General features: G+C 36.2%; 4 protein-coding genes across 5 annotated transcripts in view; 1 reads left to right on the top strand and 3 right to left on the bottom strand.

The window, feature by feature from the left end:
* The window catches only part of LOC149782648 (N-acetylglucosamine transporter UNC93A-like), a 17910-nt gene extending 12932 nt beyond the window's left edge, over window positions 1-4978 (bottom strand). Inside the window, exon 1 of the mRNA XM_089934144.1 lies at window positions 4808-4978. The gene's annotated coding sequence lies outside the window, so the exon portion shown is untranslated. The remainder of the gene's footprint in view (window positions 1-4807) is intronic.
* A 26543-nt stretch (window positions 4979-31521) lies between these two features.
* Window positions 31522-100759, bottom strand: LOC149782647 (nucleoporin SEH1-like). The gene is made up of 10 exons (XM_089934143.1): window positions 100585-100759; window positions 96577-96627; window positions 89779-90003; window positions 86210-86340; window positions 82512-82604; window positions 80542-80685; window positions 71704-71788; window positions 68902-68980; window positions 64471-64606; window positions 31522-43786 (listed from the first exon to the last, which is right to left on the bottom strand). The coding sequence occupies exons 1-10, from the start codon at window positions 100693-100695 to the stop codon at window positions 43696-43698; spliced, it is 1146 nt and encodes a 381-aa protein (XP_089790269.1). The 5' UTR covers window positions 100696-100759; the 3' UTR covers window positions 31522-43695.
* Window positions 100760-100848: 89 nt separating this feature from the next.
* LOC149782646 (neuralized-like protein 2) lies at window positions 100849-115184 on the top strand. Of its 2 annotated transcripts, none has more exons than XM_089934141.1 (3): window positions 100849-100899; window positions 106132-106823; window positions 110400-115184. In XM_089934141.1, the coding sequence occupies exons 2-3, from the start codon at window positions 106136-106138 to the stop codon at window positions 110513-110515; spliced, it is 804 nt and encodes a 267-aa protein (XP_089790267.1). In that variant the 5' UTR covers window positions 100849-100899; window positions 106132-106135; the 3' UTR covers window positions 110516-115184. The 2 variants fall into 2 exon arrangements, with proteins under 2 accessions (XP_089790267.1, XP_089790268.1); XM_089934142.1 differs by lacking the exon at window positions 100849-100899 and adding an exon at window positions 100914-101120.
* Window positions 115185-121541: 6357 nt separating this feature from the next.
* On the bottom strand, window positions 121542-122048 carry LOC149782645 (protein CFDP2-like). The gene has a single exon (XM_089935159.1). It carries the CDS (start codon window positions 122046-122048, stop codon window positions 121542-121544), a length of 507 nt encoding a protein of 168 aa, XP_089791285.1.
* Window positions 122049-144179: the final 22131 nt, after the last annotated feature.

Genomic DNA, 144179 nt, shown 5'->3' with positions numbered 1-144179 from the left:
TCGTCTGTAATTCGATTTTAAGTTGCTAATCTCCATGTCCGGCCAGCCAAAAGAAATGCGCACGGCTCAATGAAGCGTCTATGGCGTTTTTATGGGATGGCATCACCCAAGCCTTTGTTCTCTATTCGTAATATTCTAACCGCGTCTCCACCATTGTTATTTTCCTAGAAAGGTCTCTGAAATCAATAGCCATCATGTGTCCCGAGCACTCTCCAATGGATGCTGACAACTCTGCGAGAGGCCGTATTATAAAGTAGCCAAGAAAGAGTGACTTTAGAAGTTGAAATGGAGGTAAATCCGACAGACGGATGCAAATGAGCTAGCTGCTGCTGATGTAGCACGTATGCTGAATCTACCCCTACGATGGTTAGAACAATCGTTAAAAATGTTTCAAACCTTTGTGTTTAAGTGCGATGTGTTTCAACAGCAATTTATTACATAAAACTTACCTGTTAAACCTTGTTGATTTTGTTTTTCAATGTGCAAGCATTCCCCACTAATACAGTATTTACCATGTGAATAATTGCTTCAACATACATATTTTTTCACTATACGTCATACTTCTGATGCACGCATCCCTGGCGTTAAACGGGGAATACCTCAACACCAGTATGACGTCATAGTTGACTATGTAAGAAAGTACGTTACTTCCACATGCATAGGGAGCACTTTTTCCAATTTAGCTATAGATGACAAAGAATGATGAAGAACAAATTTAGTTGATGCACGGAGGCATTCAAAATGTAATGTAAATTAGACCAATATTACTGCTATTAAAACTTCGTTCAAGTTCGGCAAAAATTGGGATCAGTGTATCCCTAGCGGTGCAAGACTGAGAGTCAAAATTCTCCTTGGCGTCAAAACTGGAGATCAGACTGAGTAAATAAAAAATGCTTTGGTATCAAAACTGTGGGTCAACTTAAAAATTTGGGGGTCTCTGAAACCGCAATGAGGGTAAAGGGAAACACTGGGGATACAGATTATAGAAGTGGATATCAATTAAAGCCACAATAGGAATATAGGTAAAAGGTTCCATACTTACCTCCCCCAAAAGCACAATGTGCCGCTACCTATGTCTGCCATTAAGGTACTGATCGCGAGTAGACTACACATTTACATCACCTGAGAAGGATTGAATAAAATGAAGGTGACATTGTAAATACTTCCTTATACCTTTATAACATTGAATATAGATCTGAAGTACACAAGCAACTAAATTGCAATCATTAAATATTCATATACTTTATTTAACTGTCATTTTTCTGTTTAGGTATTTCACAGGGAATTGTGGCAATAGGCCAACTGTCGCGTTCATTTATATAAAACTTGAAGCCTTATTTAAAAGTAGTTTCTGCAATATAAACAAGGAAATCTGAAGTTTTAGAATTTTAGAAATTATAAGTAAAGCAAGACTGGCATACCCTATTAGAAAATGACCCATTTGAAATAGGTCATGGTTAATTTGAAACAGGTCATGGTTAATTTTTGTTTAGTATATAAACACACACTTTAAGAAATGGGGGGGGGGTAGCAAAGACTGTGGACACTATCATTACTTTCATTTGTTTCTTGAAAACTGTAACTGAAGAAATCAGTCAACGAATTTAAAACTAGAACCAATGTATAAACAATTAAGAAGTTAAATTATCCATTAATACATGCCTTGGGGTTTTTTTAAAAGCGAAATATCCAGAGGAAAGCATGTGTGGATAGGCCTAAATTATATCAACAATGAAGTTTCTAATCACATGTACCTAATTCAAAAAACACATACCCTCCAGCATGAGCATAATATTACATTTGAAGAACAATGAAAACAAGGTAAACACTATTTAATGTTAAGTCCACGAATAGGGGGGAGAGGCTGAAGTCCACTAACGCGGAATGAGGTTGACAGCAGCAGTATATCACGAAGATACTGAGAGGACATATATTACGAAGCTAGGCTCGATTTCTAACTTTTTTCTATTTTATATTTCTCGTGTAGCATCCCGATAACACGTGCTATAAAGAACAGTGGTAGCAATAACAGCACATTATATCGGTGCCAAGTAACCAGTGACGAGATACGTCTGCACCATCGGCATGTTACGTATCAAAACACTCCGTGATTGCACGTCCGGAAAACGCGTCGTTATCCAGGCGAAATGTGCCAATTTCTAAAGCAATGTGGAAGCAAAATGTCCTGTTTGCTAATAACGTTAAAGTCATCTTCATGGAGAACTGCAACACATGTTGCAAAGACAAGATTTTCAAGGCAGTTGCTGCGGTAGTCCCTTGGATGTCTGAGCCGCGCCATTTTCATTTAAAATAAACTTTATACACTACGATTTTCTCGTGAAAAACCAATGGTAATATTACATTTTGTTCCGGAGGAGTTGCAATAACAAGATTTTTAACATGGCCGCTGTGGTAGCCAACTTTGATATCATATCAGCATAATTTTCATTTAGGACCAGCTATAAATAATTTTAATGAAAACGCCGCGTTGTTATACCCATCCATTTAAAAAAGTGTAGCAAAACAATACATTTCAAGATGGTTGCTGTGGCGGCTCATACCGAATATGACTGGAACTTATTTCATTTGGAATCAACCAGATATTATAATAAGTCTTCTAGTGTAAGCACCATGCCATTATAACGTTCCGTTTCTGACGTTGTTGCAATAACAAGGTTTTAAATATGGCTGCTGCGATGGCCATATTTTACGTCGAATCGTCATCATTTTCGTGTAACAGCAACTAGACACCGAATGAAGTCTTTCAGTCAAAAAAAAACATGCTGTTATGACCATCCATTCACGATGAGTAACAATAACAAGATTTCCGAGACGGCAACTGTGATGGCCGTATTGTATGTCCAAGAGGCACAATTTGTTAGGCAGGACGAAATACCATATGATGAAAATGTGTGTGTCCGTATAAAGTTTCGTGGTTATCCTCTCAGTGGCTTATGATACATGTCATACAGGTCAGGTACGAATATTTATTCATCTTAAATTAAATACAAAATTGTTGTTTAAAACTTTAATATTTTGTTTAACCGAAGTCCATTCAATTCTAATTATTCAATGATCCGCACCTTTACTGTCATGAAGAAACTTCCAGCTGAAAATTATCGATCGTTATTGAATTTTACAATGGTGTCTAGATATAAAAACAACTGGGTCAAGAAAAAAGAACGTCAGGTCTAATCGTCGCCATATAGGGTTGTACGAATATGTTTATCAATATGCGTAATGTTCACGGTAACATCACAGCGCGACATTCAATCTTCATTGTACTGGCTCAAACCTTTAGGGTGACCTCGTCCAATATTGTCCACGTATTTTAACATTGATTTTGCCTATGTACTTCTCGGGGCATGTAAATAGTGACCTTCCAAAGGAATATGAATGTAAGAGGATCCAAATGAAGTAAATCATTGCCATTTAAAGGTATGTGTAATAAAATTCTAACAACTCACAACCATTAATGAATCAGTCGGTGTTGAACGCCTAAATAACCTGAATAACTTTTACTATAGAAATAAGCAATAACAAAATTCAGGTAAAGAAAGAATGTACAAACATAGTACTAACAACAAAAAAATATGATGTCAGTATGGAAACAAGCACCGTGAACTATTATAGTACAAGCCCTTTAGTACGCGCTCTAAGTCACTTTTTGCAGCTACATGTGTCATTTTGGAGAATTTGACAACACATGCCTTTAGATGATGTTTATTCACTTCATTTCACGCTTTGTCCATCAAAATTTCATTAAACATTATTGGATAAATTCCTCGATAAATGCTTAACGGCAAATTCAATGATAACAGACTTCAATATTTTTTTAGGCACAATCAGGAAAGCGGGGTGATCTGGCTGAAACCGGTTTTGTCGCGCGCTATAATGTAAGAGGGAACGTGTCTACGGTTGGGAAAAAGCGCTACCAACATAAACAGAGACGCGAAAAGATCGTCATTTATAAGTAAAGCAATACCGGCAAATAGAAAAAAAAAGGAAGCAATTATGTAATTTCGTATGTATCTTCTGTATGGTATGTCATATCTTTAATTTCAATTCGTACATAATATCTATTTTCTCATAAAAATATGTGCCTTCAAATACGTAAAAGACTAGAAACGCGGATGTCAATTCAAATTTATTTTAGTTAGAGTTCACATCACGCTAAATTATCAATTGTCACATGCACAAGCTAAGAATAAAACTTATGTATATCGTCTATCCCATTCATAGTTGAAAATCCATAGAGGAGATGAAAGAAGATGCACGCGACTAATTGTTTACGAGATCGTACCTTCATACCCCCGGCACTAGTAATAGTTAAATCCAATATCGACTTTCTTGACCCAGTGTAAAGCCGAACTGACATTGTACAAGTCCAAAGCGATTGATAAATTTCGTCTGGAAATTATGTTATGACAATTAATGTGTAGCTCATTAAAACACCACGGCTGAATAAAGTATTATTATTATTATATATATATATATATATATATATATATATATATATATATATATATATATATAACGATTAAAAAACTTAAATTTAAAACAGTAAAAACACTTACATGACCTGTGTGACTTGTATTATAGACCCTAAGTATTGGACGAAACTACAAGTAAAAATAACCGAAGCTACGAATTAAACACAATGACAACTGACTACAGTCGTTAAATCAAAGACTTTTACATCATATGCAAACCCCAGATTTAATCAACAAAAGCGAAGCCCTCACAAGCATAGTACGAAGAAGAAAAGACGCGAGTGAAATATCAGTGTCGAGCTTCACATACCTACATCTCTGTCGTGGTAATGTGTTACGAACAGGTTTGTGATGTGACTTCAGCAAACAGCTATCAATCACTCCGATACCAGTCTTATTGTTTGGTGTGAATAACCAGCCCTTTGTCAGCCAAACTGCACACAGTTGGAAGTAGCTGGTCGGGACTGGTTCAGAGCAGCGTGTAACGGTGCTTTAAGTGCGGTTTCATTCATTACATCAACCGGTTTTACTCAGTGAGGATGCAGAGCATTGCGCAACCCTTTGGGTCAAGAAAGAGACGGAAAACTACACAAATGCATTTACATCCTAAACACAACCTCCCACCATCGTCTGCATTGTACCCCATGACGAGGGAGGGGCGGGGAAACGGTTCCTCATTGAGAAACCCAGTAGCCCAACTGTAAGAAGGAATGAAAGAAGAAAATCAGCCTCCTCCTCCCAAAATTTAACTGGTAAGAGGAAAGGTGAATGGGAGGATCAGAGTGGACAAAAACATGTTAGTTCTTTCTTTCCTTGATACACAAGGTTTCGTTTTCCCATTTTAAATATTGCGCAATTTGTCCTTTTTTTTTTTGGAAGCTTCAATACCACTGGAGATCTGAGAGAGGGTTGTCCCTACACAAGCTGGTACTGCCACTATCATGGGAGGGGGGATAATAATAACCAACACTCACCAGCTCCATGAAATGAGGAAATCAATACGATAAGTTTTAGCTGTAATGGAAGACATTAATTTTACACAAAAATACATACTTAGCATATACTCTTACCCTTTGTGTTATTTCGCCAAGAATCCACCCATAAAAATGTATGGTACTATCTCCGTTCCGAAAACGTTTTTCAGTGTTAAGTTCTGCTTCTAAGCAATAATACAAGAACAGTAAGCTCGACATCAACTGACCATTCTTTGCCGATTGTGAAATCTTAGTACCAGTATATACTTGTGGAATATTCCATCTGTATATCGTTATTTTTTTTTATATTTTATTTTTTATTTTCGTTACGTTGGCCAGTATATTTTTTTTTCTCTGATGAATTTAAGCTAGTAAAACTCATTCATCGTATTTGTTCATGGTTCGTTTCGAACCCTTAACGGTAATTTATGCTCCTGGCCACAGTCGTCATAGTGCTTATTCCCCTAAAGAAGGAATAGAACATTCCAGGCAAATCTCACTAAGCATGCGGTCGATAACTAAACCTGGGGATTTTCGCAGGCAAGGTTGAGTAGAAACAGCTGATTGGTGTAAATAAACCGTAGTACAAGGGTAAAAATAATAACGACATGTAAGTGCTTTTCTTGTGAGCTGTTAGAGGCAAGATAATTTGACCTCGCATTGCGTAAAATATTACGGACATGGACCCAGAAAAAGGATAAAATAGTACGGAAGTTTGAATGATTCAAGTTCGCGAGTAGTCTGAGTTTTCCCTGCCCTTTGTCACCCTGTTTTTGATATTTGGACATTATGTTCGGGTGTAGAGTAAGAGTCCGTTACCTATCAAAAAGTTGGAATTCGCTGACACCATTTGGTGTCGGCATGGGGTAGCCGCTTACTAACCGACCCAGCAAACTTGAACGACCGTTTATGGAGACATACATGTATGAAATCGATAGGAATATGATTTATCTTCTCAAAAATTGTGAGCATCGCATTCATGTCTTTAATCCGCTGACAACGAGACGAAAGTACGTCGTTGTTGAAATTTTACCTGGACCTGGCCATTGGCATCCCGAGTCACATGACTATACAAATCTCGCAACCAACATGTCAGTGACAACACAGCTTATATAGTCACATGATGTCGACAATGAACTAATTTCCAAAGTTGTTGTACCTAGAATTTGGATATATTATATAGAAGTCACTAAATGTTTCTAAATAAATGTAATGCACACTTAATTCTCAACATATTTATTCTGAGAACAACGATCAGAAACCTGTCGGTATCGCAAAAGGGTGGAGTAAACCATTTTCGAGAAGTAGCATCATGTGTCAGCGATGTTTTTGTTGGTGTCACGTGACTGTCACACTGACATGAGCTCTCTGCGTAGTGAATCTGTTCAAATTGCTGAAACATTTACAGATTTTTGGTCGTCGTTTTCACAATAAATATTTTGAGAAGTTGATTTTATCCCCTCAATTTTCTATAAAAAATAACGTGACTTTCATTTATATGTTCGATTTATTTTCCTACAGCAACACTAGAAATTGTATATTGTTGATATCACGTGACTGTATGACCTCTGGTGTCATTGATATGTAGGTTGCAAGAGTTTTGTATTCAAGTGATCTTCGTACTGTACTACGAACGCAGAACAGCACGTAATGAATACACCGTCCGGCTACGAGGGCAAAAGGGCTGTATCTCACAAACCATCGTATGGATATGCCCACCTCTACCGAACTGAGGTTGGGGTGAAAATGAGGGGGCACACCTTTAGTACAGCAACCTACGGGTACTCTCTTGGATTTAACTTTCAGTTGACACGGTTAAGTACATAATATATAAAGTAACGGTTGTGTGAACAATCTCACAGACCGGACATTGTAGATGTTATGTGACAATTATATCAATACTTTTTCGAGCTGTACGAGAAAATAACTGAATAACTTTCCAAATTTACGATAATATTGGACGAGCCCCGTACTTATATAACGTGCCTCTAACAGAAAAAAAAAAATGAATTTGATAATTAATGAATAATCCAAGCATTTTTTCTTGTCTTTTTTTAAACAAAGAAACTAAATATAGACTGAATATATATTTTCGGATAAAGACAATATACTTTGAAACTAAAATTATATATACTCTTTTGAATTGGTATAGAGGTCACTATAAGGTCACTAGCGGGATCACGTTTGCTCAACCCAGTTCGTAAGTCATGTATAAACTAAGGTAGTTGTACAAGCCATGTTTGATGTCTGAACATAACCGCAGGCTAGAGTTAATCTCTTACGCAAGGTTACCGTGACCAGAGAGAAGATCCGGCATCTTGATTCGGCACAGGCGTTAGATCGAGCGACTTCCCACATAGGTATTACAGCTTTGTACTAAGATCAGAGGAACCGCGAAGGACCGGGCGTGTACTAAATCCGTCCTCACTTGGACAGACAGCGAGAAGGACATTGTCCGTTAAGGTCGATTGGATCGGGTCAAAACGACATCCAATCGGAATTGAAATACAGGATGTGATAAAAATTTCGATCCGAGTTATAACTTCTAACTGACAAGCGAAAATTTAGTCTCGCCTAGGAAGACTGGTGAGTAGTATAGGGTTACTCCGAGAGAGCCACTCGTACTTTGGCGGTAAAACATAGAGAGGAGATTCTAAGGGAAAACAATCCTTCGTAAAGATCAGAAAGCTATTTGCTCCATTTTTGCAAAATATTACGGCATTGTAGTTGTAATTATGTGTAGTATATATACTTAATTACTGTGATCATTTAGTACGTAGAATTACCTTTGTAGTGTTTAGTTTACAAGCGTATTGAGAAATGAGTTTGAGTATTATGTAAAGGGTTATGTAGATTGTTAGCTTATGGTCAGAATTAATTTTGTAATTCGCTGTTAGGTTACTTAGTAGTTGTGAAGTTCTATGTGACTTGCTGTTGTGCGTTGGGGTGGGGTGCTCCCAATATTTATTTGAATTACTGTGGAATTCCCACCCTGGCTCGTTTTTGTAGGAAGTGAAATTAGTGATAGAGAGAGGTAAAGCTCCGAGCCCCCAGTCAGCAATACCGACAATTAAATTATTAAGAACACAAAGGTGAAATCCAAAAGAATAACAATTTAATACAAATTAAACGATATTAATTTCTCAACCAATCTACTTCCTCTCGACCATGTGACAACCTATTTCATCACGTGATTATAGTGTGAGATGGCTTCCCCTGTACTTGGTTTCTACTCATCTGTGTTTACTACGCCAATTGCTTTCCTCCTTCCGGCGTTCTCTGATTCTTCCTGTCCTCTTCCCCTTTTGTCTTCTTTTCTCCGCCTCCTTTTCTTTCTCTCTTTCTCCTTCAACGAGGCTTGTTCCCCGCCTACTTCTATTCTCTATTTCTCCTTCAACGGAGCTTGTTCTCCGCCTACTTCTATCCTGTCTCTCTGAGACTCGGGACTTGACTATTCTGTCCCCAAAAGCTTCCTACGAAAAACACAAGGAAGTTAGCATTTGTGTTAGCCATCTCGCTCACACTAAATCAACAATCAATCAATCATCAGATCAAGGTTATCTACATATTTGGTCACGCATTCGTGCACATCGAAAAACACACACGTTCTTATAGAAACAACGTTGCAATAAGAGCAGTATCCTACTTATCATACAGAAATCACTAAATTGCGTCACATTAATATATATATATATATATATATATATATATATATATATATATATATATATATATATATATATATATATATATATATTCTTAATCTCATTATTCTCAACAATATCACAATAATCCGACGCATTTCTGTACTTTACACTCCCACAAGTGTACACAAATATTCAAATATCCATATTATTTAAATTTACACACTGCAACTATTTCCAAAGTTACAATTTAATTCAACAATTGCAAAATCTAGAATATCACATGAGTAAGTACACTAGTTTACTACGAAGTAACTAAATAGCGAAATACAATATTAATTCTGACGAGCAAGCAATCTACATAATCATAGCTCATTTCTCAAGTACGCATGTAAATTAAACAATTATAGGGTAATTCTACGTCCTAACGATTCTAGTAAGTAAATATACATACTGCACTTAATTACAGTTACAATGCCGTAACATTCTGCAACAAGAGAGCAAATAACTCACTGACCTTTACGGAGCTTTCTGTCCTTAGAATGTACTTAGAATTTTCCCGCCAAATCACGAGTGGCTCCCTCGGAGTGAGTATATTCTGCTTTACCAGTACGACGGCTTACAAATCACTAATTCGTTGTCAGTTCAAATGACTGTTAAGTTCTGGTTAGAATTGATGGCCCAACCCTTCCTCAGTTCTGATTGGATATCAATTCTACCCCCAGTCGGTCTCGCTTAACAGACGAGCCTCAGGCCATCTGCCAAAGCGGGGAGATTTACAATAGCGTTGAGGGTCCTTTGTTCTCAGAACAAAGCTTCTAACATCTATATGCTAGTGTTAACACCTAACGGGGGGTTCTTGTACAAACAAAATCGCCGTAACAGTGCAGGGTCGACATACTCATTGCGCTAACCCATTCCTTTGTTCCGACTTACGTAATCGCGGGCAGGCAAACGTGACAGTAGTAAACTAGTGCACTTATTCATGTGATATGTTAGAATTTACATATGCTTGAATTGTGAATTTGGAAAATGATTGAAGTGTGTAAGATTACTTAATATGGATGTACAGCAATATCAGAGCATGGATATTTGAATATTTGTGTACTTTGTATGAGTTGTAATGTAAACAAATGCCCCTGCTTGCTGTGATATTGTTAGTATACTGGGATTAGGAATATGTACTGATGTGACGCAATTTATTGATGTATGTATGAGTAGTAATTGTTACCGTGCTTTCATTACGACGTTGTTTTACCATACAAGAACGTTTGAGTATTTCGATGTGAATGATTGCGTCACCGAAATGTAATAGCTGTTATATGATGATAGGCTGGGTGTAGTGTGAGATGAGAGGCCTAAGGAAAATATTGTACCGTCCTTGTGTTTTCACTGGAAGCTTTTGGGGGGACAGAATTTCCGGTTCAGTGAGTCCCTAGTCTCTATGAGCGGAGACGGAAGCAAGACTAGCAGAGCAGTTGGAGTCGACAACTCTGTTCGGTAGAGAGTCGATGAGGAGGAGGAAAAGGAGTCCGGAAGAGAAAGTGGAGAAGGATAAGGAATATAGAGAAGTCGAGGAGGAGAAGGAATTTGGAGAAAATCGGGAGGAAGAAGAGAAGGAATTGGAGGAATAGGAGAGAAGAATACAGATGAGTAGAATACAAGGACAGGTGGAAAGCTATCTCACACTACTAATCAAATGATGCAATAAGCTATAATGGTTGAGCGGAAGGAGAGTACTTGGGAAATTTAATCAGTTGACTATTGAATTGTCATTAAATTGTTATTGGCTGAATTTCACCTTTTTGTATATTTAATAATTTAGCCGTCGGCATTGCTGACTGGGGACTCTGAGCTTTACATCTATCTTTCACTAATTTAATTTTCAACCAAACTCGAGCCTGTGTGAGACTTCTGTAATAATTTAAATGTTTAAAAAAAATGGAAGCACCCTACCCCACACCTACCACAGTGACGGCATAACAACCCGTCACGCCACAAACAGACGAATTTCTGTCCATTTTACCTGGACGAGGGGCAACCTGGCAGTTTCTTCTATTGAAACCACCAAAACTGACCATTTTGAACGAAGTCCACTGAAGAAAATTCAACTTACTATTTACAAATATAGATACTTACAGAAAGTCTGATATGCGTTCTGTTTATAGATGTATATTTTTGTAAAAGTATATTGAGATTCAATGAATTTATGTTCAACTTCCAAACACCATATAAACTCAACGGTAAATCTTCTAGCACACCACAAATATGGCTGATGATGACGTCATTCGGGAACTATCTATTGGAAGTCTTACTTCTGGATGATGATGAGGACGATGATGGCACAAACGGTTAACAATAACAAAGGGCGAGAACCCGACGACAACGCATGTCACTTACGATGCCCTCAACAGTTTGCTTCAATCTGATGCCGCATAACATGTATTCGATTATTTCTAATGACATTCGATGACTGCGTTAACGCGGCCTCAACAGCTGATTGCCGTTATTAGGCCAATATGAAACGGCTTTATCCAATCATTGCTTAATAATAAGAGAGTAGGTTATCTGATATCAATCCGTCTCATGACAGTGCGTGAATACTGCAGTATCATATCGTCATGATATGTTGCCCTTGTGTTTCTAGCTACACGTCAGTGAAGCTTTCGTTCCATAAACTATTTGTGGTTAAAGCTTGTAATTTTAAAATGAAGGAGATATTGGAGATCACAGTATACTTATGTACCTATTTCGATAATTACACTATATGTTTTGCCATATGACTTCAACTTGTCACAGAATAAACTATACATGGTAATTAATTCTAACTGACTGGAGTGCCGATATTACGATGTTGTAATTGCAACAGGTGAAAACAAAAAGACAAGCACAGGTGGCTGGCGCCAGGGCCAAAGAGAGCGATCACGGGCTCTGGGGTAAGAAACACCCGGGCCTCTCCTAGTTCTTATTCAAGCAATTTTTACTTTTATTTTTTCTTGCCCCCCTGGCGCAAGTTTATTGTTGAAACATAAGCGATGGCAAGAAAGCAGAAAAAAATCGTAACAAGTAACAAAAGTTTCTCAGATTACTGTTATTACCCGCTCTGGCACTTGACCCAGTCTACCACATTATGAAAGTGACACGGTTAGTAACTTGGAAATACCACGTTCAACACCTGTCCATGAGGACACGCAGCCATACTGTATGGCATATTTTGCCCCTGATACATGTTTCTATTCATAAAGCAATCGTTTGCTCTTATGCGCTGGACCAAACTGAAGTTACAGGTCCCAACAAGTAAGAATTGCAGAAATGTATAACCTGCCACCATAACTATTATCCTTCGTCTTGGTAAAACAAACAAAAAAACCCAAAGGAAATCTCTGTAAATCCCCCCCCCCCCGGAATCTGAAGCTTCACTGAATCTTTTATATATTTTTTGCGGGGGGTGGGTGGGGGAGTGCGCGAGAGAAGTTTCTAAACTCGCCAGAATGTGAATAACGTTATTGACTAACCAATCGGGAGACAAATAAGTTACTAGTTATCAACATATCATACTGATTAAAAGGATTTATTGTGACAGGTTTACAAAATGAGAGAATTTGAACTCCATAACTCTGACAAATCAAATATGCTGTCTTTCTACCCAAGCAATCCCAATACAACATTTGATGTGGAAATTTTGATTAATGATTATGGAAGTATTGCAATTTTATAAATGCATTTTTAATTTTGCTTAAAAAGTAACTTTTAATTATAGAGCACCGCCTATTACCTATATGATTGATCTTTTTTATATATTAAAAACATGTTTTCTTATGAGATTCTTTAGATAGATAATTGTTGAGATACTCGCGTTCTATAGCTTACTCTGTTTTTAAGTACGGTTCCACCCAAAAAACAGGAACAAAATGATTTTGTTTTTATTGTATGCATAGAGCTCAAGTCTCCGTTTCGTGGCATTTTCCACACAGTTAAATACAATTTATGTATGATATTCATAAATATTTTGTCTTTCGGAAATTAAATTATTGGGTTCAATAACCGGCATCTTTGGTGACAAATGGCTATTCGGTTTCGCCAGACCCTTTGTATTTATATTCGTCACTTTAATTATCCTACCTTGTGCTTCGCTTCTTCTCAAGTTATTGGACAGTTCTACCTTTATATTTCTATATTTCTTTCTCTCTCTGTCGTTATATATATATATATATATATATATATATATATATATATATATATATATATATATATATATATATATATATATATATTCTTTTGTGAAGGAGGTAAATGATGTTGCATATCCAGAAATTGTACCAATATTTTTTTCAGGACACACCCAACAATAACCTGATTTGAAGCAAAGAGAAACTGAGAGATGGAAGACAAATATCAAAATAAATACAATAGCCTAAAACATCTGATAATTAATTGCACAACACATTCTTATAGGGAGATGTAAATCAAGGTGTGAGAGGTCCATAAACTAAAACAATGATATGGGTGTGTGTGTGTGTGTGTGTGTGTGTGTCCCTCCAATATGATACAATTGAAAGTTAACGAACCATGTCAACCAGGAACTATAAATCTCGATATTTGTTTTTTTGTCGGGAAACTCTGAAAACTGAACTTCAGCTAAATCCTCTTAAAGTAAAGCTACATATCAAATTAAGTTACAATCCATGAAGTCTTTCAACAATTAATGCGCAGAAACAGTTTGTGACGGGCGTAGCATGGCGTGGCGTCCTGCGTTGGCTAAGTATGTGTATATGTGGTTTAACAGCACGTCAGCACATCAAAACCATTTAGTGCAGATGACCGATGATTATGGTAGGTTACAAACTCACCTTGTTTCTCAAAATAGAATTTGATATAATTTACCTACACGTTGCTTTCATGCAAATAGATACTATTGGGGGGAATCACAGTACTAATGCAGCTTCCACAAGGAACCAATGCAAACGCCATATTAAAAATTAAATAACTTTACATTTCCGAAGGGGCCCCGAGTGACCGAGTGGTCTAAAGCGCTCACAGTTACGGATCACTGCCATCTCGCCTCTGTCTGCTTGGGGTCGAGTCCTGGGTTTGGCCAATGTGGGTATGTGAGAAAGCTTGCAAGTAGTTTCTCGTGGGTCGGTGGTTCTTTCAGGGGTTTTCCCGGGTTCTTCCTGTCCGACATGTATAGCCTATATTGTGCTCAAAAATGGCGTTGAACCATACAACAAACAAATACATTTCTGAATAATCATGATCAAACCAATATTTATAAATATAGACACGTCTTCGATGGCAGTTTCTGGAGAAAACCATAGGAGCCCCGGCATTTTCTTGACCCGTATGTGTTTTCAATTCCGCATCTAAGACTAAGGTGCTAATTTCAGTTAAGAGTTTTCCAAACTCAGGTCTGAAAAAGGACTGAAATTTCATTAATAAAACAGTCTCTGTTTTTATTGCAGTTACAACCCCAGAATAAGAGATTTATTGAATTCTTACTTTCATTATCAACCCATCCTGGCCATAGTTTTGCCCGTCACCCCTGCCGGGGTATAGGCCTCCCACAAAAGATAGCCAGAGGCTTCTGTCCTGTGCCATCCCTTCAAGCTGACTCCAGGTGTGACACATCTTAGTGATGACTGCCTCAAGGTCGCGTCGCCAGGTGTTTCTTGGTCGTCCCCTTCTATGCTTGCCTTGAGGGTTCCATTTCAATGCCTGTCTGGTAATGTTGGTTGGCGGCTTACGTAGGGTGTGTCCTATCCAACCCCACCTTCTCTTCTTGATCTCGTCCTCTACTGGAAGCTGGGAGGTTCTGTGCCACAGGTTGGTGTTGCTGATGGTGTCTGGCCAGCAGATCTGAAGAATTCTTCTTAGGCAGCTGTTGATGAAGGTCTGAACTCTCTTTACTGTTGACTTAGTGGTTCTCCAGGTCTCAGCTCCATACAGTAGGGCTGACTTCATGTTGGAGTTGAACAGTCTGATCTTAGTAGTTTAGGAAATTTCATTGGAGCTCCAGATATTCTTGAGCTGTATGAAAGCTGCTCTCGCCTTTCCGATCCTTGCCTTGACAACTGCATCTGTGCCACCCTGCTGGTTGATAATGCTGCCCAGGTACGTGAAGGATTCCACCTTTTCCCTGCAGTGTTACTGGGTTGTTGCTGCCATAATTGATCTTGAGGATCTTGGTCTTGCCTTTGTGGATGTTGAGGCCAACCTGTGCTGATGTGGCTGCCAGTATGTCGGTCTTGTCCTGCATTTGCTGCTGACTATGGGACATGAGTGCTAGGTCATCGGCAAAGTCCAGGTCCTCAAGTTCACTCCACATTGTCCACTGGATCCCATTTCTCCGCCCATTGGTGGACGTCTTCATAATCCACTCGATGGCGAGAAGGAAGATAAACGGCGACAGCAAGCAGCCTTGCCTCACGCCAGTCTGCACTAGGAAGCTGTGTGCTGTCCTGCATGAATGACTCTGCAGGACATTCCGTTGTAAGTGTTCTTGATCATGTTCACCAGCTTGGTTGGGATGCCATAGTTGCGAAGAAGTTTCCAGAGTGTCTCTCTGTCCACGCTGTCGAATGCCTTCTCATAGTCGACAAAATTGATGTAGATTGAAGAATTCCACTCCAACGATTGCTTGGCTATGATGCGAAGAGTAACTATTTGGTCCGTACACGATCTGTTCTGCCGGAAGCCCGCTTGCTCATCTCGTAACTGTGGGTCAACGGCCTCCTTCATCCTCTCCAAGAGGACCCGGTTGAAGACTTTCCCTGGTACTGATAAGAGTGTGATTCCTCTGTAGTTGGAGCAGTTGCTGAGGTCGCCTTTCTTTGGGATCTTGATGAGGTGTCCCTCCTTCCAGTCAGTCGAAATTTCTTCTTCCCAGATCTTCTCAAAGAGGTGGTATAGCATTTCCACTGAAGCATCTAAGTCTGCTCTGAGGGCTTCTGCTGGGATGCCATCAGGTCCAGCTGCCTTGTCGTTCTTCAGCTGGGTGATGGCTTTCCTGATCTCGTCTCTGGTGGGATTGTCACAGCTTATGGGGAGATCTGCATCGGCTGGATGGATTTCTGGGGGATTTAGTGGGGCTGGCCTGTTCAACAGTTCTTCAGAATGTTCTGCCCATCTCTTAATTTGGTGTTCTGTACTTGCTATGGGCTTTTCCTGCTTGTCCTTTACGGGTCTCTCTGTTTTGCTGTACTTGCCAGACAGCTTCTTGGTGATGTCATACAGCTTCTTCATGTTTCCACTTCTTGTCGCTTCTTCTGCCTCTGCTGCCATTCCTTTAACATAGTTTCTCTTGTCTATCTTGATGCTTCTTTTCACTTCTCTGTGGGCGTCAGTGTACTCTTTTTGTACCTTTACTTTTGTAGTTCCTGTCCTACTGCTATTTACTGCTGCTTTTATTCTGTTTACGCTCCTGAATTTTGCGCAATGTTTCAGCTGGAATCCATTCTTTCTGTTGGTGCTTCATGGGGCCTAGTACTTTTTGGCATGTTGATTTTATTACCTCTTTAACTTTCTGCCATCTGTTGTTTACATTGTCTTCCTCATCTTCAAGAAGCTCTTGTAGTGCTTGGTACTTGTTGCTAAGCGTATTCATCTTTAGTTTTTGCATCTTTCAACAGGCTGATGTTATACTTTGTTTTCTTCTCTTTTGTGCCCATCCAGTTCTTCTCCAGCTTAAGTTTCAGCCTTGCGACAACTAAGTGGTGGTCAGATGCCACATCTGCTCCCCTCTTCACCCTCACATCTTGCAGGGATCTTCTGAACTTCTTGGCTATGCAGATGTGGTCGGTCTGATTTTCTGTCACATGGTCTGGTGATATCCATGTGTTCTTGTGGATTATCTTGTGGAGAAAGATGGTACCCCCAATGACCAGGTTGTTCAATGCACAAAGGTCCGCAAATCTCTCTCCATTTTCGTTCATCTCGCCCAGGCCGTGGATCCCCATGGTTTGTTCATATCCTATGTTATCTGACCCATCCTGGCCATGCAAACCCATATATACTATATTTTATGTTCACCCATTTCCAGACTCGTTCCCATTTTTCCATACAATTAGTACCGTGTGTCCTGCAATATCACATTGATATAGCACACAATTAATTTTTCTATATGTTCTCTACATTTGTTTCTCAGTACTGACCTTTCCACTGTGTGACAATCAGTATAAATCATATGTTAATCTAAAATACCTTCAAAGATGACTTCACGGTGAAAGTTGTTGTCAAAGGTTCACCGGCAGTTTTTTGAGAGGCTGGACTGTAAACAAAGGAACATGCAATGGAGCACAGATTTCACTTCCGGATCATCACCAAGGCCTTATTACTCACTGTACATTGTCGCCGAAATACACACAGACAACCACACCATAAGCTCATATTCTCGAGAATAAACAATTACCTTTAAGTCCTTACCAAAACTGCATAAATATAACTCTTCTATAACCAGCAAAATGAGAGAGGAAAAAATGTTCTAAAAATAGACTAGAACTACATTCGTGGGTACTGAACTGAAAGTACTAATTGTGACCCTATTCCACATTGTGTGCACAACAGGATTCGAAGTACAACTGATATGGAAGAATGGGAACCAGTCTAAATTAAAATAGAGAATTTATGGATTTGGATTTGTATGTTTTAAGAAAAAGAATCTTTCGAAAGCTTATCCGAGTTGTAACTGGAAAAATAGAGATATTATTTTGTTTTATTGATGGAATTTCAGTGCTTTAACATTCTTGAGTTTGGAACACACATTACTGACATTAGCACTTTACTCTTTGATGCGGAATAGAAGCACATATTTCAAATACATGTAGGTCCAAAAGTGCCGCGGAACATATCCGTTTCTATACACAGAAGATATCATCCAGTCTTCTTCCATACTAATAAATATTGGTTTGATCATGAGCACTCAGAAATTTAAAGTTATTGAATTTTTAAATATCATGGTGTTTGTATAGGTTCACTATGGTAACTGAATTAGTACCGTGAGTCCTTAATCTGAACTATATCTTCTCCTCTGAACTTTCTTGCTCTGCTCATACCAGTGTGTACAAAATAACACTCATACCAGTGTGTACAAAATAACACTCATACCAGTGTGTACAAAATAACACTCAAAGATAAAATAATAGACAGATTCAATAAATACAAGATATAAAGACATATTGTATGGTCTTTAAGTCCTCTGATTTGGGGAGAGTAGTGATTTGTCGACCAAGAGGATAATTGATGTATTGTTCACTCTAATAAAAACAGCAAATAAAAACTATATTTCAAAGTAACCTCGGTTAATTGTTGTAATTTGCGTCTTGCATTTTCATTCCTCGTTTCAGTAAATTATTATGGTTTTGTTTTATTCTCATTCGTGTGTAAATTTATATACTTCGCAATCCTCTTTTTGGGCTCTCTTTTCTTACATCAATTTATTGTTCATTCGTTTGTTCGTACTATCATTCCTATTTTCTTACGTGTGCTGTTTTACTTATCAACTTATGTAAACTACCTTTGTTTATTCGTCCGTTTAATTGTGCATTCCTTTCCAAGATAAGACTGATGAAAACGAGAATTAAATTAATTAGATTATAAATTGCAATCTCACTAATAATTACTTAGAACACAAAAAACCGTTAGAAGAAAAAAAATCGTCAAGGTACGTAGCTACATTTCAATTGATAAGCCGTTGTTGTGGAATTCTTGAATATTATTTAAACTTTTCACAAACGAAAAGATATGCGATTTAAAACTGTTTATGCATTAACTTTTTCAGACATCAGAAATATTGTTTGCGCCACAGTGGCATGAAATATTAATCAGTAAGCAAAATATATTTTGTATTAAGAAAAACATTACGAAATGTTGAGAAATATCTACGTAGAAGATCATCCTTTACACGCATCTGGACCTTTTATATTTAGATGCTCCGCCATTAACTTCTGTTGAAGCAGGTGGGTGAAAAAGGTGACGTTGCTTCTGAGTGTTTTATATCTTTTGTTCCAGCAATAATTAATTAGTTTTTAATTAAGTATTATTTGATAAACAAGATTACCCAGATATTAGCCGTAACCATGCTGTCGGGGACGGCGGACAAGGATATCACTCACATGCCCCTACATTGTCATGATGCGATAGACAGAACATACGATTTATACGAGAAGAGTGACACGTAGGTTCTAAACCACTTATGTTGCTCTAAAAGACACGTAGCCTTAGACCTGATACGTACATTTGAACGGATCAATCATTATTGTGCCCTTTGAAACATCTATATCCTATAAAAGGTTTAAGACTTGATATGTATGAGTGGACAAGATTAACCTATTGTGTCTTTCGTAATATATATATATATATATATATATATATATATATATATATATATATATATATATATATATATATATATATATATATATATATATATATTGCGAGGTGGAAAATGTTAATACCTTTTGACAATCTTAACTAGGAGGGAAATTTCATTCGGCTGGAAAATTTACTACATTTTATAGTGACTATATTTTACCTATGTGAAACATAATTGTACAGGTAAATATAGTTTTTCACGTGTACGAAATCAATACTGAATATGTTATTTTTAAAAAAAGAATTCCACGTGCGTGAAGACGAGACGAACCTATGTGAAAAATGCATGTGTGTAAAAACGATACTTGTATGTCAATTTCTTTTACATGAAATTAGTTTTTACCCATGTGAAATACATTATTTATAATGTATTTATTATTAATTAATTAATTATTAATATTATAATGTAATAATTAATGTATTAATTAATAATGCATTATTATATATGTAAAGGTTTCACATGCTATAAATAAGCAAGATTTTCATATACGAGAAAGAAAAATAAACTTTCATCACGTACGTAAAATTCTTTTCGCATATGTAAGATAGTTTTCCCCACATATTCGCATGCATAAATGAATGTTTATACAGTTGCTGTAGAGTAAGTACCATGTTCGGATGCACGATGAATTAGTTACTTGGCAACTTTAAAATACCTGTGTTTCAATCCACTGACTTTAGTTTCCACTCGTATAATGTCGCAAAGCTGTAACCCAATTTTTCTGTTCTAGATCTTAATGGCTTTCTGTCAGACTGTATCATAGGAGCTCGTATCGTTGCTTGCAATTTAACTATATGTCATACATACATTTTAAAATAATTTTATTCTATATGTATGCCTAACAATTTAAGCAACGATAAGAGCCCCTGTCTATTGTATGATAATTAAGTCCCCGCGCCCCCCCCCCCCCCACCACCACCACCACAGCATTGATTCCATCCAAGTTTTCCCGTTGGGGGTCCAAGCGTGCTATCTTTAGGAATGAATTACTTAACTTCTTCACAATTTGAAATTAGTATTAATGTGACGTGTCACTTAAGACGTAAGTTCATGTTGTCACCATGGTTATATATTCTGTGACGCTCGTTAAAATTACTCTCAAGTAACGCCCAGGTAATTAAATAATGATCTGTACTGGCCTGCGGCAACGCCTTCTGTCGCCAAGTCGTTTCAGATACATTTTTAACATCTATAGTTTCCCCTCGGAATTAAACAGTTGAAATTCTCGCAAACATCAACCTAGTCATAGTTGTGTGCTCCTTCTTCTACAGTATTTACCCGTAAGCCATGATTTTTGTATATATATAATCCTACTTTGTTAATAAAAATGATCGCATAGGACACATCATTTCTTGTTGGGTACAAGTCATATTTTCAAACAATTTTGAATTAACTTTAAGTAGGTCGCCGCAGGCCCAGCCCTAGGATGTGCGGGGTCCAAGGCAACATGCGGGGCCCCAAGCAAACTGTTTGCATTACGGAGTTGATTTGCTGAAAGCACGGGGCCCAAGGCGGTTGTCTAGATCGCCTTGCCCTAGGACCGGGCCTGGGTCGCCGTCACAGGGTCTTGATTGCTGGAAACAATTACATACCAAGATGTACCAACGTTTAAACTGTGCACTTCCATTCAAACATTTATTTATATTTTGAATTACATTGCTCTTTTCATAAATCGCAAAAAAAAAGAGTTCTCCCTTTGCTTTAAACTCAGCACACTTTTTCTGTACATGAATGCAAACAAATAATGTAGAGACTTATAACATAAGGTAGCTTAACATTAACAAATTTCACAATTTAAGGTCAAGTAGTACTTAACTGTAGATGTCTTACCCGTGGTACATTTTGTATAGTAAGCTTCATGACGCACGACCCACAACCCAGTTTTCACGTAGGACAATGGGGATCCGATTTTAATCATATTGCCCCACAACCTGGCTTTATTTGCTAATTGACATCATATGATGTGGGCAAAATCACAGGGGCTCGTATCGTAGCTTACAAGTTACCTGTCATAAATATACTATATAATAACTACAAGGGACGACACTTCTCTCCTTTCTCACTCGACCTATTTAAGAATAAATGCTGATATTTCAAGCTAAGCTTTGCAAAGCTCAATAAATTTGGTACCCATATTTAGCTCAGGCATTCGACTGTGTATCCCTATCCAATGTTTGACTTAATATCATACCTTTAAAGAATGCCAGACCAATTTCCCACGCTACCGCTCGACATGGCCCTGTTCGTGCCCTCTTAATATGCAAGTAAAACCCCGCTGAATGAAATATTGGTTTAAAGAAAATGACGTCCTACATTTATTTATAACTTATTTTCAGTTGGCCAATGAGAAGGCAGTATTCCATTCAGCGCGTTTGTCTTGCATATTAAGCGGGCGCGATCGTGGCCATGTCGAGCAGTAGCGTGGGAAAATAGTATGGCATTCCTTACAAGTATGATAGTAAGTCAAACTTCGGATAAGCATACAAAGCCGTATGTCTGAGTTAAACATCCGTACCAAATTATTACGATACGCGAAATATCAGCGTTTATTCTTAAATAGGTCCCGGGCCCCGAGTGGTTGAGTGGTCTAAAGCTCTCTCCGTTACGGATCCCTGCCATCTCACCTCTGTCTGCGTGGGTTCGATTCTCGGATTCGGCTAATGTGGGTATGTGAGAAAGCTTGCCAGTAGCTTCTCGTGGGTCGATGGTTCTTCCAGGGGTTTCCCGAGTTCTTCCTCCGCCATTAATACTGGCCACCATGTATAGCCTATCGTGAGCTGAAAAACGGCGTTAAACCCTACAACAACAACAACATAAACAGGTCCATCGAGAAAGGAGAGAAGTGTCCTTCCTTGTAGTTATTGAATAGTACATGTTTGACAGGTAAATGGTAAGCAACGATACGAGCCCCCGTTGGCAAAATCGCTTATCCGGCCCTCTCCCTGAAGCAAGTTGCACATGACTTAAAGGTCAACGGCCATAATCCAACATTTTCCTATTTATATCAGATTTGCATTACATGATTAAAAATAGTTATTCTCGCACAAAAAAAATTATCAAGTGTAAAGAAGAAATAATAATTGAATTACTCGAAATAGAAATATACGACGCTGTTACTTCCCCTTAGTTAGGATTTCCCACCTATGGAGGACGCAACCGGAAACGACGTACATTTATCCCTACAAGACTAAGTACATGCTTCTTGTTGTCGAAAAATAAAACACTATAAAATATGGATAAGGAATATTTAGATGAAACTAATGAAAACTAATTTACTGTTCAGCCTTATATCGGTATGCGTGCACGACGTACTACTGTTCCATTGTTTAAATTTATATTGAAAATTCCTGTTAATACAGGTACAAAGAATTAATGCTGGCTTTCCTGTGTCGGCAGACTTTATAAAAAAAAGATGAAAGAAATAGGCACACTTAAAGAATCCAAAGGAACCAAACTTGACTTCCTTTTGTCGGCCGACTTCAGAATAAAAAATCGGCACACTAAAAAGATACCAAAGTCAAGTTTCCGGGGTTGGTTTGCATTGTAATAAAATAACATATGTATTTGATATCCTGTCGATAAGTTTAAAGAATGAGTTTATTGCTCCCTGCCAGTTGTGTTTATCACCCGGGCTTCTATTTGTTTGCCATATGTAATCATAAATTATGTTTGATGGCAAATAGTATACACAATAATAACTTGATGTAATAATACTTTTGCAACCCATGCTAGCAAAAAGATTATCATTTGCACCCACATTGAATGTATTTTAAAATAATGACTTTTATATTTGCGAGATACAGACTTATAGTTAACCTGGATACAATACAATCTGGGCCAGTTTGCAATAAGTAACTTATCATGCGTAAATGGCAGGTGCCTTCAAGCAATCGGGTGATACTTTCGTCTCATTTGCGATTTTGTTATTTGACATAAGCGATACACGCTACACTGAGGATGCATACACAAGCCGGCATCTGCTACATATACAGAGTTCGTGGATATATATTTTTTTAAAATAATTTTCGCATGATGAATAAAGAAGGAATATATGATAACAATGCAAGGTTAATTTCTTTCATTTTATTTTCAAAAAAGTGAATGTTTATCAATTTATTTTGTACCATGATTGGGGGGGGGGCACAAATTAAACACAAAATTATTTCCTTTCAAATTTGTACGGAATAATGGAGCAAATATGATTGACGATATTAACCAGTAATGACAAGTTTTCAATTTACGTGCGCACACACTAAGACAACTTGAAAAATAAAAACAAACAATAAAATTAACTGGTAAGAGCTTCATATTGCAGCAACTAAATACTGACAAAATGCTCATCATTATTCTCTCTCTCTCTTTCTCTCTCTCTCTCTCTCTCTCTCTCTCTCTCTCTCTCTCGCATGTGTAATCTAGTATGCATTGTATGCAATTGTGTTACAAGGTGAAGCCTAAAATTAAGTATAATTGTTATAATATCTCATGTACACTATCCTTAGCAAAATGTATACGTATTATGTAGAATATTATCTGTTACGTATTTTTGTTTTATAAATGATTATTGATAATTTGACCGGAAGACTTAAATTGAGAATGTCGTTGTGCAGATGTATATATATTTTAGTATAAAAAATGTATATAAATATTTGAATTAGAACAAGCAAGACATGTGAGCTTGTGTTTTCTCTCATAAATATGTACGTTACGAAGCATGATTATTTTCTTTCAAAAAATATCAAAATAGTTTGTTTAAATTTAGTTTTTTTTTCCCCCTAAAACCTATCTTATATAGCATCTACTTTTTGTTGAAGAAAAAGAACGTATAAACTATTGTTAAGTTTGGACGAACTGTATTTCGAGTTGGGCCGAATTGTCTTTGGGCCAAATTCACCATAATCCGGCATAAATGATACAACTTTCCCATCCCTCCCTATTCGATCCCACAGATTAAATCCACTTTTTTCTGGTAAACATGGTTTTTCGGATAAAGAAAGAATGCTTTTTCCCATCATCACTCATTTGGTTACATCCGTATGCAACACAGTGCACCATATTTGCTGCACAAAAGCACGATTGTACGCTATATCACATAGGCATTTACGTGGGGAAATTAAGCACTTGAATGGCTAGGTTGAATAGAAGGGATAAATGTACGTCATATCCGGTTTTGGCACGTGGAAACTACCGATTGTTTACGGAGATTGCCGAATGATTTTTTCATTTTATAAAGTGGAGTTTTAAGTCTAATTAAACATTTTTATGGTGTGAATACATAACCAGTGCGTTTTGTTTATAACTATAATAATACCACACGTTTGTACAATATAGGTGGCCAGTGTCCTTTAAAGTAAGCAGTTCCCTTGTGAGCCACATTTTGTTATGTTATTAATCATTCGCAACCTGATTTGCCGGCCCTGCCATGGGTCAACGAGATAAGGCGGTGCTAAGGTTGATTGACATCTCAGGAAGGACTTTTCAGCAAAGCAACGCGAATATGAAGACTGGGCTTGGTAAAGCCATTCTGCACGATGATCATGATATGTCAAAAAGCAAAACATCGTGGCCTAAGTTTTTAAGGACGTTTTTGTCTGACAAACTCCTTCAAGCCAATAATCAGAAAAAGGTGCAGTTTTGTTCGTTTTACTAGTATGTAAAGTGTTAACGTTCTTATGAGAGTTTTGTTCATAGTTATATATTTTTATTTAGAGCAACAATTTAGCACAAGTCACACTGGTCATGTAGGCATTCAACACCGACTATTTCAGTAATAGGTGTCATTTGTTTTTCAAATGTGATTAAAAATACCATTAAGTGGCAAGTATTGACTTCATTTGGATTCGTACACATCCATATTCCTTATTTAGTCATATGATTTCAGCTGTCGTTTAACATGCCATTCTCTACCTAACATTACCGAAATAAGAAGTTTTATGTAGTTGGAAATAATAATTGGGTCTGGTAATCTCAGTACAGAATTTGCGAAGGTTAAGATCAAACCTGATTGTTAACCCTTATTATTCAAAATGAGGTGTCTTTCCTCTAAAACAAAAATTCACCTAGCTAGTAATTCACACACGGTCAGTTAAGACTGATAACCAACATTCTCCTGACTTGAAGGCCTATCAACAAACAAAAAAGCAGCCAGTAAATCGATGCCAAACTGGGAGGGTCAAAGGAAAGTATTGACAGAGAATCTATTTTTTCAATGACCTACGTGAGTCATCTACACCAACCCAAATACCAACCTCGTTACTAATCTCCCTGCATAACAAACTGGTTAATTAAATTTTCAATTCGGCACCCAGCATGAAACATCTAGCCTTAACAATAAATATGTAATAATAGTGGGCATATTTCATTCAAGTACTGTAATAAAATGGAAAATATTTATGCATTTAATTCTACCACTGTAAAACATCTAAAATATTTATGCATTTAATTCTAGTACTGTAAAACATCTAAATTGTTTTGAACGAGATGCATCAAATTCATATGGGGACATTTTAATTGATGACACCAAAATCAGAATAATTAAGAGAATAATAGTCATTTACATAAAATATGATAAAAACATTTTTTTTTTAGGTTTCAAGATGAAATGTAATAAAACAAGAACTTTGATAATATGAACGTACGAACGTATATGAATTAGGAAAAGTTATGATTAGATTTGCTCCAGTTTGGCTTGATGTTTAGCGGCACATAAATACACGAAAGGTTATTCCACGCCAATAGAAATGGAGTAAAGTGTTTATCTATAGACAAACCAAAGCAGCAGACCCCGTCTGGTCTGATCTGGTTTAATTTAAATTTTCGAAAAATTAACTTTGCTTTAAATTTCTGTTTGATCTTAGATGTCGAAATTTTTTAAAACTAAGTTTGTGTTCAATGAAATAAGGCTGAAAATCACATTTAAAGACAGACATATCTCGATGTATGTAGGGTTTCCTCGTCTAAAATAGAGCTTGACTACGCTAATATGATCACGTGACAAATAGTAATCTAAGGCGTGAGTGGATGCTTATGCTGTCACATTAATTTATGTGAAAATAAAATACTACGAGCTGGTGTCGCGGATGGGATGAAGTAGTTTTAATACATATTAATGTGCTATCATCTATGAATAGCGGTTTTAACATGCTGTTTTAGATAAACTGGATAAAGCAAATATTTTTGTGCAATGGGATCGTGGAGGTCATCTCAAAGTGTTTCCGACTGAAAGTGTTCATTGTAACGTCTCTCTCTCCCTCTCTCTCTCTCATAAAATAATAAAAGAATGATCCCTCTGTTTATTTATGACACACAACATACTGTTATGTATATTTAATTTTCTTTGGTTATTTGTTAGTTTTAAAATATATATATATATATATTTCTTTATAAGTTATTGTAAAGTTAAAATTGTATGTTGGACTTAACCTTGTCCAAAATCAAGTTTATTTTCTACTTACGTAAACATGTTTATTTGGGTATGGGTCTAGGTTATTGGAATTCCCCATACAGTTTACCTGGCGTACCTGACATAGTCCAATTTATATATTATAATTTTAGTAACAGACCTTCTAATTATAGTTAACATTTTATTCTGCAAACATTAATAACTTTCAAGGTTATTTTCCATTAGGTATTTTTTTAAATAGAAAATATTCATTGTGATTTGAGGTAAAGAGGAAGACTACATAGCCTTCTAACTGGAAAGATTATTAATTCGTGATTTAAGATCTAGCAGAATCAATTCTGTATTATTATTGTGTCCACAGTTCATTTGGGATGTAATTTATTTCTTCAAATTATTTAATTCAGTGGGGGGGGGGTCCTCTGGAAATACAGATTGTTCATCAAAAAATAATATCCTTGGACAGAGACGTTCACTAGGATTTATAGTGAATTAAAACATGGAAAGATATTAGGCAGTCGAAATCTTGGGGCCTCCCCCGCAAATTATCTCCTAATACGTTTTATCAATATTATTTTGATCCGTTGTCGCGGGGCCCCTAGGCCGGTGCCTACTCTGCCTATTTGGTAATCGGGCAGTCATAAAGTACGACACCCTGCAGAATGCATCTGCAGTCCATACAGTGCGCACTAATGTAACGTGATGTTGAGTACAACTGAAATTTGGCTTAACTAGAACAGTTACTTAAATTAAGCAACATTAATGACATTTGAAAGTTTCTTTGGTTATGTAGATAGCACACACTGTAGTCATGTACCCAGTTAAAGGGTGAACAGGATATTGACACCTTCACTCTCCATGTTGACACCTTCACTCTCCATATTGACACCTTCACTCTCCATACTGACACCTACACTCTCCATATTAATGTCTAGTAACAATAACTTTATTCATTATATTGAATGCATATCTGTTCCTCCATCATTAATGTAAATAATGTGATTTAATTTGCTGCTGACATTGACTGGAAATTGTGATACCATCTAGGTTAAAGAGTATTAATAATCCAGCGTTTGTATAACGGTTTGAGATCCCCCTCGTTCTCTCATATCAGTTTAATTTAAGCCATTTTCAATATATGTTGGAAACATCCAGCTCCACTGTATATTTCACACTGTCTTCTACATCTTCTTTGTCCGTCTTATTGATAAAAAGAATCCCATCAAGTACAGGTAGATTTTCCACAAAACACATTTCTTTTTCTGGAATATGTCTTCGATAACCCTAATGTTTACATGGAATAATGAGCTTCTACGGTAACAGCCACAGTTGTTCGGATATGTAGATACTATTCCTATTCTTTATTTACAGAAGTCAAATATGATGTCACTTGTTTAAAAACTGGAAGTTTAACTTACATTATTTGACACGTACTTTATGGGGCAGAAAGTTGCATTTTTACAAGGACAACACTCCTTTTGAGCTTCCTGATACTTGTAAAACAAAAATTCATATTATGCAGTGATGTTCCTTTAATATGGCAATACACCATGTGGTTATCTATGTGAGTTATGACTCATATCTACTATCTTGGAGATTAAGTCCTCATAACCATCATGACATGTTGGTGCAATGTGAGTACTGTCCAGAGTAACACCTAGGTTTCGTACTGACTGTGTGAATTTAATGTTGGTGTTGCTGATATTTATTATTTGAGGTAAAGGATGTGAATGAGAAAGTATTTGTTTTGTGATCAAAATGGCCTGAGTTTTATCATCATTCATCTGCAGCTTGTTACATGTCATCCATGATTTCACATCAGAAATGCACCTCTCTGCACCTTGGATGATAGCATCAACTTCAGTTGGGGGCTAGATTTGTATATTTGGGTGTCATCAGCGTACAATTGGTGAGACACTGGATGATGTTCTATGACACTTGAGAGTGATCGAGTGTATAGAATGAAGAGAACAGGTCCAAGAACAGACCCCTGTGGAATACCACAACATAGATCAACTGGGCTGGAGTGTATTCCATTTGCAGATACAATTTGTGTCCTGTTGACCAAGTAAGAATTCAACCACAGTAAGGCTGTATCATGAATGCCAAATACATGCTGGAAACGGTGAAGTAATATATCATGGTCTATTGTGTCAAATGCTGCAGACAAATCAAGGAGGGTGAGGACTGTAATCTTTCCGCTATCCAACGCAGAGAGAATGTCATTAATTACTTTTAGAAGAGTAGTTTCAGTACTGTGGCAAGGGCGATATGCAGATTGTACATTGCTAAAAAGACTGTTTGAATTTAGATGAGATACAAAGCTGGGATAGAACAACCTTTTATAAAATTTTTGGTATGAATGGGAGATTAGAAGATTAGAAATTGGGCGGTAGTTCCTTAAATCGTTATGGTCTAATGTTGGTTTCTTCAACAGAGGCTTTACAATGGGAGTTTTGAAAAATGAGGGGAATTCAACGGATGAGAGTCATGTATTAATAACATCAGTTAGTGAATGCAATACCGGATCTAAGCACTCAAGCAGCAGTGATGTTGGAACTGGATCAAGTTCACGTGACTTTGGTGCACTCTTCATCACGATTGTACGTACGAAATCCAGAGAGACGGGTTAAAATGCTGCTAATGGTTGCCGCTCAAAATCTGTATCCCAACTGTATGGTGACGACGAGTCAATTGAAATTGTGGTGTCAAGCTTATCTCTAATGGTTTGTACTTTGTCACGGAAGAAATCTGCAAACATGTCCGGAAGGTCGACTGGAGAGAAGGTAGTTGGAAGTGGTGTAGATTTGTTCCTTGATATTAGCTTGTTAGTAATCTCGAAAAGCTCTTTGCAGCTGGAACTTTCCATGATCTAAGTAGTGTAGCGGGCTGATTTCGCTGCATGGACTATATTTGTGACATTCTTCTTAGCGGCTTCATATATTTGCATATGAATCGCGAGTCTGGTGGAAAGCCAAAGCCTCTCAGCTTTACGGCGGTCTCTTTTAGCAGTGCGAAGCTGGTCCCTAACACTGCTATACCATGGAGAACACTTTTGAACTGATACTCTGCACTTGGTAGCTGGGGCATGTTTGTCAAGCAATGAACGCAGGCAGTTATCGAGTTGTTCTGCGGTAGGAGGTAGGCAAGTGGTTAGGTTAACTTGGATGTCGTGCATTAGTTTGGTTCTATTTATCATACGGAAGTTTGTCTTAGTAGCAGATAAAGGTGGAGGGTTAGGGACTGATACGTCAAGATGGCATATAATGCAGATGTGATCTGATGCAAGGTCATGGAATACCAGGGAGGACCGCAGAATGTTATCATCAGGTCTATGAAGAATCCAGTCCAAAATGTGACCATGTTTGTGGGTGGGTTGGTTAACTGACTGTTTGAGGTTGAAAACGCTATGAGTTTTTATGTATTTGAGTTTCCGGGACAGTCAAAGTGAAAGATGAAATCTCCAAGAATAACCAGGTTGCCACCTATCGAATTTCCATAGTCCACGAGATTCGGAAACTGCTCCAAAAAAAAAAAGAGTCTGCCAGCTTGTTTTTTCTACTAGGAGGAGGGCGGTATAGGCAGAACAAATGGACTGACCTTTGCTCTAGTGTGAGTGTGGTTTGGACTAGTTCAAACGATGTGTGGTCGAAATTGAATGTTTTGGTGTGGTTAAGACGTTTTATCATGGAGTTCTTTGTGAAGACAGCAATTCCACCTCCGCGAGAATTACGGGGGAACGACTTGATGGAGTAACCAGTGGGTGTTAGATCCGCACACTTGGGCTCATCGCCTGATGTTTTTAGCCATGTTTCTATCAGGAAAAATACGTCAATATTCTGGTCGTTGATAAAATTAACTATTTCTGTGCGCTTTTCCGTTGGTCTTACTGACTGGGCATTGAATAATGCAATGCGCTTCTGTTCACATTTAGGTAATGATGAATGTAGTCCCAGTTCGTTTAGTCTAGAGCACAATGTAGTGTGGAGAGCCAAGGAGTGATCATTTAAAGCAATTAATGAGGGTCCATCGTAGCATAAACGGGTTGACTGGCGAGTATCACGTGATGGCGGTTTGTTTAAAAACAGTGGAGCAAGACAGCGGAGAAAAAGTCTAATTGTTCTCATTTCCAAAACAAGGAGATGAAGAAACACGTACGAATTTAACAGCCAATACATAATGAACACAATAACGAAGACGAAAACGAAAACAGGCAACAAGCATAAATAACATGAAAACGGCACTAAAAAACGGAACAGCTGCTTCAAGCCGGTTAAGCGATAGCGGCCATCTTGTGTCATATAACCATAGGAGTCTTGTTATATTTTACAAAACATTCATGACACAATAACACGAGGTTTTCATCTTTTCGTCTTTATTGGCTTTTCTCAAGATTTTATGCTGATGCAACTGGTTATTCATTACTAAACAAAAGTGTCCATGAAAAACAATTGCTCTAGGTCACATTGCCTCCAAACTGACCTAAATATGGAACTTATCTAGACTGATGGATGGACAGACAAATACACAGAAGAAAGGACAACTATGTACCCCAACAGCAATCAAGACTGGATACAACAAGAATGAATAACAGAAAAAGCATGCCTGTATATTCTTGTAATGCAGGTGATAATAAAGTCTGATGTCATTTCATTCAAAATACACATTTTATTACAAAACAATCTCATTAAATAAGTTGTCACAGAATCAAAAGTGTGATACAACTCCTTGTGAAATTTCAATTAAATTATCAGAACATTTAACGAACCATTTATCAATCTCAAATGTAAAAACTATACCTTTCTCACTTTTTATTCCTTCGGCTTAAAAATGCAGCCAGGTCATCTACATAAATGCCCATCAAATTTTACTTGTATATGCCATTTGTTCTGTGTGCAATTCTGTCAACAAGGTATCCACCAACAAAAGTTAAACAAAAGGCCCAATGGATCAGATATCACTCCCCTACCTGGCATCTGTCTAACAGCCAAACACTAAAGCAGATGTTTTCTATTAAATTTCTTCCACTGCTGCTGACTGATTTCCCTTCATCAATATTAGACAGCACTGCAGCAACTTTCTGTCAAATTTGATCAGCCTGTCATTGTTTTTTTATTTTCATTAGAAAGAAATTATTATAGGTTATTCTGTTTCTAGTTCCAATACACTCATTTGAAGGTCAAAAGGTCATTTGTACAACATATAGACCTTCATGCCAGAATCCTGTGTTTAAAATCTAATCAAACTATTTTAAGTTGTTTGTGTGAAGATGTTGTTTAACGGTTTGTCTTTTTTTTGTAATGGCAGCCATATCTGATGACAAACCAGCATCAGTTGATTAAACATGAAAACTCTCCACATTTTTGTCTAGTTGGTAAAATTCTATTTAATAGTTTTGAAGAAGCTGTTTGAAGGTTTTCCAGTTTTAGCAATGGTGGTTAAATCTGAAGGTGGATCAGCATGATTTGTCAAATCTTGAAAAGTCTTCAATCCAGTATGCTTTCTGTCAAGACTGAAGAAATTCTATTCAACAGTTTAGTGACATCATTTAACATTTTTTTAAAAATAATGGTAGCCATATTTGACAGTGAATCAGCATAATCTGAACAAATTTGAATGGCATTCATGTCAGGATGATTTCTATCAAATCTGAAAGGTCTTCATGTCAGGATGATTTCTATCAAATCTGAAAGGTCTTCAAGTCAGAATGCTTTCTTTCAAATTTTAAAGATCTTCATGTCGGGATGCTTTCTGCCAAATTTGAAAGGTCTTCATGTCAGGATGATTTCTATCAAATCTGAAAGGTCTTCAAGTCAGAATGCTTTCTTTCAAATTTTAAAGATCTTCATGTCGGGATGCTTTCTGCCAAATTTGAAAGGTCTTCATGTCAGGATGATTTCTATCAAATCTGAAAGGTCTTCAAGTCAGAATGCTTTCTGTCAAATTTGAAAGGTCTTATATCAGGATGCTTTCTGTCAAATTTGAAAGACCTTCGTGTCAAGATACTTTATGTCAAATTTGAAAGACCTTCCTGTCAGGATGCTTTCTGTCAAATTTGAAAGGTCTTCATGTCAAGATGCTTTCTGTCAAATTTCAAAGGTCTTCCTGTCAGGATGCTTTCTGTCAAATTTGGAAGGTTTCATGTCATGATGCTTTCTGTCAAATTTAAAAGGTCTCATGTCAGGATGCTTTCTGTCAAATTTCGTCACATCCTACTGAGCTCCATTTCCAAAGAACTATATGGTTTTTAAGGGCAGATTGATATAATCAGCAAAACGATGAAAGCTCTTGATGCCAGGATGATTTCTGTCAAATTTGAAAGCTCTTGATGCCAGGATGATTTCTGTCAAATTTGAAAGCTCTTGATGCCAGGATGATTTCTGTCAAATTTGAAAGACTTTCATGCCAGGATGATTTCTGTCAAATTTGAAAGACCTTCATACCAGGATGATTTCTGTCAAACTTGATCAAATTCTATTCAGCAGTTTTGGACAAGTACTTTAAAGGTTTTCTGTTTCTAGTAACTGCAGCCACATCCTTATATATGTACCAAATTTCATAAACATATCCTTATTGGCTTGGAGATCTACCCAGGAAACATCCTTCATAGATTAAAGATCTATCCAGGAAACAATAAAATAAGGCTAAACAAAAGTTACCTGTTAACTTCAAAAACACGAATATTGAGAAATTTTGTAGGAAATACCTCTCTACACTTGTTATCTGATACATGTACAAAATTTCATAACATATTTAAAATGTTTAATTAAACTCCGACAGGATAAAATATTGACAACTTGCATCCATGGAATTGTGTGGATTGTTTTAAAAAGCCTCAGTATAACAAAAAGAACTTCCATGCCACTATTCTGATATGTGTTCCACATTTTCTATCTTGCCTGAAAAGTTTCTGAAATACTTCAAACTACATTTGAGATGCACTACATAAACAAAAGAGTAATGGACATATAGATGGACAGAACCAGTCTAGAAAAGGCTTCCCTACAGAACAGAGTTTGTTAAAGAATAAAAAAAATCTCAATAAATTAGTAGTCATTTTACCCACATAACACACCATAAACACTCTCATTTGACTAAAAATATAGTAAATTCAAACTTATATGATAATGTGAATAGAACAAAATGATTGGAACAAATGAAAAAACTAATGAACACTGATCAATGAATTACATGCAAAATTTTGTTAAGGCCATATTGCACTTATCTAAGGGTAAGAATGGTAAAGGCTGAGTTAGTGTTATTTAATAAACAAGTTACATGTATTATACATAAACACCCTCAATTTATGAATTTAAATAATGGTCACAAGAGAACTGATGACACATGAAATTAATTCATCATACATCTAGAAATGTGTCCATTTGACATGAAGGCACTAACAGCACAATTATATAAAGCTTGTTTCATTTTGCACCAGAAAATTCTCAATAAAAAATGGGCCATAACTTGGTATAATTTCTCCCTTCCACCACAGTGAAAATCAAATTTGAGATCTTTTTTATATTACATGTAGTACCCAAATTTTGATCCTGGTACCATGAAATTCTTCAAGATCTGATTTTAACCAATGAAATCCTTCAAGATCTGATTCTGACCAATGAAATCCTTCAAATGTTGTTCAGCAAAAATTACATTTATAACATATTAATTTATGTAAACAGGTGACATTATATGCTTCTTATGTACAATTGGATATGTGTAAGTGTAAAGGTATTTTCAGTATGAAGTATATACAAAATCTGATTATGACCAATGAAATCCTTCAAAATCTGGTTTTGACCAATGAAATCCTTCCAAAAATCTGATTTTAACCAATGAAATCCATCTGAAGTTATTTTGCTGAAAGAAACTTACATGTATACTAATACCATCAAACTTACAAGGTCAATTCAGGATATGACTCGTTGAACATTTAATGGAACTAGATTTGAAAAACCATAACATAATTTCACTTGGTCTTACAGGCAGATGAGCAAATAAATTGAGAAATTCCATCTGTAGTGTGAATATCTAATCACATCCCTTATATAAGCATACATATATCTACCAAATTTCACTTGTCAAAGACAAGCATACAGATGTCTAACAAATTTCACTTGTCCAAGACAAGCATACAGATGTCTACCAAATTTCACTTGTCCACGACAAGCATACAGATGTCTACCAAATTTCACTTGTCAAAGACAAGCATATAGATGTCTAACAAATTTCACCTTTCGAGGGCAAGTGGTCTTTTTGGTGCAACTGTATTTATAAAGTTTTCACCAAATAAAAATGTCAAATTCTCAAATGTTCAAAAATGAAGGTGGAAAAACAGCAGACAACTGCTCAAGTTACAAGAAAATGAAATCAGGTCTAACACATCTGCATAAAAACACACATAAAAAATTAATTTATCTGTATTAATTAGTTTTTGACCAATAATGAAGATGGATAGGAATAAATCAATATTCTCCTGCTTTCAGCAGTAGAGGCATAAAAAGTATAAACCAAATGTCAACATTATTTCTCACATCAAATTTTACTTCAACCTAAAACAGTCCTTCAAGCAATCAAGTCCTTCAAAAGTTATTAAAAAGAAACAACACTCACAATACATGCAAATTTACAAGTCAAACAGAGTCAGTCAATCATGATGCACAAGTTCTGGTCTAAATTTCACATGTATGATGAGTTCTGGCCTCAGTCTGACATGTACATTTGCAAGCATCATGAATTCTGACCTGTGATTGATTTATGTGTCATGAGTATTGGTCTCAGTCCAACTTGTAAGTTTGCATGTGTCATGAGCTCTGGCCTAAGTCTGACTTGCAAGTTTGCATGTGCCATGAGTTTTGGTCTCAGTGTAACTTGTAAGCTTCCATGTGTCATCAGCTCTGGTCCTAATTTGACTTGTAAGTTTGCATGTGTCACAAGCTCTGGTCTTAGTTTGAATTGTAAGTTTGCATGTGTCATGAGCCCTGGCCTCAGTTTGACTTGCAAGTATGCATGTGTCACAAGTCCTGGTCTCAGTTCGACTTGTAAGTTTGAGTGAGTCTCAAGTTCTGGTCTCAGTTTGACTTAAAAAACTGCATGTGTCAGGAGCTCTGGTCTCAGTTTGACTTGTAAGTTTGCATATATCGTGGGTTTTGACCCAAGTCCAACTTGAAAATTGTAATGTATCATATATTCTGGCCTCAGTTTTCCTTGTAAGTTTGCATGTATTATGACGTTTATCACAAGCTATGGCCTTGGTTAGCTACTGTAAGTCTGCATGTAATGTGAGTTAAGGCCTCAGTTTGCTATTTTATGTCTGCATGTGTCATTAGTTAAGGCCTCAGTTTGCTATTGCAAGTTTGCATGTGTCATTAGCTAAGGCTTCAGTTTGCTATTGCAAGTTTGCATGTGCCATTAGTTAAGGCTTCTGTTTACTATTGTAAGTCTGCATTTATCATGAGTTAAGGCCTCTGTTTGCTACTGTAAGTCTGCATGTATCACGAGTTAAGGCCTCAGTTTGCTACTGTATGTCTGCACGTGTTGTTAGTTAAGGCCTCAGTTTGTTATTGCAAGTTTGCATGTGTCATTAGTTAAGGCCTCAGTTTGTTATTGCAAGTTTGCACATGTCTTTAGTCAAGGCCTCAGTTTGCTATTGCAAGTTTGCATGTATTGTGACTTACAGATTCAGCTTGCTCTTTGAAGTTGGCATGTATCACATGTTAAGGCCTCAGTTTGCTATTGTACATCTGCATATATGATGAGTTAAGGCCTCAGTTTGCTATTGTACATCTGCATATATGATGAGTTAAGGCCTCAGTTTGCTACTGTAGTTTGCATGTGTCACAAGTTAAGGCTTCAGTTTGCTATTTTAAGTTTGCATGTACAATGAGATAAGACTTCCATGTACCAGGGGTTAAGGCCAGTTTAACTTTTAAGTTTAGGGCAATAACTCATGACACATCTATACTAGTTAAACTGAGGACAACCCATGAAATATGCTGACTTCAAAATATGATGAAAAATAATACAAATCACACTGGAATTCGGTCATCTTCACATTAAGCCTCGTACAATCTTGTTTAAGTTTTTATCTGTTGAAGTAAATAATATCGTGTACATATATTAAGGATAACAAAATGACATTTACATTTATGTTAATACATTCACACAAATACATATACAGTCTTTTCATACAAAATGAGAACACTCTAAAATATTTGATTTTACCATTTAGTGTCATGCCTGTATGTTTCAGTTTTTAGCCCTATATATATATCTTCCCCTAATGTCCAAAATTACACTTTAGGACAGACTCCAATTTACTATTTGATGCACTAGGTTTATTTATGGTCTGTTTAAAAAAATACTTTTAAAGTATATATTTTCTTAATACCATGTCAATAGAGATAACACTTTACATTCAAGAACTGCAGGTTTTCCATACTTTTTAAAGACAGTTTTCGATACTCTTTAAGGATATGGTTTTCCATACTCTTTAAAACACGGTTTTCCATACTCTTTAAAGACAGTTTTCCATAACCTTTAAAGACACAGTTTTCCATACTTAATAAAGCCACGGTTTTCCATACTCTTTAAAGACATCATTTTCCATAACCTTTAAAGACAGTTTTCCATACTCAATAAAGACATGGTTTTCCATACTCTTTAAAGACATGGTTTGCCATACTTTTTAAAGACACAGTTTTCCATATTCTTTAAAGACATGGTTTCCCATACTCATTAAAGACATGGTTTCATTTCTAACATACAGCATCTAAATTCTGTATTATTACCCACTTACTGAATATATTTCTTTTTTAAACTGTATATCTGATTTAGTCTATGACAAAAACAGTGGATCAAGCAGCAAAGAGTTATTAAAATTCAAACTTCCTTTTCTTCTTTCCTGATTTCATAAACACAATTATTAAAATAAATTTGTGACCCAATCAATAACTCATACCTGTATTGGAATAATAAAAAGAGGGTGAATATATACTAATATTAGGAAATAATCCAATCTACTCATTTCTCCTGGGTCCTCTCTAACAATAATACTTATTGTTGGGGTTTCTCTCTACCTATGTCTATCAAACCATAGCTCTCCCACAGAGTGAACATTCGACCATAGACTTTTATTATTATGAAGGTAATTAATGTTGGAAGTTCTGAACACAGGAAGACATTGCAGTCTCCATCCAGAATAATTGATTTGTTGCCAGTTTTCTAAAAGATTTTAAATTTTACCCCCCCGCCCAATGAAAACAAAACCTAAGACTTATCTTTATTTGGTCTGTATAAAGGGCATAATGGCATTCTATAACCTTTGATAGCGATGTCCAAAATACATTAGGTAACCATGGTAACTACTATTGTTTCATGAAGCTGATACTGAGCTATAAAAAAATGAATTGAACACACCCACCTGCTTGAACTACTCTTGAATAAGCTGGGGGGAAAAGATTATATCTCCATTCTATCAGCTAATATTGTGGTCTATTACAGGCACATGCAATTGGTACAGATGTCTCTACATGTAGCTGGCACAACAGCAGACACTTAATGGAAACGTAAATGGTTTGTTAAGAAAATCATAAATCATTTCTGAGACTAGTTGAATATTTACAGTAGTAAAATTCAAAAATGTTTTATAACCATCTCGGAGGCAAAATATTTAGGAAGTATTTTCAAAACATCGTGACAATCCTTCTCATTTAAAACACATTTTGCCCCAAGACACTTATATAATGAAACAGTAACTAGACTAAAGCATGTGAATTCCTTTGTGTTTAGGAAATATCTTTAACAGTTTGGAGGTTTTAAAAAATCTACTCTCTCCAGCTGGCCAAAGAAAGGCTGATATAAAATTATACTTTGCATCTAAATCTTCATACAGTTTTTATCTCATTTCACTGATAAGCAGAACACTGTAGGATTTTTTCTCACCCCTGGACCTGTTTGATAATAATTGTACTTTGCATCTAAATCTTCATACAGTTTTTATCTCATTTCACTGATAAGCAGAACACTGTAGGATTTTTTTCTCACCCCTGGACCTGTTTGATAATAATTGTACATGTTATGGTAATATGTCATAAAATAAAAAACATTTTCTCTGATATGTTGCTATACTGGGGTATAATGCCTTTTATTCTCAATTGCATAACAAAATGCATTGTTCCAAGAACAAAGGTTGTAACAGGGACATGATACCAACAAGAGGCCCAAGCTGACCTGATATTGCTCACCAGTCCTAATCTAAATGGAAAATATAGTAATAAGGCAGGTGCTTTGGGCTGTATTCAGGAGAAAATGTAAGATTTTACATTTAATAGTGTTTCTCCTTCACATTAGTTAAGCTGGACAAAATGGTACATTGGAATTTTTTGCAATAATGTGTTTATATGTTAACATGTAGTCTGATATGGTAAGGCAGTTATGTACAGAGTCATTCTGTGACAGTTTATTTATATTAGTAACGGCTATCCATACAGTGGGGAGATGGGGGATATGGGGCCAAATGGTTTAAAGAACTTGCATTAACCAGTCACTGCCATCTCACCTATGTCTGCATGGGTTTGAGTCCTGGCTCAGCCAATGTGGATATGTAAGAATGCATGCCAGTAGCTTCCTGTGGTTTGGTGATTCTTACCAGGGATTACCTGGGTTCTTCCTCCACCAAGTTAACTGGCTGTCATTTATAGATTATCATGGGCTGAGAAATAGCATTAAACTATATTTAAAAAAACACATACAGCCATACCTAATTTGACATGAATACATCAGAACCTGCCTCAAAAGACCTCCCCTTCTGCTAAAGAATATAAGTCTCTCATGTGACTTAGATTGGTGATCTCTCACAGCAGTTGTCTCTCAAGACAAGTTTTCTTGTACCATCTGTATGTTTTCCACACTGTTGCAATGGAAGCCCAACCACTGCTAATGGAGCCACCCAAGACAACTCTGACAGAGCACTTCCTATGAAAAGTTCATACCAAATTTGATCAAAACTGACAACTTTCTAGACAAGTCAAAAACTGGTTTTTTGCCTGTTGCTAAGGAAGTCATAGCTAGGGGAGACATAAGTACATAATTTTGACATAGCAAGTTCACATAAACATTTCTTGCAAAAACAGGCTCAGCTGTTGTAGAAAAAAAGTCAAAAATGTTTTTTTTTTAATGGTTGACAAGGAGCCACAAAGTTTTGTTGAAGCATGGCTCCAGAAATGTTTCAACCAAATTTGATCAAAGCTGGATCAGATGTTCTGGGGAACAAGTTGAAAATAGGTTTTCCATATGGTTGCTATGGAAAACAGACCTATACTAATGGAATCACCCCTGCCACAGTTTTGATGATGCATGTCCTATGAGAATTCCTACCAGTTTTGATAAAAACTGGCTCAGCTGTTTTAGTGAAGTCACTTTTTATCCACCTTATTACAATGGAAGTCACACTTTTGGTAAAACCAGGATAATGGACACAATTCCGACAAAGCATCTTCCCACAAATATTCTTACTAACTTTCATCCAAATCAGTTCAGCCATTCTAGAAAAGAGGAAAACTATGGGTTTTACATATGGTGCCTAGAAGCCAGTGTCACTGGAGGAGCCAGCACAAACATAATTTTTGATACAAAATGTCGTTAGAAACATTCCTACAAAGTGTGATCCAAATTGGCTAAACCATTCTGGGTACGTTAAAAATTGGTTTTCCATTTTAGCTACTACTGAAGCCATATTTTTGGCAGAACATGTCTTAGTGAACAGCCTGTTAAGTTTGGGTGACAATGACCCAACGGATTTTGAGAAGTTGTTGTTGTAGGGTTTAATGCCATTTTTCAGCACACGATAGGCTATACACGGTGGCCAGTATTAATGGTGGAGGAAGAACCAGCAAAAACCCCAGAAAGAACCATCGACCCACGAGAAGCTACTGGCAAGCTTTCTCACATACCCACATGGGCAGAATCCGAGACTCAAACCCATGCAGAAAGAGACGAGATGGCAGTGATCCGTAACGAAGAGTGCTTTAGACCACTCGGGGCCCCTTTTGAGAAGTTGAAAACAGAACTGATTATAGATGAAACAAAACAGACTGATGCAGGACAAAACCACATGCCCACTAGATGTTTTCAGTATTGTGATGTATAAACCAGTTGCTCAAAAGAAAATATTATCACATGATCAAAGTTCCTTTGCATGAGCGCTGGTAAATACTGTAAAACCTGATTTGAGCGATATGTGATTCGAGAAACCACTTGTCATTTATGAACCAAACTGTTGTGATCGATTTACTACATAAACACATCGGCACCAGCAACACCAACCCAAAATAACCAGCAAGGATAACGTTTTTTGCAAAAGATGTGTCTTAACATTGCTTTCAACAATCAAACAGGATATAAACACTAAAGAACATAACTTATTCCATATAATCACAACTTCTTGGTACAATCTGCAATCTGAGTGCCGATTGTTCTGAACAAATATGAATCCAAAGAAAAAGGAAGGAAAAGTTGATTCTGGTCACCAGTTTTATTCACTTTAACAGGTAAAGTTGTTCAGCAAAGACAATAAACCAGACTTATGTACTTTGTTAAACTGTTAGTGGAGTACAGTCATTAAAATCTCTGTTGCGAAAACCCACACAATACTGTTATTGTTATAATGATAACGTCAGATCCCAGACAGCTTTCACTGTAGCAAGTCGTGTACTGCTTTAAAGCATTGTTTGCAGAGTTACAACACATACTGACTGAGATAAATGACATCTTTGTTCTTCTCTCTTATTAAAGTTATTTCCTGGATGAGTAAATTCTCTAGCTGTTATAAAAGTCTGTTTTTTAATCACTGTTGTTAACACCCACATAGATAGTCTAACATGCCATACTCTGAGATCTCGTTATCTGTTCCAATTTGAGTATTCGTTAATCTGTTGTGTATTGAGCTGATTCATTTATTTATGTCATGATTGACTTCATCTTCACTAGCCAGGGTTCTGATATGTTAAGACCTTAGCAGATCAATCAGATATTTCAGTGCTTCAGGTCTGTGAATTTCATTGGTGCTGCCACCACATCCATTCAAAATCAAGCTTTTCAAATTTGAACACTGTGTCCACATGACTGAGACAAGGGGAGTATACAACTGTAATTGACTCATAAATAAGCCATTTTCCATTGCTGGTCCATGTTGATACAAATACATCCTTTCTCTCAAATACACCAATAATGGCTTCTCTCTGGTATGTAGTCATACTTCGATGTTGGACTTAAGTGAATTGCCTCCACCATTTCTGGCCGATGTACAATGCACCACTTTACATGGTTAGCTGGCATTACATATTAAGGAAGACAACTCATGAACTCCAATAGTATGTCATTGGGACAAAGCACAGAAATGTCTGATAGTTCTAGGAAAAAGCACAGAAATGTCTGATAGTTCTAGGAAAAAGCACAGAAATGTCTGATTGATCCACTAAGGTGTAGATAGGATTAACACATCAGATATTTGGCTAGCGAAGATGGAGTGAGTTTGGGTTTTGCTGTAAATAAACTCAATGAATATGTTTCCATGATAGCTAACTTTACAATGTATGGACAGGATAAGTAAGTTTTAACTTATAGTTAGTTAACTTTGCAACTCATATGCCATAATCCCAAAGGACTACTTGGAACTTCAGAGAAAACTGATAATATTTATGATCACTGTATTTGTAATGCTTTATAATTTTTTTTACATAAATGCATACATAATATTTTAACAAGAACTATGAATAAAGAACAAAATATATATACAGTAAACCTGGATAATTTACCTTCTTAAACCCAGTGGAAATGTAACCTTATAAACTGTCCCTCCTGTACAGACCTGCTATTAGAGACCATCCTTCTGTGATCACTTTTTGCTGGCAGAAATGGTGGACTCTAAAAACAGGTTTTACTTTAGCTAAAAATAACAAATTTTTTAAAATGTGCCCCTGGATACCTGTGTATGACTTGCAAAAAAAATAATAACAATTTCAACATAGATGACACTGTAACAGCTGTCACTGTTTGGAAAATGGTACTATGTTCCAACCTGATTACACAGGTAAGACAAAATTCCCATGATTTGCAACAACAATCATTGAATTTGATAATCATAGGAAAGTCAATGCTAGATATTGGATGCCTAACTACCATAACACTTTGAAAAGGTCATGCAACAGATTTCTTTCCCACCAATTTTACATAAAAGAGAAATTAGATGTGATTATTTCTTGTATTTCCCTATATAAAAAATTGTCATTAAAGACACTTATATGAGCAGACAATTTTATCTTTTATAACCAGCCCCCAATTTCAACAACCTAAAGTCTTTAAGTTTAGTCTGCATTTCATACAATTTATCAGTAAATTTTAAAGCAAGACTTGATTTTCAGCCCATCAAAAAAAACAACATTATATTCAAGATTTAAGTGTGGGCCCAGCCTTGTCTTTTTCTTGAAATCTTGTCTTGTCTTGGATTTCACCAACAAACCTGGAGTCTGGGCTTTTAGCTTTTAACCTGCAATTCAGTAATCTGATTGGCACAAAATGTATGTCCAACTTAAAACTGACCAATAAAATGTTTTAAGACATTAGACATAATGTCCATTATAAAAAGGTGAGCCATATATGGACATGTGTGCAAATGCAAGGATCAGTGTATATGATATGAATGTATCAAGTACTATCAGGAATAATGTCTAAACAATATAGCACCAACAAACTAAATATACAGCTGTTCAGAACCAAGTGATGATGACTGGTGGAGTTAGCTCCCCTGCTCCAGCTGGTGTCATAACATGACATTGCTTTGATCTTTCTTTGTGTTAAAGGAAGGCCACCCTGTATTTCTCCTCAGATTCATGATTCCAGAGGGAAGATTCCTACAGAAAAAAGAAAAAAAACCCAAAAATTCTCAATAACTAATTTGTACATCACAAATTAACAAGGTATTTTTTCACTTTGTATACAGAGTACTTCGTTAAACTGAACTCTCAAAACAGAGGCCTTATCTTACATATTTTGGTTCCAACAAGGCCTTTTTAATATTAAGCATACCTTTTTTGACTAAAAATCTTAAAAAGTACATTAGTTGGGGTGGATGGGTGAGTAAGAGCAGCTGGTTTACAAAAAATTAGTCATTAATTTAAGTTACACATATGAGGATATAGATAATCATATGGTTTGGATTGGTTTAATGCCACTTTTTTAAGCACACGATGAGCTATAATTGACGGTCAGTATACTGAATGGAGGAAGACACTCCACATTCCAAGAAGCTACTGGCAAGCTTTCTCACATACAGTCTTTGGTTCAGCAGAAACTTGCACTTACATCGACTGAGGCAAGATGTTTGAGTGATCTGTAGCCACCCAGGATCCCCAGAAAGACATATGAACAGACATTTTGATTAAATATATACTATACCAAGAGTTATTCTTGCAAAGAAAAATATAGCTCATTTTGGCCAAGAGAGTTGTTATAATACATGATGCTGGTAACAAGAGTTTTATTTTTGTGACAAAACTCCATTAGTCTATTCTAGCCCATGGAAAACATTGTCTTTTCAGCATATGTTCAGCTCTATTTAGGACATGTGCAGTAACATGTTACCACACATTCAGAAAACTGCTGAGAACAAATAGTGCAACTGGATTATGAAATTTGTTGACAAACAGGTCTGTTAAACTAGATTATGTAATTTGCTGACAGACATGTTCATAATTTGACCAACATATCTGTTCAACTGGCAACAAAAAATTAACTGCTTTAATTTGATCTAAGGTGCTCCCTGGGATTAAAACATAGCATACTTCCTGATCTCTCATGACTCTGATACTGCTGGTTCACAATTACCAAGATGTGTGACACAAAAAATCTGCAATATTGTTAACAGCAATTTACTCTTTCCTCATATCATCACTGATGCTGATTAATGAATACTGAATGATCATGAACCATTGAATTTATTTATCAGTCTTATACCAGTATCAACCAGTATCCAGTGGCCTAAGTGGTTAGATCATCTGCCTCAGATGCGGGAGATTGTGGGTTCAAACCCTGACCGAGTCATACCAAAGACTTACAAAAATGGTACTAGCAGCTGCCTCGCTTGGTGCTCAGCATTAAGAAGTTAGTGTTAGCACTGGTCGGCCCAGTGTCAGGATAATCCGACTTGGTGGGACATGATGCCCCAGTGCTATATACATCACTATAAATTACCACACTGCAGACATCGTAGCGATATGACTGAAAAATTGTTAAAGCTACATTGAAAAACCAAATCTCACACATACACATGTGCACAGACACAAACATACACAAAGAAATGATCTGTTGGTGCAAGTGCTGGACAGCTGCATATATGTTGTTGTTACAGGATTTAATGTCATTTTTCAGCATAAGATAGGCTATACATGGTGGCCAGTTTAATTTGTTGAGGAAGAACACTGGAAAACCCTGGGAATAAACACTGACCCACAAGAATCTACTGGCAGGCTTTCTCACATACCCACATTAGCTGAATCTGAGACTCGAACTCACACAGACAGAGGTGAAATGGTAGTGATCTGGAATGGTGAGCACTTTGAACCACTCAGCCAATTAGGGTCCCCTTGCAGATATGTGTTTGTGACATTGGTAAATGAAATGACGATGGCATGAAAATTGACACCTGCAGATGTGTGTGTGTGCAACATAACTGGTAAATGGCAGGGATATAAATATATTGGAGAATAATTATGTTACTGTGCAAAGAACATACTGTAAAGTCTTAGTGCTCTTTTGGTACTGTTCCAATGATATCCAAGTCGCCATGGATACAGTGCCTCTTAAGTTTTGGACCTATTGGGTATTTTGCTCATAAAGTACATACTGAGTGAAATTAGATCTCAAAAAAATATATTGGCTTTTTTCACATGTAAATAATAATCATTTAAACTTGAAATATACCCAATTTATTTTTGTTTATATTCTGACACAAATCAATTTCTCTGCACTGATATTAAACTTGGAGACACTCTCTCCCTCTGTACATTAGGTGTGACCTCATCAAACCAAACATTTTTCACCTTGTATTTGGTACAATGCATAAATCTCTTTCATCTACATAACATACATAAAATAATTCCATGCACAGTAATGATGGATTCCACAAATCATTGTTTCTGATTTCTGTTGACAATTTAAAAGTCTGTGTGAAGCAGATTTATTTGTTATATCTGGATAACACTTTTCACCATTGATGTTAATGATATACTGTCATTGGGCTGGAAAATGCTAAGAATAGCTGAACCTTTCATTTTAGCATCCTCTGTCCGATATTACCTGAACACTTGATTTTATACAATAAATAAGCAAGCAGGCACCCTGTCAATTGTGACAATAAAAGTAGAATGGTATAACTTACTTGTTGAGACACTAAGCATGAGGATTTTTAGTTTATTTTATCAATATTGGAAGTGTCACCAGACAATAAAATCAGTAGGACTTTTAAATCAGCTGTTTGTTTACACAAATATACACATAGTATCATTGATCTTTTGAATGCAAGAAAAATGCTCGCATGTGATATACATACTAGATTATTGGATATTTTAACTGAGTGAAATATGTGGATACACTATTTGTTTGGAGCACTGCATAGAAAATGTTCTTTGACAGATTTAATTTCGTGTCATATAATACACTTTCTAGATGGTTTAAACGATGGTTGTGAATTCAAGGAAGATGACATTGTCGAAAACTGGCATCTGCAATTAGTGAACGTAAAGTGGCAGCTGTGAATGGATGAAGAAGTTATTTACTGCCAAACAACTACTCGCCAAATAACAAGTGTGACCCCAAGTCGTTAAAGTAAGATTGTCTAAAGTAATGAAATGTGGATTTACTTTTTTTAACCCAACTAAAGAGAAAAGAATCCAGTTTGGATTGGAGAAATCAAGCAAAGACCACAAATTACTCAATTTAACTTTAATAAACATTTTTTTATGCAAAAGGTCTTCTTGTCCAGGTACCTGTGCCTGGTTCTGCTCCAAAGCGTTACCAAAATTGTGAACGCTAATGAACCACCTGTCTGCACACTGGTACCTGACATATCCATCCAAGACATTGTGACACACTTTCTGATGGTGTGCAGAATACAAACATTGCCACATTTGCCATACATCCAGGATTTACCTCCAATTTATTTGGCTGAATCCCATTTTCAAAGATTTGCTCAGGGTTAAATGATTTGAAACCCACCAAACAGCTGAAATGCAGTTTTCCAGTCACCGAACAAGACACCACAAAATGATATTTACTAACTGAAAATCATACTGTCAAAGTGTGAAGATGTGCATGGGCAAGTGCTTCAACAGGAAGCTTTGATTTACTGTTTACTAATAAAAATATCTTTCTGTTGTTGTTTTGGGGTTTAATACCATTTCTCGGTGCAAGAAAGGCCATATAGCAGCCAGGATAAGTGGTGGAGGAAGAACCCAGGAAAATCATGGCAAGAACCACCAACCCACAGGAAGCTAATGGCAACTTTCTCACATATCAGCTGATCCTGAGACTCGAACCCATATGCACAGTGCTGAGATTGCAGATTGGTAAAGGTGAATGCTTTAGATCACTCGGCCACTCAGGGCTCCAAAATACTTCCTTAAACAACAATAATCGTACACTCCTATTTCAGCTGATTCTGATGAGGCATGCAGCTCGTTCCCCTATATGCCGAGGCAGAAAAACATGTCTTGTAAAATAGCTGGGCTGAAAGCAGGGGTTTAAACTGAGGTGAACTGAGCCATGTCCATACCCAGGATAAAGGCTCCATATGTGAAACAAAGTGAACGAGTTGGGCCTCAGTGGTTCAGTATTGGACAAGTCAACAAGGTCCATGTTCTGACCAGCATTTTTCTTTTCCATTTCTGAAAATCTCAGAAATCATGGACCAATAACCTTAGAGATTTTTCTGAATGAGCCCAAAAAGTTCCTGATGTATAGTTTGCAGAAGAGGGTTAATGTAATGTCATGGTCCCTATACCTGTTTACAAGGTCTAACCACTATCCTTCAAATGCCTTCAAGGTGGAGGGCCATTCAGCTGTGGGTATTTCTCTACAACTGAACAGCTGAATTCTTACCATGCAAGGCACCTCTGGCAAGAGAAAAGTGAGAAGGTTACACATGGAAAACCAGTTAACCTCAGTACTTGAGTATGCAGGAGTTGTCATTATCTTCCTAGAAATGCCTAACGTGAAGCCAATCAGTAAATTAAACCAGGATTTGTTTCATTTGAGTGGTGTGATCATTGTGGGAATGGAGAGCTGAAGATGGCCACTTTGTCTCAAAGAAGTCTATCATTGGACAACACTAGAACCAAATGTGAACATATAAAAGAAGACAGATGGGTGTGAAGACCATTTTGTGTGTAGCAGTCCTGAGAATGAGGTGGTCATGACAGACCTGTACTGAGATACAGCCTCATGTACCAGTGGTGGAACTCCCATATCACAACACACAATTCCAGTTCTTTGATACCCCCTTGTTTGAGGCGATAATTCACCCCCAGAGTTGCATAACATTACTAAGCTCACCATTCCATGAGGCAGGTCTTTCCTAACTTGAAAGAATTAAGAATGGCCTTTATCTCTAAGTGGTTGAAATAAATGGTGCTCCCCTCTGGTCTCCACAAGCTGCTCTCATGAAACAGGGCAGTAGGTGGGTCCTCAACAAAACAAACATATGTGCAGATCATAGTGTCTGGCAGAGTAGATTCAAGGGGATTCCCCCTTTTAATCTGTCCCTGTTCTACCATTGGTAAAGGATGCAGCAGACTTCAGTTGTGATTCCTGTCCAATGAGTTATTGTTGTTGTTGTTGTTGTTGTTGTAGGGTTTAACGCCATTTTTTAGCACACAATAGGCTATACATGGCGGCCAGTATTAATGATGGAGGAAGAACCCGGGAAAATCCCCGGAAGAACCACCGACCCACGAGAAGCTACTGGCAAGCTTTCTCACATACCCACATTAGCCGAATCCAAGACTCGAACCAATGCAGACTGAGGTGAGATGGCAGTGATTGCTTTAGATTACTCGGCCACTCGGGGCCCCCTCCAATGAGTTAAGCAAATGAAGCAATAGCTACACTTGACTATGAGCACAGTTTGCAAGGATGTATGAAAAGGCAGCCAAGACAGAGCAAGTAGAATGTTACATCTAGAAGGCAGCAAAGTTGAAGCATCTCCCTTCCCAAGATAGATGTTTTCACAAAGATCAACTCTGAAAGTTCAATGATCGAAGCAACATGTTTTGGGGGCAGAAGGAATAGCCAGACAAAGTTGATGAGGAGATAGCAATTACATACCAAAATCAACAAAATGGATATAAGGGACAAGATCTGGCCTGTATCTGTTCATGAAAATCCAGAATCAGCAAAGGCTGGCATGTTTCAAGTCCTGAATCAGAACTGAATTTATCATATTCTTTTATACAACATTGTCCAGGTATGGTACCATCACTGTGGAGAAGGAAGACCTGGAGTGATGACACAGTCCAAGAGTTTGGTTAAAACCATGGGTTGAGACTTAATCTGAAAGGATGAGCATGAAACAGATAGTCCTGTGGGAACTGTAGTAGAGATAATTGAGATACCACATGTATTGAGTTGTGAATGTACCCATCTAGCAAGGTGAGGTTGATCACATGTCATGAAACTGATTAGCTGTCGATGCCATGTTTCATTTCATAATGAAAAGACTTATTACTACTACTGAATCATCCCTTGTTTGATCATGTGACATGCTAAAAGGTGGAAGGGGTGGGCAGGGAGAACTGAAGAGATAAACTGTGTGCATTTGATGTGTTTTACCAGTAACTTTTATTCTACGTAACCTGGAATGATCTGTTACAGAATTTAACATGATTTACCATTTTTATGGTTTCACTTCATGTTTAGATTTATTTGGATGGAATTATCTTTCTAATGTTTTGTAATGTATATTTAGAACTTAATTTGTAATTAGCACCATATTGGCATTTGTTATGATGCTGAGGTGCCGTTAAACACTGATATATACAAACAGTTTCTTGATTTCTCACAATACACCCTCCCCAACAGATGGGAGCATGCTGCAGTGTAAATGCAGAACAGAGTAAAATGACATCTCCATAGGGTCATCACAGAACTGGTATGACAGCTATGTGAAATGATAATTCCCATACAGGGTCACTTCCAGCTTTATCTGGCATGTGGGACCCTGGGTAGTGCTCTAATGTGATCGCCTTTACAGATCATTGATACATCTCACATTTGTCAACATGGGTTCCAGTCTTGGGCATGACCAGCATAGGTATGTGAGAAGAAAGCTTGACAGTAGTTTCCCATGAGTCAGTGTTTCTTTATTCTGGCAGCCTATTATGTGCTGAGAAAAGTCATTATAACCCCATCAGACAGACATTTTCCAGTAGCCAGAAAATCACCAGGACACCATATCAAGTATTGACAAAGTTGTGCAAATATTGCTCATCAGTTCTGACATGGCACTGAAAATCTCCTACCTGTCTTTTAGAATGCATTCACAGCTCTGAATGCTGAAATGACATGCATCCAAATGGGACTGGTACCAGTGAGTTCAGAATGATACCAGCAGCTACCTCTGATAAAAGAATGCCTTGGCATTACTTGGGCAATAGTTCAGGCAGCTACCTCTGGCAAAAGAATCCCTTGGCATTACTGGGGTCTTTGGTCAGGCAGCTACCTCTGACAATAAAATGTTTGCATTACTGGGGTCAATCATAGCCAACTGAAGTATATAAGACTTTGACTGAATTTTGGTTTCACACTCCAGTTTCAATGATCAATAGTTATATAACCTGGTGACAACTGGGTCAGTTTGCTGGATTTGCTGGTTGCCAGCTGAGATGGCAAAAGATATGGCATGGGTCTGGAATATGGTAGAGGCCATGCTAAGGCTTGCTGAGGTGCTTATGCCCTTTGTGCCTGCTGTGTTTATGCCCCGTGTGCCTGTCTTACTTATGCATTGTGTGCCTGCTGCACTTATGGCCTGTGTGCCTGCTGTACTTATGCCCTGTATGTCTGCTGTACTTATGCCCTGTTTGTCTGCTGCACTTATGCCCTGTGTGCCTGCTGTGAAGAGAGAACATCTCCCATGTTCTTAAAATCAACTGTTGATTTAAATGAGTTTTGAAACAATGTCCCCTGATGTTAATATCTCTCTCAAGTTGTTTTTGGAATCAATCATCAAAAATCTTGTTGTAGGGTTTAACGCCATTTTTCAGAACAAGACAGGCTATACATCGTTGCCAGTACATGAAGAACCCGGGAAAACCCTGGAAAGAACCACCAACCCACGAGAAGCTACTGGCAAGCGCTTGCTCACCTACTCACCTATCCAGATGAGATGACAGTGGTCTGTAAGAGTTAGTGCTTTAAACCAATCCCCCCATCATAAAAGTGATTCCAGCTATGAGTGTTGGATCCTGCACAGACTGAACTGAAAATTGTACTTGGCATTTTTCAAGGAATCCTAACCTGGTGTGTTAGTGCCATTGCTGAATCCCCACACTGCTAGCCATGGACTCAGAGTGGATGTAGACTTGAAATGGTCATTGCCATTCCACTTCCAGCCACATGATACAGACAGTTTGAAGAAGACACTAAAAGACACCTGTAAAGAAAATATTTCACCTTATGGCTGGAAATGTGATTAGTTTATTTCCAGGTCTTCTTGTGATTGGGTAATGTATTCACTGATGATGTATCTGATGGAGAAACAGTGAACTTTCTCTTTTTTGTTTTATTGATATTCTGACAATATAGTCATAAGAACTTGATGTGGAAAAACAAAAAAATAAAAAAACCACTATCTGATTGCATTGGTTAGCATTTTAAAGAATGGAAAAAAGTATATCAAACTTTACATTGTAATGTTAGCGGATACAGGTCTTGAATTTCAAGATGTAATAGTCATGTTATCACAATAGCATTAAAGTTTATGACAGCATGCCAAAGATTTAATGACAGAAAGTGTGTTATATTCACACATGTGCTTAAATGTAGTGGGGGGTAGGGGTAAAACTAACTTTATTTATGTCATACTTACCAGCTATTATTACCTTGCTATATCTGTTCTGGTCCCTAGTCCATTCTGATGCCCTTTTTATTTCTGTGTTGTGGAATATCGTTCTTCTTCAATTTGGACCAAGATGTAAAGAACATTAGAGTGGGATGGGTGGATGTAAATTTGGTAATAATAGCAAGACCGGTGCATTACAAAATTAAAATTAGTTTCATTGCCAAAAAACTGTTTAAATAACAGTAATACAACACCTACTACAGTTATTTTGCTGACTAAGCCTGCATGGTGGGAACTTGATGGCACAAAGAAAATATGTCAAGGTGAACTTACCATTTGCCAGAAGCAGGGTGTTCTAATGCAGACCTCTAAATGCATGTGTGTGTGTGGCCATTTTTAACGTATCTTTTAAAAAAATTCAGTCTTATCGCTATGATGTCTGCAGTGTAACAGTTTATAGTGATGTTTTGCACTGGGGCATCATGCCGCCGACATGTAGAATCATGTCCAACCCAGTCACATTATCCTGACACCAGGCAGACCACTCCTAACACTAGCCTCTTAATGCTAAGCACCAAGCGAGGCAGCTGTTAGTAAAAAAATTTATAACTCTTTGGTATGACTCGGCAGGGGTTCGAACCCATGATCTCCTGCAACCAAGGCGAGTGCTCTAACCACAAGACCACTGCAGCAGTGGGTGGTCAAGAGAGGTGGTTGGTAAATAGAGCTGGAAAAATATGTGGAGAATAATAAGATTAGAAATTGGCTGGATATTACTGAATGTGTGTGTGTGTGTGTGTGATTTGGAATTTTAACTTAGTTTTAACAATGTTTCAGTTATATTGCTACAATGTCTTTGGTGTGGTAGTTTATAGTGATGTATCACTGGGCATCATGCTGCAGACATGTAGCATCATGTCCCACCCAGTCACATTTGAACCCATGATCTCCTGCATCAAAGGTAGACACTCTGACCACTTAGGCCACTGAAGCAGTCACTTACTGTTACAGGGAATGTTACTAATTAACAGAGGATGGATTAAACATCTAAGATATAATTAACATCAGTGTTTATAAATATTATATATCTGTGCAAATGTGTCAACTACATCTCCTGAGGACTCAGTATGTATTATTGAGCAAATACAAAATCACATTTGATTAGATAGAAGATCAATCTCAGTATTCAAAACATGTTTAATATCCATCTTTATAGATAACTACATTTTGTGCAGAAACACTCTTTTGTTTCAGTCACAATGACCTTGACATTTTACCTTTTGACCCTGAAATTGAAAGGCTAATCACCATTAAGTGTTAGACATACAAAAAGTCTAGTCCAGGTCTTTGATGCAGAAATAATCTTATTATGCATAAACCATCTTTCTTCTTTCAGTCACAGTGACAGTGGCCTTAGATCTTTTGACCCAAAAAATCAAAAGAGCTGTTTCTTTCCTCAAGAGCAAGCCATCCACAATATTTGGTCCATCTATTGGATGTAGAGCTAATGTTGATGTGTGGAAACCATATTACTTCTTCCACCAGCAAAGACCTTGACCTTTAATCTTTTGACCCAAAATTAATAGGGTTCTTTCTTTCCCAAGTCAAGCAATAAGTTTGCTAATGTAGATAGTGGAGAACTGAAAGCTTACATGCATAAGTAATTTTTTGGAGTATCTGATGCAGATACCCTGAACTTTGACCTTTTGACCTCCAAAATCAACATGGTTCTTCCATATCCCAAATGCATGCCATTCACAAAGTCTGGTAGCTGTAAAGTGAAGACACAGTTGCTTTTCTTTATCCAATCAATGATCATGACCTTTTCACCGCAATATCAATAGGGTTCTTCCTTACAACAAATGCATGCCATCAACAGTCTGGTATAAACAGACGGCAAATAAGTAAGTTTTTTGTGCAGAATCAATTTTTCTTCTTTATGTCTCTGTGAGCCCAATCTTTGAGGTTATGCCATCAACACAGTCTGGTATAAACAGATGGCAAATAAGTAAGTTTTTTGTGCAGAATCAATTTTTCTTCTTTTTGTCTCTGTGAGCCCAACCTTTGAGGTTTTTTCCCACAACTTGATTGGGTTCTTCCTTGTGTAAATCATCTGAAGTTTAGTAGCTGGACATTGCAGAAAACTTGAGTCCTTGTACAGAAACAAACTTGATCACAGATGGATGGACATACACTCCAATGGATGGATGGACATCATAACATGATATACTAGTTATGGCCGCTGTAGAGAAACAACAAACTGTGGATAAAAGCAATAGGCATTTTAATATTATTAACAAGTATGAAACAATCATATTTATCACATACAAAAAACACTATGACCAATATTACGACTAATATAACAATTGTTCAAACATTTCCTTACTTTCCTTGAGAAAGTTTTAGACGTACAGTATAAGCCACTTGTAACAATCCAGTTGAGTGCCAGGTTAATGATGGGAGTCCAAAACAAGTGGCAAATAAAAGAGGGATATAAGGACAATGACAGAAAGGAAAACCAAATTGGGGATGGGGTAGGTGTTCAATGGATAGGGCAATTAACATATCCAGTTGTTAGTTGGTAAAAACCAATCATTAACTTGAAACAAGTATTCTTGTATTGGATCACACAATTCATATGACAACATGGCACTTTATTACTGAACTCCAATTTCATCAGTATCATATATCCAATAATGTGCCTTTTCAAAGTACTTCAAAAAGACCAATGACATACTTTTATTTCAATTCAGAGCTCTTTTTTACATTCATACTGTTGACTTTTAAACTATCGATCATTTTCTTGTTGGACAATACACACATAAAAAAAGATACAGATTGTCTGATGACATCACAAGACACAATCACAATGCCCTGCCTATTGATACCAGCCATTTTGGATTCATAAAATCAAAGACACATATAAACAGATTTCCAGTATATTGAATGATATGAAAATACTGAAGTAATGCTTTACCAAATACAAACTTGCAACATGTCCACAACATAACGAAGGCATTTCACGTACAATTACACAAAATGTCTGACAGCAAAAACTGCAGGTTTCATGCAGAATAAATGACTCAGCAATGCAATTCCCTACTATACAATATTTCCAAAGAGCTGTTCCATTTAGGTTTATACTGAAACAGTGGAATGCCACTTTTTCTCCAACCCTATCACCAAACTTAGAAAAACTAATGGTGGAATGCCACTTTTTCTCAAACCCTACCACAAAAGAAACACAAAGGATGAATACATATATTTTCTTACTGGGTTCTTAATTTAACCATATTACAAGTACAAGCACAATTCACTTGCATTCTACCTGCCCCTCCCTGGTAAATTTAAATGGAATAGCCCTTTACATAGCACAGATAAAATTACAAACCATTTTCAATATTCAAATCCTGTCAAAATATAAAACTTACTTAACTTAAAATGTGTTCATAGAATATGGCTGTCCCACCACAATGCCAGAAATAAGCTAAACACAACATTTGAAAAAGATGTGACAGACATATGTACAGGTGTGACAGGCATACATACATATGGACATACAAGGGTAACACTATAGGCTTCCAAAAATTGTCAAGATGCCGTATTTAAATACTACTACTTGCAATATACAAGATATTCACTCTTTTTTCTCAATCATGCTGGATAAGAAAGCATTCAGTTAAAAACAGTAATTATATACAAATATACACTACATTTACCCTTTTCTATATAATATAAATGTTACTACTATATCTCACCATGCTTATACAGGTTATATTGGCAAAATAACTAAAATATTGCATGGAATGATTAAACTCAAATCTAATTACTTGTCCAAGACGAAGAACTGAAACTAAGTAGCAACAGTTGGGCAAAATTGGACCAATGAAAAGAAATTTATGACCATATCTATGTTATATTAGCGACAGTGTTATATTGTGGTATTTCGACCTCTCTTAAAAAATAATGACCATGCTGATGTTATAGTGATATACTAAGGGATTTGAAGACGAGGGACAAAAATCTGACCGATTTAAAAGTCATGATCACACCCACGTTATATAAGGGATAGTCATATATTGAGAGATCTTAAAATGTGGGACAAAATAGGACCAATTTAATGTAAGTCATGACCACTGATATAATGTATTACAGGATTTTGACCAATTTAATGAAATAATGACCACATCCATATTATATAAGGGACAGTGGTATATTATGGGATTTTAAAACAAGAGACATCAACACTATGCATTAGGTGTGTGATTAGATTCAAATATACTACAATAATCATGCAATCCATATTTAACTCAAATACCCACGTCTACCATTACTAAATACAGTGTCCACATTCTGTATTTGACATGTATTTAAAAACGTACAATTTGGGTCAATTTCATCCAGTTTAAGTTCATCATAATAAGCACACACTGATGATATGTAATCAAAGTTTCCCAATCACAAGTACATTGCCACAAGAGTTTGCTCCCTTTGGCCAAAATGGGAATTATCGACTCTTTCCCACTATGGTCATGCTTATTAAAACAAAAATACTGATTTGACCCACAAAGAAATAAGTTGAATTGATCCACCAGGCATGCATGGTGACAACTGCACATAATCCTCGACAGACGGTGCTAAAGTTATGATAGAAAGAATCCATCTTAACCTAGAGGACTGGACAAGTAATTATTATACCATCTCTTCGGCATCCAGCCACTACTCCAGGATGGATACATGTCCATATGAAATATATAAATAATTAAAAATCCTCTGAAAACAGTGACAGCAAAATGACTGGTCAGCAAAATGACTGGTCAGCATGCATAGCTTCTGATGATGGCCACACTATATTCTCACCAATGCATACAAACCTGCACAAGCAGAAACATTCACAAAATTCCACCATAAACTGCACCCAACTGTTAAGTTAAAATGGGAGAAAAAAAAACTCTTTAAAAAGTGACGGAAGCAAAAAGGTTTATCAACATGTGCATCTTTTGATGATGACCTTAATATCTACCAAGTTTAAAAGTGATCCATAAAAAAGATGCAAGACAAGTTGTGTTAACAAGATTCTAACATGGCACTGAACTGTATGATTCAAAACTCTAGCAAAAATTCATATACATCTTCAAACAATGACAACACAAACACGAAATTTAATTTCAATCTAACTTCTGCCACAAGATTATGTGACACACCGCATTAGGCTCCAATTAAATAAAATTTTAAATCAAAATAGTGCAATAGCTCAGAACAATTCATTGATTTGTCAATATAAACATCAGCAAATGTTGATTTTAACAATTCCAAAACTTCCCAGTTTGAAATCTGAAAGACTAATTGCTTTCAGAAAATTCTGTATTTAGATTCAGATTCAAAAAGGACAAGAAGTCTTTGATCTTACAGTATGCACATCTTCTGGCTATGGTCATAACATTTACAAGTTTCACAGAATTCTTTCAAAATCTGGGGTACTGGTTGTGCTGATGAGATTGAATCATACATGGCATTAAGCCCCATTGCTGCACAAGACAAAAAAGCAATAACTCTTGACAAAACTCTGCAGGATCAAAGTGATTTGTTGAGAAGTAAATCTTCAGAAGATAACCATAATATTTGCCCCACTTCATTGCAACCCATCAAAAACTTCACTAACGAGATAATATTGTGTCATACATAGTATTAATCTATGATATTCAAAGGGAATACAATGAAAGAGAGAGAGAACAGTGAAACCCCTGATCTGCCCACAACAGATACAGGACTATGACATGGAAACAGTATAGTTATCTCAACTAAATCAAACTGTAGGAGTTCTTTTCCATTTTATTGACCATTAGCAGGTATTTACACCCAAAAAATCCAGGCTGAAATTTGTACCTAAATTTTGATATGGACATGAAAAGACATGGGGAGAAACACATGTTGCAGGGCTCAGGTAGTTGTTGCCTTTTGTGATGAATTTGACAAACCTACACAATGCAAACAAGCTTGGCTCCGGGTTGAGTGGTCTCATGCACTCACCTTTACCGATCACTCAGTGTTTCCCTTTACGCACGTTTGTGCATCAGGGACGCACACTGAATAAAATAAAATTGACGCACACATTTTGTTGCCGTGTGTTTTTTGACACAAGGGATTCACATAATGCACTCAGGATTTTTTATTTAATATCCAATGAGTTGGACGAAGGGTGGCATCATGTATACTTTGAGCATTGGTATTGACTGGTTCCCCGCTTTGTTTACTTCCTGTGTTGGGCTCCTCTATTCATATAGCGAAGTGGAACACAGGGAACATACGAAATAAGGAACCAGACTAGCACAGGCAATGTTATGATGGAGTAGCTTCCCCATATCTCGCGAGCTCTCACGCGATTTCCATTGAGCACAGCAAGATGTCATCTTGATGTTTAACCTCAGTGCTTGCTGCACTAGAAAGTGATCTCCAGATTAAAACGTCGTGCACTAAAAATCATTAGCGAAGAAAGTGAAAGAAGCAGAACACAAAAGAATAACTGTGGATCTAACTTTAATGAAAAATGGAGAAGAAAATTCCGTTGACTGGAATATGGCACATCCATTAGGATTACCGGTGTGACTTCTGATAGCGTGATTGTGAAGACTGCAGAAGTGAATAATCCTTTCGTGACAGGGTTTAAGAATTTTAACAAATCTACCCTCGTTCGCAACAAGATATCTGGAGAACACATTGTAACCTAAGACATGCTTTCACAACAAAGAAATCAGTAAACTTGCCAAGACAAATGCGTTTATTTGGATTACACAGTCAGGGGGTCATTGCAGATTTTGTTGGTTTTTAACTTTGCTGCAATAAAAGAAAGACCTTAAAGTTCAAGTGTAACTTATTAGAAACAAGATGAATCATTAGCCTCCTTCATTTTTGGATAAATCTGTTCTAGGATGAAGTACAATGAAACTGACGATAGTACACATTTTATGACAGGCAGTAAATTGACTGCCATTCGGTTAAAAAGATTTATTAGGCTTTTTGTATTGGCTTGTATGTAATAAGATTATAAGGAGACTGTTAAAAGTACAATTTTAAAAGAAAAATTAATAAAATTATTATTTGAATGGACAATGCATTTGTTTGTTAACTGTGCATGTTGGTTTATTTGTATGTTTAGAGAGAGAGAGAGAGAGAGAGAGAGAGAGAGAGAGAGAGGGAGAGAGAGAGAGAGAGGGAGAGAGAGAGAGAGAGAGAGAGAGAGAGAGAGAGAGAGAGAGAGAGAGAGAGAGAGAATGTTGTGCAAGTTGCAATATCCTATTTCAAGCTGAAAAAGTACGAGTTGGATGAAAATTTGTCAGTATATGTTTTACCCCCACATTTTTTATTTGACCCCCCGTTCTGACACCAAGGGTTTTTTTTACCCCTCAGTTTTACACCCCTGGGGGATACACTGCCACTGTCACCTCACCTCTGCCACATGGGTTTGAGTCTTGGGCTTGGTCAGTGTTGGTCAATGAGAAAGGTTGCCAGTAGCTTCCCAAGGGTCATTGGTTCTTAACAGGGTTCTTACTCCACCAGCTATACTTGCTGCAATGTATAGCCCTATCATGTGCTGAAAAATGGCATTAAACCCACAACAACAACGAGGACAAAAAAATGATGCGTATGTAAATCAACTTCTCCTGAATCAGGTCATATTAGTTATAAGTTTAGATCAATTATAAAGCAATGGTCCATATCATATCTGATGCAGACATTATTTTCATTAAATACATATACAAAATCTCTCTTCTACACAGACTTTGATGATACATACAGGTCGTTATGATATACACTGATGAGGAAATATATTTAGACAAATACAATAACAGGCCTGCCAACCCTAACAAGCTTTTCACAGCAGCCAATTTGTTTTCTGAAGATAGAATAATTTTTAGCATGTCATTTACTACTATTGTTGGTTTGGAAAATGAGCATTTAAACAGTTCAGAAGTATGATCCAAGTCCGACACTGTAAATGCAAATATTATCTTCAACTAAAAAGTCCACCTAGATCTTAATTACCTCCACTACAGTTTCATAAGCTACAGCTTGTACCCCATGCAGCACAAAGGCTTCTTGCTCATTCTCCCAACTTTACATAATCTTTGGGTTTACTTTTAGTTTCACATGGCAACATTTTGTGATTTTTTAAATTAAGTCTGTAATTTAAGAGCAATTTTAGTATGACTTACAGCTGAATCATATAATGTTGGCAGGTACATAATAATGCACATTTATGAGTTTACAGTTATTTGTTCACCATCACGTGGTTACATGCATATCCAGATCTGACTGAAACAATTGTATTTTCATAGTTCTTGCAATTATACTAAGTTCAAAATTTAAAAGTCATTTCCGTTAAGACTCAATGGTCAAACAATAAGGGAAGGCAGGTCTGCATTACAAATGATGTCACGCAGGCAAAGCCATAATGACCGAGACTTCCACATGTATTGCAAAAGTAATTTCATTACATGAATGTGCAGTTTTGCAACAACAACAAAAACCACAGTATTTTTTTATAAACAGAATCTTGCATTTGAGCTAATTTTAAAATGAAATCAATGTATCTCTGAATAATTTCAATCTTTTGAAATGAGCATTTGTTTGTTTAAGACCTTCTCTATGTACATGAAGGCTAGGACATTTTTTTCTAATGCACTCCACACACACAAGGTAAGACAAACTGGTTATACGTTATCATCCATCCATCTGCCAAAACATTTAGTCTAAGAAAAGCTCTGTAAATGTAAATCTAGAAATATGCACACATTCACTTTTCTGCTCAGCTTAAACATGAATGAGCAATATGAAAATATTTTTTACAATACAAATCAGCCAAATATGGATATTAAATTCAAATAGTTTTACATAGTACGAAAATGTACTGCATACTGAGAATTCACTTCATATTATGGCGTCACAATGTCACCTGGCTGTATAGTCTTATTCATTAACACAGGACTCCGAGAGATCTTTTCCAAACCAGGGTTCGCTATAATGCATTATTGACCACTGTTACCTTATAGCAGGCATTTCAGTACAACTTCTCAGAAGTAAACCAACGAAGACATCCCTCAATATCACTGAATTTTTAAAAAATGTTCTGCTATCATTCAAGTCAAAATAACGATGAAAACTTAAAAGGATAAAACTGAACATGACTACTGATGCCTGAGGTATCTCCCAGTCATCCAATGAAAAATTTCCTTTTTCAGGAGGAATATGATATTTTATTATCAAAACGATGCAAGATGTCACTTCATCTCATCAGCTACAATCCACAATGTTTATCATTTTAAATCCATTTATATGATAAATTAATGAATTCAATTATAGGTCACAGAACACTATAAAAATAGTTCAGATTGATCTGATTCACAATATCCCATAATTTCAGTCCCTACAACTTACAAAATAAACAATGAAAGTCCACATTTTTTTAAATTCATAGCATTCTGTGAATGCCTCTACCTAATGTCATCTGGTACAAAGTCCTCATTGTCTGATAAGGATGAGAAATTCTCCATCTTTGTATAGTAAATCGTCATGGACTAGACACAGTAAATATTTACCGACTCACTTTCCTTGACCTAACTGTCATATGTGGGGTTTTATGTAGAGACTGAACTTGGGATCTGTAAGAAACACTTTCATCACACAGTTTGTAAAATCTATTAATGGCTGCAATTGAACATGTGTCAATTGTGCAGCAAGATCAAATAACCAGCATCTGCTACTTGCCACTAATCAAGTATCACTAACTGCTCAATCAAAGGGTTGTCATGTGGGAAAACAAGTCAAGAGATTATGGAGGGGCCCCCAGTGGCCGAGTGGTCTAAAGTGCTCTCCGTTACGGATCACTGCCATTTCACCTCTGTCTGCGTGGGTTCGAGTCTTGGATTCAGCCAATGTGGGTATGAGAAAGCTTGCCAGTAGCTTCTCATGGGTTGGTGGTTCTTTCCGCGATTTTCTCAGGTTCTTCCTCCACCATTAATACTGGCCGCCATGTATAGCCTATTGTGTGCTGAAAAATGGCGTTAAACCCTACAACAAGAGATTATGGTCAGACATTTTACTTAAGAGGCAGAACTCTACTTGACAATGAAAATGTACATCTATTAAATTCACAGCTCCATCAAAAGGATCGTCAACTTGAAAACAAACTTAGTGCTGCCTTTACACGCCAAGGACTTGTTAGGCTACATGCACTGGTAGAAAACGTGTATATGGTAAACAATGATTCATTTTATTACCTGAGTTGTTATCAACAGACAGGTACCCGTTCACATCACTACATATATGCCAACATATCTGGATTAATGCTGTTTACAAATCAAATACTGCATTAATCTCATTTCATCAAACTTCTCACAGGGCTCTTTGAGATCTCTGTGAAGCAAAAGGTCTCTTAAAGTAACATCAGTATGATGCTTTCCCAAAATTTGGAAAAGCACTTTAATTCGTTCATGAAATGAGGTGACATGATACATTACTGAAAGGATATGCGTCACAAAAATGTTGTCATTGTCTGCTCCTCTCCAATTACAAGACGCTCCTTCCAGTAGCATTTGTTAAAATGATGTTCAGTGTTATTCTTTATAGCACACAATCGTTATTTGGCTTGAATGACTGCAGTGAGTATGTCATGATACATTCTACAATAGCAAGAATGGTCTTGCTAGACACTATGATCCAATGAAGCCAGTCAAAAGTCTGGTTGACCAAGATACATAATGTGTGTGTGTGTAACGCTGCAACAACAGACCTTTCCATTGCTGTGATAACCAGTCTTCAGGTAACAGAACATATATTGCAATAATGTCAATGATCAAAGTAATGGTATGGCATGAACACATCAACAACATTTTCTTTTAGCAGAGAAAGCCGAAGTGTCTTGAATGCAACTCATTATGGTTGTGACTGATGGATATGCATACTGTACCATACAAGGCAGACTGGATAAAGGTTATGTATGATGTATATGCATGCTGTACTGTATTGGATATGGCAGACTGGCTATAGGATATGAGTGACATTTATGCATACTGTACTGGATATGGCAGACTGGATAAAGGTTATGAGTGATGTATATGCATACTGTACTGGATATGACAGACTGGATAAAGGTTATGACTGATGTATATGCATACTGTACTGGATATGGCAGACTGGATAAAGGTTATGACTGATGTATATGCATACAGTACTGAATATGGCAGACTGGATAAAGGTTATGAGTGATGTATATGCATACTGTACTGAATATAGCAGACTGGCTATAGGTTGCAAGTGACATTTATACATACTGTACTGTACAGGATATAGCAGACTGGCTATAGGTTGTGAGTGACATTTATGCATACAATACTGGATACAGCAGACTGGATAAAGGTTGAGTGATGTATATACATACTGTACTGAATATGGCAGACTGGCTATAGCAGACCTGCCAACCCTTACGAGTCCATCTCAGTAAGACAGTTGATTATTTTCCATAAGTTTGACCAGTTTTCAGTAAGGTGTAGCAAAATATTATAAACTGCTATTGCAAAGCTGGAAAACATAATTAAAAGTTCGTTATTCAGAATGTGCAGTGATGATAAACATTATGTTCAACTGAAAAGTTTGTAAAGTATGTGTAGACTTTATTTACCACTAGTAGAGTGCACACATTTTAGATCCAAACACTATGCAGCTCAATGGTTTGTTACGGTCTCTCAACTTGACGTAATTCCTGGAAATTCGTTTTCTATTTCACATGACGATGGCAATCATATTTCCTGCCATGAGTCATACTCAAATTGGCATGTGATGTCCAATAAACATAATTGTGTCCCTTCCAGCTTTTATTCACAAGAACCTGAATATTCCTTTTTATTTTTTCCTGTGTTGATTATTAATACTTTTCAAGAGGCTTATTTTCCCTTTCATCTTAAGCATGAATCTCTTGCTGGACGCTATTTTAAAAAAATTCTATGATCAACAGTTTGATCATGCAGACATTTCGCAAGAACAAATAGGTGCAGTTTAAAGAGTCTGATGTGCTGCTGTAAAGTTAGTCTCGTTCCCTGACCAATTTCACTACTTCTAATATGAAACCCAGATCTAAATCAAACATGGACAAACATATTTTCCAGATTTTTCGGCAATGATCATTTTCCTGTAGTTTTTGCTTTTATGCTGTAAGTTTGTATTTTAAGGGTAATTTTCGTAAGACATATGGCGAAATCATAAGAGCTGGCAGGTCTGCTATAGGTTATGAATAACATTTATACACACTATTGTATTCAGATAGACTGATTGTGAGTAATGCATATGCATACTGTACTGGACATGGCAGACTGGTTATAAGTTATGAGTGACATTTATGCAAACTATGTTAAACATTACAGACTGGCTATAGCTTGATGATGCCTTATACCACTCTAATTTCCATTAGTTACTGGAGCAACTCTGAAGTACCTGACACCGGCATTTCCACTGCCTTTATCACCTCCTGCACTCTGATTTACTTGGCCAAACTGAGGGTGCTCTATTTCTTGTGGGCTGCCATCACCCGTCAAAACAGCAATGCATTTCCAGCTGCCAAGGTAATTGGCTGAGGGAGAAAGAAAAAAATCAAGATAAAAGTGAACATTAACTCCTTGGCTACTGTAGTATCATTTTTTTTGTGAGTTTCAATTTGTGTGGTTTTATATTAAAACAGAAAAAAAAGACATTTTCATGGTTACTTAAATTCATGGTTTTGCCTGTTAAAGTTGGCATTTTTAAGTATTTAATTTCATGGATTAAACTCTACAATTACCAAAAATAAATACAAAAGAACAAACTATGCGGACAACAAATGATGGTCACTTCGATGATTGAAACAAAACTATCAATTTATACAAGTACAAATCAAGTGGTCTAAAGCGCTTTCCATTATGGATCACTGCATCTCACTCTGTCTGCATGGGTTCGAGTCTCAGATTCAGCCAACATGAGTATGTGAGAAAGCTTGCCAGTAGCTTCTCATGGGTTGGTGGTTCTTTCCGGGGTTTTCCCGGGTTCTTCCTCCACCATTAATACTGGCCACCATGTATAGCCTATCGTGTGCTGAAAAATGGTGTTAAACCCTACAACATCAACAACAACAAATCAAGCAGCTGTCGAAAAATCAATCACTTACACTCAAAATGTGACATTAAAATCAGCCCCAAACACTAAGCTAATTTACAATATATGGTCATCATCTCTTCCATAAAGTTGCACCATCAGCACTTTGTGACAACCAATGCATTAACACAGTCACTTAAGAGTAGCAAAATTAAACTTAGATTGTGGTCGGTATAGATAAAGTCATCAATCCATATGTAAAGCAAACACATGATCACCTGTACTTTGCTCAATGCAATCAGCAAAAGCAGTGGCAACATTTGAAGTGTTCTGAGACCATCAAAGTGCAAAGATGTTTACTAAATTGAAAAACAATGGAATCAATCCGTAGTTCAAGCCTGTCTCATATATAAAGCAATTTCAACCCCAAAACTTTACAATAAATAAAATGATGAATTAAAATAATATTTTCACAAGTAGTATGCTAAACAGGTCATGGAGACCATCAGGGAAAAGGGCCGCATCAGTATATTGTGTCAGTGAACCTTAAAACCTAATCAAGCAAGCCAATATATGTAGCTGATGTGAAAATGTGTACAAGATTATACCAAATTATCAATGGCTTTGAGAAAGCTGACTTATCTAATTCAACAATTTCAAGTTTATTTACCTGGCAAACATCTGTATCAACCATCAGACTTGATTGAGATGAAGATGATAAAGTAGTTACATCGGCAAATCAGTGAAATGTAAACTTTAACACTCTTCTGCCATTAGTGTATATAGATAATGTGTTATTAATAATTGCACTTCATTCAACAGTTCTTGTATTTACAGTCATGTTATTCATTTGGATTAAGCATTCATAGATTCATAGAGACATGCTTTCATGTGGGATTAACATGTTTTTTAAAGTTTCACCTGAATGAAGAACTGATCTGAATAAGTATTAAATTATTTTCAATTACCAGTATCATTTATTCTTTCTTTTAATACCATTACTAGCATTTTAATATCGTATGCGTTTTCACCTTTCTCTATATTTATACTTATCTCACAAAATATTTAAGGTAGTGAGTGGAAATTACAGCAATCAGATACAATATAGACAGGTGTGCACTTAAACAATATCAAACACTTTACAGTTATTTCTACAAAGAATTAAAAATAAACATATAAGCCGAATCTTTTTTAAACCATGTAACAAAAAAAGATATTGATTTATCAAATAGCTTGCTGATATCTAGTAACAGAACACTGTATACAAATCGGGTTGCGGCTTCTTCATTATATGTAGCTAATTGTTCACTGTATCTTTAAATTCTTGTTTCAGGGTAACAACGAAATCCATGAAAATTGGTATCCCGTAAAAATTAGCGATATAACAGTATTTCTTTCTTTGTTCATTAGACAACTGTTGCTTTCAGGAGTTGATGTATGTATCAGGGTTCTCAACAGATTTCCAAACTGAAGAGTCAGTCGACCCTCGACCCCAAAATCTCAAGAGTCAATTCTTTTGGACAATCATAAGCCCATAGCTGTGATTCCTCGTTATGGGCAGAAACAAATGATGTTTAAGATTTCTTGTCTCATGCTGAATAATGAGAAATACCTGTTCCGTATTTTGTGAGAAATATACAATCTCATTTTTGTAAAAGTGTTTCTCTTTCTAACTATGTTACTGTGTGTATATTTTGTATATGAAACAGTCAGATGATTATTTGTATACCTTATTATATTTTCAACTTCTCGCCATATTCTATTTTCAACTGCTCAAATCATTTTATATGAAAAATTATAACCATACAGCTATGAAGGTTAGATATTATTCAAATATCACAGAATTTTCAGTTTACTTTTCTACTCATCAAGAAATTTTCTAACAAATTTCAGAGATTTACTCTTCTTCTCCTCAGAACTGACAAATTTAAGAGAAATTATGGTATAAGTAAATTCAACAGTGGATTCAATAATCAGAAAAGTATCATTCCTTTCACAAGCTACACTCCTTTGTATATCGGCTTAATGCAATTGTGACTTTAACGTTTTTATAGTGATGCAAAATCTTTGGAGTCTCAGGGCCAGAAAATTCATCACCGCCAGGTCATTTCCGAGACGGAGACAGAAAAGAAAATAATACTTCTTTGTGCCATTGTGATTTTAAAGTTAAGATGTATGCACTGAGTGTTATGTCCATTCAATTTTTTCCAAATGATGCATTAAAAAAAATGCTCAAGATTTTAAATGTTTTACTGATTTAAGCAAATTAATTGTCTATAAAACATAATCCCATGCCAAAAACTGCCTTAGCAAGAAGCCATATATTCCCATTTTGTCTAACTGATTATAATTTAAAGGGCAATACAAAAATGCAGATAGTCTTTCAGAAATGAATCCAGTGAAGTCATTCAATGATTCCAAACTTAAACATCCTGCTAAATGAAGCAACTTGGGAATAAATCAATTAAAGTTGGTCTACAGTAAATTTGTCATGGAAAGTGTACTCTTAGAAATTAACTAAGCTGGAAGCGAATCAAGGGTAATTAAAATTGATGTTGCAGCCCAAATCTACATGCGTCAAAATGATACACAATTCAGTTTCCACACAACAAAAATGGGTCATTTTCAAATTCCACATGTCAAAACCTGAGGGCATGTGTCTTTTGACAAATGTTTTTTAAAACAAACATATGAACAGAGCTAAATACTCATCTGCCGTTATGGAACTCATATCGGTTCCTCTTATTAGACAGACCAATGCAATGAGCATGGACTATTTATTTAAAAAAAGATAACCCTGGTCGATACAGTGTAATTCCTGCCCTTCATCCAAAAGGCATCTAGCTCCATATTCCCCCAATTTTTTAAAAAACAAGATCAAACATTTTAACAATCTGTACTGTAACCTATAATAAAGTTAGCAAACATATAACACCCAAAATATTCTGTATGTAATCCATGGCATGGAAGGTTTTAGCTTCAGATATGTGTAAATCCAGTGCCTCATCTAATGGTACGTGGAAACTAAGACAGGTGAAGAGTCATACGAGTCTACAGGCTGTAAAATATAATCTCTCTATATGCAAGACAGACAGCTCTCTCTTATTACAATGCAGCAGTCAGTGTCCATAATGACATACCACGTTATGTACCTAACCATGTTTAGGGAGTTAGCGTGTCAGACTTGCATCCAAAAGGGTGTAGGTTCGAATTCTAACATCAGACCAGTTTGGATCAGCTAACACTGTGTTTCCTTGGGCAAGGCGCTTTACTTCAACTGCCTCATCACTAAATAACCGACTTGTGTTACTATGCCATATGGCACCAAACTGAACCAAAACTAAACGTGTTATACTGAGAATCACGATATAATCAGGATAGCATAATAAACAGAACAGTGGTATAGAAGGAACTATTTTTTTTTAAATTATGGGGTGTTTTGAAATGGAAATAAATATATAAGACTATGTTTCACCGTCTTCTTTCAAACCAAACAATTTATTATACATTAGTATGATTTTAGTCATGGGGTCAATAGAAGCACTGAGTTTTATCCTGAGTCATGTCATAACAAGGTGCATTATGGGTACAGCTGTATATCTAGTGTAAAGATATGTTACATGAGCAGTTACTTTCAGGATTCTGTATTGCCCTGCATAAATAAGTCTATTTTAAATAGATGTGTTCTTTAAGGAAGTGGATGAATTACAAATGTACATGAATTTTAATGTTTGTGATCAAAGATTCTCATTACCTATTAAATATCAGAAAATAAGTCTCCTAACAAAAGAATAATACCTTTCCACAACCTAACACAGCTATCATCACCAGATGAGGCAAGGACTGTTCCTGTTACATTCCAACTCACTCGCCACACCTGTAAAGATGCAAGAAAGAAATAATGTTGAACAGGCTTAATTACGCATAAAGCCAATGTGGACCTCAGTCTGCTAAGCATACTGGTTTAGGACCTGTGAAAAATACATTTTCTGAAAGGTTGGTATATCTAACTTTTGCAAATGGTCATGAAGTCCACATATGATAAATATTGTATAACATCACTGTCAATTTTTCTTTCAAAATTTGTGAAGTGCCCTTGACTTGTACTTTCCCAGATGTAACATGTTTTTAACATGTAAACAAAATCTCTCTCCTCTAACATCTTTCTGTCTGTAACATCCATGAGTCACGCCAATAAAGCCTGTTAGATTTTTTTAAATTTAGACTGGTCCACTATGTGTGTGTGTGTATCAAAATGGAATGAATCATTGACATGGTTGCACATTTAAGAAAACATGTTTTCTTGTAATTGTTTCCTGTAAAGTTACTAAAAATAGAAAATCAGGAAAAATTTAGATTGAGGTCTAACAATGAATAAATGTGCAGCAGCCAATATTTCCAAGATACAAGCCTCGAACTGGAGGCCCCGAGTAGCCAAGTGGTCTAAAGCGCTCACCGTTACGGATCACTGCCTTCTCACCTGTCTGTGTGGATTTAAGATGTGGGTTAATGAAAAATGGCATTAAACCCCACAACAACAACAAGCCTCGAACTGTAATCATTATTCTGTATCTTGCTCACTCCTTATGTCTTTGATCTGAACTTGGAAACAAGTTATATTTTTTGTTGGTTTTTTTTTCATTTTTAACCGATACCCAGTTGCCCATTTTATTACCTGGGTCATTATCAGTGGGTAACCGTTGACAGCTTTAGGTCCAAGACACTTGCCTTTACAGATCACTGACATCTCACCTCAGTCTGTGCGAGTTCAAGTCCTTGCCTAGGACAACATGGGTAAGTGAGAAAGCTTGCTAGTAGCTTCCTGTGGCATGATGGTTCTTCCCGGGGTTTTCCCAGGTTCTTACTTTATTGAATATATCGGCCACCATCTATAGCCTATCATATGCTGAAAAATGATGCTCAACCCATAACAACAACCGTAGCTTCCAAGTCAGATTGAATTTATGGGTACCTTCTCACTTCTCACATTAAGGAAGCCTTGCTTTTTTCATTATTTACAATAAATATTACTTGCTCCTTACAACACCATAATTATGAATAATTACATTAGTTTCAAATGCAATAATTTCATACTAGTATTTCTCTTTCATGATAATTACTGTGAAAGTTTCCCATAATGGCTACAGATAAGAAGGAAAATAATACACTGTACAATGCCATGACAAATGCAAAATGTTATTTTTTCCCCCAATCATTATCAATTCCAATGTACCATCATTTACTGATGATCTGAATTCTGTGTGATTTTATTTTTTCTTAAGTGTTTTCATTCTAACACACAAGTAATGATCTGCTATTTAACTGTCTGGAAAACATGTGCAAAATAAACTGCCAGTAACACTAGTAACTGAAAGAGAAACGTTCATTTCTAAAAGAAATTTAGGAAACTGAACTTTGATCAAATTACCTCAAGGTTCTCTCTGGTATTTATATACGTCATAAGTTCTGTCTGAGTTGTTGATGATGAAGCAGCAAGCTGATGTTTATTAATTTTTTCATGCTGTTTTATGTCATGGGCGCCTCTATGCTCAGTAGCAAAATCACATTACACAATTTGCAAAACGTAACGTTTTCTCCTTTACTAGATGGTTTCATAAATCTAAACAAGATGGCAAAATTCTTCTTCCAGTTGTTTTCTTTTCATTCCTTGTCTAACCCTACTGCTTTCCTTTTCAACAAGATTAAAAGCTGAATATTATGAATATGAGATACTGTGATAGCGGTAACTGTTTGCACAATCCAATATGGCAGCTAAAGACAGGCATGGTAGCTTTGATTTTGAATGAACCAGTCATATTTTTAGAACTATATTCCTATATTCATACAATACATTTCTAACAGAATGGAACTGAGTGCCTTGTCCAAAACAGAAAATTGCAAAAAATATTTTTCATGCAATTTTTTAAATTCAAAAACAGATTTAAAAAAAAAAAACTACACCCATATTCAGGTCCAAAATAATGGACAAATATGGGAAAAATGGGACACTTGGCAGCCATGTATGATAATACACTGTACAATGCCCTGACAACTGTAACATATTATACACTGTACAATGCCCTGACAACTGTAACAAATTATACACTGTACAATGCTCTGACAACCATAACATATTAAATGCTGTACAATGCCCTGACACCTGTAACAAATTATACATTGTACAATGCTCTGACAACCATAACATATTAAACACTGTACAATGCCCTGGCACCTGTAACAAATTATACATTGTACAATGCCCTGACAACTGTAAAATATGATAATGCACTGTACAATGCCCTGAAAACTGCAACATGTTATAATAATATACTGTACAATGCCCTGAAAACTGTAATTTTACAATACACTGCACAATGCCCTGACAAGTCCAAAGTCTGAGCAAACATGTTATAATAATACACTATACAATACCCTTGATATTTGCAACATGTTATAATAATACACTATACAATACCCTTGATATTTACAACATGTTATAATAATACACTATACAATACCCTTGATATTTGCAAGCTCAGAGCAAATAAGTGTCTTATGCATCATCATTAATTTGTAGCCTTTTTTTCTTTCCATATTTACCTGTTGTTCATGCTCATTAAATTCGGCTACTTCCTTCATGTCAAACTTGGTCAACCCACTTTGTCCACTTTGTGTGGGATCTCTCCTGCAAACAAATATACAGAATCTTACATGCAAGTTATTACAAAGGTCCTACATTATAAGACTGTTCAAAGAAGCCATAAAATTGTACAACTTATGTGAGAGATCAACCTTACATCAAGGTATGCTACTAGCAAGGTCTCATTATAATGGGATATATTGTGAACTATACCCCTAGGCAGGGAGCCTATATTCAAGGTCTCATTATAATGGGATATATTGTGAACTATACCCCTAGACAGGGAGCCTATAATCAAGGTCTCATTATAATGGGATGCATTGTGAACTATACCCCTAGACAGGGAGCCTATAATCAAGGTCTCAATGTAATGTGATACATTGTGAACCCAAGTCAGAAAGCCTCTTAGTAGCGATGTTCTTCAATCCAATCATCCATCAACTATGGTTTCCAAAAGGTAATTTCACTGGGAACAGTTGCATTTCAATCAAACTTGTTTGCAGTTTAATATGGATGAGACCTCCAATTAGTTCAATTTACAAATTTATATGGATGAGATCCCAAATGAGTTCAGTTTACAAATTTATATGGACACGACCCCTAATAAGGTCAATTTACAATTTGATATGGATGACCCCTCCAATGAGTCAAATTTATAACTTTATATTGATGAGACCTCCAATGAGTTAAATTACAACTTGATATGAATGAAACCTCAAAATAAGCAATCAGAGGGCAGATGACCATTACTTATGAAAATAATTTTTCTTTCCAACAAGAAAACATTTTGTTAAAATTGGCAGAATTCTGCTAATCGAGTTTTTAAAAATAAGTTGTTAACTCATTTAGTCCAGGAGATTTTTGTCATTTTCGCCTGAAATGGGTATAGGAAATGCATTTTTGGGGTTAATTATGAATGCATCCAAATACATCTGCTTCCAAGGTCAGAGGCCAAAAAGTCTAAAACCTGGACAAAAAAATCTGAGAACAACACTTGGTGACCATTTGGTGTAAAGTAGTTGGGTTTCAATAATTTTCCCTCTGCATTTTGTAATGCGAGCAGAAAGTCCAGATGTTCTGGTCTCATTGTAGAGCTACATCTGTCTGCTATTTTGTAATACCACCCACTATGGTGTACCTTATATGAACCTAATGCAACAGAGCTCGAAAGTAGGGTACAGCCTCATTATTTCTACAGGCAGGATTGGGGCTGAATGAATTAAAAGGTTACCAAGTGTTAGTAAATGCAATGCAATGCAAATATTAATATTTTTTTAAACCTGAACAAAACTTTAAAGTCAAACAAAGTACCATAAGTAACAAACAAAATACTAGAACACAGCCTCAATTTTTGTTATGCTAGCTGATTAAACATATCAATTTGTTTTATATTAAGGACTTCTTATTAAAAAAAGCTTTTTTCATGCTAAGAACACACCTTCTACCACAAATGCTATTTACGAAGGCAACTTCTCTACAAAAGAAGAACAAAATCAAATAACTCATTTTGGTTTATGTTTTTCATAAACCTTTACAATAATGATTTTTTAATGTGCTACAAAGAAACATTTGAAAATAAATTGCAAAATGACTGAGTAATCAATAAGAGGTTAGATTCAATAAAACTACATGTTAAAAATTCCCCAAAATATTTATTAAAATTCCCAATTTTAGGGTCGAAGCCCACAACATTTTATTGTTGGTATCTTCCTATGTATTAGCAAGGTTTGAGGGTAAAATTCACTGCAATAGCTTGTTTGAGGGTAAAATTCACTGCAATGGCTTGTTTGAGGGTAAAATTCACTGCAATGGCTTGTTTGAGGGTAAAATTCACCGCAATGGCTTGTTTGAGGGTAAAATTCAACACAATGGCTTGTATGAGGGTAAAATTCACCGCAATGGCTTGTTTGAGGGTAAAATTCAACACAATGGCTTGTATGAGGGTAAAATTCACCGCAATGGCTTGTTTGAGGGTAAAATTCGCTGCAATGGCTTGTTTGAGGGTAAAATTCAATGCAATGGCTTGTTTGAGGGTAAAATTCACTGCAATTGCTTGTTTGAGGGTAAAATTCACTGCAATGGCTTGTTTGAGGGTAAAATTCACCGTAATGGCTTGTTTGAGCATAAAATTCCTTGCAATGGTTTGTTTGAGGGTAAAATTCACTGCAATGGCTTGTTTGAGGGTAAAATTCACGCAATGGCTTGTTTGAGGGTAAAATTCACTGCAATGGCTTGTTTGAGGGTAAAATTCACCGTAATGGCTTGTTTGAGCGTAAAATTCACTGCAATGGCTTGTTTGAGGGTAAAATTCAACGCAATGGCTTGTTTGAGGAGGCAAAGATCACTTTTGATGATAACATTTCACATCATGTTCCCAATGCAAACTACCATGTAATATGCATAGATTTATCACAATACATTTTTGTTAACTTAACAAAAAAGGAACTGGGGATGAAAAGCTTAATTATTTTTCTTGTACACTCACCACAATCAGACATCACAGCTATGTTGACACATTGTGATGCCAGACTGTTGTTCATAACTTCGAGAAAACAAAATTATATATAAACAAGGTTCCTGCAATCTTTAAAAAATGTAATTCCAAGACTTTTCCAAAACCTTTTTACAAATTTCAAGAGTACCTATTACATAAATTATGACCTGTAATACTTACCTAACATGTAAATTTCACATTAAATAACACATTTTACAACTGGCTTTGGGCATACGTCATCCTGTCGGATAGGTCATTTTCTTTTGAGTGACAAAACAAAATATTGTACAGAACTAAATAATTATTAATGATGTCCTGAAGAAAAGAAGAGACATCCTTAACCTAATAGAATTACACTAAAGTGCCTTTCAATGGCCACTAAGTTTACGTGGAGCCACAAAGTTCTTTCCCTGGTAGTAATTTTTTTTGTTGGGTTGCAATCTGACTTTGATATTCATCAGACCTTGCAGCAATGCTCTTGTTTAGAAATTATTGCTCCTTTACAATGATTTAAAAGAATACCAGCAGTTCCTTTCAAACTGACACTATTAAATCATCTTGACAAGGGCATAATTGTTATTGTTATTGTTGTTATAGGGTTTAACGCCATTTTCCAGCACAAGATAGGCTATACATGGCGGCTAGTACTAATGGTGGAGGAAGAACCTGGGAAAACCCTGGAAAGAATCACCGACCCACGAGAAGCTACCGGCAAGCTTTCTCACATATTCACATTGGCCGAGCCCTAGACTCGAACCCACACAGACAGAGGTGAGATGGCAGTGATCCGTGACGGAGAGCGCTTTAGACCACTCGGCCACTCGGGGCCCCCGACAAGGGTATAATGCTTGTTGTTGAACTTAATGATAACTAAACAGATGTGTTACTGAGTGAATCACTGAAAATTTAATTTTAAAGATAAATTTTCATGGTCAAAAACAATATATATTTTATTATCATTACTGCTTTTTATCAATTTAACTGAATAATATTCTAAATTCAGAGATACTGAAACACAAAATATTTTGAAGTTTCAAGTCTGGGTGAAGTTTTGTACTCAGGTATTAACATGATCCCAAAGTTACAAATCTGGGTTAAGTTTTTGTGCTCAGTTATTAACATGGAATAAGTTTCAAGTCTGGGTAAAACTTTTGTGAGCAAGGAATAACATGAACAACATTTCAAGTATGTATATAAATTGCAATGTTTTAGCATTATTAAATTATTGTACAATCCCATTATTAGAGCATATTTCTCAATTGATTTTTTGTACACTAATTATGTTGTAACTTAGTCTTTACCGTGAAAAATAATTTCAGAAATTTGTTTTTCTTATCAAAATACACAAAAAATGTTTTTGTTGCAATAAAAAACATTCCATACTGAATCACACATCATGGATGGGCAGCATCCAAGTTATCTGCAGGGTTTATTACCCATCAGAGCCCATTAATACTGTGCCATTGTGTACATAAAGTATCTTGAATTAATCTCAATTCAATACATCAACAAACATAAATCAGAAGCTCGTATTACTTCCAACAAGATATAAAACTAGACAGTGTAAATATTTATTTTAATCCAACACCTCAGCAGGCAAACTTGTATTTAATAGGAAATAGGATAAGATAAGAACCTACATATTCTGAAACTTTCCATCACATATCAAGGGAAGCAACTCCACCAGAAATTTAAAAAAAAAATAAAAGATTCCAAGACATGAAAGCACATAGATTTTATAGGGAATTACCTACACTGAAATAGAATTAAGTTGCAAGATTAAATCTACCCGATATTATCACAAATATAGCGATATACATAAATCAGCAGTAGAACACGTTGTCTATTTGCATCTGATGATTAAGATTACTGAAGCTGAGCCATGGTGGCTTAGTGGTTAGATTGTGGGATACATGACTGAAAGCGATGACAACAAAAAACAGGAATGGGGTCATACCACAGGCCCACCTGGCCATAACAAAACATTATACAAAACAGAAATATATAAAGGATTCATTAACAGAAAAAAAGAGACATTCTTAACCATACAGAATCACACTTAAGTGCTTTTCTATGGCTACTAAATGTATGTGCAGCTACAAAGTTCTTTCCATGGTAGCAATTTGGGTTGCAATCTGATTTTAAAATTCATTAGACCCTGCAGCATAGCTCTTGTTTAGAAATTACTGTTCCTTTACAAGGATTTAAAAGAATATCAGCAGTTACAAAATGACAGTATTAATTTGTCCCAACAATGGCACAATACTTGTTGAACTTAATAACTGATCAGACGCATAAATGAGCAAATAACTTTAAATTTTCAGTCAAAAACAAAATATATTTTGCTAAGACTGTTTTCTTTAAAATTTAACAGAATATGATATGCTAAAGAAACCACTGATATTATATACATTTAATCTGCATTATTTGTTGACTTTTATTAATGACTGTATGTTATGTATATTATGCATATTTGCGTTTTGTACTTTACCTTGTCCATAATCAAGATCATGGTGTACCTGACCGGTAACATTCATTTTGTAAAAACAGAATACATAGCTATAATTTTCTCTATGATTGTGGAATCAATATTCAGATCATTATTAATGGCAAACATCTTGCCTTAACATCTGAAACAGAATCATTCTTGTTGTTGTGTTTGGTTTTTTATTTGGATTGATTATTATTCATGGAATTAAAAAGTGCTCACTAATATTTGACTAAAACTTTAGTTTGGAATCATAGCGAATTCAGGCAGGGACATTACTTAAAAGACTCTTAGCTCATCACCACAATCCAGGCCACTGGAAAAAAGCACGTTCAAAACTATAGACACATCAACATATGCAATATCGTAACTTATTTAGAATACCATTGGAACTAAGCTGAAACTTCATACATTTGGACTAGTGATAGAACCTTTAGGACTATTTGGGATTTAATTCACAATAATGTTAAGTTCTTTTAAATTTTCACTTTACATTATTATGACAAATTTGAATTTGACAAATCTTTTTGGTTTTCACTCTTTTCTGTTAATTAAAGATCTGTATGATCAATAACATTGTGACCATCCATTTGGGAGAACTAGAAATAATATTTTCAAGATGGCCACGGTGGCAGCTATACTGGATTTGCAAGCGGTACCATTTTCATTTTAGGTCAAACTTGACATCATAAGAATTCTTTTGGGGGCGCTCACCAATTAATATGTACTTTTGAGAGAGTGACGTATGTAATGTGAAGTAGTTCACATTTAAAACATGCACAATGGAGAGAATCTTGACATACCTCTGTGCTACATTACATTATTTCTTTGGATATTGTACTTCTGGAAATTTTACATGATTTAAGCACACTGCTAACTAAAATGACTGCTCCCTTGTGTTAAAAAATCAGCCTGAATTAGTCTAAAGTACACTATACATAACAGCTATTAAAATAGTGAAAATGAATTTTGCCAGACTAGACAATACCAGTTTCTGAAAGTGCAATGAATGAATTACCAAATATATAAAATGTAAAAAAAGTTATCGGCTTTTTCTTTATACAATTTACCTCTGAAGTTCAGGAAGTGAAAATGACCAAGTAGAGCTAGCACTTTCTTGTAAGGTGCACATCTGAAGTAAGGCCAAGCTGTATACTCTATAACCCATAGTACATCCATCAATCATACACCAAAATAAAGGGAATTAAAGGTTCTCTGAATTATACCCAAGATATACAAGGTCTTTTTAAAACAGCCAGTATAACCAGTGAGGAAAGCCAGGGAAATTCTTTTTCTTTAAAATCCTAACCCTATGCAAAATACGAAACTGTTGAGCGCCACCTTAAAGCAAATATAAAAATGTTTGCAATTATTTTTTTATTTTCATATAATTATGTATGATGTTCTGAATAAAATGGTACATTCATATTGACGTTAAGCATGAAAATAAGCTAATTATGCTCATTTTGCTCTTGCTTACATAATTTGCCATGAGGCATGTTTGTGAGTAGTGATCTTAATTATGGGGAAATTAGAAGTCTTAGAATATAGGAATAGAGTCAACTTAAATTTAAAACTGTTGCAATAAGTAAAAAAAATATAAAGTGAAAATGTTTCTTTTTATTTATTTGCAATGAAATAAAAAATAAATGATGAGAAAGTGAATTCGCTTTTTCCACATTAACAATAGGCAAATATTTTACAATTTGACCTTTGACCTCTATGAAACTGATAAGTTACCTCCCTTTTCAAATTGTAAAATTCATTGTTGATATCTCAGAAATAATTCTGGCTAGCTTCATGTTCCTGTCATTCAGCATAACATTAGTTGCTATGTTTACAAAATGTAATGTGCATTCTTAAAACAGCTCGCTTTTTATCATGGGGCGGGGCTGGACTTGCTAGAGACTGACACTCACAAATACTGTTCTGTGGGGGGGAAAGGCAGGAGAATTATTCAAAAGGATTGTTTTGATGCTTGCGACTTAAATGTTTCAGCCATATAAACATAATTAAAATCATACAATAATAATACCTATATTCTCTTTATGGGGGCGCTCACCAGTTAATATGTACTTTTGAGAGAGTGACGTTATGTAAGGTGAAGTAGCTCGCATTTAAAACATGCACAATGGAGAGAATCTTGGCATACCTCTATGCTCATTAATGTAATGTGGATGATATTTCTTTGGATATTGTACTTTTGGAAATTTTACATGATTTAAGCACACTGCTAACTAAAATGACTGCTCCCTTGTGTTAAAAAATCAGCCTGAATTAGTCTGAAGTACACTATACATAACAGCTATTAAAATAGTGAAAATGAATTTTGCCAGACTAGACAATACCAGCTTCTGAAAGTGCAATGAATGAATTACCAAATATATAAAATGCATAAAAAGTTATTGGCTCTTTTTTTTAATACAATTTACCTCTGAAGTTCAGGAAGTGAAAATGACCAAGTAGAGCTAGCACTTTTTTGATGCACATCTGAAGTAAGGCCAAGCTGTATACTCTATAACCCACAGTACACCCATCAATCATACACCAAAATAAAGGGAATTAAAGGTTCTTTGAATTATACCTCAGATATACAAGGTCGTTTGTAAATAGCCAATACAACCAGTGAGGAAAGCCAGGGAAATTCTTTTTCTTTAAAATGCTAACCCTATGCAAAATATGAAACTGTAGAGCGCCACCTTTAGTGAAAAGCCCATGCTGATAACAAGATTTTCAAAATGGATGTCCAAGGTGCACCATTTTCCTACTGAACCAACTGGACCACTGGATGAATGCATCATTTCACAGCGATCCTCCATCTAGTTTAGTAGGAGCAGCAATAACAAACTTGTGCTAACTGATGGACACTGGACAACAGACCATCTCAAAAACTCTCCTAGTCCATGACCAGTGCAGCTAAAAAAAGTTGGGAAAACCAATATTTTTTCAAGACAAATATTATGAATTTGTCTACTGAAAAAAAAATGAAATCTTAACCAGACTTACCTTCGTAAACTTGAACAAAAAAGCATGCTCTTATTCACATTCTAGCTGCCTCTTAAGTCCAGATTTCTCTGAGTGCACCATATTTGTGGAGATACGAGTGTCATATATTCACAGTGCTAGTTTATTAGTAGTAACATTTCTGTTTATTATTTTTAAAAAATGAATTGTTCCAGATTGCTTGGGTGCTAGCATTACTTTTTAGCTCACTTGTGAAAAAAAAATATCTGCAAGGCAAAATATAAGCTTCTCAACATATGGTTAGAGAAACTAAAGAAAAATATGGATAAAGAAAGGAAAAATAGAGTTCAGAAACATTTTTGGCAAAAACTAGGGCCCCTGGAAAGACTGTATGGTTTGTCTTTCAGCAAGGCACTTAAATCCAATTGTCCTGCAACCAAAACAACCTACTTTGTGTTGATGTGCTGTAAAACCCTGCCTAAACCACACCAAAGCTTTCAAAAACCAGTTGAAAATAAATTCATTTATTCAGTTATATTAGTTCAATTTAAAGACCTTGTGATACATCAATTAGGCAGGTAACACAAAAATGTCACCTACCCTAATCAGCGTTTTACAAGTCCCAGATAATCAAGCAACCAGGGATACTGAGCTCTGATACAAACAATAATTCTCATTTAGTACTTGTATTATTTTAATGTGTAGCTGTAAAAACCTTTATAGGAAATTTATGGATAAGTGCCCCTAATTAACTTTTTTTGTGGTAGATGGGTGTGAATAATTTAGGTGCTGCACAATCACACATTTATTTGGCTCTGGAATAGCCTTAGATCTTGTTATCCAAATACTCACCTGAGTGGCTCAATGGATATAATCTTTAGATTTTTGGAGGCTATTGCCAGAAGATGAGAGTTTCGGCCACCAAGATTTGGTGCAAATGCCAGATCATAGACAGGGTCTGCAATCCTTGCTATGGTTTCTACTTTGTTCCATTTCCTGAAAGGAAAAAAATATAATGCTTATTATTCAATTCACACGTAACATAAGTTAAAGAATGCATGAAAATATTTTGTAACAATCTGTGTGTGGATCTTCACTGGCCAAGGTTCCAATGTCTTAAGCCTATCTATACCTTGGCAGTCGTTCATTTATTTCAGTGCTTTGGGTCTGTGAAATCGAAAGACAATTGGAGCACATAACTGGAATGGACTCATAAATATGCAATTTATCTCTACCCAGTCCATGTTTATAGAAATACATCCTTTCCCTCAAATACACGTTATATATAGCCATACTTTCAATGTAAAACTGACAAAGTATCCTTTTGAAATCAACTGCCTTCACCATTTTTTTCAGTAGACATACAACGCACCGCTGTAACATGCTACTGGTATTACATACTAAGGGAGACAACTCATGAAATAAAATAGATTTCACTAGGACAAAGCTCTGTACATCCACCAAGGTTAACACATTGGAACCTTCGCTAGCAAAGATGGTGTGTGTGTGTGTGTGTGTGTGTGTGTGTGATTTGGATTTTAAACGTAGCTCTGACAATTTTCCAGTCATATCACTACAATGTCTGCAGTGTGGCAGTTTATTGCAACATCTAGCAAATTTTGACGAGGGGGAAATTATGGAGAGAGAGAGAGAGAGAGAGAGAGAGAGAGAGAGAGAGAGAGATAGAGAGAGAATGTGATTAGCATTTGATAAAATACCTATAATGAAATCTTTATTAAAACTTTCCAAGGAGAATAGAGATGTCAGACTTAATAGCATATCTAGGTACAAGATGGTAGAGCTATGACAATTAGAATTTTCTGCTGCCATAATATGATGACAAAGTGAAATATTATTAGCTGTTGTAGTTCATTTGGAGAACCTTTGTGATTTCCCTTGCTGCAGTGGTGGAATTGTTATAAAAGATAATGTTAAAGTTTCAGGCCACTGAAAGCATCTTTCTATGCTCATTGATTGAGAGTACGGATCACTCTATCGAGGCAGTCTGTAGAATTTATCATTTTGAGATCACAGACTTATGAGAAATCATCAAACTAGTTGACCGACCAGTATTATACATGGACATCAAGATTCCATCGTGGTCACATATGGACTTCTTGAACTCTACTCTTTAACTTGAAAAATTAGAATGTATAGTCTGCGGGTTACAAGGGAAATAATCTTGTATTCCTGCATAAACCAAGTTGCACAGAGAAGACTTTCATATAAAACCTGAAGAAATAACATTTTACTTGTTTCTGGTCATTAATGATTTCTTTTTTAAAATTGAGAAAATTTACTTTTTAAAAAGGCATTAGAACAAGTGAGCCGACTGGGCTACCTGAATTCAACATGTTAGCCAACACACAGAGCATTCTGACAGTTGAGACTCAAGATTCTGGTCACTGAGATCAAGCAATATGATAGTGAAGACAGCATTTAAGGGGCTGACATTCAGCATTCAAGGGGCTGAGACCAAGCATTAAAGGAGCTGAGATAAAGAATTCTGGTAACTGAGATTAAGCATTTAAAGGGCCAAGACCCAGCATTCAGGGAGCTGAGAACCAGCATTCACAGAGCTGAGATTAAGCATTATGACAGCAGAGTCATAGCATTCTGGTAACAACACCCACCATTTATGCTAGCCTTTGGGCTCTTATCATAAGATTTACTTAACCCTTAAGTCTTATCACTAACTGCAATTGCTGGACAGATTTACTTCCAGGTTACCTTGATACTGCTGGCATTTGCATAGGTGTATTCACTACATCGTAATATCACTGTGTTTATACACTACCAGGTACTGTGTGTTCATACACTACCTGGTACTATCACTGTATTCGTATATCTGCACTTTCCCTCCTGCTGACAGATTTGTGTCATCACTACCGACTGCTATCATTGGTGGATGGATCCTGGTGATGAAACAATGAAAAACTGGATCTTATCATGCATACATGTACATTGAAAATGGGTCCATTATTCATATCCAATTTTATTTAACTATCCTATCTTCCTTGAAAAATAGTGAACCTGTCAATAAGGACACTCCAAAGGCTACAAATTTATCCTTTGCTGATGTTTTTGTTATATGGTTTAACACCATTTTTGAGCACAAGATAGGCTATACTTGGTGGCCAGTATAAATGGCAGAGGAAGAACCGGGGAAAACCCCAGAAAGAATCACTGATCCAAGGAAAGCTACGTGCAAGCCTTCTCATGTACCCATATAGGCCGAGCCAACAACCCACACTGGCAGAGGTGAGATGGCAGTTATCTATAATGGTGAGTGCTTTAGACCACTTGGACACTCTAGGCCCCTTGTCCTTTATAGGCATAGGTCATTTATATAGAGGTTGAATATGACAGCAAAGTGAAGGGTTCATAAATGTAGTCTTTTAATAGCAGGTGACTTGTATAGGTGTCCACTATAAAAGGTTTCAGTGTATATTCTGTGAGACCAATCAAGAATATATATTAAATATGATAACAATATCCAGGAATGGCTCATTATATACCCAACCTATATTTAATAGAGCTACGTGTAGGTGCAAGAATATTTTCTGTTGATTCTTGAGGTTATTGCACAAACAGGACTCAATCACCTTGATCTCTGATTACAGCTAAGGCTGCAACATTTACATGTATGAATGGATTAGTTAAGTTTAATGCCCATAAACATCTGAAAAATTGGTACCTGTGTAAAGGAACGTGCACAAGGTTGTCAGTGATGTGGAAACTACTCATTTCAATATAATTATGTATTTCAACATCTCTTCTTAACACAACTATTTAATAAGATTTTGTTACTTTTTTAATCTCTGGATGATTTTCAATTCAAATCAGGCAACACTGAAAAAGATGATGCTGATGGAAATTGACTGGACTGACCATTAGACATCATGTAGATTTGCAAAACTGGTTAAGAAAAATATCTTTAACCTTTGAAAAACATGCTGTTTAACAAAACCTTTGATGGGCAACAGTTTATTTTAAATTTAATAAAACACAGTATTTTCTTATAGTCATTGTAGATCCAACAAAAGCAACCCATGCACATGTCCAAGTTACATTATTGATATTTCATAAATTATATACATGTAGCAGTATGAAGATTCTCATGATAATCCTAAGTAAATTTTCAGGGATGCAACAAGAAATCAGATGTAGAGGGAGCTGCCCCACTGGCTTCAAAATTTAAGGGTGGTCAGAAAAATTACAGGGTGGAAAAAAATCTTCTTAACACCACAACACATGCCGTTCGTTTTTCCCTTTAATATATCAAGTGTTCTTTAGACAATGAAATCCTGATGTGAATCATTCTGTAACTGTATTAGCATTATTTTACTGACATCTTCAGAAGTTAATCTGTTTCTGATTGAAGTCTGAATGTTAGTCTGTGCTGAGAAATTCTTCCCACACCTGCATTTTGGTGAGGGATGTGCATGGACAATTTTAAATATGGAGCCAATCCCTGATATTTCACTCAAATTTTTTCTAGGTCTTTGTTTGTTTTAATCCCATTCAAATGGAGTACTAGCTAACTGTCTGAGAACCTTCGATTCTGATCATACAATTAACCATTTTTGAAAGATGCAATGAAAAGACTGACATACAAGAAACACCTTGGTTATCAAGACTAAAACAGACAACGTTACACTTAGCAAAACATGCCCAGTCTTTGTTTAGATTGTTGGACCATGTAGATATTTATTTGTTCAGGTTATATTATACAAGTTCTCATGCACTGCTAATTTCAAACCACATTACATACAATCAATCTTGCATGATCAGCACACTTGTACAGTCTGGCAGCATTACTGCATTTACCTTAATTGATAGATATATTTAACAAAGACATGTCTAAAAAAACTGAATCTTGTCCCAATAAAGGTAAAAGACCAATAGTAAATGAAACAAATACAAACTGAGAAAGGTGCGACCCACACAATGTCTATGGTTTATATATAAATAGTGGTCAGCTTTAAGCCTATGGTGTAGATCAGAAGGAAGGCTGAGTTCTGAATCGCTTTTTTTAAATGCCATTGTTTTGGATACTAAATAACATGTACTCATTTACAAATTTTGGTAAACATTGCCAATGCAGTCAATGTATGGGGGTGACAAGCTAAGTATAATGTACAGAAGCCATTATTTTTTTATTAGACTTCCCATGAGTGACCGCTTATCTTGAAACCACCAATATGTATGTTTATTTATAAGTGCAAGCTATCCAAAAACTGCAGTCAAGGAGAATACTGCATAACAAAACCTAATTGGGCCATAATGAAGTTATTATGAGAGAAAGAAAAAAAAAAAAAACATTTCTTTCTGTTCTTTGATCTCAGCTTTGGCTTTTTGACCCAGAATTCTTGCCTGATGTGCAAGATGTCCACATATAATGGTTGAGGTACATGGTTGATAATTAACAGGTTTGTACCTAAACTATTATTTTTCTTACAGAGTGACATTGAGTTTTGATATTAGACCCTAATATGCAATAGATTTCATTCTTGCACAAGATATAGACTAGGGTTAGCATATATCAATGTATGGCTGCATTCTTTTGAAAATATTTCCCATCCAGCACAATCTGAGTATCCTGCAGCCACCTTATAATGTCATCCTTTTACCAAAGTATTTTGTTCTGGTATTTACATTAGTTCCAGCAATTAGCCTGACCATACCCTAGATCATAGTGGACTAAAGTTTCACTAGAGTGACCAAAACTACTCCCATGCATGAAACATCAAGACATTTTACATATGGTGCCAAATGCCTTTTGCTTGTTGCTTAAATCTTTCTTGAGTATGTACTGTACTCAGGATTCGACAGCCATGTGTCGTTAAAAAGACAAGCGCACAGCATTGTGACACATGGTCAGTAACAACAGTGCAAACTTTTTAGGCAGCAAATACAGATGAAAGGGAAACAATTCCAGCACACTTCCATTCAGGTTTTGACCTTTGCTGTCTTCATTGATAACTACTCAGCCTAGTGTCTTTATTGCATTTCAAGTTTTTTTACTCAATAAAAGTCAGACAAAATATTATATATAACAACTTTAATGTAATCACATTCCAACAATTTTCAAACTTTTACAAACTTATGCCATTTTTACAAACAGTTAAGGAATTGAAAATGCTCCTTCAATTCTTACATGTTTTTAAAGACATCATTACGTCTGGTAAGTGAGCCTGCCTAAGATGTAATAGACTATAGAAGTTTTTCACCACCTGGGAATATACGAGGATGTGGGTGGTCTCCCCCTTGCATTCAGAGGTAACTAACAGTAGAAGAGTTGTCAGAAAGAACCAGAATGTCCGTTTCAGACACTTGCAGTGGTTTTTATCTTTAGAAGGCTGGCATTCATACACCACTCCTAAAGGTACCACACCCTGCTCAATGGTGATATCAACTAAACTCACTTATTGACAAGCATTTAAAATAAGTGCACTCTCTTATTGGCAAACAATGTACAAGGATAATTTTATTGATCTAACCCACAGTATAATGTTACCTGGAGGTATTCCAAGAGACACAGGAACAGCTCAGTTTACATGAGATCTCATTCTGTAGTGACCACTGGTTCAGATTCATTACATCTGGAGCCTCATATATCCGTACAATCCCATCTGCTGAACATGTAGCCTGAAATAAAAAACATGACCAAAAGTATATTGACACTGTACAAACAATAAATGCCTCTTGAAGACCAGGCAAAGATTTTTTTTGGGGGGGAACAGGGTTTGCAGCCATCATTTAAATGCATAGATCAAAGACCAATTCAATTCATGATCTGTGCCATACAACTCAGTTGATGGTAAAGACCTAGAAATAGGACCATATGTCAAACATAAACACAGATACAGATAAGACTGTAAAGAAAACGCAGGTAACAGCCTCTTGTATGTGAATCTAAAGCCAGGAATTATGTAATAAGATGGTACAGAAAACCCAAAACAGTGAATTTCAACTGATATGGTTAAAACAAATGAGTGTTGAAGGTTTAGTCATAAAGATTTATCTAGATATAAATTTCTTTTTATAATTAGTTATCTGATTTAAATAACATCTTCACTTCATGTCTTTTTGTTATTTTCTACCATTAAAATTGCACTTGACTTATGTTCATTTTTATGGTGACCATATTACATGCTTAATTGCCTAGTGACCTAATATTTGCAACTACTATTAAAATGTTTATAAAGTTGTACTTTGCCTAATAACTCCGAGGTTCAGAAATTGCTCAGATGGAAACCAACAACAATGTCACCTATTTCATCAAGTGAACCTATGTCAACATGTTTTTTTTTCTCCTTAGAGACTGTCAAGGAAAGGGATAAAATCAAATTGTATAAGTCCACAAATATTTTCCACAACAATTATGAAGAAATCTGTTTACATACATAGTCATAAGATTCAACATCTTTCCATATGCTCCTGAAACATGTGAATTGAATAATGTATTATTCTAACAAGTTCTCTTCAAAAACAAATTACCAAGATAACTGGTTAAAACATTAGAAAATTATTTTAAGAAAACAAGTATCAAAAGCACACACTACATGCAGCACTTATTGTCACATTATTAGTACAAACTTGTCACCAGCTTCTATGCAATACATGTTTGTCGCCTAATAAGGCAAGAAATAACTTGGTTTTGCCTTAGAACGATTTGATCATTTTTGTTGTACATGCGTACAGCGTTACCTAGGGTGGATAACTGTCTTTTTTTTATAATTAAGTGACTGAACTAGCATGTATCTTGTCAAATATCGCTTGCGGCGAGAGACACAAAAAGCACGGTATGCACTGGTCTTTTACCCATACTAATACTCAATCTCCTGTAGATTTAAGGCAAGTTTCTTTTCTGACACATTGGTCTTTGGGATCTTATCAAGGAGTGTACATTCTCTATTTTGTTCTACAGCCATGGGGGTAAGTGTTACATTTTTATTTTATTTAATATGTGAAGCACATTCAGTTTTAATGTTGTAGTGTGAAATGTTGCCTTTACCACTACGCGGATTTGAAACATGAACTTCTGAACTGTTATAAGTTACTATTAAGAGTTTAATTTAGTAGCATAGATTTCAATTCTGTACATGTTATTATGACCAGTCTGGTTTTATTTTAGCTGTCTTTATGTGTGTGCGGGCGTATCAGGCTGTCGGTCTAGCTGTCTGTATGGGGATGGAAGCAGGTGCGATCATCAAGACCATACAAGGCCGAAAGTGCTGACTTGTAAACTTGTGCACATGGTGGATCCATGAAGGGTGTGTGTAGCCAATACAAGTGTGGTCCACCCCAAGAATTTTACGAGAACTGTGTGGTTTGATAATGAACATATGGACCAGGTCAAATTGTTTCATTTGCAAGTTTATACAAGCATTTATATGAGTCATACATGGTTATGAATCAAGTACTGTACAAATGACTGAGTCACAATGTTTGGTACAATTGTTATGTTGATTACAATTGATCATGTTTGTTGTAATTGTTTATGCTGTTTCAATTGAGTAGATGGAACATATGGTGTTTCAGCTGAGTACAACTGAGTTCCTTTCATTGCATGAGATTACACGAATCTTACTTTCATTGCATGAGATTATATGAATCTTACTTTCATTACATGAGGTTATATGAATCTTACTTTCTTTACAAATTATATAAATCTTACTTTCATTACATGAGAATATATGAATCAGTTTTGTTTTCCCATCTGTGAATGTTCATGTAAAGTAACTGAATGAGTCATGTGTTTAGAGCTTGAAAGAATCACACTGTATTTGTAGAGGATATACATATTTTTGTTAATTCATTTCATAAACTTCCATCTTTCATCACACTGTGTTGTGTTGTCATTTAATCTAAGCATCCATTCAGGTCAAATCCCGTTGCACTGTTGTTTCATTAAGAGTACAGAGTTCTCTCCCATTATCATGAGCACCTATAGCCACAACAAGACTGCAAAGTTTTCTCTGATGCCGTGCAGCACCCATGGCCACAAGACAAGTGTGAAGTTGTTTCTCCAATTACTGTGCAGCCAGTATGGCAGCGGTAGGAGTACAAAGTTTTCTTCCACCGATATGTCAGCACCTATGGCCACAATAGGATTGCAACGATTTATCACATTAATGTACAGCATGCATGGCCACGTCATGAGTACCAAGTTATCTCCCATTCCCATGCAATATCTGTAGACATATTAAGTGTACCATACCAAGTTATCTCCCATTCCCGTGCAATATCTGTAGACATATTAAGTGTACCATACCAAGTTTTCTCCCACTGCCATGCAATATCTGTATACATATTAAGTGTAACGTACCAAGTTCTCTCCCACTGCCATGCAATATCCGTAGACATATTAAGTGTACCATACCAAGTTTTCTCCCAATGCTATGCAATATCTGTAGACATATTAAGTGTACCGTACCAAGTTTTCTCCCACTGCCATGCAATATCTGTATGCGTATTAAGTGTACCGTACCAAGTTTTCTCCCACTGCCATGCAATATCTGTTGACATATTAAGTGTACCGTACCAAATTTTCTCCCACTGCCATGCAATATCTGTATACGTATTAAGTGTACCGTACCAAGTTTTCTCCCACTGCCATGCAATATCTGTTGACATATCAAGTGTACCGTACCAAATTTTCTCCCACTGCCATGCAATATCTGTAGACATATTAAGAGTACTGTACCAAGTTTTCTCCCACTACCATGCAATGACATATTGTTGTGCAGAATTACCCAACGCGCAGAATTGGCCAACATGGGGGTACATTACATATACTTCTTACAAAATAGTTAGTCACCCTCTAGAAAGGCCATCCGTCTTATAAGGCCACTTTCCCAGTGCAGATGGGGTGGTCGTATAAGAGGGGGCCCACTGTATTATCACAAGATATAATGTTGGTGCTACCTGGGTTTACACTTGGGCAAGCACTTTCAAGATGTAGAGATACTATTTCTTGTCTTTAATTTTGGCAATGTCTGCATTATCCAAGACAAACAAAACTAAATTAGACCCTGTTTAACTTAACTTGCTATGTGGTTCATAGCTTAAATACTTAAGTACCAATTGTAATCCAAGATGTTTGGGGGCAAACTTGACATCTGTGACAGAGGTCCTACTGTCTACTAGGCTTGATCGTCGGAGCCAGGTACGAAGACTTCCTTCATGTCGTTTTTCTCCTACCATCTCCTCCCACACTGCTGCAGTGCGGTCAAACGAGCAAGTTGCAATCACCTGTCCAAACTCGGGATGTGCCCATGTCACTCGCCAAACAGAGCCACTATGTGTCTAGTAAGAAGAGAAAAACACAAATGATGATATTCATGTTTATAAAACTTTTTTCCACATCATACCTAAACAAGAGTCCCTCAAATGGACTGATGCTCCACTGGCCAAACAAAAAAAAAACAAAGAACTGAAGACAAATCCATTTCTTCTGTATTCTAAAGATGATGAATATTGAAATCAACTATGATATCTCTAGATGTCTGTGGGGCACTGTTTTTATTCTGGGCAAACCATACATCATAAGAAACATTTTTATGAAAACCCCATATCAATAAGACCATCCCGAAAGAGTTGAAGTGGTGATAAAAAAAATTTCAAGATGACCAACATGCTGCCACATTGGTTGTCAAATCGGCACCATCTGAATTCACAACCAACTAAGCATTACAAAAAGTATTGCAATTAAATCCCAGTATCAATACGAGAAACTATTCAGGGTAAGTTGTGATAACGAGAATTTCAAGATGACAAACACTGGTTGTCAGATTGGTGCCATTTTCATTTAGATATGGTATGGTGATTTATAGCACAGCAACACAATAGGTTATTTATTGTCGAGGCAATTGGAGCAAAGTGCCTTGCATAAAGTCACACAATTAGTAGGAGCTGAATCTCTACGATCACAAGTCTGACTCGCTAACCATGTAACCACCTGGCTCGCTAACCAGGGAGTCACCATGGCTTCCTTTTCATTTAGGACCAACTAGACATTATAAGAAATCTTTAGTAAGAACCCAATGATGATTCAAATATCTGCTCAGGAGATGTAGTGATAAGAATTTAAAAGTGGACATACTGATGTCCAAGTGGTACTCATCTCTGCTATTCAAGGTTCTGATGTGTTAACCCTATCCACATCTTGGTGGATTGATGAGATATACAAGTACTTTGTCAAAGCAATATCTCTTGGATTTCAAGAGTTGTCTCCCTTAGTATGTTATGCCAACTAACCAATAGCGCTCAACAGCAGTGCTTTGTTACTTTATACATTGGCAGAAAATGGTGTAGGTGTATTTAATGGAAAGGATGTATTTGTACAAACATGGACTGGTAGTGGAAAACTGCTTATTTATCAGTCCATTCTATAGTGTGCTCTCCTTGTGTATCAATCTTGTAGGAACAGTTCAAATTTGAGCAACCTGATTTTGATTGGATAAGGTGACTTGCCACGACATCCAATGAAATTCACAGATTCAAAGCACTGAATTATCTCATCAATCAGCCAAGGTGTAGATAGGGTTAAAATATCGGAACCTTGGCTAGCAAAGACGAGGAGTACTATTTTCATTTCAGAACTAGACACAAGTCTTTCTGTTAAAAATATGGCCCATGTAATCCAATCATCAATTCAACAGTGATAGCAAAAATTTTAAGATGGACGCCATGGAGGTGATATGGGATGTCAGATTAGCACAATTTTGTTTAGGACAAACTAGACATTATAAGAAGTCTTTAAGAAAGCCCCACCATGACATAACTATATGTTCAGTTGAGGGTATCCTATCACAGGACACATTAACCCTATGAGGGTAACCTATCACAATACACTTTAACCCATTTAGGGTAACCTATCACAATACACATTTGACCCAGTGAGGGTAACCTATCATAATACACATTTAACCCATTTAGGGTAACCTATCACAATACATATTTGACCCAATGAGGGTAACCTATCACAATACACATTTGACCCAGTGAGGGTAACCTATCACAATACAAATTTAACCCATTGAGGGCAACCTATCACAATACACATTTAACCAGTTGGGGGAATAACTCTGAAATGTCTCCTTTTATGCTGATGTATGTCACCAACAACTGAACAAGTAGAAGGCATGCATGCCACCCCCAAACCCAAGAGGTATAAGCATAATTATTACTATTACAAGTGGCAAAATAGAGTAATTCATAGTCAGGTGCCCAGAGTGCTGTAATACATTATTCTCATATTTTTCTTTTCAAGTTTGTAAAGCGGTCTTGATTTGTCACTTTTTCTGATCTGACATGTTTTGAAGTTTGAAAAGGTCCATCATGGTCCAACATTTTCTGTCATATAACATCCACAACTCACACTGTAAAATGTTCACTTCACCTCTGACAACATTTTCTTTCTTTTCCCGTTTCAAAGGTACTGTAACACTGTAATACCTTCCAAATTTAAAAGACATGAAATTGGTCATAAAATGTTTTAGTAGCAGTGCAAAACAAATGGCATGGTGACCAAGATAAGCCTTACGCCTGAACAAATGGAGCAGCCTGAAATGACCTAAAAGACTGACTAAAAATAACCGACACCTAACAGGTAGTCTATCTGGAAATGGGGGTTATTTTTTTTATCTTGTCAGGGATGAGAGTTGTAAGAACAAACGATAAGGCAATGTCAGCTTCAAGTCTGCATACAAAAAAATGCAACCAAAATGTCAGCACATATAAAATGGCACTGCTGCACTAAAGAGACCTTCTAATAATAAAAAGGCCATCAAGTTGATATGTGTAATGATATGTACCATATTGTAGGCTGTATTGTAAATTGTACTGATACACTGCAGAAATGTATTGTTTCATTCATAGCTAAAAGTGACATTTAAACTCACCAAATAGCCATACAAATCCTAGCTCCAACTACACTGGTCAGATTTGGATAGATACAGCATGGAAAAATCCATGGTCGCAAGCCAAACAAATATATAACCTATATTAGTAAAACATAAAATGTAGGTCACAATGACCTTCATTGGGAGTAATACTAACATCCAATTATTAAGTTTCATAATGTTAACATTAATAGCACCCAATCAACTTTAAACAAACATTCAATCAGGTCACTAAAGCATGAAATGCAAGTAACAGAGAGCATGCCAAATTTTCAAGTGATGTTATACCTACGATCTCAAGGACAGGGGAGACTGTCCCCAAACCCACACAATTTTAACAGGACAATGGAAATAGAAGTATTTAATGATAAAAAAGAGGGAGAATCTTGTTTGCTCTGACAATTTTAAATAAATGTTTTATCATGTGCTGAAGTAACTTCAATGAAAATGAACGATTTGTTGGTCTGATGTCACTTGTTCATTCAAATATGCAATTTTGCTGCATGCAAACCTTTCCAGAACACTACCATGTGCTGTTTAGACACTGACCAGTATTTTTTAAAAGCCATATCAAGCATGAAATTCAAAATGTCCATGGGACATAGGGCTATGTTTTACCACATGGATTTACAAATCACCAAACGTAGAATTTGATCCAGAAATATTCTGCACATATCACCAATAGGACCCTTCAACACACAATAGTACACATATCACCAATAGGACCCTTCAACACACAATAGCACACATATCACCAATAGGACCCTTCAACATACAATAGCACACGTATCACCAATATGACCCTTCAACACACAATAGCTCACATATCACCAATATGACCCTGCAACACACAATAGCACACGTATCACCAATAGGACCCTTCAACACACAATAGCAGACATATCACCAATAGGACCCTTCAACACACAATAGCACACATATCACCAATAGGACCCTTCAACACACAATAGCACACATATCACCAATAGGACCCTTCAACACACAATAGCACACATATCACCAATAGGACCCTTCAACACACAATAGCACACATACCACCAATAGGACCCTTCAACACACAATAGCACACATATCACCAATAGGACCCTTCAACACACAATAGCACACATATCACCAATAGGACCCTTCAACACACAATAGCAGACATATCACCAATAGGACCCTTCAACACACAATAGCTCACATATCACCAATAGGACCCTTCAACACACAATAGCACACATATCACCAATAGGACCCTTCAACACACAATAGCACACGTATCACCAATATGACCCTTCAACACACAATAGCTCACATATCACCAATATGACCCTGCAACACACAATAGCACACGTATCACCAATAGGACCCTTCAACACACAATAGCAGACATATCACCAATAGGACCCTTCAACACACAATAGCACACATATCACCAATAGGACCCTTCAACACACAATAGCACACATATCACCAATAGGACCCTTCAACACACAATAGCAGACATATCACCAATAGGACCCTTCAACACACAATAGCACACATACCACCAACAGGACCTTTCAACACACAATAGCACACATATCACCAATAGGACCTTTCAACACACAATAGCACACATATCACCAATAGGACCCTTCAACACACAATAGCATACATATCACCAATAGGACCCTTCAACACACAATAGCACACATATCACCAATAGGACCCTTCAACACACAATAGCACACATATCACCAATAGGACCCTTCAACACACAATAGCACACATATCACCAATAGGACCCTTCAACATACAATAGCACACATATCACCAATAGGACCCTTCAACACACAATAGCACACATATCACCAATAGGACCCTTCAACATACAATAGCACACATATCACCAATAGGACCCTTCAACACACAATAGCTCGAGAGATGTGCAGAATACCAGTAAGTGTCTAAAATGTACTCCAAACTGTTGCAGACATATCAGACCCACAAACAGTCCATCAGTATCAACATCGGGGTATGATTTATTATACTAAATTAACTGTGATTTGGATTTTTAACATAGCTTTAACAATTTTTCAGTCACATTGCTACAATGTCTGCAGTGTGGTAGTTTGTAGTGATATCTAGCACTGAGGCATCATGTTGTATGATGTCCCACCCAGTCACATTATCCTGACACCAGGCTGATCAGTCCTAACATTAACCTCTTAATGCTGAATGCCAAATGAGGCAGCTGATAGTAGCAAATGTTTAAGTCTTTGATATGACTCTGCATGGGTTCGAACCCACGGCGTCCCGCATCCAAGGCAGATGCTCTCCCACTTAGGCCACCGGAGCAGTCGACTAAAGTAACTCAAGAAAACATTAATATATTTTGAACATATAGTCAACCGAAATTAGCTCCACCACAGAATTTCCCAACCTTTATCCGACTCTTGCTCTCCTTCAACTTTAGGATTCACTCTTTATTTACCAGCATTTATTATAACAAATAAAAATGTATCTGAATTATTTTTCTTTCCTAAATTAACATTGATTTTTTGTCAAATTATATATTTGCATAAATTTAGTCTCTTCTGTCATTAATTCAAACTCAACTGCCACTTAACATTTTGTGTGACTTTTAACGGCAACTCAGTCAACTACCACAAATTTTGAATGTTAGCCAGATATATTGTTTTTAAATGGATATTAATTGTGATTTTAGATTTTATCACCTCTAGCAACTTTGGCCACTGCAAGCACCAACAAAGACGTGGATGGATGATCACTGAAGTAAAGTTGAAGGCGTATTTTTCTATTCTTTTCCTGACAAAACACCACACCTTGTGCAGTGCATGGTGGTCAAGATTTGTATAACATTGAATAAAAAAATGATCAAATCACATGATCCCACAAACAAGGTGCAACACTGCTCATGTGGCCATGACCTAAATATAAAAGCTAAACTAAAAAACCCAAAAAATGATGCAATACACAAAGGCTACTGTGGCCTTCTTTTAAGTTTGAGGTACTAAAAGTGATGCATAACATCATTAATTACATAATTCTAACATGAACAGTGCCTGAAAAATGAACATCAAACAAAACAGGTAAACCCAAGTTGGCAAATCATAAAATAATGGGGCATAATGACCTAGGACAGTATGTACATCCATGTAAAAAATCTGTGCTCATAAGTTTACTGCCAAAACTTTCCATTAACTAGTAAAATGTGAAATCTAAGTCAGTTACCTTACTTTTTGTAAGGATGTGATACTAACACTTTCATACCATCAGCTATAATTTGGTGATTATAACACCAACAGTGCTCAAGAAAAAAGATTTTTTTAAAAACTCAAGTCAATGAATCATGAAATATCAGTCGGTGAATTACTTATGTGATGAAGCTGCAGTACTTGTTAAGTTGCATGCCCTCACCAATTTCATTAAATCCAGGTATCCCATTATGTATATAGGGTGCAACAAAATAGATGTCATGAGAAAAATGCAAAACAAAAACAAGAATATAAAAACAATGAACATGTACAAAGCCTGACCCCCTACCCCCTCCTGTGTAGGTAGGTGCAATGAAACCCTCTCATGTACAATAGTTCTCACCTACATCATAAAGGTGACCTGATAAAAGCATGAAATTATAGCATACAAATGATGCTAAAGGATGTGTGATTGTAGGACTGCTGCAAATTTCTAAAACATAGCACTGAAAAATATACCTAATGCGTGAAAATCTTGCATGCTGTTTTCAAACCCACCATTTCTGTTTTCATCTTATCACCCATGTATTGACAAAATCCCCAACCCTTTTTCATTCTGAGGACGGTATTTCCTCGCTAAATTTTCAATTCTATAATAGACCCCCTGTGAGTATATTTTGAAAAACTGGACAAATTTACTTGTTTCATACATCCATCAGTGGAAAACTGTTCATATGTGTTTGTCTATATGTACGCTAATTTCCACAAAGTACCTTCCAGTTCGCAGTCAAGTGCCATTCTCCATCATCACCATGGTCCCAGATCTAAACAAATATAAAAATATATATTTAACTGTGTCAAACTGAACTTCAAGAAAGAAAATAACAGACATCATTAAAATCCTTATTTCTGATTGTAATAAGTAATATTTTGAAAATTACTAATTTATGTACGATTAGTTTAAATTAATGCATCTGCATAAATTAAAAAGTTAGTGTTAGGACTGGTTGGTCTGGTGTCAGGATAATGTGATTGGGTGGGACATCATAATAATAATAATAATACTGAGGACTTTGTATAGCACCTAATCTTTAGAAGCTCTAAGCACTTTACAACATTAGACAACACCTATAAGATAAAAAACATAATATTATTACAAAAACAAACAACATGAAATTAGAAAAACGTTTTAAAAAATAAAAAAACATGCTGAGAATATTTCAGGTAGGAAACATTATTAGGTCTTTAAGTTTGTTCTTGCAGTCGAAATAAGTGAGTTTTGAGAGCACTCTTGAATGTGATCACTGTGTCTTTGTGTCTAAGTTCAATGGGCAATTCATTCCACGTTGCTGGGCCCTGGTATGCAAAAGAACGTTGTCCATATGACTTTGTTTTCATAGTGGGAATAATGAGTATACGATTGTCAGAAGAGGAGTGTAAGTATCTTGCTGGTGTGTACACATGGGTGAGGTCAGATAGGTATGTTAGACTAGAATCCGACAGTGAAATGTAGCACAGAGAACAAATTTTGTGTTTGATTCTGGATCGAATGGATAGCCAGTGTAGGGTACAGAGCAGCGGGAAGGTGTGCTCTGATCGTGGTACTATAAGTATGATCCGAGCCGCTGTGTTTATTCTCGTTTCCAAAACAAGGAGATGAAGAAACACATACAAATTTAACAGCCAATACATAATGAACACAATAACGAAGATGAAAACAGGCAACAAGCACAAATATCATGAAAACGGCACTAAAAAACGGAACAGCTGCTTCAAGCCGGTTAAGCGATAGCGGCCATCTTGTCAGGACATCATGTCTTGCAGCTTGTCTCAGCTCTAGACATCACTATAAACTGCCACACAGGAGACAGCGTAGTGATACACCGCAAAATTGTTAAAGCTACCTTCAAAATCCAAATCACACACACGTGCATAATGTTTTTGAGTCAAATTAAATTACTTCTGAAGCAGCAAAAAGAAATGATAAAAACAGCTTTCAATTTGAGTTTTTCCATTTAATCAAATCTGCTGCTGTTTACTTTGAACATAAAGCAGTTAAAACTACTTTGTGAATTGTACCATCCTTTGAATTAACATCTGATCAGATTCATACGCAATCTTGTCCTTTCAGTTGTTTCATCAAACTGTTGCTAAAGCACCATGTATACTCATTTAGAGGTCCAGTAATATGAATAGACCCAGATCTGCCATCACATCATATGCCAGCAGATTTGGGTCTAGAAGCAATCAGTAGAACAAACAACACAGACGTTGATCTTCCAAGTATTATCCTAGTCCAGATCAGGGTCTATATTTTCTGCAGGTGGACTTTACTTACAAGTGCGAATATACAATAGCTAGTTCTATATCCTAAACAAAACATTTTGCCTTCCAAGCTGAAACTTGGACTGGTGTTTTTAACTTGCATGAAATTTTGCCCCTCCAAGACAAAATGGGGGGGGGGGGGGGCGAGGCCGATTGGTCTAAAGCAATCACCATTATGGATCACTGCCATCTCACCTCTGTGTTGGGTTCAAGTCTCTGGCTCAGCCAATGCGGGTATGTGAGAAAGCTTGCCAGTAGCTTCTCTTGGGTCGGTGGTTCTTTCCCGGGTTCTTCTTCCACCATTAATACTGACCACTATGTATAGCACATCTTGTGCTGAAAATGGTGTTAAACCCAACAATAAAATGTGGATTGGACCTTCTAGCTTGCATTAAAATTTTAACATTCTACACCAATTTATATTTAGCAATTTTAATCAAAACTGTCACATACTGTTAACCAAGAACTACAAAGATATAATTTATTGTAATTCAAAGTATCTAGTCAGTCTTTTCAAAGATCTGCATCTGTGCAGTTTGAAGTTGGACTAAACTTATGAGTATATAAGTGTTTACAGTATATGAAGTTTACATATTTCATTTGTGTTATAGTGGTCATGATTAACCACTTACTCTGAATACCATTATCAATTGGTGGTGTGGTCAGAATTTGCCAATCACATGACACTAATTTCATTTCTTCAAATCTATCCAATCAATGCTACAAATCTACAATATCAGAGACTCAAGATTATAAACGACAACAATAACATGGATACAATTTCTGATTTAGCAAGTTCACCAGGAAGAAGTATATAACATGATGATGCATTTACATTCAAAAACCAGTATGTAGGCCATATTACAGATATAATTAGCAAAACTATATAAATATTTTTCCTGATTGTCAAATAGTTCTGATTTTCAAAAACAGTAATCCTCTTGACCCAAACTATTTAAAAAAGTCAAGTGAGACCCAGTTAGCATCATTTTTTTAAAACATTTTTAACAAATATCTGGGTGCTGTTTGTAAAGGTCATGGATGCCAGACCACTGTTATGTTTCCATGAAGACTGGAGGAAGGCTCTTGATGAAAACAGACATGTAGCTGCAGTTCTGACAGATTTATCCAAGGCTTCTGTTTTTCACATGATATTCTTCTTTGCAAGTTAAGTGCTTATGGTGTGTCTGGTGACTTAAAAGGATTCTTACTGAGCAATCTATCAAATCGAATCAAACAAATTAAGTTGCAGGTGTCTTGCGTAGTTGCACTCAATTTCAAAGTGTCAGTATCAAGCCTGTACTAAACATAAGCAGTGATGTCATAAACTGTGAAGAAATTGTCAAACTGCTGGAATTTGACACTATCAACTGCACTTCGACTCACATTAAAAAAAATCTCTGTAAGAAAGCTTCAAGGCAACTATGTTTTGAAACATTTTGGTCTGAAACTAAACAGACATAACTGACAATCTTACATATGTTTATCCTTTCATAATTCCACTGTTGTCCCTTAGCCTGGCATTTCTACAGTGACAAGAACACTACTACATTTAAATACATACAAGAGTAAGCTCTGAAATTTGTGTGTGATGACTTCATCAACAGCTGACATAAACTCTTACTTATGGCAAAAATTCCAACCCTGCAAACTTCAGGTTATGGCTCTGCAGACTTCAAAAATTCTGAAGCATACTCCAAAATGTTTGAATATTTTAACATGTTTTAAACAGCGAATATCAATTTAGATATTCAAATATTTTAGATGTCAGAAGAATTAAAACCTCAACATTTGGCAAGATTTTTGTTAGATATGCAGCTGTAATGTATGGAATGAACTGCCAAATTACTTCAGAGAGCAATAAAATTTGAACTCATTTAGATCTTTAATTTTATCCTGGAATGGTAAAGACTTTAAATGTAACATTTGTAAATATCATTCTTTATCTGTCCTTGTCTTATGTACTGTGAAGTGTGAGCTCCTTTCTTTTTAAGGCATAAGCTGTATCATTGCATGCCTTTTAGTCCTTATTTGGTGCTTTGGCATTTAATTTAAATTTCACCCTTTACCAAAAATTTGTATTATTCAAATTATTCTAAATTGTGATTTTAATATTTATCCAGGTATTAAATTCACTTTTAATCACTCCCTTTCAAATTGCTTTGCTTGTTCGTGTTTCTAGTTACGCGCTGTGTAATTTGTCCAATTTTATCTGCATACATGTGCTCGCTGCAATGGCTAATTTGTTTTTATAAATGTCAGTATAAAAAAAAAGCACGAGAGCTTATGCTGAATTGTTGTTTTTAATTCATGCCGACCTTAAGTAACTCTTATCTTACTTACATAATATTAAGTGTCATATAGGCATATGTATACATATAAAGTAGTAAACATCCAATGCATTGACAAGACCCATTCGCCTTGCTATACATAGCGGGGAGTGGGGTTAGGTTAACCTTAACAGTTTGGTCGCTAGAGCAAGTAGCCATACGCCTTCCATGAAAATCGTATGCAACATCGTGTATCAAGTCCTTATGGTCTGACTGAATACTTTTGGCCACAAACATTGCGGTGTTTCTATTGTTATCCTCGTACAATTATCACAATACGTTCATCCTTCATCACTTTTCCGTGGCGGTATATTTATCTTAGGACCTTTTTCATTGGTCCATATGCAGAAAATTATCAAATCAAACTCCATGTAACTTACTCGAAAGGAAGAGAATTCTGGTTAGTCAATATGGTGGAAAGAGTTAGGAGAAAGAAGTATCGTAAGCAATTATTGTGAATGGTTGATAATTAAAAGCATTTATGTTAATTAAGAAAATTAAAAACCAATCATAAATGTGTATGTTAAATAATTTGCTTTTTTCATGAAAAAAGACAGGGAAGGAGGGCAGAATTTACAACGTCATATTTAGAACTGCATAACAATTGTAATGATAATGCCAACTGATTACGACAGAAAGTAATACAGTAGATACTGAATGAGGTCAGTACACGTGTGAGGTCGATATACACAACTGTTATGTGGTATCCATATGATAACTAGATCAGGTTTAGTCTTCTCTGATGTTTAATTCAAGATTTCTTTTTTATTAATCGGACAGGGACTGGTTTATAGAATTGTCAGTACCAAACATGATATTGCCGAATATTTTTTTTTTTATATTGTTTCAAACAGAACACATACTACATGGATATATAACTTTAGTTCTAGTAATGAAATATGTGATTGGCTAATTGCTGATAAAAAATAAGGTGCAAATATATACCACCATGTAGGCCAATTCTGCGCGTCGGGTAATTCTGCGCAACGAAACATCATGTCTGTGAACATTGGATCACGTGTTAATTTGGGTAACAAATCCAGTTTGTGTCAAGAAAGAACGGTCTCACTTTAATTAAAAAAAAGTGATATTCATAAACTGTACAAAAAATATCCCACATTTCAACTCAACATGCATATGAAAATGTGATTTCTAAATGTTAACATGACAACCCACTCCATGACCTTCTTGAACCTGTAACCCAGAAAATCCTATTTACTATTTTTCTATTAGAATCATAAAAATAAATACATTATATAAAAGATGGAAATGTATACCTTTAAAAATTCTGCTTCTAAATCTAAGTTTCCATTTTTGCAACTTGTCCCACACATACAGTATCATCTGCTACCCAACGTGTCAACTTGCCGCTAGAATGGCATTCTCAAGAAATTTACCTGCAGGTAGTCTGTTTCTTAATTCTTTAGTAATTCTTCCCCGTAAACGAAACATTGTAAACATTGCATAGCATTCATTGTTGTGTCTTTTCCACGTAATGGCTTATTTTTGTAAATGTTGAACTTTACTAAAAAAATTGTACAAGATCAGTTTAGTTTGCTTAATATCTCTTGCTATATATTGGCATTTTTTTACTTTGAATTTTAAGGGGCCCCGAGTGGTTTAAAGTGCCATCTCACCTCTGTCTGCGCCGGTTTGAGTCTCAGATTCAGCCAGTGTGGGTATGTGAGAAAGCTTGCCAGTAGCTTCTTGTGGGTCGGTGGTTCTTTTCTGGGTTTTCCTGGGTTCTTCCTCCACCATAATACTGGCCGCCATGTATAGCCTGTCGTGTGCTGAAAAATGGCGTTAAACCCCACAACAACAACAACATTGAATTTTGTAAAACTAGCTATAAATCTGACCTCATTACTCAACTGAAATGCTTTAGAAACAGTCAAAAGTAATGTATTTCATTTCTATAGCCCGCTGGATAAACGTTACATCTTTTCAAAGCTGTATGCAAAATAGGCCAACATACGGTGAATCATGAAAATATGGGGCAGTATCCCGTGTATCCAAATTAATATTATTTTGAACAAAATATTCTGGTGACAATTGCCTCTTTTTAAATGGTAAGCATTGCAGTATTTTGTTTTCGTCAATCGGTCGAATTCGGTAATCGTTTTGCTTCAGTATTGGAGATGGAAACCTTAGGTGCACAGAAATTGTACACATTAGTAACAACCCTATCTCGAGCAGATGAAGTTAAGTGTTGAACATGAATACAGTTTCTTACATACAGATTTTCCTAGTCATCAGTGTTATAACACTAGTTCCTAGCTTTTGATCTTTCTTTTTCTACTTCACTGCAGTTTCAGGGCTGCCCAACACTGTAGAGAAGTACAGATATCGTTGAGCAAGTTCAAGGATGCGTTGATACTTGACATTGGGTAGAGACAAAATCCACACAAGACCCGTCCTCCCACCCCAGCAATAAAAATGAAAGATAAAACTTAACATTCCCCCCCAAGTATAGGTTTGGCTCTTATTAAACCAGCAGAAATATACATCTTTGTCAGCTTGGGCTCTAGAAAGCTTTGTATCTTCTTTCTTTATGTAGACAAATGACATATAGTGTAACGGTTTGATATCACTGGACAACAAATTTTTACAAAAGTCATGTTACTGAAATAAAATTAGTCAATTCTTATCAATTTTTATGTGCTGAACACGAATATGACAGTCAAATTGCAAAATTGGCTCTAGTTTTTTTGTAATCTGCAAGAAATTAATGTTTACATAACGAAATGCATTCCAATAGTAAAAGGTCAACTGTAATAGCCTACCTATAAAAAATCAAGTCATTGACTACATCTTAGATTTCTTCGCCTGTCTCTTGTACAGCTGTTCGGGAGCATCTCTGAGGAGTGTCCAGCAGTAGTCAGCCAGCATTGTAGTGGATCATTTTCCCTGGTATCTTTGTTCCATTGTTGCGATATCTTGATGAAAACGTTCGCCGTGTTCATCACTAACAATACCACAGTTGCTAGGAAAGAAATCCAAATGGGAATGAAGGAAGTGAATCTTTAGAGACATATTGCAGCCAAGTTTCTTATACTTCATCAACATGTCTTCTACTAGTTCCTTATAGTTTTCTGCCCTAACATTTCCGAGGAAGTTTGTAGAAACTAGGCGAAAAGCATTCCATGCTTGTTTCGCGTCACCTTCCAGCAAGTTGTTGAACCGGTCATCTTTGAAAAGCTCTCGAATCTGAGGACCCACAAAAACTCCCTCTTTAATCTTTGCTTCGCTGAGTCGAGGGAATTTTTCATGCAGGTATCGGAATGCTGGCAAAGTCCGGTCAATGGCTTTCACGAAGTTCTTCATCAAACCTAGTTTGATGTGAAGGGGTGGTAGCAAGATTTTCTGAGCCTCAACCAGAGCTGGGTGTTGGATATTCTTCTCTCCAATGGCTACATTCTGCCTGTGAGTCCATTCCTTCCTCATGTAGTGCATTTCCCTTGCTCGGCTATCCCCCTCGCATAAGAAACACATGTATTTTGTATATCCTTGCTGCAGTCCCATTAAAAGGGCAACTACCTTCAAATCACCACAGAGGTGCCAGCTGTACTTGTTATACTCAATGGAATTCAGTAGCTGCCTTAAGTTATCGTATGTCTCTTTCATGTGGACAGCATACGCTACTGGAATAGATGGAAGAATGTTTCCATTGTGCAAAAGCACAGCCTTGAGACTCAGTTTCGAAGAGTCCACAAATAGTCTCCATTCTTGTGGGTCATGAGTGATTTTTAAAGCATTCATGAGGCCCTCAATATCGGAACAGAATATCAGATTACTTTCCTTTCTGAAGAAAGGCTCCAATTGCTGGTGGCGCTTTCGATATGCAGTAATTGTGACATCTTCTTCTAGAAGATTCCATTGTTGGAGTCCTGATCCTAGCAATTCTGCCTTGTTCTTTGATAAGTCCAAATCACGAATCAGGTCATTTAGTTCTTCCTGTGTTATTCTGTGTGGGGTTGATGATGCACCACAGTGAAAATCTGGATCACTGCATGCTGATGGACCAGGAGAAGAACAGGTCGACTCACCTTTGTCTTCGTCAGATGAATCAAGAGAATATTCTGCTGGAGGTTCTGGAATAGGAAGTCCCTCACCATGTGGAACTGGTCTCAATGCAGACGGAATGTTTGGGTAGACTATTCTCGACTTGTTTCGCTTCGTTATTCCGCCGGAAAGAGGAGGAACCAAGCAGAAGTAACAGTCATTTAGGTGGTTGCTTGGCTCTCTCCACACCATTGGGACTGCAAACGGCATTGATGACCTTTTGCAATTCAACCACTGTGAAAGCTGTGTTGTACATGTAGCACAGCATATATGCGGAGCCCAAGGCTTGTCTTGGTCACCAACCTTGCATCCGAAGTAAAGATGATATGCCTTCTTCACTTGAGAATTGATACTTTTCTTCTGGTTGGCAAATGTCACTTCCCCACAAATATAGCAAAAATTGTCCGCGGTATTAACACACTTTCGAGGCATTACTGTTCTTTATTGTACGTAAATGGATAAAATAATAAGTTTTATGTAACAGTAGCTTGAACTGTCTCGCACAACGTCTAAAATATTTTAAATGCTGAACCTATCTGATTGGGCTTTATATAGTACACTGCTTACGTCAGCTTCAGCAGCCGCCTGGCATTAGTATAATAGGCCTACACATGTATAGTACACTGCTGACGTCAACTTACTTCAGCAGCCGCATGGCATTAGTATTGCATTGCATCAGAAAATGATGCAATCAACTGTGGATGATGTGAGCATGATGGTATTATGCAATGTTACATCATTATTCCGGATGTTGCTGCAGTCCTACTGGAGAAATTTACACAGTGAAACATAGAAAATGAGATATATGAATATCTTCAAAACGAGAGCCAATACAAATTTTTCACGGTTATATTCGTGTTCGGCACACCAAAATACTACAGATTAGGGCCTTTTCAAGTCAGTAATGATTTCACTGTTGACCAGTGTATTAGATTATAACAGGCATAGAGCTTAAGATGCCAAATAACCCTTTTCATAATCATGGTCATTTCCATCTTGAAGATTCTCATGCAGACATGATATTGTGAATGCGTAACTGTTTGAATTAAGTTTTGATGAAATACATATTGATATTTTAACATATCAGGTACATATAAATTGTAACACTTTTGACTACATGGAATTTGGCAACTTTAAAATCCCAACAAGTAGTAGGTGAGTAGTCTCCTCCCTAATCATCATGCTGACCATTCAAACTGCCTTGTTGACTTTCTGATCCAAGGAAATATGCTGAACTTGCCAAAAAAGCCTGTCAAACATTGTTTTCATGCATTTTGCTGATTTAAGAACCACTAGGTGATAATTTTTTAATTATTAAAGACATGGCTCACAAGTTTTTTTGTTAATGGTGCATTTGGAAATTATATGCACTAGTCTTGAATGATTAGTCACATGTCTTATTCCAGACGTGCAATCTGTGTGCTGAAATATCTTCCACCATTGAGCAGTATTTATCTCATATTTTCTATCATAGTTATTGGCACAAGCTGAGTAATTTAACTGTGAACCATGCAAATAATGTTTTTTTTATATATATAAAAAATCAACACAGATGGGTAGTATTTTATGAGTATTTCATTGTGGGCTTGTATAATTGTTTTTTTCTTCCAGATAAATGGTCAAAATGCCAGTAACGAGGTTTCATCCATACCACGGTCAGAACATTCGTTTAATGCACGATGATATGGTGGCATGTCGAGAAACTAGTTTTGCCCATGCTTTGACATTCAGTGAAAAACCGTTGAAACCATGCGAGATTTTTTTGATAGAGATAGAGAAAAACGAAAGAGGATGGAGTGGACATTTAAGAGTTGGGTTAACACAGTTTAATCCCACCGACAGGTTTTCACTTCCACAGTATGCTTTGCCAGATCTTGCAAACATGGGAAAATCCTGGATATCAGCAATTACAAAAACACACAATAAAGTGTACACACAGAACCAAGACCAAGGTGATGGACAAACAAGTTTATATAAATCAGTCCTAGGAGACCAAGAAGTAATTCAGTCACCGTCAGGAGCTTTTAATCGGAACTTATTACTGCCTCTTAGTAGAATAAATTTGAGGAGTGATGGTTATTCAAATAGTAAACAAACAGACAATATTTTGCCTACTGATATTGGAAGTAGAATTGGTATTATGTACATAGTGGTTGGTAACATGGCGGAGATGCATTTTGTTATAAATGGGGAAGATCAGGGACCTTTCGCCAAAAATATTCCCTACCATGCTGGACCCCTTCATGCAGTAGTGGATGTTTATGGTACAACTAAGCAAGTCCGGATCATTCAACTGTATGGAGGTAAAATCACTTGAAATTTTTTATGTTTGTTCTTTCCTGATAGTCATAATATATCAGGAATGCTTACAGGAAATAACAGTATAATATTCAAACAAGAAGTCTTACATAATACTAATTTGAAAGAGTTTCATAGAAAATTAATGTTTCATAAAAAGTTATCAGGATAAAACACGGTGTGGTGCTTATAAATAGCATTTAATACATATCATTGGAAATGTTTGTAATGGACACAGATTGTACAGGCATCATTCTATAATTGGATAGATCTGTTAAAATTCTTGTAAATTAACTGGTAGCCAAAACACTGAAAAAGATTAGCTTTTAATGCAGTGTGGAAGGAAACACAATCATGGTTATAACATATGAATCTGGCATGAGCTACATGCTGCTTATACAACAAAAATGAAATGACTGTTTACAACAGGCTGTAAAGAGTACCTTGAAATAAGCAAGTGTTACATTTTAAGTTAGTTTAAAAGAATATGTTTAATTGCACACATACTGCAGTGGTACTGTACTACAAGACAATAATGCATTTATCTCTACACGTCGGTGAATTTACAAAACTTTTTGAAAAGTAGTATTATGCAGATGAAGTGATGCATACTTTATCTGTCTGACTTAAAAACAAAATTTAGAAAATAATTACATGTCATGCATTGAGATAATATGACATGTTTCTTCATGGCCAATTTTTTTCTTCCAAACATTGAAAAGTAAGATGTAATTTGTGTAACACATCATTCATTGTACTGTGAACTACATAATTTTAATGATGACTGGTTTTTCTTGAATATGCTGAATTCAGCTTGTTACATTGTTGCATCCAGGTTGCAGGATTTATTCATTTCTGTAATATTTCTCTAACTTGCTCATATAAAATTGTTTGATGGTTGGGGTATATTGTACATAAAGAGCTAAATTCTTGCACATTTCAGTTATGTGTGAAAACATCCATGAAAACTGAAATTGATAAAAAAACTTCACTAATAATAATTTCACTCTTTGTAAATTGACAGTAATACTGCTGTAGATTTGATGTGCATGCTGTAGTTTTCTGCTTTGAGGGGTAGTGTGGTCTGTTCATGTGAAGCCATCATCCATCTCATGTCAAGATCACAGCTATAATTTAAACTAGGTTTTCCTGCTGAAAAGTTACTGCATGTACTTAGCAAGTTTGAATTTAGGCACAACAGTGTGATCATGCTTAAATGCTTCAATCTTTACTGCCTTGTTTGGAAGTGGGACTGGCAGCCGCCATTCTCTTTTACAAAATCCTATGTGCAACTCGGATGTTAGAAACATGAAATGTTGATAAGTAATTTAATCTTAATACTTTATCATATCAATTACACATTTTATTTAGTAAATATTATTGTATTGCCCATTATTTAATATCTTGTTAGTCTGAAAAATGTAGTGATTTACTGTATTCAGCATATATGATATCAATTATTGTCCTTTAAATTTACTGTATTCAACATATATCAATTATTGTACTTTAAATTTACTGTATTCAGCATATATTATATCAATTATTGTACTTTAAATTTACTGTATTCAGCATATATTATATCATTGTACTTTAAATTTACTGTATTCAGCTCCTTACATAAATTATTTCAACATGTTATTTTCCTAATGTAATTCTATATATATATATATATATATAATGTTTCAAACATTGAATTTAAACATACTTTAACAGGATTGATGCTGGCTTTAAAACAGTTGTTGCCAAAACTTCTCATATTTTGTTGCCAGTTTTTAAAATAATTTGCCCATTTTCATAATACAGTCTTACCTGTTTATCTCAACATTGTTGGGACCTAGGTATTATGGTCATGATAAGTGGATGTTTTGATGAGGGGAGGGTAAAAAAAAATGAAATTTTGCTAACAAGTAAAATTTTTAAGAGGTGACCAGTTGTTAGTAACTAGGATTTACCCATAGAGAAAAATAACCAATGGAAAGTTTGATAAATGAAGACAAAACTAGTTGGCAATATACTTGTATATTGACAACTTACATATGTGTAGTACACTCCACAATGTGTTAAGTAATGTACGTGTGTATGAAAAATCCATCAATTCGAGTATTAGGTCATATGTTTGAAAATTCATGTATTAGTCATATCCCATGGAAAACACAAATAACACATATATAAAAATACGGTAGTCCTCATTTCATCTTTATCCCATTGTCAACAAACACATGCGACTAAACAATTCATTGTCCCCAGTAGCACATGGCTTTATAGATGTTTACATGCTACATGTATATGTACTTAAATTGGCCTAGATTTTAGTCAGCCAAATACAACTATCATCTTGCCAAGGCTACCAAAGGGATGAGGGTCTTCATAGGAAACTGAAAACATGTGAACAAATTCAGAAGTTTAACAAACATCCTTGCAAGATATTGTACCTTCACTTAACTTCATGGTCAGATATCTATACTGTAAAGAGATTGGAAATTTTATTTATAGAAAATGGAGCAATCAGTATGATCATTGCTTTTATATTATTTAAGTTTGGTATTGAAATCCTTTGATGAAAGGTCCTCTCTATTTAGTGAAGATTGTAGTCAGCTTGCTTTGATGAAGGGTCATGTATTATTGAAGGTGCCACTAAAGGCCGTCTTTGGAGGATGAAACAAATTCCCATTTGTTATTGCGGAGGCAGCATCAAATAATCATAGAACATTGATTGTGACAGAATTTTGTTTTTGTTACATTTGTTTGCCAGTATGAACAAAGGATTTGTTTATGTAACAATAAATTCCAGTGCATTGTATATCCAAGTTTACAGCTGTTTCATGGTGCTTTTGCATTTTTTCACTCCAAACCCAAGATTGTATATAAAAGTTTTAACAGCCCCAAAAATATTGTAGCCAAAAAGGAAACAAAAATCACAATTTGCAACCTTAGCGAAGTCCATCATGATCCCTGCTTCAAGCATGCAGTATTTCATCATATATATTATTATAACTTTAAACATACTTTGTTTTGACATCTATCATGTACCTAAAACAAAACAAATTATTTCCGCAATTTTATAATATTTAAAATGTACAGTATTTCAGCATATACATTATCCTTTAAAAAATGCAGTTTACATTTGCCTTTATTTTTTAAAATGCAGTACAGTAGAACTTTGTTTATCTGGCACCTGATCAACTATCAGTCTCTGTTAACCGTCAGGTCATTGTACATCAAAATATTATAAACAGGTACATGTACATATGTAGATATGATTTTTTGATGTACATATTCTATTATTCATCTGTTCTCATATCCGTCATGGTCTCTGTTCCGCACCCTGATGGATAATCAAAGTTCTACTGTATTTTGGCATATTTCAGTACTTAAAAGAAGAAATATTTAACCATTTACAAATGCAGTATTTCAAAATATATATTGTATTTAAAACATGCAGCTTAAAAATTCAGAGATAAACTGTGATGGTTTTCTGGTTGCCACAAAATGAGTTAAACAACCAAAATTTACATTCATGTAGTTTAAGTTGTTTTCCTAGCAGATTTCTTGCAACTAATATTTTTCTTTTGCAATTTCAGTGACTTCTCTTCAGAATGCCTGTCGTGATCTAATTCTTCAACTGATTCCAAAGGATGAGATTACATCACTACCATTGCCAAACAAGATCAAGCAGTTCCTACGCTACGAGTTGTAGCCCTGAGAAAAGTTGTGTTAAGCTAGTTACATGTAACATGGCATCATGACGTCATATTGGACACATCTTGTGCAGATTAATTCATAATGATGGAAATATCTATGCTTAACAAGATCATAGCTGTGTCTCACTCTAGGTTTGCTTCCATGACAGTCGCATCCTGATGTGATCTCTAATGGGACTATTTCTCATGGATCAAGTCATAATGAGGGCAATTTAAAAGCTTTATATTATAATTCCTATGTTGTATTATAGGCATGCAATGTTCACAATGGTATTTTGATATGATCATTGTTTTTGTGACTGCAAACAATTGTTATATGAATAATTTTGAAAAAGTCATCTTTATTCGTGTTCTACCATTGATTTCTACCACTGCAAAAACCTTTTCTCATAATTATACAAAGTGAATTGACAGAGAAATATGTTTCTGTCAAATAATTAACAGATGCTTAATGGACAGTTGAATCAGGTTGTTGAAAGTTATATTTTTCTCCATTTTTATTTTTTTGTGTCTGATGCACACTGCTATAAATTCAAATTTCACTGTGCTAATAGATTAAGTTTTCTACAAATTAACTCTTCCAGTGAAAGTTCATGTCCTTGGATTCTGTTACTTTAAAATATTCTTCCCATTCAGGCATACAAATATGGATTCATCCAATTTTTTATATATATTCATGCAAAGTTCCACTGTCAACATTTTAAAGCTGATACAAAGTACATCATAACTTAATACTTGCCATTATCTGTATGCAGTATCCTCTCCTCCTCAACTAATCTTTTAAGAACATATAGCCATTGTATGAGGTTTGATAGCTGTTGATTTTGTACAGATATATAGAAGGGACTTAATCTTATGCAAAAGAATATTTACTTTTCTGCAGTTCTATTAACATATCTAATTTAAATGTTGGTAAAACCAATGGCTTAAATTTCATCTCTGTATTTAAAAACAATGGCAGAACATGAGTAGGGGACACACACACACACACACACACATGTGTGTGTGTGTGTTGGAAACATAATCTCTAGGTGGGTAGGGGTGTAATATAAAATTTGTCAGTTTTTTTTAATGACATTAAGAATATTTTACAAATTCTACCTGCCTAAAAGTAGGAATGCTAATCAGTCTTCAGCCATGGTTACAAGACTGTAAGGACAAGAGTTCCAATATAATCCAGAAATAAATCATAAATCCAGTATGACAAAATTAAGTGTGAATCTACATTCACTTCAGTAAATTTCTGCAAAATGTTTGGGTAGCTGTGACCCAGATCTTATCCCTTTGCAGTTTACATATGACTGACTTTAGCAAAATATATCCAAATATATTTTTAAAGTTTTCATGTAATTTTCAGCAACAAATTTGTAGATTAGTCAGTTTATAAAGACTGTACTCTTTATAAAATTTTATAAAACATTTAGAACATAAATATTAAGGTACTGACCTTGGCCTTGGAAGTTGAGTCTTGCTACCGTGTCAGACAGATGAATTACATTCTTTATTTTAGGCAAGATATGGTCTGTAAAAATATTTTGAATTGCATTTCTTTTAATTAAAAATTGCAAATTTCTAAATTGTACCCCTGTTCATCTAGAGACAATGTTGCTCACCTTGCCTTAAATTTTATATATATATATATATATATATATATATATATATATATATATCAGAGATGTTGTAAACACTTAATTATGCATATTTGGACACCAATTTTTTTATCTGGGATGCAAAAAATCATATGGGCAGGAGTCTTCTGTACGCATGTAAAATTCAATGACTTGCCAGTCCTGCGTCAGCCACGTGCTTTGTGGGAAAATGTGTTGATCAGTTAGCTATGCTGATATTTACAATGACAGAATTCAGTGACTGAAAGACCCCTTGATGTACATACATGTTACCATTTTATAAGACTACATAAAAAAAGAACATGATGCAATAGCTGGGCGGCATGTTCAAAGGCTTTGACTGGCGGCCGGGTGGGAAAATGTACTGATATTTACAGTGATTGAATTCAGAGGCAGAAAGAAATGTTGTCATTTATAAAAGTACATCAAATAAAAATGTGAACTTCGCCTTCTTATGTTAGGAAAGTGAAAACTACTTTGCCCTGCGATTATTTAAGAGGTACATTGACTGACCATACCATATTTTTTTTAATGCCCCTCACCTTAGCCTAGTTATTTCTAGTGTTGTAGCGAAGTGTATTCATCAAGGCATCAGTAGCTAGGCCTAGTTTTTTTTATCAATTACGTTGACAAACAAACTCTTGCTCATTCACAAGCATTATGTCTTGATAGCTGATTGACCATTAACCCTTTTCCAAGTAAGGTAGCAACTATCAATTTCCTGCATGCTATTCTTTGATGATGAAACACAGACTTGTGTTTTAAGATCAGAATCAGTGATCTGGATATATATTAACTGCCTCTTATAAACTATTTAGTCATAAAATTAATTTGAAACTGTAAGTGAACCAGTAGGCCTAATGGGAAATAATGGTGGACTGGGATGTACCAGTTTATTAGATTGTCTGTTTTCTTAAATCATCGGGCAAATATATTCAGAAAAAATATACAAATCATTGAAACCAAAGCCTAGGTATTATTTTATTGATGATTTAACTGTAAAATGCAAATTATGTAGGTCAGAAATTTATGGGACAATGCTGTTGTGGAATTCGCAAGATGCGCTTTAAGGTCTAAGCTGTTTTCTGACTTGACACGTATTTGCAAAAATACGGAAAAACCCCGCAAATCAGATACTATTTATTTGCTTAAAATTACTACAAGTACATATACAGATAAATAAACCATAAATTTACGATCCTGTCAGTGGACTGTTGTAATGAAGCTATATTATAGTGAGTGATTACATTACGAAAACCTCTCCATCTAAAAATAGATGCACTCTCGTCTGTGTTGATTCTGTAGGAAAGACGGGACAGCAACTTTTGATGGTGAGACTCCTATTTTTACCAAAATGGGAGTCCTGGACTACTAGTTTTAAAATCCTAGCGAGACCTCTGTGTGTGTATATATATATATATATATATTCTGACATTTTGATACTACAGTGATCAGTGATAGAATTTTTGAAGGCCGATGGTAATACATATCTCTGCATCTTCATGCTTGCACACTTTGGCCTGCCAACACCCAAAATCTGTTGACTCTAGGGTCAAGTCTCTTGTGGGTAAGAATAGATATAGAGCAGATGTTGAATTCATCTTTCTTGCCTAGCAAATAAATATGCAGTTATAAGGTGGTGGGGGGTCTCAAGTAGCTTGAAGCTATGATCCTGGGGCCAAAACTGGGCATGACCCAAGGGTCTTATCCAAACCCCAATTTGACATAAGTTGACACTTGCTCAATGATCACACATATAAGTTCTGCATGTTGTTCTCGCAATTTGGGAGTTCATTTCAATTTATGTAAAACAACCCATACCCCTAAACACCACTGCAGGTGCTATATTGGTAAAACCATTGTGTAATTCTCTCCAGCCACCTCTAAGTTTGAAGTCTTTTCTTGATATAATGTTGGAGGAATTGTGAGTGATTATAAATACACATGCAGAGGACCTGTATGTGTTTTTCTTCGAAAAAATGTGGTGAAAAACAATTGCAGCTTCTAATGGATTATAAAAAGTTCACATTTGAGACTTTTTAATGAAACGAATTCACATCACCATACCTATTTATTTCATCAATAGTACTTTTCATAATGAATACCTAAGCAAGGCAGCAGATTACCTGGTTGCACATGCAACTCGTAATATTTGGAGAAATAGATACAGTGATCTAGTCATTGGGGGTATGGGGGGAGGAAAAGGTTTTTGGATAAAGCTACAGGGCTAGTGGGTTTTGAGTCCATTGTATGGATGGAGAGGAAATTACAAAATGATGGGCATTAAACAGGATATATTCAAGTTAAGAGAATATAGATCCGCATGGATTCACCTGACTTAACAGAATGTACCCATCTCCCTGTTTTGTGATGAATTCGTTCATGGCACTTTCTCCACTAACAGTGCAGTGTGCAAAATTTAATGTCAGAAGAAATCCAGAAGCAAAATAAATTCTGCATGAACATCTGGTTTTACTTAAGTAAACTCAGATTGTAAAAGGTTATTTTAAAAGTGTTTAGTTGTGCTTCATGGCAGATGAAGTCTGGAAAATCATGTGAGCTGTAGATAAATTTTATGATTTCAGCTTTTGGAAGCATGTAAGATCTTGAAACCAATGAGGACTGCGTTGATATTCAACTTACCACTTCGAAGTTTACAAACTTTAATTGTTATGCATAATATTCAACTTACCACTTCAAAGTTTACAAACTTTAAATGTTATGCATAATATTCAACTTACCACTTCAGAGTTTACAAACTTTAAATGTTATGCATAATATTCAACTTACCACTTCAAAGTTTACAAATTTTAATTGTTATGTGTAAGAAAATGACTTTAAATTTACAACAGTTTGACTCTTTACTTTTGTAATTTTGTGTGACGAGTGCATTTTGTGCCTCTTGGAGAATTTCAACAAATACTTTACTCTTGAGGAAAAGACTTTTTTAATGTACAAGAAGATGAATCAAAATGTATTAAATTAGATTTGAAAAGCTTTTTGTCTCCCCAGATTTATAATAAAATATGCAATCATATTTTATTTACTTTCTAATTCAGTAGTGAATACAACTTTAATTCTGTGTTTTCTGCAAGGTTCAGATTAGATATGTTACCAAGATTTGAATAATTTTATCCCATACTAAACTTCTGAAAACCTTCCACATGTTATGTCAGCATCAATATCAAAGCACCAAGTTTACAAGTGTCAATTTGTTCTTTATATAACACTTTCATTAGCTCTACCGGCCATTGACAAGAGTTTATGGGATTGTCTGTCATCCATCATCCATCCATCTGTTAGCAAACGTTAGCTATTGCTATTCCTTCCGAGTACTTGGAGGTTTTGCCATGAAACTTTACAAACACGTTCATGCCATGGTCTAGTTGTCCTTTTGGAAAGTATTGCTGCCAATATGACCATCACATCGGTCATCTTTAAAATCATCCTACTTCTGATGAATCAGTGGTCATATCAACATGTGATTTTCAGTATAAGACCTCTTGTGATCTCTAGATGGTCTGAAAAAAATAGCGCCAATCTGAAATTCAATATTTTAGTCATCATAAAGATCATGTTATCGCAGCTTCTCAACAGGAAGTCATATTAACATTGGTTTTCTCCAAAAGACTTCTTAAGATGTCCAGTTAGTCGTAATGAAAATGGCGCTCTGACATCCAATATGGCCACTACACATTGGCCATCTTGAAAATCTTGTTATTGCAACTCGTCCTGTATGGATAGTCGTATAAAAAATAGGTTTACAGTAAAAGACTTGTTTTTGTTATTTTTGCTTGGCCCGAATGGATGGTCACATCAATATGAGGTTTTCACTGAAAGACTTCTTATTGTGTTTAGTTGGTCTTAAATCAAAATGGTACCAATCTAAGGTCCACTGTGGTCTCATTAAAGATCTTCTCATTACTACTGAGTGAAAAGTCATATTGACATGATGTTTTCACCAAATTACTTCTTATGATGTCTAGTTAATCTTGCAATGAAAATGGTGCTGATCTGATGTCTAATATGGCTGCCACATTGGCCAGATTGAATATCGTTTTATCATTACTTCTTCTTCTGAATGGTTATATCAATGTTGGTTTCACAAAAAGACTTTTAATAATTTTTTGCTGATCCTAAACTAAATTGTGCAGGTCTGATGTCCACTATGTGGCCATCTTGAAAATCTTATTTAAGCTACTCCTTTTAGATAAAAAAAAGTCATTTTGACATGGGGTTTTCATCAGAAGAGTTCTTAAATTGACTTATTCTTCCTAAATGAAAATAACTAACCCTCACTATGGTCACTATGATGCCTGTATTGACAATATTATTATCTCTTCTTCCAAATAGATGGCGACCGCTCTGGTGACCTAGTGGTTTGAGCATCCGCCTCTGATGCGGGAGGTTGCGGGTTCGATCCCTGGTCGAGTCAAACCAAAGACTTACAAAAAATGGTACTAACAGCTACCTCGCTAGGTGCTCAGAATTAATTTATTGGTGTTAGAACTGGTTGACCTGGTGTCAGGATAATGTGACATCATGCTATATGTCTGCAGCATGATGCCCCAGTGCTATACATCACTATAAACTGCCATTCTGCAAACATTGTAGTGATGTGACTGAACTAAACAAGGTATTTTCACCAGTAGATTTCTTATGATACCCAGGTAGTCATAATTGAAATTGGTACCAGTCTTAATCCAATATGGCTGCCTTGATGACAGTTTTGAAAATCTTGTTGGATAATCAATATGACACTTAAGTTTTACAAAAAGACTTATAAGAATGTCTGCTTTAAATGAAAATGGTGCCAGTCTGACTTCAAACATATCCACCAGTGCAACAGATCTGAAAGAATATCAGAGATTGTCTCATCATTCCACAGTTCGCGGGAAGATATGGTCCTGTTTTCATTTCCTGGAAATTCTTTTTTCCCAGTAGACCATCAGTCCCATCTAGGGACTCTTGCATTTTGTTTAATGAATATGATAACAACAGATACTTCACAATGAAAATATGTACAAAATATGCCATGCCACTGTGTTTAGATTCTCATTAGCAGATACATTTATCTTGAATTCACATTAGTGGGTACGTTTGACATAGTCACATTTCTGGTATTGCTGAAAGCAGTAATGTCAGCAGTTTTTTTTGTTTTGTTTTTGTGCAGGGTGTTTCATTTGCCTATATTTCATTCACCATTCAATGTTTTTTTTAATCTTTGTTATGATTCATTATAATTATTTTTGTGTGACATACTCACTTGCCCCATTAATTTTGAGGTCAAGACCATGTTCACAGAGAGGATCAGGTTTAGGTTGTAGGTTTTTATTTGCCTTTTCTTCCTACATCAATTAATGGATTCTGTTCATACTTGGAATGAATAATTAAGCATCAAAAACAATTCATACTGAAACAAACTCATCTCTTTGACCTTGGAGTCATAGTTATAGTTATAGATGATTTGCATGTAAGTTTTGGTGATATTTTGTCTATTTGCATATGTTTCCTGAGGCCTTTGATGGGTTTAGTTCATTCCTTAGAAGCAAAGAAAGTTCATTCTGTGACATGTTCACTCATGCTTCTGACCTTTGTTTCAAATGTGACAAGGTTTACAACAGTACTTTGAGTATAGATTTGATATGCAAAGTGACGGCATTCGTACCTTAATAAATATTAAGTCATATCACTGGCTTGAAATTATCGTATTTGGAATCACTGGCTTTTCTGTTGAATGCAAATAGAGACTGAGAGTAAACTCATTTCAAGAAAAATTAAATGGCTTTTCTTGATAAGCAGTTAAATATCATAAAGTGCTCTGATTTCCTGAAAAGTGTGCATAAATAACTGGACCCATCAATTTGTCACAGTGCACTGATATTTTGTCTCATTTGTGGGCAACGACCTTGCTAATGGCAATGTTCCTTTTGTTTCATTACATGCATATCTTGCAGAGAGAGACATTTGAGAATAACAGTCCGTTATATGTACTGTTATAGAATGTGGAAATCTCACCTGTGGTTCAAATGTTGACCATATATGTATCTTGGGGAGGGGGAAGAATAACAGAATCCATTATATGCACTGGTGTGTGATATGGATACCTCACCTGAAGGTAAGATATTGTATATGTATGTGTCAGAGAGAGAGAAAGAAAGAGATGAGTGACAGTGACAGAATCCAGCATATGTACTGGTGTAGTATACGAAAATCACACCTGAAGGTCAGATATTGTATGTGTGTTCTTGAGAGAGAAATGAGTGACAGTGACAGAATCCAACATATGTAATGGTGTAGTATATGAAAATCACACCTAAAGCTCAAATATTGTATATGTGTGTGTCTCGGAGAGAGAAATTTATGAGATGACAGTGATAGAATTTATCAGATGTACTGGTGTAGGATAGAGAAATCTCACCTGAGGGTTACAAGTTTTCTGTAGCCATGTATCTTGGAGAGAGAGAGAGATTGGTGAAAATAACAGAATTCATCCTTATATATATATATATATATATATATATATATATATATATATATATATATATATATATATATATATATATATATATATATATATATCTTGCTAATAGATTTTAATGAGTATTTCCATATCACACACCAATGCATATGAGCATTTATTTTTCTATCATTCCTTCCCAGGAAATAGTGCTGAAAAATAAAAGATTGTGACTGAAAAATATTGATATAGCTTTAGAAATGTCACATATCTTCTAAGGTTTTTCAATCATTATGGCATAAAACATCTTGTTTGAACAAGGGGTGTATAAGCTGGTAAAATCATTTATTCAAAATCCAAATTTGCATATTAATGTCACCAACAATGTCAATGTGTGCATTTTTGGTGGGATAGGCTTATCTCTTGTGAAATTCTCCCATGGGCACTCTGTTTCACACATATATAGGAATGAAAGAAGTAAGTTTCACTCATCAATTAGCAAATACATATAATGACACATATGATACAGTATTATGAAAATGAATGTTTTGCTCTAAATTTTAACTTTAGTTGGAGTACATACGATGTCCCAATCTTTTTAGCTTCAGCTCATCTTTATAGAAGAAAAAAATCAATCAATCAATCCTCTCTGCACCATCTGGTGCTTGAGGCAACAGCAAGGGAGCACCATTTTGGTCTGTCGACTGCTGTTATGGGGGCGGTCTGCAGGGTGAGGCCTCTGGTCTTGAGTTCTCGCTCCACGGTTCAGCACCAGGTCTCTTTGGGTTTGCCACGGTTCCTTTTCCCCTGTGGAGTCCATCTCAGTGCCACCCTTGGTAGTGAGTCAGGGGGCATTCTGCAGACGTGGCCGAGCCATCTCCATCAACGAGTTGCAATGGTCTCAGCGATGGTGCTTGCACCCGCTCTGTGCCAGAGTTCCTCGTTCAAGATCATGTTTGACCAGAAGATCCACATGATCCGTCGCAGGCACTTGGTCTGGAAGACTTCGAGCTTGCGTTCTATGTTAGCAGTGGTCTTCCAACACTCAGACCCATACAAAAGGATGCTCAGCACGTTGCTCTTGAAGATACAGATCTTCGTGTGGGCACTGAGGTTTGTTGTCCTCCAGATGGGCTTCATCATTGCGAAGGCCTGGTTGGCCTTGCTGATTCTTGTGTTGACTTCCCTTGTGCAATCTCCATCCGTGGCGACCTTGCTGCCCAGGTACGTGAATTCATCTACTTCTTGCAGAGGCTGGTCGTTGATGGTGATTGGGTCGCCCACTCTAGTGTTCTTCCTCAAGACTTGTGTCTTCCCTATGTTGACTCGAAGAACTATGGTGCTTGCTGTCTGTACCAACTGTTGTGTCTTCTGTTGGATATCCTGGTGTCTGCTTGCCAGCAACCCGATGTCGTCGGCATAATCCAGGTCATCCAGCATTGAGGTCAGCGTCCACTGTATTCCTTGCCTCCTGCCCTCTGTGGTGTGGCACATGATCCAGTCAGTGGCCAGTGAGAAGAGGATCGGCAAGAGAATGCATCCTTGTTTCACTCTGGTTTCCACCTTGAATGGTTCAGTGAGTAGATTGTTGTGGATAAGTCTGCACTCAAAGTTCTCGTACAGGGGCCTGATGATGTTGACAAGTTTCTGGGGGATGCCATAGTGTCGTAGGATCTTCCACAAAGAGGCTCGGTGCAGGCTGTCGATGGCCTTCTCAAAGTCCACAAAGACCACATAAAGGGATCCATTCTACTCATGGGACTGCCCAAGGATCTGTCTCAGAACGAAGATGTGGTCGATGCAGGATTTGCCCTTCCTAAAGCCTGCCTGTTCCTGGCGTAGGATGTCATCCACAGCTGTTGTGATGCGTTGGAGAATGATGCGACTGAAAATCTTACTGGAGATGGATAGTAAGGTGATTCCTTGCCAGTTGTTGCAGTTCCCCAGATCTCCTTTCTTAGGAAGTTTGACGACAATTCCTGTTTTCCAGTCATTCGGTGCTTCTTCACTATCCCAGATCTTTTGGAGACACTGGCAAAGAAGCTGCGGTGTCTTCTGCCTTCAGCATCTTGGGACATGCTCCATCATCGCCAGTTGCCTTCCCATTCTTCAGCTTGTGGATGGCCTGCTTGACCTCCTCAACAGTGATGTCGCAGTTGATGTCAAGGTCCTCCTCTGCTTCAGGAATGTGAGCAAGTACTGGTGGGTCTGGGCGATTCAGTATGGACTCAAAGTGTTGCTTCCATCTCTTCAGCTTCTCCTCCTCCACTGTGACATGAGTTCCATCTTCATCTCTCACTGGGAGGTCGTGGTGCTGGCCATAGTCGCCCTTCAGCTTCTTGGTGTTCTGGTACACCGTCTTCATGTCTTTCTGCTCTGCTGCTGCCTCCACCTCCTTTGCCAGTCTCTCAGTGTATTCTCTCCTGTCTCTCCTTGCTGATCTCTTCACCTCCTTGTCTTTTCCTCTATACTCCTTCGAAATTCTCTCTTTCAGTCTTGGTGACTTGGAGTCCAAAGTCTCTTCTTAATCTGTCTTCTCTTGTCTATGTGAGTCCACATCTCTCCTGATATCCACTCTGTCTTCTTACTATTCCTATAACCTAAAACGACTTCTCCTGCTTCCTTCATTGCTCTGTTGAAATTGTCAATGGTCAGCGCTGTCTCATCTTCTAGAACACTAAACCTATTCCTTAAGGCCAGCCTAAACTCTTCCTTCACTTTTGGATCTTTCAGCTTGGCCACATCGAAGCGCTGATTCTTGGAGACCCCTATCCTAACTTTCCTAAGCTTCAAAGTCACCTTGGCCACCAGAAGACTATGGTCGCTGCCAATGTCAGCGTGCCACATCACTCGCACTTCTTGCTGGGAGTGTTTCCATTGACCATTGATGATGAAGGTGTCGATCTAGTTCTGAGTTCTGCCGTCTGGTGACGTCTACGTGAGCTTGTGGATGTCCTTGTGCTTGAACAGGGTCCTTCCTATGACCAAGTCATTCTCTTCACAAAAGTTGACCAGTCTTTCCCCGTTGTTGGTCATCACACCTACTCCATGGCACCCCATGGTCCTCTCTCTGTCTTTATTGTCGCAGCCGACCCTAGCGTTGAAGTCGCCAAGTAGCAACAGCACGTCATGTCGAAGGACGTCCTCTAAAACGGCTTGAAGAGTGTTATAGAAGGTGTCTTTGTCCTCTTCTTCCGCATCGTCTATTGGTGCATAGGCCACAACAACAGACAGCTTGGCGTACTTGGAGTTCATCCTGACATACAGCAGGTGCTCATTCACTGGATTCCAATATAGGACGGTATTGGTCTTGTTCTTGCTGATAATGATGGCGACCCCCTCCCGGTGGTCATTGTCCTTCCTTCCGGACCAGATGATGACTTCTCCAGAGTTCAGCTTCTGCTTGCCGGCACCAGTCCATCGTGCTTCTGTTACACCCATGAGGGTCAAGTTGTAGTGATTCAACTCGCTCACTGCTTGTGCCAGTTTTCCAGTCTGGTTGAGCGTTCACACATTCCAGCATCCAACTCTGATCCATGCTTTTGGTGTCAGGAGTTCCGCTATCGGGATGGGGACGTCCTTGTGGTTTTGTTCTCCATCCATCATAGAGCCAGTTGCCTGGTCTGCTTCGCTTCCAGCGCCAGTCGTCGTTCCCTTGTTGTCGTTTCCGTAGCAAGAGTTGTTTTAACTGGGTGGGGTTGCTAGCCCCACACCCAACCCTCCTCCTTTTTCAGCCAGGCTTGGGACCGTCCTTGGCATAGTTATAGAAGAAGAAAAAAAACGAAAAAAAAACAGAAACATTGTATATAGAAGGAAAAAACATCCTACAAATCTTGTTCTCATTCTGTCAATGTGGAATGAGCTCAGATTACAAGAAAAACAGTGATGGATAGACTGAAAGACATATGAACTCACAAAATATATGCAAAGATGTGGTTAAACAAAAATGTGAAATTATGTTATAGACTTTATGATAGTGTATTGAATACCATGAAAATAATGTTGAATACCATGAAAGTTTTTGTTAGTACCATAAAAATTATGTTGAGTACTATGAAAGTTTTCATTAGTACCATGAAAATTATGTAGAGTACTATGAAAGTTTTCATTAGTACCATAAAAATTATGTTGAGTACTATGAAAGTTTTCATTAGTACCTTAAAAATAATGTTGAATACCATGAAAGTTTTCTTTAGTACCATGAAAATTATGTAGAGTACTATGAAAGTTTTCATTAGTACAATGAAAATTATGTTGAGTAATATGAAAGTTTTCATTAGTACCATGAAAATTATGTTGAGTAATATGAAAGTTTTCATTAGTACCATGAAAATTATGTTATAGACTCAACTATAATGAGTTTTAATACTAGTTTTTTTAAGGTTCCTTTATCTCAATTTTGCAATACATATTTTATGCACTGCCTTTTAATTAAAAGTATCTTTTGTCCACCAATGAGTTCTTTACCAGTGTTACATACTTGCACTAAATTTATTTTCCCCTTCTATTTTAAAACATTTAAAGTATTTGCACATAAATTATTGAATTGGTTTATTTTTGTTTTGGAAATTGCTAGAAAAAAAAAACATCATTACGAAGGGACTGTGATATCTCTGATAAACATTCTGCACTATACAGGTGCTACGACCAAAGAGCAACATGATTAACAAATTTTAAAAAACTGCACCTAGGTAGGCACATGAAGAGACAGCACAGTTTTCTATGCAATTTTATTACAGTATAAATTGTATAATACACAAAAGTTTAATTATTTTTTGAAGCAAAGGACCTGAGTTTACTTTTCAGTATGAAGTAGATAGCATTTGGTTAATAATTATTGAAAATTCATGTTTTTAAAATAGAATATCTTCAGTATTAACATAAAAACTTGTTCTTTGGTGCAGTAAAATTTTCACAAGACTTTGTAATGAATTTTCTTATGGACAAGTGTGACTTGAATGTTGTTTATAGAAAGGGATGTAAGACTGAATAATGTTTTGTATTTTATCAAGGAATAATGATTAATTCCCATTGCAGATTAAAGTTATTCAAGTGTTGGTCTTTGAAGAACAGGTCAAATAAAAGTGGCTATTTCATTTTTTGTTTTTAATTCCAGTGGGCCAACTGGCTCCTGTTATTGGAGAATGATACTTCTGGATGGCCAACTGACTTCTTTTAATGGAGAATGATACATATGGACTCTCTGGATGAGAGGTTTTTAGTACAGGAAGGACTCAGTTTGTATTAGAATAAAGGAAATAATTGTTTTAAAAACTTGTAGTATTTATTGCTTTTGTATGTTGATGATATCAAGGATGAAATTTAGTTGTTACAAGGGCCATACACCAAGTTTTTAATCTTAATTTGTTGTTACTAGGGGCATACACCAAGTTTTTAATCTTAATTTGTTGTTACTAGAGGCATACAGCAAGTTTTTAACCTTAATTTGTTGTTACTAGGGCCATACACCAAGTTTTTAACCTTAATTTGTTGTTACTAGGGGCATACACCAAGTTTTTAATCTTAATTTGTTGTTACTAGGGGCATACACTAAGATATTAATGTTAATTTTGTTGGAAGGAGGTACAATAAGTTGTCAGTCTTAAATTTGTTTTTATAAGGGGTATACACTATGGCATGTTGTTAATCTTAAATTTATCATTACAAGGTTCATACACTAAGTTGTGAATCTTAAATGTGTTGTTAAAAGGGGTATACACTATGGCAAGTTGTTAATCTTAATTTGGTTGTTACAAAAGGCATACTTTAAGATGTTAATATAAAATTTGATCACAATTCTTCAAAAATGGCAAAAGAAGGTCAGTGTGTCCTTTTTACAATGTTATTTCCTGATGTACACTGTACAGCTTAAATCAATATGCTTTTCTGCCAGTACTTAAAAAATAAATACAAATAATTCTTCACATATTTTTACTTTCTGTTGAAAAGATGAGATAAAATGACACAATATTGATTAGTTTGAATGTATCATTAAATTGAACTTTATGGATTTTTTATGGTTCTGAGAAGAAACGATCTAGCATGCTGTATTGTATTAAATTTGTCAGTAGGTAACATTGCAACATAATTAAACAAAGATTAAACATGAAGTGGTATGGTCAGAGGAAACTCAAGATTCTTTTACTTGTCATAACGTCAATGCAGTACAGATGATGTGACTGGTATCATGGTAAAAATAAATGCGAGGGTTATTTTACTGATATACGAGATCGATAATTCATATATTTAATTTGTAAATCTTTCATCAGTTTGTTACTATATTTTAACAAGCATCACGACATTGTTAAGTTTTTTTCGCGGGGGAGGCTGCATTATTCACAAGTACAGATGTGTAAATACCCTTGGAAATTCATTGGTTATCTCCCTTTGGTTCGGTCTGCTTTCATTTATATAGGACTTGTCCCACTTCCTTGTATATCAGAATGAAATACACACTTCTGCTAATTACAGGCATAGTACTGTCTTTCATCTATTCAGGATTTTTCTGTCATTTTTATTAACAAGTTTACATATGATACAATTCACATTAGATTAAGAAATTATTACGTGTTGGGGGGAGGGTCATTCTTACGAAGAATGTCCAATTCTTACCAAGTATGTCTGATTCTTTTCTTTTATATATAATACTGTCATTTCATTTATTTTCCTGGGTATCAGTTTATCTGGTTTGGTTAAAAATTAAATTTTGTTGGAATTTCATTTTATGGATTATAAAAAGGGGTTCTCTTGTGTTCATGGAGGAATCTATTGTTCTAAATTTGTGGTGTGTAGTAAGTACATAATCCATACAAATTAGTACTCTTTGAATAATAGTGACTCCTTACTTACTTACTCTTATTTCTTGCCTGTAGTTACTGTAATTAAGGATTATTATTACAATACGTGATTGTTTTATTTTGTGTCTGTGTCCTACGATATATTCAATTTGAACACTTACTACATGTATCTTAATGCTAGAGAAGGATGGAAAAAGAAGAAATTCAATACTCATTGATACAGTATCAAGGACTCTTTCTACTCATGCAACCTTTTAGGATGGAATACAGATGAAACGGTTCTTTAAAAACTTGGCAAGTCAGCTACTCTGAAGGTTTCCTGATTTTACTGTAATATTTATAATAATACCGTTTGTTAAGGGTAAATAAAATGGGTATATCATTCTCAAAAGAGCATCATATTGCATATGAATTGTTCTTGTTACCACTACAGTGCCAGATTATCCTAGTAGCAAAGGCAGCAAACGCTACGTACCCCGCACTTTCAAGGGCCCTGCGCTAAATGCTTTCAAGCTATCAGTTACCTACACCATCGTAACGTGTAAATAATACTACTACTGAAATGTCAGACATATTTGTCGTATTACCTGGCTGTATAGCAAATGAAAAAATACAGTTACTTTACTATGTAAGTTAAAAATGTATGTTTTTTAATATTTTTTTATTATTTAAATTTAGGGCCCTATTATAACATACGCTACAGGTCCCACACTAGCTTAATCCGGCACTGTATTATTACTACTACTACTAGTAGTAGTATTAGTAGTAAGCGTTGGTTTAAATGAAAAAACAAACGGTTTTCAGAATATCATTAGATCTATTTACTTTTATTTCTGTGGTGGTTGTTTGTAAGTTAAATTTTTGTGCAAAGCAAAACGCATGAAGTCACTGTTCTCGAGTCTTGAAATGAAACAATTACGGAGTTTAAGAAATAGTTTAGTGTCAGTGTGTTTTGCTTCTCTATTTGTAGAAGGAGCATAGAGGTGGTCTTGCAACAGCGGAGACTTAATTTACTAGTATTGGCATTCATCTGTTGATATACGTTTATGAGATCCGATTACAGTGATGATCATATAATGTTAGCAAATTAAAAAGCACTGTTTACATCAGCGTTCTTTATAGGAGTAAATAGATAATTTACAAAAATAACAAACCCCAAAAGGCCTCAAGAAGGATCCATGTGGAACACCTATAGATGACCATGAAGTCAGAATGGTTACCATTAATTACACATGATGTCTTTCCATTTGATAGATATTCGCAAAACCCAAACAATTCATTATTTAAAATCCATAATGTCTTCGTTTTGCAAATTTAGTTAAGTAATTAACATATTTATGTGCTTTCTTTAGATTAACAGTTATCACTTTCACTTTCGTTCAGTTCTGCTCGCAGCCGATGACAAACTGGCATTGAGCTGATGCGACCGAAAAAAATCTCACAGATGATTTTCGAAAACAGGGAACTCACATCTATCAAGAACACTATGTTGTTGTTCTCCAAAACTTTGCCAAACAAAATAGTTTTGCTTTAAGCAATCAATCCCGACACAATATTGATCTGCGTCAGAGAGACAGGACATTTTGGTTTGGTTCGGCCCTCTGAAAGCGCAGTCAGAGTAAAGTATTTTTGCTAAGAGATACAGCACAGCAGCCAGCCCGACCTGACATTGGAATCGACCCCGATATCCTTGCGTAAGAAATGAAACTAAATGCATTGATGTTGATCAAATATGCAAAACAACTTTACTAACTGAGCTAAAGCTGATTCGAGGTGTTTTGCATCAAAGGCTTTGGCTAATCTTCTTAAGGCGATAAGAGTAATTTGTCTTGCCTAAGGATACATCAAAGCAGCAGAGTTTTTCATGCTAACCATGAGCTACTACGCCTAACAACCCTTTATTTGTGGACAGCTCCACATAATCCGGCTATGAGAGAGGCTATCGACCACGAAGTACTTCCTCCCATTTTTCCGAATTGTATAGGCTCTTAAGTCTTTAATTAACTATCTCTTGCATTTTTACGTGCTAAGAATGCTCTTTTAGTACAGGTTTGAAATCATACCATTGATTTGGGAGGGGATGCGTATGACAGTTACAATGTCAAATGCTTTGCATCAAAGACGCACAAGAACCATAAGGTTTCGATTGCACAAAACTGCGCTTTATTGTGTCTTGCCTGATGGTTTCGGTTATATATATTTTATGGGTTGGTGGAGAGGGTGACACTAAATTGTCATGTCTAAGGACACAAAACAGCAGCTTGCACGACTTGGCCCTGAATCGAACCCGGTATTCCTGTGTAGGAGTCCAGCGTGTTAACTACTGAGCTACAGCGTAAATTGATTACTGATGTTTATCAAAAATGCACAAACAACATCCTGGTTTGGTTGGGCTTATCCCACTTTAAGTTCTTTGCATACAAGGACCGTTGTTATGTGTTGTTCTAGTTAACTACATCAAGACCATCGCCTACAAGGCACCTATGAGCTCTAACGCGTTTTGCTTTCTGTTCGGCATAGATCAGGGTCGATCTAAAAACATTTCTAGCTTGATAAAATATGTCACTCTATTAAATGCACATTTTATATAGGTTTTTTTTTTGCACGGGGTTCCATTCAACTCCGTATAAAGGTCTTCAATGGATCACATTAAGTACAAAAAATATCTCCCTTAAATGTTTCACCTTACTGTATCATTCTGATAATGACGAGTGACACTTTCCGATTGGCTAACCATTCGATTTGAGAAATAACTTCCTGATACCGACCTCCCCAACCCACATAATCAAACAAATAATCATCAAGTCCTCTTAATTTACAGCTGGAGACAAAACCTAGCAGATTGTTCCCGGGGTCGTTACATTACAGTAACGTACGTATAGTTATGGATAGCAATTTTGAACGTCTGATTGAGAAAAAAAAATGCACGTCTACGTTTGGCTAGACGATAAGTGTTATATAACGACAAAACCCGTGGCGAGACGATTACTGGCCCAAAGTATAATAGCAGCCGATATTGATTCAAAGAGCAACTTAAGTGTAACTATTGACCCTTTGGGTTAATATTTGAATCGTATCCAGGAGGTTAAACGTGTCAAATGCATCCATATTACAGCCACATTTTCAATATTTAGAAATTATAGTTAGGCAGTAATATCAGTAAAAATAATATGTAATTGTATTTGGGTCGTTGCATATCGGAATGAGGCGAGGGTGGGCGTACAGACATTGCTTCAGTTTATGCAATGTGTGACGAGTGTATGTGTTTTGCGATGGCGAGTCATGGAAAGTTTTCTAGTTTGTAGATTCTACTTTCACAAATTATGTTCTTCTAAAACCGTATAAAGATATAATATATTGATAAACGGTATTGACAAAAATATTTATATCATACACTCCCACCCACACCACCCCACACAATTTTTAGAACTTGTATTATTAATGTAATATGGTTGCATCATTATTTTTTTTTAATTGATATTATGTCATTGCAAGGTGTAATCTGAGACACAAATACAGGCTTACTGTCCCTAATGAAAATGCATTCAAAGGTCATAGTTTTATTACACAAGAACTCCTAACGCACTCTACCGACCTATCAGTATTTACTTTATTCCCGACCGATACATATAGATGGATACATCGATAAATAGATAGACAGGCAGCTTGATTTAAAGACAGACGGTCTAATAGACTTATGACGTATATATAAATTATTAGTGTACGATAAAGGGATAGCCGAACGAACAGATAGATAGATAGACTGGTTGCTAGATAGGCTGAAAGGTATGAAACAACATGGCACGGAAACATTTTACAGGAAGAGGTAATAAAGTTATCAGTTATTATAACCCTGCTTCGTTCATGGTGGAGGAAATATTTCGTCCGAGAGAGAGAGTTGTTGTTGTTGTGGTTTAACGCCATTTTGCAGCACACGATAGGCTATACATGGCGGCCAGTATTAATGGTGGAGGAAGAAACCGGGAAACCCCCAGAAAGAACCAACGACCCACGAGAAGCTAGTGGTAAGCTTTCTCATATACCAACACTGGCCGAATCCAAGACTCGAACCTACGCAGACAGAGGTGAGACGGCAGTGAGCCATAACGGAGAGCGCTTAAGACCTCGGGGCCCCGAGAGAGAGAGAGAGAGATGGGGGAAGCGTGGGAGGGGGAGATAAATACATGAACAGCACAAAATATTGTTTCCAGGAAATAGACAAAAGTCCCTGTATTCTGGTACAGAGAAAGGAAAGAAAGGGAGAACAAAAAAAAAATAAACTATGCAATTCATTTGCTCTTTTATAACATTTTAATGGTGTCAACAACCAAAATAATCGTGGCACGCAGATTATAATGGTTCTTCGCCATTGACGACGTAGAACATAGCAACATTGCCTTTGTAGAAACGCGGAAAAAGTACCGTTGTAGAAAAGTGGCAACATTACCTTTGTAAAAAAGTTAATCTCGGTAACTTTACTCCAAAACATTGGGTAAATTTACCTAATTATGGTCATTCAATGCCTTTGAAACAAAACTCTTATAGCGCCAACACATGTATTGCACAAAAATATAATATATTACAACAAGGCAAGATTTTAGTCGTTGTTTACATGAGGTAACTGTACATTACAATGCATCGCTTTTTACCTGAGGTCATTGTACATTATAATGTATTGTTTGCCTGAGGTAATTGTACATTATAATGCATCATTAATCTGCGGTAATTGTACATTTTAATGCTAACAAATATTTCCTTTTCATAATATCTTGTACAGAAAATACATTCCTGGACGAAGTTGTCTTTGACATGATTGAAAATATGTTAAACAAATAAAAATAGTTTGAACATAAAAACTATGATAAATCTCTTCTTATTGATGTTGCTGCTATAATGTATTCTCAGCAATTCAATTAACATGGCATCTCAGTTCTCAGCTATCGGACCAGCCGATTTTAGTGTATAGTGGTTATTACCGACAAGTAAAAATTAAAATATCAACACAGCTACGATTAAGACTTTCCTAAATTAGGAATACACATTTTCGATTGTGAATTACAAGTTATTTGTTGTCGGAAACAACAAAATTGTTATGGAAGAATTCCTGGGAGGAGCGAGGACGGGGCGGAGGAGGATGCGTTGACTCTGGGCGCCGGGCTTAAAAATGTGTCATAGGGAGGTGTTTTTCGGCCGAAATTTTCATAGTATTTAACATTTTTCTTAGATTAATGGGTTGCACTTATTACAAAACTTATATTTAGATCGGAGGGGGTTAACAACTGACATTAAAATAGTTCTCCATAGCAAAGTAGGGGCGCCACTAGAAATAATATTGCCCCCGGAAGCCTCGAACCCTCGCGCAGCCAGTGGAAGGATTTACAAATGTACAGAATTAATTTTAAACACAAAAGGCTGTATATCGTCATTATATGCATTATTGCAGAGTTTGCAAAGTTATAAGCTAAGATTTTATCTACAAGCTAAGAGATATTGTCTACATCATAGTATTGTCTTAGCAAACATCGTCCATCTGTGCAGATAACGAAATTTCTCCAAGAAATAAAGCCACATCCATTGAACAATTTGTTTGCTGTTTGCAGCAGCAGTTTCTGAGCTATTCAGCATTTGACCGGGTTTTACTGAATAAACATCTGTTTCTAAGAATAATTTATCATTACTCATTCGGCTTTGCTGTCATTTTGTCGATGGTGAGCAACGTTTGTGTATTTAACTTTCATATTCACATATTCGTCATCCATTGCATTTTCTCTGACTCTCTCTTGTCAGACACCCACAATCACGGTGCATTTCCCGTCTTTTCAAAGCATTCGGAACATCCAACTTCCCTCTCCCGATTAGCTTGTGATTATTTGGCCTCTTCCAAAGGGAGTAGGCACTCGACATTTCGCTGCCGCTGAGATACCCGCTGTTCGATTTGGAAATGGCTGTTTCAGAAATGATCATTTCCTCCCTTGTTCTGTACAGATCTGGCAATGAACCCCGCCACATTTCATTCCCACACAAATGACACTTCGAAAAGTCATTCGTTGAAGGACGCATTACAAATGAAGATGCGGAGCTTGGCCTAGTTTGTTCATCCAATGGTGAGATGCGGTGCACGTGCTCTGAACTGACGCTCAGCATCTTATGCGATTTGTCCTGTTCTACCACTAACGACGAGCCCTTCCCCATCTGATGCATGTCTTTTAAACTAACTTTTGATTTTGAAGAAATTTGCTCAACTTGAATACGATCTTTTAAGCCAATACGATTCTTCATTTCGTCTTTCAAAGAAGTTATGTGAACTGCAACGTCTTGATTAGCCCAAGAATCAATTCGACTTATCCGTATCTGTCTTCGTTTGGTTGTATGGAAGTACGGGGTGTTTCTACCATCTTATATAGCTCAAAGAACTACGCCTCTTTCGTCAGACGTGACGTAAATACAAGCCAAAATTACAAAATGTACTTGATTATCTTTTGATCAGGCGACAAGTTTGCCCTACCCGTATTTGATTTGCTTCCTATGTCTATCCTGTGATATACATAATAAATATTTGATGACTGACACTAGCGTCCATCAAAAGACAAGTGTGTTTGAATGGCCTTTGTGTATATTAATAGAGAGACACAAAGCTTGTGTATTTGATTAAGAAGTATTGACAGAGTTGGGCGCTTCGTGGAGATCTAATCTTTCAAAGCCATTCATGATGGCAAGTAAACTGGGTATAATAGGAACACCCCCTCATCGAGGCAAAAGATTGTAGAACGAACATCGTGAAGTAAAACCAAATATTTCACCTTGATTTTAGTTTTTGACACTGCACACTTCACGCACTGATATAGCCTTTGACATTTAATCGCACTTTAATCACAAGGTCCCAGGAGTAAATTTTAGGGGGAGGGTAATTAATAACTTGCTTTTCAAATGAAATAAAAATCCGTTGTTTGTTAAGAAATATGAGCCCGACTTTTTCCCATCGATTATTGTCAATCATGTCATTTTAACGTCATTTGTTTTCTTTGGTTTGAGTTTTAATAGCTTTTCTTTTGTTCATGTGCTTATAACTTGTAATTGCTTTTAGTTATAGTAACATTATTTGTTGTTGCAGGCAACGTATTATACAAATCTTTCGCGTAACTAGTTTATCCTCTTGTCCGGAAGTACTGAGTATCTGTTTTGACACCATTTGAACTTGATTAAATGGGCTGGTAACTGTATCAAAATAGACAGGAACTTGCACGCAGTAGTCGTAGTAGCAGTAGTAACTAACAACAACCAAGAAGAAGAAGATGATGATGATAATCATATATATATATATATATATATATATATATCTTTATTTCCGTCTATCTTTGTGTCTTGCTTGCCAAACAAGAGGTCGCGAGTTTAAAACATCCCATTTTTTCAAAATACTGTTTTGCATTTTTGTGTTCAGATGTTTTTTTAGACTCGCTCATCCTATTTTTTTAAAATACTTTTTATTTTAAATTTCCGTCTACGTTTGTCTTACTTCTTGTCCCGGCTGCCAAACATTCTTTTAAACTCACTCATCCCAATTTTGTTAAATACTTTTTTCCCCCAGTACGGACAATTCAGAAAGTAATACAGGTACATCACTGATTACGATAAGGCAATTGAAATTCTCGACATTGCCAAATTAGTTCACTGGGTGCGCTCTCACTTGGATTGTTTACACTGCAGTTGTTGTTGGTGGTACTTGTATTTTGTGTTATTCATTGCTTATTTTACATACATTTAACCCTAGCTATGGCTTCTAAGAAATAAGCAAGTGTCAGTAGTGGTGTCAAGCGTAAGCACCAGTCAATATCAATGCAATATAAAGCAGAAACATTGAAAAAACTGGACCGTGGTGTTTCCGTGCTAAAGCTGTGATACATATGGTATTGGTTCATCAGCTGATTACGATATAAAGAAGCAGAGGGACAAAATATTGAAATTCAGACAGTGATTCCAAGAAGCGAATGAACATTAGAAAAACAATAAACGATAGTAAGAGTACTGAGCATGACCAAGTGATGATGGAATGGTTTCGACAATGTCGGAGTGACAGAGTGGACTTGTCTGGCATTATGGAAATGGATGGAAATGGACCAGGCTCAGTTGTTTCATAAAGAACTTAAATTAGAACATGGGTGTGACTATAGTGAAGGATGGCTTCAAAGGTTCAAGAAGCGTCATGGAATTTCCATGCATAAAGTGTGTGGAGAAAAACGGTCTGCAGACCACGAAGGAGCTGCCGAGTATAAGGACAAATTTCAGAAGCTTGTAGTTGATGAGCGCCTCAGTCCTGAGCAGGTGTATAATGCAGATGAAACTGCATTATATTGGCGATGCGTGACCTCGGTTGGTCCGGCAAAACTGTTAATCCGGCAAGGCTTTGGAATCAAGGGTACCGGAAAATCGGTGGTTTACCTGTAATAATAACAAAGTTAAACCAAATACATTTCTATTAATCCACATATTTCGCAAAATCAGAAAATACAAATTAATTGTACTGTTGTTTATTATAATCATTATTCTTGCTCTTGTCGTCGTTGTCGTTGCTATTATTATTCTACTGGTAAAATATATATAATCCGCATAGAACAATTTACCACCATAAACAGCGATAAAAAAGGAGTTATATACCTGACGAAATTAATATTTATACCATACGATTAACATGGTCATTAAGTCTACGAGAAATTTTATATATAATGATGGGGCCCCGAGTGGCCGAGTGGTCTAAAGCACTTTCCGTTACGGATCATTGCCATCTCACCTCTGTTTGCGTGGGTTCGAGTCTCGGATTCGGCTAATGTGGGTATGTGAGAAAGCTTGCCAGTAGCTTCTCGTGGGCGTCCGCCGCTATATTGTACTGAAAAATGGCGTTAAACCCTACAATATACAATGATACTTTTGCCTTGCGATTTCATATTTTTGTTGTTGTTGCATCGTTTGTCATTCAAGAATGTTAACACATTTTTGTTGTAAAATTAATAAGTTGTGATATTAATTTTCTACCTGACCAATTGTTATTTTTTTTTATGGAAACCACAATGTTAGATCAGAAGACTCTCTCTCTCTCTCTCTCTCTCTCTCTCTCTCTCCATGCGTATTTGATAAGAGAATTGCACGCAGTCAAACTACGTGATTGGAATATCAAATACTAAAATCTTGTCGGTTTTAAAAATTCAATATAAAAAGCAATCTGGTTAGGAGATATTAATTTGATCGACAGAGCTAATCTTGGAACCTTTCGTACTGCATTGTATCTAGGGTATCAACTGAATAGACGGAGTTAACCAAGGAACAATCTGTATTGTATTGTATCTATATGTAATACAATCTTTTTAATTGAATATTTTTACATGTATTTATTTTAATAACTATCTTCTTAAAATAAATGTCGTATGTTGTCGTATCTGTAAAAGAGAAAACAAAATAGATAAAACTTTTTAGCTCCACTAAATACACATTCGGATCTGAACCTATTAGGACGGAATGACCGAGTCCGACTTCTGAATCCTATATCCATTCTTCTATGTGTAGTTATATTCTTTCCTTCACTTTTATCATTTTGTTTCCTTTTTCACGTATTTAATTTCTATTTAATTTTTTTTCTTTACTTTTTCATTGACCTGCTTATTCAAGCAGCTAGTTAGCAAACTAAATATTAATTCATTTATTTATACATGTATTCTTTCTTTCTCTCATTTCGATACAACCTTGTGTATTTATTGCGGCCCTATATACCGTAAGATTTCTACGTTCTTCTCACTCTCATTACTAATTTAATCTGGAAAAAAGTAAAATATATCGAAAGTATTGGCATCATGCGTACGATGGAACATCTAAATAACAAAGTTCTGGTCCAGTTTCACAAAACTTCTTAAACCCTTTCCCCAAATTGAGATGTATATTATCTCCCTTGTGCTACTTCTGACAATATGGCGTTGTTATGATAAGTAGATTTAACACAAGAAATCAAAAATAACATTTTACATTAAAGAAAACTGCATGATTGGGGTTCCGCTCTCAAAAAATGTTAAAGAATCCTTAATAAGGACAAGATATCATAAAATGTATTTTAACTATTTCTGCCTGCCTAATGTTCCGTGAAAATTTCAATTTCAGACCAAGCACGACATATAACAGATATTCAAACATTACAATTTAGAGAAAACATAGGTTTAATCTCCTGCTGAGATAGTAACACCTGTCTTTACTTTGTATTAAAGAGTACATTTTAAAATATGCCTTATCGTGCACACAGAATGAACGGCTCCATAAAGGAACAAATTTAGAACATGTTATTTACAAGTCTTAAAATGTAATTTGACCTCAATGGAGAACCTAATATGACGCTTCCTTTGTGAAATCGTGAATTGCCTAAACGGAGAACTATTTTGATATTTGCTTTGTGTAGGCGTCAAAGAAATATAACCACCTTTATGCTACTGCTCCTCTTTCAAACAAACATGTGATACAGTTACTTGGGTAAAGTTATTTTTTAAGGTCAAAGGAGGAGATACACAATTTTCTGTTCATATCTACTTCAATTAGTGCAAAGCACAACGGCATAACTCAATACAACGTTCTGTATCTCGATATGAATCACATTCTCTCTCTCTCTCTCTCTCTCTCTCTCTCTCTCTCTCACACACACACACACACACACACACACACACACACACACACGCACATGCGCGCGCGCACGGTTTTAATGCACTCTACCCAGCCCGTGTTTTTTTTTTTTTGTTGTTGTTGTTGTTAATTTTGTATCTCTAAAGTGGATTCTAAAAAATCGCGTAGTTTAAAATTATCAATAGCTGTTTTCAAATCGGAAGTTTTGTGCATGTAATTATCTCATCCAAACTCTGTTCATTTAAAAGTCTTCTCATATGGCCGAAGAACATGAACTTTACTGTGATATTACTACCACAAGGACAAACTCGCCTTTCTTATTTTAGTCTTTGTTTCTTCTCCTTTCCTTCACCTGTATTTTCGTCAAACAGTTGGTGGCTGCCACTCATACTGATTTCTTCCTTGTGATGAGGTTGAACGGATTGTTCCTAATATTCTAGTCCGTGCACACGAAGCCCTCTCCAACCAAAAAACACAGCAAAAATAAAAAACAAACAAACAAAAGAATAGTTGTTACAGGTATCATTGCTATAGTCTATTAGATGAGTTATGACTTGTGATCTTGACGAAGCTAACGACTATGTTTAGAATTCCCTTAAATGTCTGTTTCTATTACTGTATAAGGGCAAAGTAATATATGACTCACATTAGTATACAATACAAGAAAGGTGTGACTATAACAAGAGTTGTTCTCGTGATACCGCTTTATCTGTTTTCAAATCAGTTTAACAGTTACACAAACTGTCTCGAGTTTTGTAAGTTTAATAAGAAAGTTTTTTTTTACATGTTATACTCAAGAAATATTTCATAAACTATTTCAACGCCGACGGACTCTCAAGAATACATTTTCTGAAGGAAGAAAAGAATCCTCTCAAAAAGATGATTTTTCGTAATTAATTAGTTAATTGATTGATTAATTAATTAATTATCTATTTCGGATGTATTCGACTCTGTCGGTTGAATCGTTTCAAGACTCCTTTTGAATTGTTAAGTCGCTTGGCCTCGAAATTTGCAGTCTTCCGTGTACACTTGAGCAAATAATTCGTTATTGTTTTGTTTTTTTGTTGTTGTTGCCTTTCAGGCCGACAAACGTGTGCTAATTTGTCTATCTTCTTATATTGATTTGTCTATATATTTGTGTCGATCTGTCTACAAACGTTTGCTGATTTGTCTATATACTTGCGTCGATCTGTCTATACACTGGTGTTGATATATTTTATACACCAAATGAATATGGTCTCACATCTTCGACAGTTTTTAAATGGATCAAAGTGTAACATATTTAAGTGTAAAAGAAAGACAGATATCTTGGGATTAAGTTATAAACTTGGCAAATTCGCTCATTTTGGGAAAACGTTCTTTTTATGAAAATGTTGAAAACCGTCAATATGTATATTTTCAAATCTAGATCACGTGTTTATTATTTGTAGCACATAAAAGCAGCCACCAAAAACAGAATAGACTTTCGAGTCGCTAAAAGTTCAGAACCTGTGCTCGAAGTGGCCGAGGTGTTGATTAACGAGAAGGTGCATGATGAAAACCGTTTTGTCACAGCCAGTCTGATAGAGAACGTTGGCAGTAATTGAGTACGTTAGCTTTATACCAGGCAGCTTTTTAAAAACATGTCTGAGATACGCAGTCCTCCTTTAAATATCATTCTGGGCACAACAAAGATATAACAGATAGAGGTGCGCGGTATTACCGGCATTAATATTTAGGTAAAATCCTATTCCCCCAAACAATGTCAACTTTGACCTAGTATAGTGAAGCGTGTATTAACGATGCAGGTCAATGGCATGGTTTGTACTGTACTCAACATTGACCAAAAACTGTTTTGTGGATTAACATGCGTGCCAGTTACAACTATTGACGGCTGAGTCTGTGACTGTGTGCCTACGATGATGCACACAAATTCTCGAATCGAGTCGGTAATACGCTCGACTCCTGACCGCGTCAGGACCTCTTATATATTCGGGACAAACGTCGCCCACACAGTTAAGCTTCTGAACCCTGCTAAAGACAATCCACATTCAGGACGTTATTGGCCTTAAAATTGTGCAACCGACTTAGTTTTTGGGGTTATAATCGCTACTGCCTGGATGCATGGTGCATATCGACCGACCATTTCTCATAAACAACAACCAAGTCCCTCTTTTCTCTATTCATCTCCCGTCAGACTATATATGAAGAAACCCCTAACACTGCATATGCCTTCGGTTATAGATGCTGTCAAATCCATCACAACCCATTTCCTGCGAAAGAGGACAATTGAGCTTCTAAACCTTTCTTGCGGCCTTGATTTGCAAACGCTTGGATGGCATAGATTCTGGTTTGAAGAACAAGAGTTTGTGTCGGTAACGTTGACTTCTGGTATAGAGAAAATGGGTTTGTGTCGGTAACGTTGACTTCTGGTATAGAGAAAATGGGTTTGTGTTGGTAACGTTGACTTCTGGTACAGAGAAAATAAGTTTGTGACGGTAACGTTGACTTCTGGTATAGAGAAAATGGGTTTGTGTCGGTAACGTCGGCTTCTGGTATAGAGAAAATGGGTTTGTGTCGGTAACGTTGACTTCTGGTATAGAGAAAATGGGTTTGTGTTGGTAACGTTGACTTCTGGTATAGAGAAAATGGGTTTGTGTTGGTAACGTTGACTTCTGGTACAGAGAAAATAAGTTTGTGACGGTAACGTTGACTTCTGGTATAGAGAAAATGGGTTTGTGTCGGTAACGTCGGCTTCTGGTATAGAGAAAATGGGTTTGTGTCGGTAACGTTGACTTCTGGTATAGAGAAAATGGGTTTGTGTCGGTAACGTTTTCCTTTGGGAGGGAGATAATGAGTAAGGCTGACATTCGGAAACCACAATGCGAAGGGACGAGTAGAACAGAAGTATTAATAACATATGACACTCTGCTCCTCAGAGATAGCTTGCAATCGTTGATGTTTAATGTGTTTGAAAAAGATTCACCTATTCTTCGCATTTGAAAGAGACTTTCTTTTCAAAATGCAATGCGCCTCTATTTACTGATTTTCTACAACTCTATGCCAATTTATCTTGTTTTAATCTTTCTCTTTCCTCCACTGTAATATACGTTTAATTTCGTGTCTTTTACAGAAACATTACATCTCTGATATTTTGTAATTCGTTTTCCATTTTCTCATTCAGTGGTCTTTGTTTTGTATATAACATTTTACAACCGAGTTTATCTTTCTATTTCCTCCACTGTAATATACGTTTAATTTCGTGTCTTTTATGGAAACATTACATCTCTGGTATTTTGTATTTCGTTTTCCATTTTCTCATTCAGTGGTCTTTGTTTTGTATATAACATTTTACAACCGAGTTTATCTTTCTATTTCCTCCACTGTAATATACGTTTAATTTCGTGTCTTTTACAGAAACATTACATCTCTGATATTTTGTAATTCGTTTTCCATTTTCTCATTCAGTGGTCTTTGTTTTGTATATAACATTTTACAACCGAGTTTATCTTTCTATTTCCTCCACTGTAATATACGTTTAATTTCGTGTCTTTTATGGAAACATTACAGCTCTGGTATTTTGTATTTCGTTTTCCATTTTCTCAATCAGTGGTCTCTGTTTTGTATATAACATTTTACAACTGAGTTTATCTCAAACATAGATCGTACCATTTATTTGTGTTATTAAATTTCAATTACTACAGCGTGTCATATGAAACTTATTTATATAGAACATGTTTGAAATCTATATCCCTATACACACTGTGAAAGGTGTACGAGATCTTTAATCATCCAAATCGCGTAAAATGACTCCCACATTAAACGATTTGAATGATTGAAGAGTTTATGGATGCATTAAACTTGGACATGGTAAAAGTATTGCCCATGTTGAAGTTACTGTACCTTATTTCAATAATTTTAATTTGAGAAACGTAAATACTCCCATAATTATATCGAAATTAACCCATATTTTGTACAAACTGCCCAAGAGATTCTGGAAAAGAGACATATCATTGTCAAGATATATTTTGTATGCATAGTTGTATTTCATGCATCCATGGATCGAAGCTATGTCGACCTGTCACTAGTCATTAATGTGAATAGTATAGTCCCGTCTTTATTGATAGTTTGTCCACGCTCTCTTGTGTAATATACAAGTTATTCGATTAATCATTCTTTGAAATCCGATGTCATATGTAAGCAATACAAATTGTTTGACGTATTATCAACAAACAAGCAGGACATCCAACTGCATCAGGTACTTTTATTTTCATTAATTTGAAACGATTCTTATAACCATTCAAATATATCAGTCTGCTGTGTCTATGCTTGAATCTAAAACAACAATACTTCATATCCTAAGTCGCCATTTGTCGTTTAAAATCGAACTTTATTTTCCCTAGTTTATTTTTCCGATTTGGTTTTATCATTTCATGGTCTCTGCATGGTCTCCCTTTGAAATATTGTTCTTTGCGCCATGAAATTCGCCAACTAAGAACACGTGCAAATGACACTGAATCTTTCTGCCGACATGTTCAATAATAGAGTATATCCCCCGGTCATTCGTTATTTCCTAGTAATCACATTCACATTTAATTGCTTCTCAAAACCAACTGACAGATTGCAGTTAGCTGCAATCACGTTCGAATAACGTGTTATTCATCATCTACCGATATGATCCTCTGACTGCCGCAGATAGTGAAAACAGGTATGAAGTGGCCTGATCCGCTTATATCAATGAAAAATATATAAAAAATTACTACATAAAAGTTTGTCGCTAGTAACTATTGCCAGTCAGTAAAAAAATAGCACCACTTTCAAAATTCTTTCGCATTTGGCTACAAAATGCGAAGCCAAGCGGAAGCCCTGCATTGTAAATTAAGCTTACAAAATTTACGAGACTTCAAGTTGTACCCTATTTAGATAAATTATGTAATTTATTTTTCTTCATGATGCTCTGTTATAACCATTTGCATTTCAGAGCTATTACTGGTGATATCATTACATGTAATCCATAAATATACATCCTTTGTGAATCTTTATTTTATTTGAAGTCTAATATCAACATGCCAATTATTTTCTTGTATGTTATTTTTTAACAACAAGCGGGTTTGAGATCTCTTTATCACATTCAGCGTAAACAAAACGCAAACTCATCTATTTGTATCTTTTTTTGTTGCATTCATGCAAAGCTCATTGAATATTTATATCATCTCTTAAAACTGTTTATGATGTCTAAAAACTTTCAAGTTATTTGCATATGTTGCATGCACAGAAAGAAATAAGATATAAATATTATCTCAATTTGAATTGAAGAATAACGAAAACGTATATTCTCTTTAGTGAATTGAAGAAAATATAAAGACAGTGAATACAATGATTGTTTGCACCTATAGTAAGTAATCATTTTGGCTTCATATTAATAATATATTTGTCCGTTACAATCGTGTGTTCCCTCTAGGATAGGTGTCCATTATAATCAAAAGTAACTGTATACATAATATAATAACCGTGCTCATTCCTGGAAAAAGTTACTAGTTTTTGTAAAAATATTGAAATTCAATCTCAACTCTCTTTTCCTAAGCGAAAAGCTAGTCAAAGTTACGTCCCCTGAAAAGGTCGCAAGCGAAAAGATAGTCAAAGTTACGTCCCCTGAAACGGTCGCATCTTAATTATGTTTTTCGTCGTAACTAAGAGCGAACTCAACTATGTGTCATACATTCTATTTTACTTCATAACTTAACAATCTTGGATAAATGAGATAAATAATGAAGTATACACTTTATACCTATTTATATTAAATAATTTATGAAAGAGTGATTAGAGGCAATTAAGAAGTATATTCCAGTCCGTGATTTTGTCAAACAAAAATTATAAGTACGTTAGGAGTCTCGGGTGGAATTTGCAGAAGGTGCAGAACAGTTATTTAAACCGGTTACGAAGGCTACCGAAAGAGTTACAGAGGCTACTAAAAGTCTTCTTTCCACGTTGGAACAAACCGCTAAAGCAACTGGAAAAATAGCAGAAAGAACGAATTTTAAAAAAAATATTCTACAAGAACTTCCAGGTAAAATAGATGCGGCTCAACCTCAATTACAAAAAGAAATACAACAAGTACTTGAGAGTATTGACAAAGTCCATGAGAATGTCGGTGATGTGAGGGATCTTGTTACGTCAAACCGAAAACCAAAACAACCAGACCGATTTCCCGAAGACGGTCGTAAACTACTTTGAGAAAACGCTGTATTGGTTGCTACAACAGGTTATCCAGATCGTAATAAATTATTAGATTCAGATACTGTCAGTGTTATAGAAAAAAGTTGGGTTCCTTTTGTATTTCAGTAGTCCCTTGGTATACCTAAAATCACTATAAAAAATATAAAGATGAATTTGTAAATTTTGAGAAACAAGTCAATGAAGCAAGAAGAACGTCCGTAACCTGCTTTTTGCCATTCAGCCCACCTCGTACTGAGGAAGAAGAAGCAACTGGAAGTGGTACTGGTTCAGGTATCAAGGGGAGTGGTATTATTACTCCATGTCCCAATAATGTCATTGCCAATGTTGAAAGATTAGAAATTCTGATTGGCGGAAAACGAGCCGGTAATAATTCGCCAAAAATTATTAATTAAGCAGCTGATATTTGTCAACGATTATTTACAGGCAGTATCATGGATATTGATGTTTATAAGTCTCTCATCGATGAAACCGTTGATGATTATAACAGTGATTAAGGAGGTATGCAATTAAATACAATGACTAAAATAAGATGATTATACATAATGCTCAACGTGGACCTGTAATGGTCTGAATGATAAATTCGCGATTACTAACATATAAAGTTACCTACGGAGACGGAATCGGCGATGTTGATCAGGGTCTATTTAGAAGAATAGCCCCAAAAGCAATACCGATTGCAAAATAATTATCAATGAAGGCTATTTACGTTGTTCGTGATAAGGCTATTGGTGCCGTTGGTGATGTTGCTAGTAAAGCATTCTCGGCAATCAAGGATATACTAGCACGATGAATACGACGAAAACCACAGCCAGTAAATTTACACAGTACTGAAGTTATGCCTTCAAATGTTAGTAAAACAATAAACCAGGCTGCAAATAAAAAAAAAACTAGCATAGTTGGCTGGTGTACCCATACCAGAAGAAAAAATATAAGTACACGTCTGATAGCTGGAAGAGTTCTTCGTGTTAGACGATAGCAATTTGACATGGACGCACCAATTCTCAAAGATGAATATGTGCGTGATTATCAGTATTATTCTTATGAAGCACGAAATCCAAATCAGCGTGGTCGAATTGAGATGCAAGTTCAGGATACAAACAGATATTTTTTTACCCGCTGAAGCATTTATTGAAGTAGAAGGAGACCTTGTAAGAGACGTCGTCGCTAGAACACCATACGGAGCTAATATCAGAGATGGTTTTGTTAATAATAGCATCATGGCGTTATTCAGAAGCGCTATATACATGATTGATGGAAAAGAGATTGAATCGATTCAACAACGATATTAGGTCTAGCAAGATATTCAGATGATTATACAAGATCAGCTGGATCGTCAGTGTTTGCTAGGGATAATTTTGACCAACCTGATGACAGACCACATCTTGATGTACAAGCAACACGAGATACTTCGACTGATCCACAACCATCTGGAATGGTACCCTGACCACTCAATGCTTTTTTAATATTAAAAGAAGCCAACCCAAATTATAACTTAGGATTCACAAGGAGGTCGATTAATGGTGAAAGGTGATCGTAAAAGATTTTCGTGTGTAATTCCATTGTCACATATCTTTGGATTTTGCAGAAATGTCAGAAAGGTCATTTTCGGAGCCAAGTTTACAATTGTATTTATGACAAAGTGTGATGATAATGATGCTATCTGGTGGCGTTGCTGCTGCTGCTACAGTAATATTATTTAAACTTTTGTTGTGGATGACGGTAATGACTCAATTGCTTGCTGAAGAACAAAACGTACTTTCTTTTATGGATTCAGGTGGTAAATCAATATTATCATGGTTGACGATCGATGACCAGAGATAGTGCTCAAAGCGTTTATTTACATGGCAAATAGAATCACAGCAAGGTGTTTCTGTACCGCGATATATGTATTGCCTTTAAAAATATTACA

Source organism: Sinohyriopsis cumingii, chromosome 15 (assembly GCF_028554795.1).
Source record: "Sinohyriopsis cumingii isolate HCF-2022 chromosome 15, ASM2855479v2, whole genome shotgun sequence".
NCBI classification, from domain to species: domain Eukaryota; kingdom Metazoa; phylum Mollusca; class Bivalvia; order Unionida; family Unionidae; genus Sinohyriopsis; species Sinohyriopsis cumingii.
This window is presented reverse-complemented; position numbering and strand designations above follow the sequence as displayed.

What these genes read in the sequence shown, in the direction of transcription:
- LOC149782646 (XM_089934141.1), top strand. Translation starts at nt 106,136, where the DNA reads ATGGTCAAAATGCCAGTAACGAGGTTTCATCCATACCACGGTCAGAAC. An exon ending in GATCATTCAACTGTATGGAG is followed by an intron (nt 106,824 to 110,399) that starts GTAAAATCACTT and finishes TTGCAATTTCAG; the next exon opens with TGACTTCTCTTCAGAATGCC.
- LOC149782647 (XM_089934143.1), bottom strand. Translation starts at nt 100,695, where the DNA reads ATGTTTGTGGCCAAAAGTATTCAGTCAGACCATAAGGACTTGATACAC. An exon ending in CTAGCGACCAAACTGTTAAG is followed by an intron (nt 96,628 to 100,584) that starts GTTAACCTAACC and finishes ATATTTGTTTAG; the next exon opens with ATCTGGGACCATGGTGATGA. An exon ending in ATATCCATTGAGCCACTCAG is followed by an intron (nt 71,789 to 80,541) that starts GTGAGTATTTGG and finishes ATTTGTTTGCAG; the next exon opens with GAGAGATCCCACACAAAGTG.
- LOC149782645 (XM_089935159.1), bottom strand. Translation starts at nt 122,048, where the DNA reads ATGGGTGTAACAGAAGCACGATGGACTGGTGCCGGCAAGCAGAAGCTG.